Here is a 144,179-nt window from a genome sequence, read left to right as displayed (position 1 = left end):
CTTACCCCAAATAAACTCAGGTTTTCAGTACAAGGTAAAACTGAAAAGACAGAAGGAAGGGGAATAGCAATATATACGGTCAGGACTTATTTTTCAGACATTGATGCTGGTGCTACACAACCACTTGTATCACCAGATAGTAGCAGTCTATTGACTACTGATTGAGACTATTGATAATACATCATTTTTTTCCCACCCACTTTGATTTTTTAGGAAAAAGATCCAGAAATAACTAGAGAACATATCCACCGAAAAGGGAAAAGTTTACTATGTCTATGACCAGCATAAATATAGTAGAGGACCGCTTACCTCTCCTGAAAATAACTGTATCCCCCATGAAAGAAGCATCTTTTATGGCCCCTCTGTATTGTGACATGTATAAATTGACAAGTGGGTGTTACCATTCCTCTGCCTAAAGAGTGTATGTCTATACAGTCACCACTGACTGGCGGGTTCACATCTGCGCCCGGTCTGCGCCTGGACAGGAGGCGGAACCCCAGCAGTCAGTGTCCACCAATGAGCGTCTTGTGGCTCTCTGTGGTGAAATCGTTTTTTTTAACCGGACACAAAGTCCTGCATGTCCGACTTTGTATCCGGTTAAAAAAAAAAAACGGTTTCGCTGTGGAGAGGCAGAAGACGCTCACGGGCGGTCACTTTGCAAACCCATTCAAGAGAATGGGCCTGAAAACTGACCTCCAGGTTTCCTTCTCCTGTCCAGTTTCTCCCAGCAGAAGACGGAAACCCGAAAGCGCAGAGTCCTGAGCAGTGCAAGACATAGGGACACGCCGCCAACTGGTAACACCCATTTGTAATATTATTCATAGGCTTCTCGTAGGAATACCAGAGGAATGGTATATCACTAAGATCTAAGAAAAGATACTTCAAAACAAGTATGTTAAAGGGATCCTATCATTGGATACCCTTTTTTTCCTCGATAACACTTAGGAATAGCCTTAAGAAAGGCTATTCTTCTCCTACCTTTAGGTGTCTTCTCCGCACCGCCGTTCGGTAGAAATCCGGGTTTTCTTCAGTATGCAAATGAGTTCTCTCGCAGCACTGGGGGCGGTCCTCAGTAAGGAAGAAGAAAACCCGTTCCTGAAGAAGATGGAGGCGGCACTGGAGATTTCTCTCGCAACATTTGGGACCACCCTCAGTGCTGCGAGAAAACTCATTTGCATACTGAAGAAAACCGGGATTTCTACCGAACTTTGGTATGGAGAAGACATCTAAAGGTAGGAGAATAATAGCCTTTCTTAAGGCTATTTCTAAGTGTTAGGATCCCTTTAAAGGGAAATACAATTATTCACAAAAACAGACATACCTGGAGAGCAGTCAGATCATCTTTAAAAACTTTTCCACCAAAAAATGAAGATGTTACAGCTGTAAGTGTTTATGCAGATGACCGAGGGTGCAGGCCAAGGCTTTTCCAAAGATTATAGAGTAGGTCCTATCCTGCCCCGTAACATCGGAACAGAATGGAATCTCCCACTGAGTCAATTGTATCCAAATACATTCCGCTATACAATCGCCCCTTCCCCAGCCTGCAGAGTCGGTGGTGTCTATGCAACCCAACATTGCCCTGTTAACTGTACCATCCAGGCCACTTAATGCCCGCTGGATAAACCTTCATAGATCATCTTCTTCGAATCCATATTGACTATGAGCTTCCTTACATGGCATAAGTGTATAAGCAGCAAGGATATAAAACAAGTTTACAAATTGTGCACAATTGCCCGCGGCCTGACATGTATACTATATATTGTATAATGGGCACAACATGATCCAAGACCATTTATTTTATACATACTAAAACACAACAGTAGTGCACGCTCAACTGGAAAGCACATATATACAGTGCACTGAAGTGCGGGCTTGTCTCCTAACAAAAAAAAAATTACATTATAGCCCTAAAAACATATAAAAAAGTGTCAACTGTGGTCTGTTAAAAGCAGTAAGAAACTTAAAAGGTTAAAGTGGCCATTTTATGTAGTGGTCTGCGAAGTGGAGATGAGAAGACGAGCGCTCCTTATACCCTCTTACTAGCACGCATTTGGGATGTCCTAGCAGCTTCTAACTTGGCTTTGATATCAGTAGGTTTCTCGAAAAACCTGACAAGTGACGGTTCATTTAGCAGCGAGGCGAGGATCTGCTCAAATGCAAAAGACCATTCAGTTTCTTCTTTGGAAGGACGAGAAGCGGTGTTTTCCGTCGCTTGCGTGGCACTGCTCCCCTGAGTGTTGTCAGTTAGTGTTGTACTGCCCTCTGGTGGTAAAATCTGGGCCGGTGACGCTGTACTCTGCAGTTTTCTACCCACTTCTTCCATACGAAGCAGGAGACTGGTGACAGCGGCAATGGCACGATATAGCATTTCTTCCTCAGGGTCCCCATGAAATAAGTTGTATAGTGTCTTAGAAAACTGGATGAACTGGGTCTGATGAAGTAAGAAAATGACAGTGTGATAAAGGAACCTTTGTAACACTTCAGCTTCTTGACAAATAAATGAAGACGAAACAATTAATCATTTAATTAAACAAATGTCTGTTGGATCAAAGATGATGGAAATATCACCGGGTTTACCATCGTTCCTTAAAGGGACTCTACCATCTCCCCCAAGCGTATCAGCCGCCACCACCATATAAACAACAAGGCTTTGTTATGTATGTCGCTTTTGCAAATTTGGAGAACAGCAGTGAGACTGAAAGGGATTTGCAAACTTTTAAAGATTTTCATTTGCCTTGCGTGGATGAATATGACTTTGGCTCAACAAACTGTTGCAAAATCTGCTAAAGCTAAAGCCTCACATTGCAGAAACGCAGCTTTTTTTGTTGCAGATTGTGTTGCCATTTTTTGAGCCAAAGCCAGGAATGGACTGAGTACAAGATATAAGAACTTTCCATATATTTCTCATTCCTTTTGTAGCCATTCTATGGCTTTGGCTCAAAAAACCACAGCAAAATCTGCCACAAAAAAGCTGCGTTTCCGCAACGTGGGGCCTTAAGCCTTACATTTCCAGAAAAGAAAGAATACGGGGAAAAGTGATTTTGGTTCCTAAAATTTTGCCCAAATTTATACTTTAAAAATAAAATTTTTTTAAAAAGTGAAAGGTTACCTGATTCATTCGGGGTAAGTCCTTAATACTTTCCTCCTTGCGGACCAGCTCATCTTGCCACTGTTTCAGATACGCCTGAATATCAATCTTCCCTTTACCTTTAAAATCAAAGTCATACTACTTAGAAGTGATCCGAGTCCTCACATAATGGTGAAACATATTTGCCATGTAGACACGGCAGGAATTTAATATACTGCTTAAATTGTAATTATGAGACGGAGAATTGTTCTTCATTATATGATAGGTTGGAATCACATAATAGTTAGCTTCTATGGGATGAATTCTATCAATGATTTCTAAAAAACAAAACAAAACCGGTCCTGCTGTATATTTTCTATGCCAACAAACGGCCACTCTATGTAGGAAACACATGAACTGTACTAGCCCAATATATCCTAATATTATAAAGGTGAAAGTTTGTGTGTTTGGATGTTTGTGGGTTTGGATGTTTGTTCCTCAATCAAAGCCAAATGGCTGAATGGATTTTGTTGAAATTTCACACACACACACACACACACACACACACACACACACACACACACGCTACTCTAGTCAGTCAGTCACCCAAAATCGCGACCCTCAAAAGTGGGCGGTGCGGACAAAGTCGCGGGTAATGCTAGTTCTATATATATATATTAAAAAAAAACTTCTAAATACCTTTTTCAGGGCTCTTCGTTTTGTCTTCAGAACTGGAAAGGTCTACAGGAGATGTGACTGTTGAAGAAAAAGGTGTTTATTAACAAGAAAAATAATATATTTCATACAAATACTTTCTGTGAACATGTAAAGTTTGAGACTGGAATTTTTTTTCTCCTAATAGAAACAGAAAAAAATAACAAATTAAAAAACCCAAAGATTCTAAGAACGTCTTAATACTACAAGACGCAAAAATAGTCACAAAAATAATAATTGGAAAAAATAAATAAATAAATATATATATATATATATATATATATATATATATATATATATAGTTAGAAAATAGTACATTTTAAGTAAACACCAATGGAATCTCCAATGTTGATAAGAAGCGATCCTGTCATTTTTTTTTTAGAGAGAAATCTAATTCTGCAAGTATTATTATTTTTCCCATCAATATGATAGTCACATTAGAACCCAATGGATCCAATTAGATGTCAGTGAACACAAGTCACAATTGATGTGAACAGAGTCTGAACCGTTTATTTCATTGTATTTATTTCATATGAACCCAACTTATTTCAATCAATTCATTTATAAAGCAAAGTACTACTACTACTACTACGACTGTTCTTTGCGACCTACAGTAGGCGCTGTTCCACTGACTTTGGCGCAGCTGCGGTAGTTCAGGTGCCAGATATGCTAATTAGGCTCTGTACTGCCAAGTGGGCGGTATCAGGCAGGAGCGGACAAACTGCAGTGATTGATATAGCTCCCAAAAAGGGTCTACATACTGTCCAGTCATACATAATATTTCTATGTAATAGATGGATAGTCATTTATCTAAATTGTCTTCTTGTAATAACACATTTCTAGCCTCAACCTTCAGCAACCAGATTTTAAAAGGATTTTATATAGGAGTATATCAGACTACTTAGTACCCTATGGATCTCAGATGTATTTATATAGCGCTACCGAAAGCCACTTTGTCCCCTGCTAAATATAGATGCAGCCGTCTGTCATTGCGGCAAGCTGGAAAGACTCCAGAGTCGCTGTATTAAATTGCCTTATAGTGCCAAAAAAAAATTACACAAACTGTGTTGAAAACACCCAGGACAGCAAGTCTACAAAGGCGGTAAGTGCTGCTTGTGTAGCTGAATCACAATGTCACCCTTCCGTCCAGTACGTCACAATTGTCCGTCGCTCACCATGAAGTTGGCTGAAATGCATTAACTCCTCTTTGGAAAGTTTGGCTTCCTCTGACGGGCTCACAGATACCACTTCAGTAAAAGCTAAAAAAAATTAGAAAAACACAATACACGAAATCCATCAATATAATCCATCTATAACATTCATTATTTTATTATTAATTACATTTATTAATTACTAGCTTTTACCCGCGACTTCGTCTGCGGTGATTTGAGAATTGGGCGGACACAGACGTGTGAAACTGTAAAAGTGCTTTAAAAAGTTTGGTGGGATAGCAAATGTGATGTGTTATATTGTGTATGTAGTAATACAGATAATGTGATGTGTTATATTGTGTATGTAGTAATACAGACAATGTGATGTGTTATATTGTGTATGTAGTAATACAGACAATGTGATCTGTTATTATGGAAAGCTATATGTAAATGTGAATGAGTAGAGTGAGGGCTACTCCTGAGGTGACAGTAAGGAGTGTGCAGGCAGGTTGAGGCAGGAAATGCCAGGCAGTGTGTGTGAGTCTATAGCTGGGGCTAGGAGTCCTGCTTTTGTGAGTCTCCTGCTAGGAAGCCATGTTTTAGTGGCACCAAAAGTAGCCTGTGACTCAATCCTAAGGGAAAACTATGTTTGTGGAAAATTGCACGCAAATATGTCCAGGCGTTTTCGCGTGATTGAGGAACAAACATCCAAACTTTCACATATTAGTAGGATTTTTGCTTATTTTTATTATTATTTTTTTTAGCAGCAGAAGCACGGCTGGACGTATATACATACATACATACATACCTGGAGGTATATGCATTTTAAAGAGTAGCTTGAGCCGGTCAGTAAAGCTGCCATTGAACATCACATCTAGAACATGAAGGTTACAATGATTACTCTTTGCATTTGTCCTCAGACATCTGACATTTACATTCATAGAAATCTCACCAAAGGCCAGAGCAAACTCTTTAAAATTGATAAGACCGTCAGAATTTTCATCCAGTAGTCGGAAGGTCCACAGGGCCAGCGAGTCTACGCTAGGAGAGTAGGCCCAAGGACTGAGGAGATGGTACAGAGTCCGGAACTGCTGGCAGTCTATGTGATATTGTTCTAGATAGGGCAAGCTTGGATCGTGGTGACTCAATATGCTGCCGTTATTCACACTCCAGTAACACGACAAGAAGTGCTCTCTCTGGGGAGAAGAACAATGATAGGCAGTTATTGCAATAATAGCAAATAACTTCAATGCAAGCGAAATCACAGCAATCTCACAATGCCAACCGCGGTGCACTTATCTCCCATCAGATTCCAATATAGTTTGATGGGATGCGAATAGGATCGCTGATTATTGGATGGTCGAGTGATCAGATAAATGCTTTCGCTATATGAAGTGCATGGAAAAAGGTGTATTCAGACATTTGCTGGAATGAACAACAGTTCAACTATCAAATATGACAATGCTGTCCAACCTGTAGATTTCCAGCTGCTGAGGTTCTATTTCTTCTAACATGGAGACAGTATGGCAACTGTTGAAGACCCATATTTTGGGGAACACTTAGATTTTTATGGTTTTTACTTAAAGGGATCCTATCATTGGATACCCTTTTTTTCTCCCTAACACGTAGGAATAGCCATAAGAAAGACTATTCTTCTCCTACCTTTAGATGTCTTCTCCACGCCACTGTTCGGTAGAAATCCGGGTTTTCTTTGGTATGCAAATTAGTTCTCTCACAGCACTGGGGGCGGTCCTCAGCACTCAAACAGCACGGGGGGTGTCCCCAATGCTGTGAGAGAACTCTCCAGCGACAACTCCATCTTCTTCTGGAACACCCTCTCCCTGTGTCTTCTTCCGTCCTGGGTTTCAATCTTCTTACACCAGCTTACTGGGTAGCAGCCACAAGAAAATGGCCACTTACACCAGTTTACTGTGTAAGCGGCCACAAGAAAATGGCCGCTTACACCAGCTTACTGTATAAGCAGACATTTTCTTGTGGCCTGGGCATGCGCAGTCGGCTCTGCCCGAGGCCTAGTAGATTGAAACTCAGGATGGAAGAAGACACAGGGAGAAGGCGTTCCAGAAGAAGAGGGAGGTGTCACTGGAGAGTTTTCTCGCAGCATTGGGCACGCCCCCAGTGCTGTTTGAGCACTGAGGACCGCTCCCAGTGCTACGAGAGGACTCACTTGCATACTGAAGAAAACTGGGATTTCTACTGAACAGCGGCGCGGAGAAGACAAAATCTGGTACCCTGCTTTTTAATCTTCCTGGAGAGATTCCTCCAATTCCCACTTACTCCTCCTCTTCAACAGGCCAGCTGAGAGCAGGTGGAGAGTCCTGGACTACTAAAGTACAGAATACATAGAGTAGTCTAAGAAGCTGGCAGCCATCTTCGACTCGGTTCACACTGCAGAATTTGGAGAGTAACTTCAGGACATCTCCTCAAATTGAGAAGGATGCTTTTTATTTCAGGGCGTCAGATTCTGGATGGAATTTGGAGTGGATTTTGAGGTGGATACCGTATGCTTCAAAATCAGCTGCAAACACCATTATGTGAACAGACCATTACAGGAATGAAGAGGAAATTGGACCAGAAAAAGTCAAAGGATTTTTCCAGGCAAAAATATTGATAGGCCCATCCTAAAGAAAGGATATCAAAAATAGATCCTATGGATAAGTCCATCAGTATCAGATTAGTGACATCCAACAATCGCATCAATGAGCTGTTCTCAGCAGGTTACACAAACAATGAAGACCTATCTATTCTCTGTGTAATACTGATTCAAGTTCAAGTGAATGAGAGCTGATCTGCACTACCTGGTCTGGCCACTACGGTGAGAACGGAGCTGTCTGCTTCCTGCACCATTCTCTGTGTACTTACTGCTGAGAATAGCTGATTCATGAGGTTGTTTGCTGTCAAACACCTACAGATTTGATAGTGATGACTAATCCTTACTATAGGCGATCAGTATTTTTGCCTGGAAATCCCATTTTAGGATGAGGCCCCACCTTGCGGAAACGCAGCTTTTTTTGTTGCAGATTTTGCTGCAGTTTTTTTTTAGCCAAAGCCAGGAGTGGATTGAGCAGAAGGAAGAAGTATAAGAACTACCTATATATTTCCCATTCTTTTTATAGCCATTCTTGGTTTTGGCTCAAAAAACTGCAGCAAAATCTGCAACGTGGGGCCTTAGCCTTAAATAGAGGGCACCAGGTTTTTTAACTATGAATTATGTGTTTATTGTTAAAGTTTTGTAAAGTAAATTCGGGTCCCTATAAAAAACGTTCCGTACATATTATGGTTTTATTTATTTGTTATATAGTACCTTAAATATGTAATACAGTTCCTCTAGATCAGCAGGGCTAAACTTCACATCCTGTGACACAACTCGGACCTGGAGGCAGAAAAGAACAAGAAGGTTATGTTAAATATAGAACATCCAAATCACATCATGTGACATTTTGTAAAAGGAATTCATTACAAAAACAGGCTGCAAAAGAAAGTTTCACAACTGCTTGTCATTTTTTGGACTAGAACACCGACTACACTGCCAAACAGGTAACATTTACAATATTTGTAAAATATTGATGAGGACGGGTTCACATCTGCGCCCGGTCTCCGGTTTAGCCAACCCGCCCGGTTTCCGTCTTCTACCCTGCGACACTGGACAGGAGACAGAAACCCCGCGTTCAGCTTTCAAACCCATTCACTTGAATGTGTTTGTAAAGTGACTGCCCGTGTGCGTCTTCTGCCTGTCCGCGGGGAAACCACTTTTTAAGCCGGACACAAAGTCAGACATACCTTGCTACCTGGAAACAGTCAACAAGCAGGGAATCACATAAAGCAGCTACTACAATGGTATAGCATAACGTGTTGAACAAACAAGAAGCCGCATCAGTAGAAGTGTCCATATTAGAAGGATAGCACATACCACATTTTGCTTTGTTGTCATTTCTAAAGTTTGGATGACATACAGGCGGTTTCTAGTCCGCATGCTTTCCACATCTTCGTACCGAATGGCTCCAAATCTCTGAACATTAAAAAAAAAATATTTAAAAATCTACCAATCTGAAATCCTGAACTGAAATCTTACATTGATGTCAACTGGATCACAATCAATATTTTTTAGAATGAATGTACATTGTATATAAATCCAATACACAAGTACAGACAAGATTCTATGGGTGTGTGTGAATATCACTGCGTCTTTGTGCAAAAATTCTGTGGCCGTGGTTACATTAAAGTCTATAGAGAATAGTTTTATCACAACATATTGGTTTGTGGTGTTTTGGGGGTGAGTAGCATGTTCTTTGTAGATTTCTCCATGGCTGGGATAAGACTGGACACAAGTATGGCGTACCTCATTGGACTCCCTGATAAGTTCGGTGATGTCCACCTTTGCGCTGTTCCTTTTCCTATCCATGGTGGCGGAGGCTTGTTGTACACTTGAGGGGAGCGGGCTGTCTTTATTGGTGACATTGTCAAAAAACCTGGAGATAATTAAATACTGTAAAATCATTAAATAACAAATTAAGAACATATGCATCACAACTATCTTCTAGCTACTAAAAGAAGGTTTTATAGTGAGTTGGTCACATAACAGAAGATTCCATATACTTCATATACTTTGGTCTATGGACTCAAGCCTTTGTAGATTTCTAAATACAAGGCTGGAAATGTCTAGAAGGTGAAGGCCCCACGTAGTGGGTTGCAACTAAAAAGCGCTGGGAGAAAAACCAAAGCGGAAACGCATTACCCGTAGCACTTTTACAGAAAGTCCGCAGAGTTTTTCCCAGTGGGTGTAATTGACATGCTGCGATTTACAAAAAAAAGTCTGCAACGGATATTTTTCTGCAGTGTGCGGATGGGACTAGCCAGAATTCCATCAACTTTGTAGGTACGCTGTGTTGTTTGCAAAATAGTTGCATTTACGCTACGTGCGCCCTGGCCTAAGGCTGGATTTCCCCTGGACAGGTCCACTGCTAGATTTCTGTCCGGGTTTGTATGAATGCAGCAACAGCAAAAAAATTGTGACGAAGAAAATCTGCAGCAAAAATTGACATGCTGTTAGTTAAAAATTTGCAACAAAGGTCATTTTGCACGGCAGGTAATTGGGGCAGCAAGTGGATATAATATGGTAAAATCCCATCCACTCTGCTTCCACCATATGGTTTGCAGCAACTAATCCACAGCTAGTAAGTCCTGTGGGAAATAATAAGGAACCCAAAAACCTCATGACCTAGTCAGGGGCACAGGTGAACGTTTTTTTAGTAGCATCTCCTACCGGTTGAGGATAGTGACAGCTTCAGCGTCGTCTTTACAGCCCAGTAACTTCTCAATGTTAAAGTGCAGCACGGTCAGTCCCAGCTGAAGGATGGCTTTAATCCCGTCATAGAAAAAGCAGTCCACTACATTGACAGCGCTCTCAATAGGCAGGACGCTGATGAAGAGGGTGAGAAACCATGAAAGGGACACCGAGGAGAAAAACGTCATGTCAGTCATGTGATCCGTCAACTGAGGCAAATAATCCTTGATGAGTTCTTCGAATACCGCCTGATCTACCAAGGCACCTGAAACGTAAAGAAGTACTGAAACGTCTGCCGAAAATACCTGTGATTAATAAAAGAATAGAAATGCAAATTGGCTTTCTTAGAAAGGGGAGAAACACTTTCCTGGCTCAAAATTTGACCTTCTGACAACCTCTTCAAGATGACTCCATGAACTAACAGTAAAAGCTAAGCTGCTAGATACAGTGCCGTAGACATTGCTACAATCTGAGCAAAATGGGGTAGACGTATCAATTCCTCTACGCCAAAATTCTGATTTTGTGCCCTAAAAGTGTGTTCTTTTTGTGCCAAACGTGCGACGCAATTCCTTTCTACACTTCACTCGCAAAGGCTGGATGAAGTAAAGGGAAAGAGAGATGTATAGAGGCTGCAGCCGCTTCATAAATCATAATTCTATGTATGACCACACATCTTTAATAGCTGTGGTCCAAACACTCATTTGGCCATCAGCTTATCCTCTTGACCCCCATATGTGTACCTTACTAAGCATACATACATGTGTTCTCAGTGAAGATATCGAAATAAGCCACGACCACAACTCTGGCAGCAGCACCTTATATCCCCCTGGTGAAATGCAACATGGCTGACCCTCTTATTCATTACATGATCACTGAAGATGGAGTGCTTGGCTACGGTTCGTCTAATGGAGTTTACCAATAATTCTCCTGTTGAAGTAATCCGGCAGCATCCGCTCACACACAGCCACGAGCAGCCAAAAGGCCTCCTCTTCTTTGGCATAAAGGAGTAGAACTGAAGTAAGGATATTCATTGCCTGCAGGAATACAAGAAAGCACAAGACTAAGATAAGAGCACTGCTGTTTTACACCACGGGAAAGGGTTTGTCTATGAAAGCAACTTCTATCCACAGGATACAGAATAAGATATAAAATGGCTGGGGGTCTGACCAAAAGGACTCCACTAATTCCAAGAATAGGGAGGGCAACCAGAGTAGCAGTTACTCTATTCATTTCTATAGGATAGTGCCTATCCTGTATATAGTAGATAAGGCCCCACTTTGCAGAAACGCAGCTTTTTTGTTGCAGATTTTGTTACGGTTTTTGAGCCAAAGCCAGAAGTGGACTGAGCAGAAGATAGAAATACAGTATAAGAACTTCCTACATATTTGCCATTCCTTTTGTGGCCATTCTTGGCTTTGGCTTAAAAAACCGCAACAAAATCTGCAAAAAAAAAAAAAAAAAAAGCTTCATTTCTGCAACGTGGAGCCTCAGCCTTAAACTGCTGACTAGGAGCAATTGGACCTTCACCAACCTAATATTGATGGCCTAGTATTAACATAAACCATCACATTTACAGAACCAGATTATTCCTCTAGTGTGACATATAGAAACCATTTTTAGTATGCCGGTCTTGATGATCCCTGCACCTCCAGAGCATGGCACACACCTTGTCAGAAATCAGTGCAAGAGGACAACACAGTGCCTCAGTGGTTAGCATTACAGCCTTGCAGCGCTGAAGTCCTGGGTTCGAATCCCACCAGGAACAACATCTGCAAGGACTTTGTATGTTCTACCCATGTTTGTGTGGATTTCCTTCCATTCTACAAAGACATACTGATAGGGAAAAAAAAGTGTACATTGTGATCCCTACATGGAGCTCACAATCTACATTTAAAAAAAAATAAAAAAAATTGGTGCAACCTACAGTGCACCTGCATACCTGGCATAGATTTCAGCTACTGTTTACATCGGTTAAATATAAATTATCATAAATCTGATGTAGGAAAGGTAAAAAAAAAGTCCACATTTTTGGAGCAAAACTCTGCAAAAAAATTGTAAATGTATATACAAGGCATGATTAATTTTCACAATTGTTCTGTAATGGCAGGTCAGACAGAAGGACTTGCTGGCAGGTACTCAATAACACATCCTGGTTATACACAATTGCAATGCAAACAAGAAGCTGCTGGGCACACAGTAACGTATCATCATCATGGGTTCTGTACAATAAGAGAATAATATCTAGAATTGTTAGAAAGAAGCAAGTAAACTGAAATCAGCTGACCTGACAATATCCAATTTTGGGGTTCCTGTAAGCATATGCGGTGAGCACTCTCCTCAATGCAGAGATGCCGGTGTCACTCTGAAAGGCAGGATGCTCTGGCAATGATCTGCGCAAATCTCGTTCAATCTCATCAGTAGCCAATGTGCACGTACCTAGAGACTGTTCCACTATTTCCGTGTAGTAGCCAGGGTTAGCCCCCATGTCATTGACCGCACCTAGCAAGTGAGAGAAACTGTAATAGGATATGGAGGAAATATCTCACTATGGAGTCATGTTACCTCTAACCACTGGTCTGCTGCAGACCATTGTCACATGGCGCCCGTAAAAAGCTATTACAATAATTCCCTAGTATATTGTTATTATCATGCAAAAACAACAACCTGATTATTTTCAGGACAAGGGTGCGAAATCTGGATTTCCACTGTTGTTACATGTAATATGTATACTGGTATATTTGTGACTGGCTATTATGTTATTCCCTAACACATTATTATTTGGTCTTATTAAGGGATAATTCACACTGCTGTTATTTAAGGTTTGCTGTTCTCATCTTTCAGAGGATTAGAGCAACGGACATTAAGTGATAAACGCAGAGAGATCAAAGTCCGTCTGCATTCATGACAAGGTAAAAAACAAACCCCAGAATGGTAGCCTTCTTCTTACTTTTCAGACAAGAGAGAATGGCCTGCATGTAACATAAGTAAACGACCATGGTGGAAGAAAGCGTCTGTTACTCTGTTTACATTAGAGTCAATGGGACCGGACAGAGATGAAGGTGGGTCTGCTTGTGTCATTTTAATTAATTTACTTTCCTATGACGGATGACAGCAACGGACAATAACTATGGCAGTGTGAATGAACTTGAATGACTAATAGTACATTTATACAATCTACAGATTTCTAGAAAAGGAAACCAGATGGTTATGAGATACCTGAGAAAAGAAGCCAGAGTTCTCCTCTCAATGTCTCTGGGATGCCTTTGACTACTAAATTCCGAGTTCTTCTCGTGCGAAACATACTGACCCCACGGCCACATTCTGAGAAGAGGATATTCCACGACTGCTCCTTCATTTTCTCTTTCAACTGCAGAAATTCAGAAAGAATTCATTCAAAGTTAAATAACAAGTTCACCCATCTATTAAAGTAATACAGTGGAAGGCATATTATTTACAGGGGGTCTACAACTGGGATTTTTTTTTCCAAAACAAGCTCAGATTGCTGTAAAAATTTATTTTCAAAAGTTTACCGTATACCAGAAACAAGAGACCACCATATAAATCCAATAAACAAGAAGCTAAAGGAATGCAAGGATGGGTCTATAACACCACGCAGCTACATTGTACCGTCATATAAAACTTTAGGAGACAACAGATGGTGAACAAGTATTTTTGGAGAAGTTAGAGTCTCATATAGACACAAGCTTTGGTAACACCTCCTCTACATAACACATCTGCCATTTACTACCATATTCCCTTAGAATAGAACAGATATGACATCTCACAATGTTCTTTTTTCTTACCATTATTGGATCCAGATTTTCAGCATCTTGAGGATGGAAAACAGTCATTAGCGCCTCGGTGCTCACAGTCTTACTAGAGCCTCTTGAATCCAACATGGGATGGTCATGGGATGGGAAGTCTGCGGAGTTGTCACTGTAGCCAGTCTGAAATATAGGAAGAGCGATATACGTCCAGATGTAAGAAACCAATATACAGTCTGAATGGCAAAAGAGTAATAAGTGATTCATCATATCATAAGACATTTAGAGATTAAGGCCTAGTTCACATGGAGCAAGGTGGCGTATTTTGGTCCTCATTTTGACGTGGGAAGCTACATCAGAATAGAACCAAAATACGCTTGCCGCTCCGTAGTAGGCACAAGTGAATGGGCCTAGTCCGGAGCGTGCTGCCGCGAGGCGGACACCAGGGCTGAATCAGCAACGGAATCCGCCTGAAGAAAGGGCAGCTCGCTTCTTCTTTCCGCTAGTGGGAACAAACCACTAGCGGAAAACGCTAGCCGTTTACATAGACCTCTATTGTGAGGGGGCGGATTATGACGTGGATTCAGCGCCAAAATCCGACCCCTCTTGCCCCGTGTGAACGGGGCCTTAGCAAGCCCTGCATTACAGAATTCTTGCATCAAAAAGTTGCAAAATAGCATTTCAGGCTTATTTGTGCAACATTTTGCAAAATTTTACATTTTAATGTGACTTTTCAGTTCACTTTTAAAAATTGAGTGTCTAGTTGAGATGTCAGATTTATCAATGGCGACTTTTAAAAAGAGTTGCAAAAATTGTTGCACACTTGTGTGCTCACAAACAACCGAGTGTACAGGCCAAGGGGAGGGGGGCAAATTGACTCTAATGAACACACTATAGTGTCATCTGAATATCTTCCTTCGCCCATTGACTTCAATGGGGAGTTCAATTCCATTCCGATGTCACGGAGCAGTATAGGATCTGCTTTATAATCAACGGAACGGAAGAGAGCATTGAGCACTCCCTCGGATGGCACACTCGGTCATTTCATAAGAGATATGAACGCCGCTCAAAGGACCCTTTAAAGGGGTTCGTTGGGTTTCCTTAAGGGAATGCAGAATCTTACCATATAAAATAAGCAGCATTCTGTGAAAAGTGTGACAAAGAAAGTGTGAACAGAGCCTAAAACCAAGCAGGAGTTCTTTATAAAACCTTAATCCAATCACAAAACTGATTCCTGGCAGCAAAGTGTCAGTTTCTATATCTTCTATATATACTACATCACTAAAAGGGGATTGATACAAAGTATCCTACTAACCAAGTAACAACATCCTAATAAAATAATCCACTAATTCTTTCATGCATCCTAAATGTTTGACAATCGTTATATAATATATAGATTCCTAGTAAAAGGAGTGGGCAGCAGCTCACCACAGGGTAGGCGACATGCTGGGGACTAGTCACGACACATTTGGACCTCAGTCTGGCCACCAGAGAGTCAAAGTCTCGAACGTCAGTGAAACGGAAAATATTCTTCCCCTTGGTGCTGATGGTAACGGCCCTTGTGGACGCATCTGACTTCTCTATTCCAACAATCTGCAAACAGAAAATACAAAAACGGTGGAGAGTAACACAAGTAGAAATACACAGTCCAGTCATATTAATGTGACCACCGCCTACTCTTGATGTCAACGTTAAATAACCAGTCGTACACGGCATGTGTCATCAGCCATCTGGGTGCACTCCTCATTGTGGAAGGCACGATGGATCAACACAAGTATGCATCTATCCTTGCGGACCATGTTCACCCCTACATGCGAATTGTTTTTCCTCAGGATGATGGCATCTACCAGCAGGATAATGCGACGTGTCATAAAGCTCGCAGTGTACGTGTGTGGTTCCAGGAGCACCAGGATGAGATTACCGTACTCCCATAGCCAGCAAATTCCCCCGACTTGAGAATCTGTGTAGCCACCTCGATCGGGTTGTTTGCGCCATGGATGATCAACCACATAACCTAGAGCAGCCGGCCACGGCACTGGAGTCGGCATGGCTCAACATCGCAGTGAACACCATCACAACATCCCCTCTCTTCCTGCACGTCTCGCAGCGCTCCGCTCTGCCAAAGGGGGTTATTCTGGATTTTGACAGGTGGCCAAATTAATGTGACTGGACGGTGTAGATTAAGTGTTTGACCATACAGTACTATACAGATATTTTTCCTGTTTTTATTCATGGATATTCAGATAACAACGAGATGAGGTTTTTTGTTTTTTTTTATTTTCAAGCATACCTTCTGTTATAAGTAAAACATCAAAAATGAACAGTATAGACTAAAATAAGAAACTTTGTAATATATGTTATTTAACAAACATGTTGCCATCATTGATCAAGCTGTTACATTTTACATATTAGTTTATGGAGAAGGGAGGGGTAAAAAGAGTCCACTGGAAAACACAAAGCATATGGCCAGTGGTTACACATGTTCCTTGCCACTTCATTCAATGTCTATGAAGGTGACTGATCCCTTTGGATGAGGGGCTTCCGGACCCAAACTCTAATGATGGCGTCTCAGCGGTAAGTCCCCACAATATCATACTTTGTATGACACATTTGGGATAACCCTAATAAACTCTTGCCCCATTGCCTAAAGTCAGCCATCACTTTCTCATCCTTGTAGGTCTAACCTTTAGGACCACCATTGATTTTGAGAATGAACATGTGCCGTTATAGCTCTGCATTTTCTGACTGCATTGAGCCCCATTCAGTAGAATGAAATTATGTTTTAAGACTCTGCTGTGGGTGCCCCTTTATTTTCAGAGGTCCATCCCAACAAAAGCAAAATAAATGTGTTGTTTGAATAAGCAGGACGTTGGCGTACCTCTCTCAATGGAATAATTGTGCTGTACAAACTGCCATCATGGCTTGCAAAGCAAATGTAGTTCTCAGAAACACACATCTTGCCCAGTGCATTGAGATGGCTGAAGGGTATCCACAAGAAACACTCATGCACCTCCTTCAGGATTTCTTCCTTGGGCAGTCTAAAGTACGTCGTAAAGTGTTCGCTGTGAGCCCGACTCTCCAGACCTCTAGAAGGGAAGCAAAAGAGCAAAGTTATAATAATAATCTTAGCAAGTATTGGAATAAACTTATACGGCATAGTCCTCTTATATCAAAAGATAAAGAAAAAAAAAAAAAAAGCGGCCATTTTCTTGTAGCCCAGGCATGCGCAGTCGGCTCTGGCCAAGGCCTAGAAGATTGAAACCCAGAATGGAAGAAGACACAGGGAGAGGCTGTTCCTGAAGAAGATGGAGGCAGCGCTGGAAATTTCTCTCGCAGCATTGGGGACGCCCCCAGTGCTGTGAGAGAACTAATTTGCATACCAAAGAAAACCCGGATTTCTACCGAACGGCGGTGCGGAGAAGACATCTAAGGGTAGGAGAAGAATAGCCTTTATTAAGGCTATTCCTACGTATTAGTCAGAAAAAAAAGGTATCCAATGACAGGATCCCTTTAAACTTAGGTTAGCAACCTCTTATTCAAGCACAGCTCGGTACAATTGCGCAGCGACTGTGCTTGAATGGGAGTGATCAGACCATGTGACCGATGAACGGGCTGTCACATCGCCTGAGAAGTGAAAGCAGCTCCGGGTGACAGACTCTTCTTACAGGGAACCCATTGCAGGGAACTAATACCAGAATTACAAAAAAAATAAATAAAAATAAAATAAAAATAAAAATCACCAGTTCCTTTGAGTTTCAATGCAATAAGCGGCTCCATGTAAAGGGATTGTAGACAATTTTCCAATATACCGGTACCTTCTGTATCAATCCCTCAGGGTTTTCTACATCGCTGCTTGCTTTACTCCAAGTGGCTAAAAATCAGTCCATGGTCATGAGATATATGGTACGTGGTCATGTGATTATATGGTCCTTGGTCATTCAATGGACACAGGTGTATAGGTGGTAACAGTGACGGGACAGTTAGCAAAGCTGTGCGCCTCTGTGTCCATCACATGACCATAGACAATATATCACATGACCAAAGACTGATGTCCAACCACTGTAAGTAAATAAGGAACATGCAGAGATCTAGAAAGTCATGAGAACCTGATATATAAAAGTATGTCGGAAAATTGTATGAATTTTCATTATACAAACAATAACATTTATTTGCTGAAACTGGACAACCCCTTGAAGTATAAAAAAAGGGGAGAACACCCAGCATGCTTATAGTGTAGATGAGTTTGCAATGGATGTTGGAAATAAAAATGTACAGAGAAATGGGCCAGTTGGTCCCTCACCTTCAGGTGTTGTGAATGAGTCACAACACCAATGGAAGCATAGAGGTGGACGTGGCTGCAGAATCCACAGACTGGTCACTGAGGACCAGACGGTAATAGAAAGAAGGAGGCCAGCGACTAGAGATGGACGTCTGGGCTCCCTGGTCCACAGATTGGAGTGTCGACAAGGTGAATAAAATATATGACCTTTATTGGACAAAAACGTACTGCACAATGCGTTTCAAGCTCCACAAGCCCTTCTTCACAATTACTTGCCAGATGAGGTCACATCTGACCTCACATGGCAAGTAATTGTGCACCTGAAGAAGAGCTTGTGGAGCTCGAAACGCGTTGCACAGTACATTTTTGTCCAATAGAGGTCATATATTTTATTCACCTTGTCGACACTCCAATCTGTGGACCAAAGAGCGCAGACGTCCATCTCCAGCCGCTGGCCTCCTTCCTTCCAACCCCTTGAAGTGTGAGGCACATATCACCACTGTCACAATCGGTGGGGTACGAGTATAAGGAATGATCACCTGTCCTGTGCTAGTAAGCCACATCCACAATTTCTAAGGCATAGTTGGACATACACATCCTATTTGTGCAGATTGCAAGGATTTTGCAGCCAAGCTCCCTAGGGATTCATTGGCACAGAAGAAATTTGACATTATCCCACGCAGCAAAGCAAAACACCAATTGCCATGAACAGGTCGTCCATGTAAGTGACCATTTTAAATCATGTAGTCAATAAAATGTAAAAAAAAAAATCAAAAGAACTACAAAAGGTAAATGTTCTAACAATCTTCTCACCATGCAAAGGACATATGACCTACAAAATCACATTTATGGCACATTAAGAAGGTCTACAATGTGCCCAGGTGTTTCACAGGCTATAAAACAGATGGCATAAAACAAAGGCATTGCAGAAGTTGGCAGAAAGAGAAGATAAGGTGACACAATGTATGATCTGCAGTGTAAAGAAATATCTACAGAGCATTACTGGCGCTCACACAAAACAAATAACCAAATCCCTTCCAGCTGCTAAGACAGAAGGGGGAAGCCATTACTCATATTAGATAAACTAGCCAACACTATTAGGTAGAGACAATCTTACTCATATTAGATATACTAGTCAGCACTATTACGAGAGACAATCTTACTCATATCAGGCCCGGTTCACATCTGCGTTTGGGTTTCCATTTGGGAAGTCCGCTTGGGGACCCCCCGAACGCAAACCTATATGCATAGAAAAGCAGTTACTTGGGAAAACACATGCACCACATAGACTATAATGGGGTCCGTGTGGTTTCTACTCGGCTTCCAACTTGCAAGCAGCACTTTTCTCTGCGCATGTTTTGTGCAGAAACCGAATGGAAACCACACGGTCCGCGTGTTTTCCAAGGTAATTGCTTTTATATGTGTATAGGTTTCCATTTAGGGGGGGTCCCCAAATGGAAACCCAAACGCAGATGTGAACTGGCCCTTAGATAAACTAGTCAAAACTATGAGGTAGAGGCAATCTTACTCATATCAGGCCTGGTTCACATCTGCGTTTGGGTTTCCATTTGGGAAGTCCACTTGGACCCCATTATGGTCTATGGGCTTCGCATGTTTTTCAAGGTAACTGCTTTCTATGCGTATAGGTTTGCGTTCAGGGGGGTCCCCAAGCGGAAACCCAAATGCAGATGTGAACCGGGCCTTAGATAAACTAGTAAATACTACTAGAGTTTTAATCATACTCATATTAGATAAACTGGTCATCACTATTACAAGAGACACCAAAGACTGGTGCAAAACCATGAAACAGACTGTGTGTGGGCAGGGGGGATTTCTGATTAGTCCTATGCAAGTTATATTGGGCTTCCCAAAAATCCCTCAATCCCACTTGATGTCTACAGATACCATGATAGGATTCTGAAGAATGAAAAAGGATTGGTAGAACTTGTCAGAGATCAAGGAGATGGACAAACAACGTAACAGGAGATAAGATAAAAGAATTAAGTCGAAGGATGGAACAAGGAACACATGTCCTGCGTTTACCTCTTTGTGATTTGCAAAGGATCATTCAATATTGGGTCATTTTCAAAGGTCTCTTTGTCAAAAAGTCTCTTAATAGCATAACTTGCAAGTTGCTCCATCAAAAGAAACGTCTCATTGATATGCAAAAACATTGAGAAGTAATGGTCCTCCCCTCGAGACAAGACATGTATGCTCTCTGTAAGGAGGACGGTGGAAGTCTTCTCTAGTCTGGAGATCTCATCCCATGAGATGATGAGTTTAACTGGCATAAGAAAGGAAAACATACAGATTACTAAACATCTATGGGAATTTACCAACGCAAGAACTGACCAAGACGCACGCAGGTTTAGACAATACACAGAAGGGAAAAACAGTTCCTAACAACTTAAACTTTCATGGTGATCTAAGAAAGTGGCAAGATGAATGGGCTTATATAGGTTTTTATGTCCTACCCATAGGATAGTCCAAATATATGTTATGGGTGAAGTACGGTAGGTGGCCCCTGTACCAATCAAGTGTTCTTTACAAGATTATACTAAACATTCTTATTAGAATGTTGAAAAAAAAAATCATAAAAAAAGAGCGAAAAAACAAAACAAAACAGGTGTTACTTGAGAGGATTATCACCAGCGCTAAACAGTGGATTATAAGTATCAGTATCTGGTATCAGGATCATAATTCGCAGGTCCTGAGGGAGATATTAGGGTCATGGCCATTGCATGTAATAAATACACACTCGTATTTCTGGTCTTTCAAGTAAAATTGGTAATAAAATAACTGCAGTTTTTGTTCCGTACACGTTGTTTACAGGTAGAAGTGCTGTTACGACACCTGTTTTCAAGAATCCTTATGTTATGGGTTAGGCTGGTAATGTAAAAGAAAAAACAATGGCTTTAAGAAGATTTATTTCATATATAGCTCCTATATGGAAAAGAAGAATAAGAAGGGCCCTATTAGGCCCAGCAATTTTTGGGAAAGAGTACTGTCCATGGTCAAAGTAATCAGGAAATCAATTGATTTAATCAGGACAAAGAAAATGATCATTCACCGACAGCACATCACATCACTGAGGCCAATCAGTGGCCTCAGCAGCTAGTGACATCACATGCCATTCGCTGACTGACCTCATTGGTCATGTGACTGCTGCGGCCAATCAGCGGCCTCAGCAGCTAGTGACATCACATGCCATTCGCTGACTGACCTCATTGGTCATGTGACTGTTGCGGCCAATCAGCGGCCTCAGCAGCTAGTTACATCACATGCCATTCGCTGACTGACCTCATTGGTCATGTGACTGTTGCGGCCAATCAGCAGCTTCAGCAGAATACCGGAAGAGACCGGTCCAACAGAAGGACACAGGAGCATCGTGGACATAAGAGTATCAATTTTTCTTTTAATTTTTTTCACTGCACTTGGCTGATTTAAAAGTTAAAAAAGGGTAGTCCATTTTTCCCTGGACATCTCCTTTAATATCATCCATGGCCACAATAAAAAACATTTATAATTACTTGGCTCCTGTACTCCAGGCACTGGTACAGTTCTTAAAGAGGACTTTTCACCATCTGGGGCACATGCGGTTTAACCCTAGAACGCATGACGTTAAAAATACATAAATTTTAAAGTATTGGGGGACTTTTAGCCCCCATGCAAATAATATAAAAAAAACACACTTAAATTACTTTCACAAGTTTATTTCAAAATTGTAACTTGAAATCTGAATAGTGGGCAAAATTTTTATTATAATGGAGCAAAAAGTTAAGCATGCAGGCCTAAAAGGCCCCAGGTATGCGTTCTAGGGTTAATACACCGCTAGAAAGCCGGCTTTCCTGTTCCCCCAGTGAAGATCTATCCGTGCCGGTACCGTAGCTCTTCACTGTCAGAAGGGCGTTTCTGACAGTCAGACTGACTGCCCATCCTCACAGTAGCGTCTATAGCACTGTACTGTGAGGGGCGAAGCATTGATTACCGCCCTGCGATGATGCAGAGCATTGAGGAACGTACTTGTCTATGGACAGGTACTATCAGGAGGGGAGGAGACGTTCCTCACCGCTCTCACAGTACAGAGCTATGGACTCTACTGTCGGGAGGGGCGTTCCTGACTCACTGTCAGAAACACCCTTCTGACAGTGAAGAGCTACAGTACCAGTACTGGCACCGATAGCTCTTCACCGGGGGCACAGAACATGAAAACCGATAGTGCGCTGAATTCAGTGCACTGTTGGTTTTCTAGCGGTATATAAAACCGCATGTGCCCCAAATGGTGAAGGGTCCTCTTTAAGTGAAGCTGGAGCTGTACACCGTGTTTATACACCTGATCTATAGTGTACGTCACTGGCTTCACTGAAGAACTACACAGTCACCAAGACCACCAGAGACAAATCCAATGAAACTCATCAGACTCATCTTTAGGCAAGTATGGCGTTGCTACAGGTCTATATAGGACTGTACATCCCCAGTCCAAAAGGACCTGTGGGAGGTTTAGTTTCCCATATTGACCTGTCAGGTTCCCTTTAAAGATCCGAGATCCTAGAACCCTTTTCCTCTGCTAGTATCTAGACTCATTTTGCTGATATCTTTTAAGGCAATTCACTAAGTTCCCTCATCATGTTAGGTTGATTTTGGTGTGAATAATTCCCTTTACAATTTTTTACTTTAGGTTTTCCAAATGCAATGGGAAAGCCTTCTACACTTTCATTGAGCACATCAAAAGACATCAAAGAGGTAAAAAAAAAATCCAATAGAGTTTATATTTTTCTCAGAATAGAATAGTGTATAAGCCTGAACTACTCAAAACAGGAGCCCCGGAGACAGGCTATTCATGGCAAGTAGAACTGACTAGCAAAACTACAGATGTAATTCTGAATGTATACAGTGTATTAGACCTACTGCAGCTAAAGATCCGTGCAACATAGACCAATCATAAAACTACTCAACATCGTGCACTTTGCATTAAATTTTCACGTCAATCAGCTCATTGAATATCATCCCAGAAAACTTACACTCAGAGCCTAGAAGGAATGAATAGAAGCTCAAAAAGTTGGTGCTGAGATACAGCCAACCCTGACAAGGAACTCTTCCCCTCCAGTAACTGCAGGAGTAATAGGTCACCAGCTTCTCCTGGTCTGGCAGGCCAAAGCATTTCTCAAACTTCAAGAGAGCTTCACGAAATTTTTCAGGATCCTCTTCTTTTACAAATGAGCTTTTCCCTTCTTCAGCAATGAGACCCTAAAAGAGAAGAGATCACTTGTAGTCAGACAATTTACCAAGGAGTACAGGAAGCATCGACAGGTCCTCGAACGCACCTGCTCAACTGGGCTCTGAAACTGAAAAAAAAGAACAATAGGTAGATTTCTGGTGACACAACCTCAGAGCTCAAGAGCTGTGGAGACAAGTTGTGGTGCCAAGTGCCAGACACAACTGCATAAAAGGAGAATCTGATGTGCCTTTATATTCTGATGATTACCAAGAGTCCCCCAATCTGACACTGGCAGTCCATCCTAAGGACAGCTCATTCATATCAGAGCCCTGGAAAAACAATAGTATCCAGCTTCCAAATTCTAATTTTTTTCATTATGGACAGGAAGAGTACTCACCCTAATTTTGCCTTGAACAAAGCTGGTTATGTCATCACTTGAGTCAAATACAGACAAAGTCTTCATTACATTCTGCTCCAGCCATTGCCAATGTTTTAATATTTCCTCTCTACTGGCTCCTAAGAATATGTAAAGAACAAAATGCTTAAATTCAGAAGGTTTAGTGTATTCAGATCACAGTTGGTGGAATTGATCAACCCATCTATGCTAGTTTTTTGGCAATGATGGTTATAACCGTGGGACATCTTTGGTGCACCAACCTTTCTTGTGCCAGAGATGCACCACATCCCCTGTTCTAAGCCTTGCTCACCAATTTCTGCAAATGCGGGTTCAGCAAAGTTCAAAGTGGGGTGACATATTTGCTATACCTCACGCCTGATTTATTAAGAAGCCTTCTTGATATTTCAGCCAGGGCCTTTAAGATTGCCGTAGCAAACGCCAGTCTTATTAAATCTTTCCCAATGCGTGATCCAAAAATCTTGCATACTGAGAAACAGATGCATTGTGTAAACTGAAGTGAACAGCTTGTGATAATGGAAAGTAACAGAGAGAAGGTTAACACCGGCATCCCTGCAGCTACACGAAATCCAGTCCCAATAGATACCTCCCACACACGAAGAGCAGCTAATATTTCTCAGACATACACAGACAAGGCCTGCGTTATAGTGTGGGTGGATTCTGAGGACGCAAGCACAAACTACTGTCTGTGATAAGATTACATAAAGCATTGTCTTCATTAGAAGAAGGGCGATGATGCTAGAGATACATTTCAGACAGCGTCACCTCGGAGAACTATTTCCAAAATCCTGAATGTTTATTATTAGGTCTGTGTGCAGCTTAGTATGGTTTACACAGTCTTGGTACAGGGAAATGCAATGCAAAGGTCCTGTCTGTTAAATCAAACGGATCACATATTCTCTTTTTACTACACAAAAGCAGATAGTGATACTTGTTCTTTGACTCCCCTTTTTGCAATCAGCCATCCCAGTCCGACAAGCTGCAAAAAGTGAGTTTTTTTTGGCAGAAATTGTGTCAGAATTCTGCCCCGTTTTCATTATTAAATCCGACCTAGTGACTTCTGTTGGAGGGTGATCTAAACATGCTGTGAGACCTGTGCAGAGAGGGGAAGGAGCTTATATCAATCACCTTTTTAAATGGGAGATCCTATAATAGAGATGTAATCCCATTTCTGTTCAGGCACTAAGACCTACGATGTTTGCAAGAATGCAGAGCATGTAGTGCTGTCCTTTCAGCTTTCCCCTCTCTCTTGGGCTTTACTCAAAAGAGGTGAAAATGGACTATAGACTAGCATTAAAGGGAATGTGTCACCAAAGTACGGTAGTTTTTAATGCACCATCAACATCCAAAGCAGAGCTAAGAAAAGTTAATAGCTCGGCAAAATACCACAACACCTTCATTTTAGTAATTGGCAGGGGTCTCAGTGCCTGCACCGCAAAGATGATAACTTCTTTAGTTATCTGCCCACAGTAAACAATCTGGGTGTCCGCGCTATGTCTCCATTATGTTGGAATGCCCCTAAGCATGTCCCAGTAAATGTTGGTTCTGCATTTCATGAGGATCCTCTGCTGAACTTACCGCAGGCAATAGACCAGTACACCTGAGAGTCGGGGGTTTGGTGGAGAATCCTGAATGGGGCGACTTTAGCAGTTGAATCTAAAACTGCATCAAGAGTTCCCACAAGAAGACCTGAGAGGGGAATAAAGAAAGTCATTTCTATATAAAAACAGATTTATCAGTATGACTTATTTCACTTCTACAACTGTATACTTTTTATTGTTCATCTGCTTCCTAAATACAAAACGAGGCCATTTCTTACCATTCACTGTTGTACAGTCTGTATAACACCATCACCTAGCTAGCTGTCCTGCTGAATATCACATGTTTCTGCACAATGCTCCTGGCCGCGTTACCTCTTTGCTCCCTTCCTCCTTTCTATTATTGTTATAGATAGCAGGAAGAAGGGGGAGGAGATCGTACCCACAGGTCATAGTATGGAGAAGAGGTAGGCTATTAAAGTTATCAGGGAGGACAGATCACCCAACTTCAAAATAGGAAGAAAAAGATGGAAAGTGCAAGCTGCAGGAGTAAGAGGGAGGAATCATACAGGCTGTGAACTACTGTAGAGACAAAGCAGAGCAACCATTCCAGACTCCGCCATAGGAGGGAGAATTACCTATAAGAATAGGTCATCAATTATTTAGCCTGGAAGGCTGGAGGGCCCACAGCGATTTACAGCACCTGCAAAGTGGATGGGATTCCAGCTAATCCCATCCACACATTGCAGAAAAATATCCACGGTGGACATGCTGACTTCAAAAACCGTTGCGATTTGGAAATTGCAGCATGTTAATTATATCTTCAGAAAAGCTGGTGTTTTCCGTATAGGTAGAATTGAAGCTGAAAGTCTGAAGAGGAAAACTCTGTGGACTTAGGGCAGGTTCACACCAGCACTCGGTCTCCGCTTTGCAGGTTTCCGTCTTCTGCCCGAGAAACTGGACAGGAGATGGAAACCCGGAGGTCAGTTTTCAATCCCATTCAGGGCTCGTTCACATCTGCGTACTCCTCTCCGTTGTGCAGGTTTCCGTTTCCTGCATAAAACAGAGCAGGAGACAGAAACCTGCAGGAGTCTTTCTCGCCCATTCATTTGAACGGGTGAGAAAGCTGTCCGGCCGTGAGCGGCGGTGAGCGTTTTGCGCTCTCCGCCGCGAAACCGGGTTTTTTAATCCGGACACAGAGTCGGACATGCAGTACTCTGTGTCCGGATTAAAAAATCCGGTTTTGCGGCGGAGAGCATAAAACGCTCACTGCCGCTCACGGCTGGACCCGGTCTGTGCTTTGCGTCTTCTGGCATGCAGAAGACGGAAAGCACAGAACGGAAGGCTGAACGCAGGTGTGAACCTAGCGTCACTTGAATGGGTTTTCAAAATGACCGCCTGTGTGCGTCTTCTGGTCTCCACGGCAAAACCGTTTTTTTTTTTTAACCAGACAAAAAGTCAGACATGCAGGACTTTGTGTCCAGTTAAAAAAAAAAAAAAAAAATGGTTTCGCTGCAGAGACCAGAAGACGATCACGGGCGGACACTTTGCAAACCCATTCAAGTTTCTCAGGCAGAAGACGGAAACCTGCAAAGCGGAGACCGTGTGGGTGTGAACCCGCCCTTATTGTGAAAATCACTGAAGAAAAAAACCTGATCTGCTTTTTGGCTGAGGCTCACTCCACTGGGCCTTAGCCTTAAAGGGATTGTCCAGAAATAGAAAAACATTGTTTCCTTCTTCCAAAAACAGTACAGAGGGTTAGTAATATATAAATGAGCCACTAAATTGATGGACAGTCCATATAAGTGATAATATTTGGCAATCGGTAAAGGCACCACAGAGACTGTGAAGACAAATAGCAGCTGCTGCTCGCCTTTGGGATTTTAGCAGCCTAGCTATTACTTTTTGTGAGTCTTTCACACACAAAACCCCCCCCGAAAAACATAGAACACCGCAATGCTGTCTGCGTAATATGAATGATATCCTCATCTCCGCTCAGCCCTATGGCACATACATTCATACAGTCACACAGGAAGCCGTGTAATCTCAGGTTACTGTAATGTGCTGAATTATTCAGAGACTTTGTATCCCTCTACTCATCTTTCTTTCCTCGGCAGGGTACAAAGCAAAGCTATCGCTACCTTTTAATATGAACGGCCATTACCGGTAAGAGCAAAGGTGTATATATAACTAAACTCTCAGAGCAATGTCATTATTACTATGGGACTCTTTACAAGGAGGTTGTATAAAGCTAATATTTTACATTTGTCACTAGTAGCTATTAATATACCAAGAGACAAGCCACATAGGAAGATACGGGCAGAAGGGTATAATTAATGAGAACAGAACCCTATTAGCCCACACATTATCTTCTGAGAATCTTAAGGAGGACAAGTGCACACCGACAATGAGCCTTTATGTGATACAATGTAGACAGTAAAGGATTTAATAACATTTGATACTAACTATTCAGGAACATTATGATGGACCTATGACTTAGAGCAGTTGTAGGTTTCTCCAATTCCCATTCATCTAAATAGGGCACTACCTGCTCCCATGAGCCCTGCAACCCTAAATGGCTCCAGCCATCCGTCACTCACTAAACCGGTTTTTGTTATAGATCCAGGAGTATATTATAAATAGCCTCTCCCTTTGGTACATTACTACTATTTACTTACAGAAGTCTAATTACTCATATTGTATACAGCAGATCCCGCTTTATAGGCAAATTCAGCAGAATTATGAATACAGCTCTAGATTACAACACAGTCTATAAAAAAGGTAAGCAATGCAATGTACTTGTGAAGATTTTGTACTGTTAACGTAGATTATAAATGTCAGTGAGCTCATAAAAAAAAGTTAACTATCTATTAATATACTCCGTAAGCTAACGGGACATTGTCCGACAGCTCGTGGTATAGGGGTAGTACAGACACCATTTTTTTTTTTAATAAAAACCCTTAGGCCGGGTTCACACGATGTATTATGGCACATAATGTGGTACGTAGACGGCGCGGGAGCTTTTGCGGGCCGTATATGCTCCCATTGTTTTCAATGGGAGCCAGTACCGTATACGCAGCGCTATTTTGCGGCCGCCGCAAAATCACGGCCGCAAAATTGTGCCGCGTATACGGTACCGGCTCCCACTGAAAACAATGGGAGCATATACAGCCCGCAAAAGCTCCCACGCCGTCTACGTACCACATTACGTGCCATAATACATCGTGTGAACCCGGCCTTAGAATGGTAAAGATTAGAATGTATATCCCACTGATTTTTTGTGGGTACACACTGTGACAACCTGGATGAGGCGTATATAGCCTGAGAATTAGAATGAATATCCCACTGATTCTTGGGGGGTACACACCGTGACAACCTGGATGACGCGTATATAGTGTATATGGGCTGAGAATTTCAGTGTATACCCCTAAGTTTCAGGGGGGGATGGGACACACTGTTGAACCCTGGATTAAGCGTATATAGGGTATAAACAAATCAAATCAAATCAAAAAATGCTTTATTGGCACGTCCGAATAGGTATTTGGCATTGCCAAAGCTAGTAAAGTGGGTGGGTGGGGGGGGGTGGGGGAGTTGGGTTGGGTGGGTGGTGGGTATGGGGGGGGGGGTTTGGGTTATAACAGTCCATGGAGTCTCATCTTCCTCTTCGTTGGTGACTGCTATATGGGGGGGGTTGGAGCTGGGGTGGGGCAGGGCGGTTGGTTTGGGGTATAACAGTCCGTGGAGTCTCATCTTCCTCTTCGTTGGTGGCTGCTATATGGGGAGGTGGGGGTGGGGGTGGGTGGGGCGGGTGTTTTGGGATAAATATAACAGTCCATGGAGTCTCATCTTCCTCTTGTTTGGTGACAGCTGGACACGTATTGGGCAGCGATCTCCACAGTGGCCTCTTCTTCTCCCAGTAGGATGTAGAGTTTCCTCTTCTCGTCTGCAGTTATGAAGTCTGGGATGTGGGCAGAGAGTCTTTGGTAGTAGACGGCCCTCATAGCTGAGTATTTGGTGCAGTGTAGCAGGAAGTGGCTCTCGTCTTCTAGGGCCCTCTGGTCACAGTGCTGGCACAGTCTCTTCTCCCGTGGCTTGTACATCTGCCTGTATCGCCCCGTCTCTATCTCTAGGTTGTGGGCGCTCAGTCTGTACCGGCTCAGGGTCTGTCTGTGCTTGGGGTGGCGTATTCTCTCCAGGTAGGTGGCCATGGTGTAGTCCCTTTGTAGGGATTGGTACACGGTGAGTTTCTTGGAGTTATTTATTTCATTTCTCCATTCTTCAATGTACCGCTCTCTGTTTGCCTCTGTGGTCGCCTTTATTTCGGCCTTGGTTATCATCTGTTGGTGTTTTTGGTTTGGTGGTTGGCTGCTGTTTGGTTGTTGAATGTCTGGTTTGCTCAGGTGGCTTAGCCAGGCTTGGTGGTGGTAGGAGTCAGGCTTGCTCACCTGGATGTGTGCCTGGAAAGCTAGCGCCCTCTTCTGTATGGTGAGCCATAGGGGGAGTCTGCCTAGCTCTGCCCTGCAGGCTATGTTGGTGGTGTTGCGATGGACATGGAGCAGGTATTTGCAGAACTCCAGGTGGAAGTTCTCTGTTGGGCTGGAATCCCACCTTGACTGGTCTGGGTAGGTGGCTGGGCCCCAAACCTCGCTGCCATAGAGAAGGATCGGGGAGATGACAGCGTCAAATATCTTCAGCCAGACCCTCACCGGTGGTTTGAGGTGGTACAGTTGTCTTCTGATGGCGTAGAAGGTTCTGCAGGCTTTTGCTTTCAGGGTTTCTATTGCTGCTTTGAAGCTTCCTGATTGGCTGAGCTCCAGCCCCAGGTAGGTGTAAGCTGTTGGTTTTCTCCAGTGTGGAGCCGTTCAGTGTGAATTGTGGGGTGGTGGAGGCTTTGTTGTGGCCCTTCTTCTGAAATACCATGATTTTGGTCTTCTTCTGGTTGATGGGTAGGGCCCATGTGGTGCTGAATTTTTCCAGCACTGACAGGCTTTCTTGGAGGTCTTTCTCGGTGGGGGCCAGGAGTAGGAGGTCATCGGCATATAGCAGGAACTTCACCTCTCGATTGTTCAGTGTGAGGCCTGGGGTTGGTGAGGCCTCCAGGGCTGTAGCCAGTTCATTGATATAGATGTTGAAGAGCGTTGGGCTCAGGCTACAGCCTTGTCTGACCCCTCGGGCCTGTTGGAAGTATGCTGTATATTGGCATACAATTTCAGTGTATCCCACTTAGCTTAATCCCCACCGTGGAAAGCTAGGTTGCGCAGAACAGCCTGGCTTAATATGCTTCACCAATCCACTTCTGCTGTTTACACTGGTTTCTCTATCCAGAAATGGCCCCTCCACAGGAACCTATGACCACTGCAGTCAATCAGTGGCTGTATCAGTGAGATCAATGCTGCAGCCAGTGTTTGGGTGCGGTGGTCACATATGTATAGGGATGTATTTGCAGGGCCCAGTTCACATTTGCATTTGGGTTTCCGTTTGGGGACCCCTGAACAGAAACCTATCTAAGGAAACCCGCAGACACTATAGACTATAATGGGGTGTCTGTGGTTTTGGCTCAGTTTCCACACAAAGAATGCGGAGAGGGGAACGGAATGGTGGAACGTAGATGTGACTTTGAATACATTAGGTTCTAGGTCTATACAAAACCAAAAACACGCAGGAAAAGCATGAGCCACATGGACACATATGTGTATTTTCTTATGTTATGCCGTGTGGTATGGTTCAGCAGAATACAGGCTGCTCTGTATTATAGGAAAGAATTTATACATAAGCAAATCGACATGACATTTTTTTTTACTGGAAAAAGAAGACTCCATAACAAAAATGTGAATTTGGGTTTGGAGTCGCTCAGCGCATATAAAGGTATTTACTGTAGATGAGTCATATTGGTAATCTATGAAAAGATGCCAGTGAGAAAGCTGGCACGCCTGTGCTCACGTCTGCCAAATCGTGTTACTTCCCCACTGTTTTAGCAGCTTTACAGACACAACATTGCCAGTCTGTGTCTCCAATATGAACCACCCCCAGAAGCCATCAATAAAAACAAAAGCGCCCACACTGCCAAGTGAGAAAGTAATGGAGTTAGAAAGCACTTAAAAACGGTGCCAATATCTGTAGGATACATAAGGACGTAAGGGCATTCCCACTGAAATCACTGGAGATATTGATCCCTCGGCTGCACTCTTCTGTCATAGCAGCCTGTACCGCCTGGTCAGTACTGCAGGGCGGCGCCATAGTCTTCTATCAGAATCCAATCCATGACACGTGAGAACTCACTGGGGGAGGAATTATTAAAGGGGTTGTCTGGCATAAACTAAAACTTTAACACTAAGCTAAACTACCTCCCCCGCCTAACTTCTAAATTACTCCCGTTAAAAACAAATGTATATTAACCTATATTCCTGGGGCAGTCAATTTCTGATTTCCTGGTGATGTTCCATTTCACTGTTTCCGGAGACGGGAGGTCACCAGTACTCAAAGTACCCTTCATATTGCTGACACATTAACAAACGCTTCATATAGCAGAGTTGTATACAGAAGGTGAAGACATCTGACGTTAAATAACAAGGGCGTGGAAATAAATGGATCCATTTGTGTGCTGCTTTGTGCTAGGCGCACTCTCTGTAGTTCAGGTCTGCCAGGGAACCAGAACAACGGAGAGCTGTATTGCTAAAACATTGTTTACCCCAGACACTAGACTATAATGGAGTCCATCATTTTTAGGCCGGGTTCACACAGGTTTTTTGGTCTGAACCTGAGGTGGAGGCCGCCTTAGGTTCCGGTCAAAAATACGGTAAGTTGCCACTGTCACGCACTCCGCTCCGGATTAGGCCCAAATAAATAGGCCTAGTCGGGAGGGAGTGTCTTCAGGCGGATTCGCGAGGAGACTCCGCCTGGAAATGAGCATGTCGCTTCTTTTTCCGGGAGCCGGAACAAACTGACTCCCGGAAAAAAAAGAACTGACTGGTTTCCATTGATTTCAATGGGAGTCGTCTTTTTGATCAGGATTTTGAGGTGGATACGGCCTCAAAATCCTGACCAAAAAACTCAGTGTGAACTTACCCTTAATCTATTTTTCCACAACCTAACTTCTTCATAAATGGCTGACAGCCGTAGTCAACCAGAAGCTGTAAAGCAGATCCTCCAACTCATTAAATATGCAGTAAACTCTGCATCTAATTACATCTATTACTATACATATATTATAATCGCATAATATCATTAGAAAAATTAACCATTTCAATCAAACTCCATGACTCCGCAGCCCTGCATTGATTTTGAGGATGTAATTGGTCCTGGAGAGCTCTTAGGGTCCATTCACAAGGAGGAATTTGGGGCTGAATCCGCCTCAGAATCAGCACTGAAAAAAAAAACAAAAAAAAAAAAACACTCCCATTAACTTCAATGGGTTCCATTTTCCGCACGGAACCCATTGCTAAAAAAGCGCCTCCCGTTGATTTCAATGGGTTCCGCGTGTAGAACGGAACCAATTGAAGTCAATGGGAGTCTTTTTTTTCAGTGCTGATTCTGACACGGATTCCGTGCCAGAACCAGCGCTAAATTCCTCCGTGTGAATGGAGCCTTATAGGGCATATTCTAATAGACCCCGCGTATACATCCAAACCCATAAAGACAAATAATGTCCCACATCTGATTTGAGATCCTGGTGATCAATTCTCACATTTCACTTGTGATCTCATTGAACTGGGAGGAATACAGAGGTACAGTAAGGTCCCCAGGCACTTCTATAGGTGCTCTATAATGGAAACATATGCGAGACCTAGAGCGAGTTCACTATATTGAAAGACTACCAGATATGCTACAGAAACCAGCTCTAATTAAAAAAACAAACAAAAAAAAAAACACTTTTTTTTTTTTTTTTTTAATAAACTGTGCAATATTTTTTTAATAAGAAATCACAAATTCTGAAGGTTTAGGGACATGTAAATTGGAAAAAAAAATAGGATGCTGGTGATATTCAGAAATACTAATGATCCTGACATCAAATGGAAAGAGATACTATAGAATAAAACCATAAAACCCAGGTAGAAGATGTAGTAAGCGTTCAATACTAGTGCAATTTGCAGTGACAAGAGCTGCATTACATTAACTATTTACAAGCCCCTCCAGCAGCTAAGCCCCAGACATTACTCACACGTGCCCATGTCTGTCCCATCCTATTACATGAAGCCCAGCTCCAAATATGAAGATGCAAAAGATAAATGATATTAATAAAACACAGCATCACATAGAAATAATACCAGCCATGTCCCAAGATAAATCACCTGGAAACACAATGGGTGAGAAATGTCTAATCATTACAATGAGGGTCCTGAGCACCCCACCCCTCCTCACTGTTCGTCTGCAGGAGGAGCATCAATGTCCTAGAAATCAGTGGGGGTCCTGGAGGTGGAAGCCCCAATAACCTGCTCTTATCACCTAGTCTGTGGACATGTGACAAATGTCATTCTTGGGAAATACTCTTTTAGTTGGGGGTCCAAGGTTGTGGAAATGCAAGGGCTGTGGTTTGCTATGTGGGTCTTTGGTTGGGGCTACAGAGTTGAGTTAAAGGGATTCTACCATTAAAACCTCTTTTTTTTGTGGATAAGACGTTGGAATAGCCTTTAGAAAGGCTATTCGTCTTTTACCTTTAGATGTGATCTCTGCTGCGCTGTTCCTTAGAAATACCGTTTTTTACCAGTATGTAAATTAGTTCTCTGGCATGGGGTGGGCCCCAGCGCTGAAAATGCGATAGGGGTGTCCCCACTGCTGCTGGAGAACAGGCTCCAGCGACGTCTCTATCTTCGGCTGGATCCTCCCCTTCTCTGTCGTCTTCCTCCTGCGTCACCTCCGACGCCTGCGCAGTTGGCTCTGCCAGTGAGACACTAGTAGAGTCGTCTGCGCATGCCGGCTGGCGGCGATTTTTGGGAGGCCGCTCTTGCTCTTGTAGTTCAATGCAGGGGCGGCCTCCCAAAAATGGCCGTCGGCCGGCATTCGCACTCTGCTGGTGTCTCACTGGCAGAGCCAACTGCGCAGGTGTCGGAGGTGACGCAGGAGGAAGACGACAGAGAAGGAGAGGATCCAGCTGAAGATAGAGGCATCGCAGGATCGTGTTCTCGAGCTGCAGTGGGGGCACCCCCATCGCATTTTCAGCGCTGGGGCCCGCCTCCATAACTGTGAGAGAACTAATTTGCATACTGGTAAAAAATGGTATTTCTAAGGAACGGTGCGGTGGAGACCACATCTAAAGGTAAGAGACGAATAGCCTTTCTAAAGGCTATTCCGACGTTTTAGCCACAAAAAAAAAAAAAAAAGAGGTTTTAATGGTAGAATCCCTTTAAGGGTAAGTTCACACTGGGTTTTTTGGTCTGAACCTGAGGCGGACCAAAATACGGGTAGCTGCGACTGGATGCCGGTGCTGTGTACTGGCATCCAGTCGCGCACTCCACTCCGGATTAGGCCCAAATGAATGCGCGTAGTTGGGAGGGAGTGTCTTCAGGCGGATGTCATGAGGCGAATCCACCTGAAAGAATGAGCATCTTGCTTCTTCTTCCAGGCAGCCGGAACAAACGGCTCCCGGAAAAAAGAACTGACCGGCTCCCATTGATTTCAACGGGAGCTGTCTTTTTGGTCAGGATTTTGAGGCGAATATGGCCTCAAAATCCTGACCCAAAACCCCCCGTGTGAACTTACCCTTACATTGTATTACTTAATATCCATGTACAATAGTGGTGGTCTCTAATTCTTAGGGTATGTTCACACAGCAATAATACACAGACAGATTCAAGGGTCTCAACTGTGGTTTGTAAGCGGTTTCTGCCATGGGTGGGCACACTGAGTGGTCCTATTCAATGGGCTCTTTAGTGCCCACTGGTTCCAGCACTGCATCCCCAAGATCAGACAGGACTACGTTTTTTTGTTTTTGTATTGTTGTTTTTCTTTTCAGTGCAATAACTAAATAGGTGTCCATTACTTCCATTAAAAACAACATGACCTGTTTGATTTGTTATGGATTTCAGTGGAGGAAACACAACAATGTTACAATGCTCTGTGTGAAGATATCATATTATTATTTGTACAGGTTGGGCTAATAACCCGTCCCCATACTGTGCAGGCTCAAAAGAAAATGTGACCTCTCCAAACTGCTGACAGCACTGATAGAACAAGGAGAGCAGGTTGAATATACCTGAGGTTGTGTAACAAAGAAATTTAGAATTTCTTCCCCCATCCTTAGTACATAGTCACAAGTGTTCAGGAGGCAGGAGACAGATCTGACTTACGTGTACGGATTCTAAATTACAGAGGTCAGTGACCTTCAGCCCTCCAGCTGTGAAACTACAACTCCCAGCATGCTCCATTCACTTCTATGGGAATCTCAAGAACAGTAGGACAAGTGTGCATGCTGGGAATTGTAGTTTCACAACAACTGGAATGCCGACCCCTGATATAGACAGTAAATCGGGATCAGTGCATGGAAAGAAGGGTACACTGCTCTTTAGAAGTCTGACCCCTTATATATGTCAGAGCCAAATTCACAATTCTGCCATTTGTTATTGGAAACAGTCAACAAGCAAGTTGCCAGACACCCCCGCCCCAATAGCTTCTATAATTCACAAACACAATGGGGGGTATTTTAGAAGACTGACTTATTCAACGACATTCGTCACATCCCTTACGTCGGCAGAAAAGTTGTAACAATTACCCAATATTTGCAACTTTTTTGAGCCACAGATCTGTTGTATAGAATAATAATAAACATCCCCCATTGAGTGGTCAAAGTGCAAAATACTAGAGCAAGGTCTGTACAGACCCTGAAGCAGCAAGGAATGCATCCGCCACTAGAAAAACCATTAGGGTCTCTCTAAGATGCCCAAAAATATATATATAATATACACTATATATATACATATATATATATATATATATATATATATATATATCCTTCCAATCGTGAGAGCTCATTGCTTAGATTCGCAGTACCCTAGCATCATACGAAGGCAACTTCCACCCTCATAGACTAATTCCCTCTATTGGATTAAGAAATCAGACATCCCATAAGGAGTAGACGCAGCCAAACACTTTCTTTTGTGTCTGCCAAGACTGAGCTCTTCTCTGGAGACACATGCATTTGAAGGTTGCAGAATTGTGAATGCAGCTCCGAGCTCCTGTCGGTGCAAAAGAAATACCGTAACATTCCGTGTAGATTATTTATATACGGAAATCCTAATGCTGTATCTGGTCCTGACCTATGGACGTATCCAATCCTATTATTTTGGCATGTGTGTTTTATAGCCCCCACGTCCCCATACAGCAATATGTCGCTGCACATAATATACTAGATATGACATCCCTTAGATTTAGTACAGGTGCTTCAGCTATTGTAAAACTACATTTCCCAGCATGCCCTGACAGCTGGAGCTTGTAAAAGTATAACCCCCAACATGTGGCATGCTGGGAGTTGTAGTTTGCAACAGCTGGAGCCCCACAGGTTGGTCTATACATTGCGCCTGGCTATGGTCCATGCAGTGCTGTCATGTACCTGTCAGCCCCCCGCCTTCTTCTCCATAGCCCCTTCTCCTCTGCAGCACGAAGTACGGGTTGGAGACCTCGGTCACCCACAGCTTCAGGGCGTTCTTCAGCAGCACTTCCTCCGGTCTCAGCCACATCTTGTCGGTACCGGGCTCATATCTTCCTGGCCATCCTGGGCTCCGCAGACACGTAAGCAGCAAACCTGCCAAGACCCAGGAGCCGCAGGCCGGCGACGGGAGTTGTAGTTCTCAGGGAGACTGTGAAGAACGGAAGCAGGGCGTGACCAAGACTACAAGTCCCACAATGCAGCGCGCCGCCCGGCGGCCGAGGAGAGGGAGTGTGTGCAAATAAAGATGGTTATTGCTGATGTTTCTGCGCCTGCAGCTCTCTGGGGGGCGCAGGGTAGTCTGGGGGTGGGGGGGACTTTAGGTTTCTTAATATTTGCTGAAATTGTAAGGTCACCTCTGAGCAAGAAGTGACCCAGAGAGGGGGACGTATGGGGGACACACTGGTGAAGCAGGTGCAAACTGCTAAGGCTATGTCCACATGGGAATATGCTGCGGATTTGTTATCGTCGAGCAGATCTGTAGTGGAAAAATACATGACGTGTTATCAAATCCCATTCCCAATATTTAGCATATACTGCTGCGGTATGGATTTTAAAGGGATGGGCCAGGATTTGGGGCAACCAAGGGGATGTAAAAGATAAAAAAAAGCACCCATCCCCAGCGCTCCATCGTTTCATGCCAGTGTCCTTTCCATCACGTATTTGGGCTGGAAGTCCGGAGCCTGACGTGACCACTGACATAAACCAGTCGCTGAAAAGGGACCGCTGAGGTCACCGAATGGGCTCAGTGGCCACATGAGACTCAGGACCTCTAGAGCCGCAGCCCCCACCCCACAACGGAAGAGCCACCTGCGGCAGACATCCCACCCAGCCATCCAATAGGTTAGGCTAGGTTCACACCTGTGCCTGATCTCCACCCAGGGGCTTTTCTCTCCGCATTTTTAGGGCGGAAACCCGGTGGAGGCCATTAAAGTCTATGGGGTCTGCAGGTTTCCGTGGGTAACCGCTTTTTTAAGCGGATTAGGTTTCCGTTCGTGGGGTCCCCAAGCAAGTGTGAACCCAGTGTTACTCCAAATCTTAGACAACTTTTAAGCTTGCAGCATGTTAAGTTATACCCTTTGCAATGTACAGAGTAAAAGCAGTGTCAATCAATAAAAAAATGTAATTTTTGGCATTGCCATTTAGGTGTCAAGATACCTGTCCCCAGCACTCAAGTGTCCACAGCCATAGTCTTTTTGGGAGTTCACCGTGCTTTCGCCACTGGAAGTCCTGCTAGGACGGACCTGGTCACATCACTCACATACTGAGGGCACAGATCGGCCTCAACAGTCATGGACCGGAAAATGCTCACAAATAGAGATGAGCGAGTAGTATTAGATCGAATACAACTATTCGATCAAATACTCATATCGGTTGAATACCACGTGGGGAAATTTCATTGAATTCAATGCAAAAACCTCCTCGTGCTCCTCGTCCTGCTACTTCCGGAACTTGGAGGATCCAATGTGTCGAACTTTGGTTTTGCAACATTCCTGTTTTTTCCCATAGACTACAATGTTATTCGATCGAATACTACTCACTCATCTCTACTCACAAACATTGAGGAAAAATTAGAAGTATTTATTTAGCTGCAATAAATTTATTTTTATTCAGAAGTCTTAAAGGGATTGTTCAGTTCATCTTATCATCGAGTTTAAACTTTTTTTTTTTTTTTTTTGTCCCAAATGGGGGCCTGAACCAGCAATCCTCATGTATTGTGGTGTACAGGAGGCTGTGAGCCTAGGCAGACACATAGGCTCACAGCCTTCATTATGGGCAGGATCAAGCAGGTATTTGGTGGGGATGACCCAGGGTCACTTATCAGACCCCGGAATACTGACACCCCTTGTACATGTTTTTGGAGCAATGTTGTAGGTTATGCCCCTTTTCCATGAGTCCACACCCCTTTTTGTACAAGTCATAAAAGTATTTAAAACACTTGATGAATGTGGCGCACAACATGTTTATTTGGTGAAAATTGTGTTAGAATGATGGTGCATGATAAATGTCCACTATTGTATGTGCTTACTGGCTTCTATGTGATTTCTGACTCAAAATGTCAAAAGTCAAGTAGAGCAGACCCCAGGTATCAGAAGTCAGGCTTCAGACCTTGTCCCTCCTCCACACACACACACACAGCATAGCACCCCCTTTCATGGCTCCCACACAGTATAACGCCCAATGTACACGCACTGTAATATCCAAACTAACCATTACACAGTATAATGTTCCATAGCGGCCCCTCCACACCCCAACGGTGTTCATTACCAATATTGGAAATAATTTGGGTTCAGCAAGACCCAAAATTTGGGGGTACAGCACCCACAAACTATTATTATACTCTGGGGTCTTTTCAGAGCTCCCCTTTAAGAACTTCTTTATGTCTTATCCTGCTTTTTCCATAACATCTGTCCAACATCCTTCATGCAGCGAGGGGGAAGGGAAGGGTGAGCTGGATTTCGCCTTTGAAGATCTGGCAATAGGTATTGGAATAACAGATGCCATTGGGGCAAGGTCTATGTTTTAGTTGACCTTCTAGTTCTGTATTCGTGTTATTCCTTTTCTAATGCTGCCATCTACTGTACATTTATGCACATTTCATGCAACACAGTTCATAAGTAGAGATGAGCGAACACTAAAATGTTCGAGGTTCGAAATTCGATTCGAACAGCCGCTCACTGTTCGAGTGTTCGATTGGGTTTCGAACCCCATTATAGTCTATGGGGAACATAAACTCGTTAAGGGGGAAACCCAAATTCGTGTCTGGAGGGTCACCAAGTCCACTATGACACCCCAGGAAATGATACCAACACCTCTGGAATGACACTGGGACAGCAGGGGAAGCATGTCTGGGGGCATAAAAGTCACTTTATTTCATGGAAATCCCTGTCAGTTTGCGATTTTCGCAAGCTAACTTTTCCCCATAGAAATGCATTGGCCAGTGCTGATTGGCCAGAGTACGGAACTCGACCAATCAGCGCTGGCTCTGCTGGAGGAGGCGGAGTCTAAGATCGCTCCACACCAGTCTCCATTCAGGTCCGACCTTAGACTCCGCCTCCTCCGGCAGAGCCAGCGCTGATTGGCCGAAGGCTGGCCAATGCATTCCTATGCGAATGCAGAGACTTAGCAGTGCTGAGTCAGTTTTGCTCAACTACACATCTGATGCACACTCGGCACTGCTACATCAGATGTAGCAATCTGATGTAGCAGAGCCGAGGGTGCACTAGAACCCCTGTGCAAACTCAGTTCACGCTAATAGAATGCATTGGCCAGCGCTGATTGGCCAATGCATTCTATTAGCCCGATGAAGTAGAGCTGAATGTGTGTGCTAAGCACACTCATTCAGCACTGCTTCATCACGCCAATACAATGCATTAGCCAGTGCTGATTGGCCAGAGTACGGAATTCGGCCAATCACGCTGGCTCTGCTGGAGGAGGCGGAGTCTAAGGTCGGACCTGAATGGAGACTGGTGTGGAGCGATCTTAGACTCCGCCTCCTCCAGCAGAGCCAGCGCTGATTGGCCGAATTCCGTACTCTGGCCAATCAGCACTGGCCAATGCATTCTATTAGCCCGATGAAGTAGAGCTGAATGTGTGTGCTTAGCACACACATTCAGCTCTACTTCATCGGGCTAATAGAATGCATTGGCCAATCAGCGCTGGCTAATGCATTCTATTAGCTTGATGAAGCAGAGTGTGCACAAGGGTTCAAGCGCACCCTCGGCTCTGATGTAGCAGAGCCGAGGGTGCACAAGGGTTCAAGTGCACCCTCGGCTCTCCTACATCAGAGCCGAGGGTGCGCCTGAACCCTTGTGCACACTCTGCTTCATCAAGCTAATAGAATGCATTGGCCAGCACTGATTGGCCAGAGTACGGAATTCGGCCAATCAGCGCTGGCCAATGCATCCCTATGGGAAAAAGTTTATCTCACAAAAATCATAATTACACACCCGATAGAGCCCCAAAAAGTTATTTTTAATAACATTCCCCCCTAAATAAAGGTTATCCCTAGCTATCCCTGCCTGTACAGCTATCCCTGTCTCATAGTCACAAAGTTCACATTCTCATATGACCCGGATTTGAAATCCACTATTCGTCTAAAATGGAGGTCACCTGATTTCGGCAGCCAATGACTTTTTCCAATTTTTTTCAATGCCCCCGGTGTCGTAGTTCCTGTCCCACCTCCCCTGCGCTGTTATTGGTGCAAAAAAGGCGCCAGGGAAGGTGGGAGGGGAATCGAATTTTGGCGCACTTTACCACGCGGTGTTCGATTCGATTCGAACATGGCGAACACCCTGATATCCGATCGAACATGTGTTCGATAGAACACTGTTCGCTCATCTCTATTCATAAGCAAAGGGGAGTGGAGATCAGTCTAGAACATGGGCCCTTCTACTTGGGATTTTGGAGAGCTAACTAACTTTCACGCCTGTCCACTTCTCTACATTTTCCCATTCTCTAATGACTTTTGAGCCTTTTTGTGTGAACCAGCATTCCTTATATGTTATATACGTAGAGTTGGGATCACCCCCGGTCTTGTTAAAAACTGGGAATGGGACTTGCAGGTACTAATGCATCTCAATAAGTTAGAATATCATCAAGAAGTTCTGGACTGTTGCTCAGTGGTCAAAGGTGTTTCCAGATGAAAGTAAATTTTGCATTTCATTTGGAAGGTCCTGGAGTTTGGAGGAAGAGTGGAGGGGGCGCTGTACACAATCCAAGCTGCTTGAGGTCTAGTGAGAAGTTTCCACAATCAGTGATGGTTTGGGCAGCCATGTCATCTGCTGGTGTAGGTCCACTGTGTTTCATCAAGACCAAAGTCAGTGCAGCTGTCTACCAGGAAATTCTAGAGCACTACAGGCTTCCCTGTGCCCACAAGCTTTTTGGAGATGGAAGTTTCATTTTCCAGCAGGACTTGGCCCCTGTTCACACTGCCAAAAGTACCAAGACCTGGTTTAAATAACCACAGTATCACTGTGCTTGATGGGCCAGCAAACTTGCCTGATCTTAACCCCATAGAGAATCTATGAGAGACCCCAGACCCAACAATGCCGATGAGCTGAAGGCTGCTATCATACAACCTGGGCTTCCATAACCCCTCTACAGGCTGATCCCTCCATGCCACATTAATGCATTCATGCAAAAGGAGCCCTGACCAAGTATTGAGGGCATTTATTGGACAGACTTTTCATTTGACCAACATTTCTGTGTTAATTTTTTTTTTTTTTTTACAGGTCTTATATAATATTCTAATTTTCTGAAATAATGACTTTTGGGTTTTCTTTGACTGTAAGCCATAACCATCAACATTAACAGAAATAAACACTTGAAAAAGTTCTCTCTGTAATGACTCAATATACTATATGGGTTTAGAAAGGAGCCATAATGAGGACTAAGATTTAAAGAGCTATTGTCCTGGGTATTAAGAATGAAAGGAGAACTGTGCCAGTCTAGGCCTGGTTCTGTGTAATATACTGATGTGATACCTGGTTCTGTGTAATATACTGATGTGATACCTGGTTCTGTGTAATATACTGATGTGATACCTGGTTCTGTGTAATATACTGATGTGATACCTGGTTCTGTGTAATATACTGATGTGATACCTGGTTCTGTGTAATATACTGATGTGATACCTGGTTCTGTGTAATATAATGATGTGATACCTGGTTCTGTGTAATATACTGATGTGATACCTGATTCTGTGTAATATACTGATGTGATACCTGGTTCTGTGTAATATACTGATGTGATACCTGGTTCTGTGTAATATACTGATGTGATACCTGGTTCTGTGTAATATACTGATGTGATACCTGGTTCTGTGTAATATACTGATGTGATACCTGGTTCTGTGTAATATACTGATGTGATACCTGGTCCTGTATTATATACTGATGTGATACCTGGTTCTGTGTAATATACTGATGTGGTCCCTGGTTCTGTGTAATATACTGATGTGATACCTGGTTCTGTGTAATATACTGATGTGATACCTGGTTCTGTGTAATATACTGATGTGATACCTGGTTCTGTGTAATATACAGATGCGATACCTGGTTCTGTATAATATACTGATGTGATACCTGGTTCTGTATAATATACTGATGTGATACCTGGTTCTGTGTAATATACTGATGTGATACCTGGTTCTGTGTAATATACTGATGTGATATCTGGTTCTGTGTAATATACTGGTGTGTATAAAAATAAGGTCTTCAAGGAGCCGATTTGTAAGATATGCTCTTAAACATGCAGACTAAATGTAAAAATAAAACCGCTTCATGAAACAACTAATTGAAGATGATTTATTTACATAATTTATTAATACAAATCAGGAGATATTTACAGAATTTTAAAATTTCCCAGTTACAGGTTGCTAGATTTTATAAAGGAACAAAAAAAAAAAATATAATTTTTCTTCCATTCACAAACATTAAATTATACATGAGGTTACTGCTATAAAGAACATGAAAATAAAGTGCGTTTTCCATTAAATTACAACGAGGGAGAACATCTGATCTCAGAGTTCACACCATGAATAGGTTATTATTTGTAAATATAAAATATATAAAATGGATTATTCTTCTAATAATCCTGCATTCTAATTTATCCATTTGCAATTAACCACAAAAAGGCATAAAATCTCTTAAAAATTCATATAGTCTCTATAGGAACACCAACCTAGGTCAAGTACATAGCGGTCATTGAACATGCATACTAGCCCAGTCCATAGAGGTATTTTTGCTGCTACCAATAATACATAGCACCTCTCGTGTACCCACATCGATGGACGTCCACAAATATGTAGGCATTTAGGCAACTATATTGAGATGATGATTTATTTTAAGGGGATCTGTCACCTATACTAGATTATATATAATTTTATTGGTTTTCCAGATTTGACTGATGTAAAGGGGTATGATTCCCTTGTCCATTGAAACAAAGGAGATTTTTTTACCAATGTTGGGTTCCGCCTTATTCTTCCAGTTCCTATTTCGGAGCGCTATATCACAGTAGTTGTGCACCATAGAAGATTGTATTACAACTCCAGTTGTTGGTAGAGGTAGAGCCGGTTTAATTTTTTGGAGGGGCTCAAAGACAAGAGTGTCACTGTTTTTAGATAAGAGAAACTTGCAGCTGGTTTATTGCACAATCGAAACTCCATTCCGTACATCTGGAAATAGCAGATTTTACAATATTTGCCTCATTACGATAAATCAGGACAGTTCTGAATTTTTAGCTACAAATTTTCCAGGTCTGAATACACCCCCTAGAAATCCCCTACTGCTACAACCTAATCCAGAGGTTCCTTAGGTACAAAGGTTTGTCTTAAGATAATGGAGAATGACTCAAATTGTACAATGGTGTAATGCCCAATGTATAGCTTCACATTCATTACGACATGGGTTTTTTCCGGGACTGTTAGGATAGGCCATCAATGTCAGTGGGATGGGGAAAGACATCTGGCCCCTATACTGATCAACTGTATATGACTTCTGCACTACACAGTGTATAGCATCTGAAGCAGATGACTTATATAATGGTTGTAGGAGTTTATGGCAGCTCTGCTCCCCGCTGAAGATAATGGGAGCCGTGCTATAATAGCATGGTCCATCCGCTACACAGTGTACAGAGCCATCTACCACCAGCTGTAAACACTCTATAGTACGGTGTCTGAAGGCAGTGTCAAACAGCTGATCTGTGTGGGGACCTTGTGTCATCCTATCCGTGATAGGCTATCAAAAAAGATTCAGAGAACTCCTTTGAACATTATACGAACACACAAATACAAAATTGTACTTTTACCTATCTTTTTAAGCAGCAACAGCATTTATATAGCTCCACAAACCTCTAAGAGTATGACTATTAGGCCAGGGGTCAATGGCGGCTTTGGCCACCGAGTCGGCACAACGTCCTAAGACGCCTTCACTAATTTACTGTAAGTAAATGGAGTAACCTTGCAATCCTGAGGGTGCTGCAACTGCAAATCCTAGTTGCAAAAAAATCCAGCAGTGCTGATCTTTTTGTCTCTGTCGCAGTAACCTTGGGTTCGCAACGTGACTCCATTAGTGAAGGAGTTGCAGGGTGACATGGCAATGTCTGGTTGCACGATGGAAGTTAGTGGTCAGTGTTGGCATGTAGCCCTAGCCTTATATAAATGAATATTTTATCTATGTATAATTATGTCATATTATATCTGTATAGATTTAATCAGGACTTCTTTGGCTACAATACTTACTATATAGAATGGTAATTTTAGTAGTTCATCTATTCTAATAGCAACTACTTGAAATGCGTTTACAAGTAACTCCCACTATATTTTAAGCCTTGTTCCGACAGGGCGGTTTTTGCACATTTTCAGCACTGAAACAAAGTATACATAGTAGATTTTCTTCTGTGGCTTTGAGAACATGGTCCAAGTCCATCCTATGACTATTATGTCAGATTTACACAGATTTTACACAGTACCAACTCCACAGAAAAATCTACATGCGACAAATGTAAACTAGCCCTTGAGATTGACTTTTGTTGTTATTAATCTACTCATTTTGGGAGAATATCCAATTCATTTCAAGGTCTCTTCTGCTTGTAATATCAATGGTTATTGTGGCCGTTTTTAGAAGTCTTCATTTGCAGATCTTAAAATTTTTTAAAAATAAAATATCTAATACTGTTTCATAGTAAAAGGGCAGAATGTGGAATTCTTGCTGTAGAAGCGCTCCAATATCTCCACCTCCCTTACAAAACAGAGCGACCCAACCCTGCCGTATAACATTCACAGTGTCTCATATTCCATGCCTTGACAAACACTGAATTACTAATTTTGGTAAAAATCTAACAATTCATTAACGTGACATCAAAAGTGATTAGAGCAAATATAGCATTAGAGATTTCGTGAGGTATCTAGTGCAAGACAAACTAAAACTAGATCATTTTGTCTAGATAGAAATTGGTATGTAAAATTACATTGTGTGTTATTATAATAAACTATGGACTGTCAAGGTTTTAGTATTTCTTTCTTTTTATAGTTAGATCCTTCTTAAAAGAAACAGTGAAAGTACTTGTACCTAGTCCCACCTTGCAGAAGATTTGCTTTTTTGTTCCAATTTTTTGAGCCAAAGCCAGGAGTGGATTTGACGAAAGGGAGAGGTATAAGAAGTCCTGGATTTCGCTCAGAAAAATCTGCAACAAAAAGCAACTTTTCCGCAACGTGGGGCCTTAGCGGTCAAGGGAATTTTTGGGGATAACCTGGATTTATCTGGTCTGACTGCTATTCACAGAATGGAGCAGGAAGCAGACAGCGCTGTTCTCTACTTATCAGGCGATCGATGAGATTCTGGGTGTCGACACTGATCTGATATCACTGACCTACCCCAAGGATAGCTCCGATACCAGATTAGTGATGGTTTGACACCCACCACCCCCAACAATAAGGAGCTCATGTACGTTAAGGCACAGATAATGGAGTAGGAAGCAGACAGCTCCAAGACAGAATCAAGTCACTAAAGCTTAGGTACCATTGAAATAAATGCGAGCTCATCTGCCCTACTTGGTCTGGTCTCTACACAGAGAACAGAGCTGTCTGCTACCTTCTCCCTTCTCTGTGTATCAGCTGACCAGTGGGTGTGCCAAGTGTCAGACACCTACTGATTTGATATTGATGACCGGTCCTTAGAAGAAGTCATCAATATTTTTAGCCCAGAAAAAAAAACAACAAAAAAAAAAAACATTAAAATTAAAATTCTAGTACATAAGGCTCCAGATCCAGCCAGCAATGAATGTAGGACCAAGTAAGATGCCTTTGCCTCCATCTGTACGAAGTGTAGGGGTGATGCCTTTCAGAGTCTATGTTTTCTGTTGTTTAAAACTATGTAGGAAGCTGGACTTGAAGAGCCCATGTCTGCACTGTCCTTTCATGGTGTCACTCAAGACTTCACGCTCTGAATGTGGGGGACATCTTCACTTTCGAATGTCGGATTATCCATGTGAGGAAGAACTTCAACCGCTGTGGCCGAGGCGTCATTGTTTACCAGCTCTACGTTCTCATCTAGAAAACCAAAGAGATTGGGATTGAAATGAAATTCACTTTGTAAAGACTCGCGTCTCAATAAATGTATGAATTATTCAGTTTTGTATATACCAGGTGAATATGGTGACATTTGATTATAGGGTTAACAGCACTAGCATGGATTTATAGCAGTACGTTATTACAGTTCAGTGCTGGGCAGCTAGGCGAAGTTAGAAATCTGTACAAAAACGGTCTTTGGTTCAATTAGCAACTAATAAAGATCATTAACTAAAGCGTCATGGTGCACAAAGGGTGGAATCACTATAGAAGCAACCACTGTGACCCAGAGTATAATGCAAAGGTCCTATTAGTTAAGTTAGTGTAACATCCTAGGGGAGAGTTCACACTACTGTTATTAATGTCCGTTGCTGTCTTCCATCATAGGATGACAGCAACGGACATTAAACAGTCACAGACTGATTCTGTATCCGCTTCCATTGACACTAATGTAAACAATATGATCAGAATCAGTCTATGACTATTTTCTGTGACAGTTCAATGTCCGTTGCCATTATTCTGTGATGGAAGACAGCAACGGACATTAGTAACAGTAGTGTGAACATCCCCTTAGCATGCCAATCCCATCTACACATTACAGAAAAAAAATCTGCAGCAGAAATGTGATTTTCAAAAACTCCAAAGTTTTTTAAAATCACAACATGTCAATTTACCCATGGGGATTCCACGGTGCACATTCAGTCGCGGCTGCCGCGTCAGGATGCCAGTGCAGTGCACGGCATCCCGTCGTGGCTTTCCGCTACCGGATTAGGCCCAAATGAATGGGCCTAGTCCAGAGGGTGCTGTCGCGAGGCGGACGCCGGGGCTGAATCTGTCACAGAATCTGCCTGAAGAAAGGGCAGCTCGCTACTTTTTTCCCGCTAGCGGGAACAAACGGCTAGCAGAAAAAAAAAAAAAAAAGAACGCTAGCGGTCTACATGGACCTCTATGTTGAGGGGGCAGATTTTGAGGCGAATTCCGCGCCACAATCCACCCCCTCTTGCCCCGTGTGAACGAGCTCTAATAGGGGGTAGAAAGTCCGCAGAGAGCGGTTATGTGGTTTTTACAAATAGGTTTACTTCTTACAGGAAAGAAAAGTCATAAAAACAGCAGAAAATGAAAATATGGCAACATAGAGATAAAGCATGGCTTCTTATTGTGTTTTTGGGATCGTACCCATATGATTTACAGTAATGCGAGTATACTCACATAGGTTCTCTGGTTCTTCTGTAAGCTCTTCCAGACCACGGACAGAGGCGTATCCAGACGACGCATTGTCACTACGGGTCTCTTCCTCTACTTGCATTGTAGTCTGTTGAACCTCACTGGATACAGAAGATATTGCCACGGAGGTATCTTGTTCTTCTTCATCAGCCTTCAAATGAGCAGTAGAGACATCTCTTATTACAATGTAACCATTGATGGTTTGCGCAACTATCCCTATAACCTTTTATGCGTCAGGCTGCCATTTTGAGATCTTAATTTTGTGAATGGTATTTCTGTAGACTCTTGAAATGTAATATACTCAATGTGAAGTGCTTTTGGGAGGGGGGGGGGGGGGGATGGTCAGTGCCGGGACACACTAATGGGTTAAATTTTGTTTCTGCTTTTTTTTTTTTTTTTAAATTGTTATTCTTCCGTAGGTTCTTTTTTGTAAGATTTGAAGTTATGGGAAACCTTAGGATCTATATATTATTTTTCTACATTAAATTTTTCAATACCAAAATGATCTCAGTATCAGAAAAAAAAATAAAAGTTGCAAAAATCAAAAATCCAGAACAAAGTCAGCATACTTACGGAATATAAGGGCTCGTTGACACGGGGCAAGAGGGGGCGGATTTTGGCGCTGAATCCATCCCCCTCACAGTAGCGGTCTGTTTAGACCGCTAGCTTACTTTTTTCCGTGAGTGGCATGTTGCCGCTCACGGAAAAAAGAAGTGAGCTGCTCTTTCTTCAAGCGGATTCCACGGCTGATTCAGCCCCGGCGTCCGCCCTCCGGACTAGGCCAATTCATTTGGGCCTACTCTGGAGCAGGAAGTTTCCCGTGTCACATTCAGGACCAAAATCCGCCAATACGTCCCCCATGTGAACTAGCCCTAAGTGTTCAGCATATGCAATACTCAGTTTATCTACGGTTACAACTATTTTACTATATGTGAATCTTAATTATTTTTGGTTCCAATCTTGGGTTTAGCTTATAGCAATGAAATTGAAGAGATAAAAAAAGCCCTTTAAAAATGGAGGTGTACGTTTGTAATGGTTGTCAAAAATGTTACAGTCATGTGAATAAGGCCTAAAGGTAATACAATTCCTATATCATGTTGTTGGTCTGTGTCTTGTCTTGTGACTTACTGCAATTCCTAAAGATTTCAGAATGTCGCACTTGCACATTGGACATGTTCGGTGTTCCAACAACCAGGGATCAATGCAATTCTTGTGGAAGAAATGACTAAAATGTGGGAAAAAGGATAAAATTTGTTAACATTTGGATGCACCTTTTTGTAATAAATAAATAAAACATATATCTCTTTCATCCTGGTCATTCATAGAAGCTTTGCCTTCTCAATAGGTTAGATGAAAGAACGAAAATGGATAACATATTGAAAAGAAGCACGTTGGAGCCCCAGAATGGGGTCTTCTCCAGGTACATGACAATAGTCTATGTTCAGCCATATTTTCTATTAGCATTTATGACCCAGTTTATGAAGTTAATATTAATAAGGATTCCATTATTGGTATATAGGTAGCAGTTTATTCCTTGAGTCCATCTCCTCAGTTCGCCTCATGGATGGTGCGACCCGGCTCATGATAAAATAACAATATAACTAAAATAAATCAAGGTGAAATAAAAGGTTGAATCTGTTCCCTGGAGGTTTTGCAGCTCGGTAAGGCTGGATTCAGTCCCAGAAACCACTTGTAAGCAGAACTTTTATCTCTGCATTTTTCCGCATTCTTTGCGTAGAATCTGTATGGAAATCTGGTGAACCCCATTATAGTCTACGTGGTCCATAGGTTTGCGCAGGTAATCACTTTTTAAGCAGACTAGATTTCCATTTTTTAGGGAACCTCAAAGAACAGAAAACCGAACGCTAGTGAGAACCTAGGAGAACACGGTACTAAAATGAAAAGTAATTGTCCATATTATGGATAATGATATCCTCCAATCTGCCGCCATCTTGTGGATGGGTCAAAAGCCTTGCCTAAGTGGGGCAACGCGGTGGCTCAGTGGTTAGCACTGTAGCCTTGCAGTGCTGGAGTCCTGGGCTCGAATCCTGCCAGGAACAATATCTGCAAAGAATGTTCTCCCCGTGTTTGCATGGATTTCCTCCCATTCTACAAAGACATACAAGAAGTACATTGTGATCCCTATATGGGGCTCACAATCTATATAAATAAAAGCCTTGCCTAAAAAAAAAAAAAAAAAGGGGTTGTGGCTTTACAGAATATAAAAAAGGTTATATTAGGAAGTTATGGGCTAACCTTTTAAGAGTTACATTAGTTCATGTACAAAGAACACTTTAGTTCTTTACATTTGAAATAGAATCCTTAAACTACAAACCCCTTTTATCTCATTGTTTTGTGGTGCTACAATACACATTGGTGGTGGTTATAAATTATATCTTACTATGGCCTGCAGGTGGCACTATTCCCTCTGCTTCTATTTGTTCCCTCTGCCAGATCAGTATCCAGGTCACAAATCCAGGGTGCTGGAGACAATCTATACCTTATATTGAGCAACGCTTTTCAACACCAGTTGAGTGCCTTTTTCAAGCCATATAAACAGTTAATATAGAGGGAGATATATTATATATATATATATATATATATATATATATATATATATATATGTTAATAAAACAGAAGGAAGTGTCTGTTGGCGGATGTAGATAATACCACCAAGCAGTTCTTAGAGAGTATATTAAAATAATAATCAGGGTCCATTCACACGGAGGAAAATGGTGAGTAATTTGGTGTGTAATTTCAGCGCTGAAAAAAAGCCTCCCATTGACCTCAATGGATTCCTTTTTCTGCAAAAGATTTTCTAAGCTCAAAGAGAGGCTTTCTAGATTTATAAACCCTGATGGGTTACATGAGACAATGGATACCTCCTTTTAAATTGTCTTTAATTGTGATTTGTGGCTTCTCATTAAATTTTTCTTAGTACCTTTCTCTTCCTGGGAAAGCTGGGTGATATAACAGCCTCTATGTCTTCCCTCTGGCAAACCATAGATGCATACTTTGACACTGTTTTGGAAGCTAAAACCAGAGGTTTGTATGTCCTCTCCTTTTAGGATTCCCCCCACCTCATATGGGCTTCAAATAAAAGCACCAGAAAAAGCTACCGAGCATAATGTGGGAAGAGGCAGATACCGGTAGATTTGGTTAGAGGAAGTCACACAGCGTCAGAGGTGATCTTTGCCACTAAATATACAGATCAGGTATGGTGATGTAATACTCTTGTGTGCATGAGCCCCTAACCTGTATTAATATTACATATAGTTTTACCCATTACAGACAACTACCGTAATTACAGCCAAAGCGGTCTACATTAAATGCCCACATTGCTTGATCAGCCATTTCCATCTTAATCCCCATGATCTTATTTTTCCAAAACTAAGCAGCTTAAACCCAACATGAGAGGTCACTTACAGATCTGTCACCTATTCAGACATGAGAGTTTTAGCAAATATTGCCAGGTAGTGAAGGAGCATACGCCTTGAACCTTTGGCTAGTTGCATGGAAATGGTTAACTCCCTGACCAGATTGTCCACATAGTGATAGCAAGGCGGCCCACAAGCAGATTGGCACAGGATAGCTTACTGGTTTGTGAAATGTTGGTATTGTATCATATTTCACGTTATGTCATGTATGGTATATGCCTATGTCACTTACGGTATGGTATAAGCCTATGTCACTTACGGAATGGTATATGCCTATGTCACTTACAGAATGGTATAAGCCTATGTACTTACTTGCATGTTAAGATTCGCACAACATCATTTGCTTTGTAGGCTTCAATACAAACAGCACAGCTATCACCATCTGGACCGAGCACCTAGTGAGGAGACATTAAGAAAAAAATTGGTTAATGAGGACAGTGAATTAGCCAATAATGCTGTACATATTAATGGGCTTTATGATTCATTACTAACCTAATGCAAATTAGGGTCTGTCAGCAAGGTGACAGTAACACTGGCTCCTCAGGGGCGGGTCTCTGTGTGCTGAATATCAGGCAGTGTTACCGCCCACTTGGCTAGTATACCCCGATTTGCATCAACACCAAAAGGGCTTATATCTTTGGAACAACTGAACGGTTTGGGGTAAACAAAATACCAAAATGCTTAGGTTGATCGAGTCTCTCATTGCACTTTTCAGACCTGTTGAGTGGTCCTCTTTAAAGAGTCTGACAGTGGCTATTTTGTATTGCAATTTTGATAAAAAGTGGATTTTGTACTTGTAATAGCCGTGATAGAAAAACTATTCTACAACATCGTTTTTTTTTTTTTAATAACTGTTTTTTTCCGCCACTATCCCCCCGGAAATATACAAATACATTTGCAGCTGTACCTATACAAACTGGAAGAGGGAATTAGCTTGCTTATACTCATTCCAGAATCTTATTGTCTCTCAATTCTCCAGGGTAAGGTCTTCTCCGTCACATGTATCAGTGTGCAATTACTTGTTCTTATTTATTCTCCAGGGCTCAACAGCTTACAAAACACATCCATCTGTCATGTACTAAATCTTATAGATGTACTAGTGCTCAATTTGTTACCTGGCACCATGTACGTGACACCACAGTGCCTCCTTACATGTGCTTTGTCATAGGACTGCAGTTAAACGGCATTCCCACCATAACAATAGATCACTTATCCATTGGATTTGGGACTCATGATTTATGAGAAAGGGGGTCTCGTGCTCCATTTGAACGGAGAGACAGTCGAATTCAGGGCTTAGTAATCTTCCCAGTCTTATAGACTTGAATGGAGAGGAGTTGTGCATGTGCTTAACTGGTGAGGGTCACTGTGGATAGGTTACATAATAATAATAAAACATTTTATTTATATAGCACCAACATATTCCGCAGCGCTGTACAATTTATAGGGTTCAGATACAGACATACATAACAAAGAACGTCATTTCACACAATGGGACTGAGGGCCCTGCTCAAAAGAGCTTACAATCTATGAGGTAGAGGGGGTGACACAAGAGGTAGCAGGGGCGGCATTGCTTAAACAGTGTTCAGACAATTTTGTGCATTAGGAATTGTGATAGGCTTGTCTGAAAAGATGCGTCTTTAGTTTGCGTTTGAAACTGTAGAAGTTGGGAGTTAATCTGATTGTCCGGGGTAGAGCATTCCAGAGAAGTGGTGCAGCTCGGGAGAAGTCTTGTATACGAGCATGGGAGGTTCTGATAATAGAGGATGTAAGTGTTAGGTCATTGAGTGAGCGGAGAGCACGGGTTGGGCGGTAGACAGATGAGGGAAGAAATGTAGGGAGGTGCGGCATTATGGAGAGCCTTGTGGATGAGAGTAATAACTTTATATTTTATTCTATAATGAATAGGCAGCCAATGTAGTGACTGGCACAGACCAGAGGCATCGCTGTAGCGTCTAGCCTGATAGATGAGCCTGGCCGCTGCATTCAGAATAGATTGTAGAGGGGAGAGTTTAGTGAGGGGAAGACCGATTCGTAAGGAGTTATAGTAGTCAAGGCGAGAATGAATCAGAGAGACAATAAGTGTCTTTAGTGTATCTCTGGTAAGGAAAGGGCGTATTCTGGAGATGTTTTTGAGGTGGAGGTGACATGAACGTGCGAGTGATTCAATATGAGGGGTGAAGGAAAGGTCTGCGTCAAATATGACCCCAAGGCAGCGGGCATGCTGCCTAGGAGTTATAGTAAGGCCTGAGACTGCAATGGATATATCATAGTAGATGAGGTTGGATGAAGACATCAGTCCATGAAGTCCAACCTATAACCCTACAGTGTTGATCCAGGGGAAGGCAAAAAAACCCCAAAACCCATGAGGCTTAAGTCAATTGCCCAATTTCAGGGGGGAAAAAAAATTCTTTCCCGACTACAATCTGGCAGTCAGTATAAAAACTCTGGATCAACGTGTCCTTAAAATCTAGAATCTATAACCTGTAATATTATTCTCTTCAACAAAGGCGTCCAGGCCCTCTTGATCATTGGTTACAGTGAGACAACCCCTTTAGTGATCTTAGGCCCCATTCACATCTGCGTTCGGGTTTACGTTCAGGGAGTCCGCTTGGGGACCCCCTTAACGGAAACCTATATGCATTAAAAAGCAGTTACCATGGGGCAACAAGGCGGCTCAGTGGTTAGCACTGCAGCCCTGGAGTCCTGAGTTCAAATCCTGCCAGGAACAACATCTGCAAGGAGTTTGTATGTTCTCCCCGTGTTTGCGTGGATTTCCTTCCATTCTACAAAGACATACTGATGGGGGGGGGGGGAAGGGGGGGGGGGGAAGTGTATTGTGATCCATATATGGGGCTCACAATCTGCATTTCAAAAAAAAAAAAAGGTTACCTGGGAAATCCACAGACCCATAGACTATAATGGGGTCTGTTTGGTTTCCGCATGAAACGTGGAGAGAAGTGTCCTGCAAGCAGCAGGTTTTGTGCAAAAACCACACAGACCCTATTATAGTCTATGGGGTCCACGTCGTTTCCTTAGGTAACCGCTTTTTAATGCGTATAGGTTTCTGTTCGAGGTGGTCCCCAAGCAGACTCCCCAAATGGAAATGCAAACACAGATGTGAATGGGACCTTAGATCCTGGAGTTATTTGAAACGCACAAAAAAAAAAAATAGGAAAAAAAATATACGTAACCAATATGTTCTACGCCTTCCTCCAGTTTCTTCATAGCGTGTTACACAATACAGGTTATTTATACGTATCAGCCTCTATTGAATGCAGAGACCTTAATATGGAAGGTAAAAATAGAAGCTTTATCTGAAATCTGATGAAATGGTATTATCTTTATGGGTGAAGTTTTTCAGGCAGCGGGGAACTAGTCGAGCGAGTCTTGAACAACAAGTGGCCCCTATGTGAATAGAGGAGATGTAAATCACTAGAGGGATCATTTGCTGAGGTCATACAGAAGGAAAGCTGAAACTGTAGAGGCAGCCTTCCTGTGGTGACTCACGATGCTTTTCCCTCTAGAAAAGCCTTGGTGTTGTTTACCAGTACATTGTACAGTATATACACCAGTGCTAGATGGCGGACTATAAATCATGTCTGCTCATTGCTACAGTTTGGTTTGTAATAAGAGTCCTTGCTTTGCAATGCAAGATAAGCTAGACCATGGTAGGAAGGGCTTGGCATAGTTGGACTCTCTCAGACGTCGATAAAAGAAAGAACAAGCCTTGTCATAAGGAAACATTCTTTAAAGGAATTGTTATGGAATATCCCTCTGCCTCTTATCTCGCAATTTAGTCCTCCAACTGATTTAGAAAGACAAAGACTGGACCTCTTGAAGGTCATAAGCGATGGCCCTCAGGATACCTGAGAAAAGGGTAAAGCTGACCAGACCCCAGTTTTTATAGGATGCAACCAACTCAGACAAAGAATAATGATAATCATCTGTCATATGTGTACAAGAGTATATAGCTCCTATTCAGGTAAATGATAGTTACATAATACTCTGAGGGAGTAGGCGATCAGGGGATAGGATGATCAGAACTGCATACTGTGAAAATGAAGCACCAATCCCAAATTAATGTGGACCATCAGCTTTAAAAGAAAATATAACTGAATAGTACAGGTGAATAGATGAAGCTTTGTAATGTATCTTTATTAAAGAAATAGGTTTAATTCTCCATTTATAAGGGCGCGTATATATTATTCTATGGAGAGGGGAGGGTGGAGGAGGAGACTGCTGGAAAACACATATTAATGCTGCTGCTATACTCTGCTACACTAAGTCAGGGAGCGTTTCTGACACAACTGAATCAATGTACAGAATGAGGCAGTAACTCAATTAACTAGCCGGCCGCATCATCCTCCTCCCTCTCCCCTCTCCATAGAATTTGATATGGGAGATTGATACAGAGACAAATTCTGTGGAAACTAAGAAGAAGAGAGAGTGGAGAGATGTCCTTACCAATCTATATTATAAAGTGACATGTACTATTCATTTCTAAAGTGTTTTATAACTGGAGGTAAGGCCACGGCTACTTAAGACCATGAGAAGCTTACGAGGACGCGTCCAGCTTTGGGTACAGCTTTGCTACAATTCATTGTGTTGTTCATAGGATGCATTTTTATTCACAAAATAAAAGAAATAAAAATTTTAATTCTTTTTAAAGACTGTATTTAGCTTCCTTATTTGCAAATATAGGATTACTAGATATAATAAAGACATATATTCATCCCTGGAACCACTTGAGGATGCATCCGCCTCAATTATAGGATAATCCTAAAATGATCATCCAGTGGAAATTTAGAGAAAACCTTAGTCATTATATGGGAAATCCTATGAAGTAAAACAACAGAGAACAGTAATAGAATGGCAAATATAAGATAAGTGTTAGATAACTTGCTACAATATATCATTGTATAAAGTCTGTCATATGGGAAGAGTTTAGCGGTCTGAATATATATGTCTGACAAATGCCCTAGTGTGACAGTAAAGTTGTAATGAGATGTATTAGCCACAGGCTGCTACCATATAGAAACCATATTGTAACAGCAAGTATATGATATGTAGTTATGATATACAAGTGGTAAAGACGGGCTAACATTTTGACTTAACTTTTCCATTAAAGGGGAAGCCGAGAATTAGGAAAACATGGCTGCTTTTTTGCTGAAATGACGCCAAACCTGTCCAGTTTAGCAATACAGGAACAACAGACAACCCACAAAGGGAATGAGGTTGAGCTTCAATAACATACACAACCTGTGGACAAATTGTCAGTGTTTTCTCTAAACACAATCCCTTTAATTAAAAGCGGATGCTTGGCGTTGTAAAGCAATGGGATTACATAACATGGCTTTACATAACATATCACTTTGTCTAACCTAAATGTAACCGCTACTTGTTACTTTACAAAGGCTGACACTTGTAGGACACTTCTCTGGTTTAGGTGGAGCTGGAAGTCCTATGAAGAAGTAGTTGGCATAATGCCAGTCTTACCAGGCACATACCAAGGTTAGGGAGCTGTAGTTTTGGTACATGAGTAATCCTATTTTTGCACTCATCATTGGTCTGCGCCTTGATCTTTACAGAAAGTCCTTACTAGGTGGTAGAAAAATACAATAGGCAGAAATATATTCCCTAATACTACCGGGAATATCTCTGCCAAGAAGAATGCTAATGTATGCAACAGACATTAATATAATAAATAAATTTTATATATATATTTATATATATATATATATATATATATATATATATATATATACACATATACACACACACACATATACACACACACTCATGTATGTAATGCAACAGACAATTACAGGTGAAGGATTTCTTGCAATAGTGTAATAATATGCCAAAATGGTTGTGCACTGGTGAAAACTTTTCACTAAATATCTGACCCATTGCATGAAGATATGGAGCTTTCTATGTCCCCAGTGAGCAGGTTCCACCTGGGACCTAGTGCTCCTCCCATGGTGCATGTGTAAATAATCACTGTCCATGTGACTTTAGCTTCTTCTCCAAGTCCAAATTGTAAAACAATGGTGTTCTGTATGTCAGTCTTAAGTCCCCAGCTGGCAAGAGATGCACTTCAATTATTAAGAAGCCTCAGCCTCTTTATAAGTAAGGCATACTCCCATGGCCTAAATTTCACCAAAAACCCATGCCAACTTCCTGGTATGATGGCATGAGTTATATAGCGGTAGAAACATTGGCACATCTTTGTGCACCAAACATGCAACAAAATCGTTTTCAGGCATAGAGGGAATAGGAAATTTCTTTCAGTGTATATTGCCCCCATCCTAGAGCGAATTCTTGATAGTGGCAGTAACGTGCGCTGAAGCGATCTCTCAGATACTAGAAAGGGGCACAGCTTTAGTACCCACAACTGCAATCATCAAGAATATGGCGAGTGAGCAGTGAAGCCCATAAGAAAGTCATACAAAGAAAAAATTGTCCCGCAACCATTAAGACTAGAGATGAGCGAGTAGTATTCTATCGAATACCTCCCCACCATAGGAATGCGTGTAAGCGGCCAAACACCAAGGGGTTAAGCACATTGAATATTCGAGGAGTTTAACCAAAAACCTCATTGTCTTGAGAATAAGGCAAATGGCCAGGAGCTTATGCAGTGATTTTATTCTTTCCTTAGTTTGAGTTTTATTGCCGTGTTGTACAATGAATAAAGTAACATAAAAGAAATACATTGTAGCGCGGTAAATATTAGGTTGTTGAAGAATACGTCACATAGATACAACCTTATTTGTTCTAGGAATCATTTACTTCCTTGTTAGGATAACCTAACACAAAAGGCAAATGAGACAACAGAAAGTACAGTGCAGGGTATATGACAGATCTGGTAGACTTGGTCAGGGCGTAACCCTACTAACACAGGTATAGGTGTATTGGAGCAGATAAAAGGTCATATTATGTACACGGTTTCGTTTCACCGCACTAAGAATCTAAATCTGTTTAATCCACTGAGCTGTGTGTAACTAGTTCAGTTACATCCGCCAATACAGCGCTCGGGCTCATAGGGCAGGATATGCAGAGTATTCAGTTTCCTTCTTCTGTAAAACAGGTGTCCAGAAAGCGGAGTATTGCGACCGATATCATGCCAGCAGATGGAATGCAACATCAGCAAGTGAAATCTGGTTGTTTTAAGGTTTCCATCAGAATGTGAGATATGAAAATCTTGAAACAAAACTTCAATACTCCAATAACGTAATAAAATAAATTAGCCCTAGTGTGCGTATATAACATGGGGAAATTAGATTGGTTCTGGACTCCATGATGGTTTTATCATAGATAGGAGTGATCCTAGCCTCTCTGCTGCCTGAGGCAAACTATAGAAAGCCCCCCACCCTCATCCTTTATAAAAAAAAAAAAAAAAAAAAAAAAAAAAAAAAAAAAAAACACCATTCCCTACCTATTGTTTAATTGCAATAGTTAGTGGCCGATACTTTCTACTCACCCGTCCACGCTCTTATACAGTCCGCCTTCTGCTGCCATCTCCAGGGTGCGCTGTAGCCAAGACTGAAGAACGCCAGGAAAGTAGTGTCTTGACACAAGTACAGCGCTGCCTAAAGCTGGCGGCAGAGGCCGTGCGACACTAGAGCGTGGATGGGTAAGTAAAAATTATCAGCAGCTATATATTGAAATAATACATAGCAGCAGGTTTAAAAATAATATTTATTCCATGAAGCGCTGCCGAGTCCTCAGAGAAGATGCGCCCCTAATCACAGAATGCATAGACAAGCATCTCTTCGCATTAGATAAATGTTGGCCAACCAAGCCAATATGTGGTGAGAAAGAAGAAGTGGGCATGTAAATTTTCAGCTACCTGAACATGTTGTTCTCTGGGAAGGTATGCTGCTGGCAGGAGTGTCTGGCAGTGATGTTACTTCCCATCCACATTCAGAAAACATGCACAAGCTGAACGTTTTGTTCTCAAGGGAGATATATAGCTGCCAGAGGTAAGAGACGAGACAGGCCAAGTGCGCATGGGGAAGGAGGGACACAGGAAGAATGGCTGGCAGCCAGAGAAATGCTATAAAAGGGTTTTTTTCCCAAAAATTTTTATGCAACCCCAAAATATATGATCCATGCACAGGATCATATAAGGGGAGTATAAGTATTTGTGTTAAACATTGAGGGGAACGTAATGTAGGGGGCAGAAACTGGGGTCATATGGGGGGGGGGAACGGCATCACATTGGGGCAGATGAAGGGGGACATGAGTCTGGGGGAAGAGATGGGGGGACGAATCTGGGGGCAGAGAAAGGGGACATGAAACGGGGCAGAGAAAGGGGGACATGAAACGGGGCAGAGAAAGGGGGACATGAAACTGGGGACAGATAAAGGGGTTATATGAAACTGTGGGAGAGATGGAGGGGGGAAATATAATTTACAGGTGACTATAGGAGGATTATAATGCGTGGGGGCACATGAAAAATGAATGAGAATGGGCAGAGTCAACATAAAAGTGGACCGAGCCAAGTTTGCAGTGGTCGCGCATATTTTGTCCCTCTTTCGGCTCTTCAAAAGTTGGGAGGTATGTTAAAGGGATATTACACATTTAGCTAATCTGTGCTGCAAGTGCTAAAACTGTAGTTTAGTTCCTATCTAATCCCTAAGAAGGGCTTTGAGCGCATGTTTTAGCAGCCATTTTGGGAGCAGAGCTGCTACGACTAAATTAGAAAGCTTTAATACGCGAGGGCAGTGGACCAGTTTTACAATCCATCCATCCATAGGTGTAGCTATAGGAGGTACAGCAGTAGCAGTTGCTATTGGGTCCTGGACCTTGAGGGGGCCCCAAAGGCCCGTCTACTACATAAACCATACCACTATTCTAAAGTGCACAAGGTATTTAGTGACCCCATAACAGATTTTGCATTGGGGCCCCATAGCTTCCAGTTACGCCTGTGCTTCCAACCATTATTACCTTATCTCCTTGCTTGATGGTACGCAACTGCAGCCGCCCAATTGCTTTCTTTGCTTCATCTTTTAATCTTTTCTGCAAGAAAAAAAAAGCAAAGCCGTTAAAAAAAAAAATGAGCTAAAGATTGCACACAGAAGAAAATCTATACATAGAAGATTGTTTAACACCTTTGTAAGGAGTTCTCAGGTTCCTAAGACACAAGATTTACCCTAGCTACATAAAAAGCAAAGAATACCTGTTTGCCTTGTAACCTGGGACTCCCCATAGTGAACTGTAGAGGTGAAGGTTACACAGATTGCTAATAAGCCGCAATGGAAAATGTTAGATTATTTCAGATTTTTACAAGAAATCCTTGGACAGGTTCATTATCTTCCATAGCCCATTGCAATAAATGCTAATACTCCTGTAATCTGAAAAACACTAGTAAGTGTCAAATTCAGATATTTTTTATCCATTTGTAGGAATGCATGATAAAATTTAGCAACCATTATAGCTCCCACTGGGATTTTCGACCAACTTTTTACAGCTGAATGGCAGATCCTGCATGTCTACCTCTGCAGTCAAACGTTCCCCCTGGGATATACCTACAGGAGGTAAGGAAGCTGGAGTTACACTTGGATGTGGAGCCTCGGGGGACCTTAAAGGTCCCTCTTCCCCAAACGAGGAAACCAATAGCATATTATACGTGATATATAGGGTGCAGCAATATAAGATGTTGCACATTTGCAGATTTAGAGATAACAGAAAATTTAAAGGAGAACATTCTGTCTTGTGGGACTGTGTTAGGATACGTATACATTGTATTTGTGCTTGGAGATTAATATTTACACCAGAAAAGCTCCCATCGTATGCATTAAACATATCCATAGGGCCAGAAGAGTGTCCGCCATACTGGTACGCCATGCCATGCTATTTTTCAAATTGTATCGGAAAGTACAACAAATTTCATTTTCCAAACCGGATGCCTCCACTTGTACAATATTGGTCTAACTACCCCATTACAGGTCCTTACCCAACTCATATGGGGCCGGAAATCAGAGATATGGGGAGTTGCGTAGCAGAAACCATAATGGGCACGATGGCCGTTATAACAATGTCCATCATATGTCTATTTTCAGAACACATTGTATTTTGTGTCTATTCACTCCTCGACCCAATAAAGTTAAAAGGTTTTCTGCAATCAGTTCCAAGCAAAACCAGAATGAACCAACCAGGGTGTATGGACAGGTGACCATGTAGCTGTGCAACCCAGGTGTAAATATGGATCTGTACAAATGGTCAAATTCCACCAGCGCTGAAGAACATGCAGGGATAGTCAGTGCCAGTCACCCATTTTATAAATCAATCTGTTGTGCTTGTGTACTATCAGCAGGCCGGCCACGTAACAAAAGCATGACAGATAGTGGGGTTGCTCATAGCAGGAGGAGGAGTTCAGCAGTACTTCTAGATGGAGCCGTCTCTGGGCGACACATTAAATATTAGATATGCTCAAACTATCTGCGGCATTTAGTAAGAATTTATCAGTATAAACACAACTTACTGGAATAAGTAATAGGCACATAAACTCATATTTACTCTCCACGTAGGAACAAACAGGTTTGGATGTAAAGATTTCCATCATCTTTAGTATTCTGTACAGTGTTACATTTATTGTGTGCTGTGCGGGGCTTCTGTTGGATCCCCCCACCATCCATTGTTATATTGTCACCCTCTTACTGTGCAAAAACAATAGACTGTATAGTGCATAGGTAACAGAGCCCAAGTTCTACCATAAAATACTCAACTAATACTAACATACAGTGACTTAGGTAATAGCAACAATGTCTAAGGGGGATTATCACTAGAACCCAGCATGTCATCCCAGCTCTGCAGATAGATAAGGTTTCACTTGAATAAAATAGGGCTTTCCCATTGTAAATTGGGGCCTCTGCTGCTTAGATATCATTGTTTTTGTCGATATGCAAATTAGGTCTTTGGAGCAACAAGGGTATCCCTATTGCTCCAGAGAGATAAGTGGCAACGCTCTCATTGTTCCAATGCATATGGACAAAACTGTTGATATTTTGGCACCGGAGACACCAGTTTACAAGGGGAAAGCACTGACTGAGGCAGGTGACCTTAACTTATCCTTCTGCATGATTTTCCTCTGCAGACTCTCTGTTACAATTATATCTATGGGAACGCCGCCGGCGTTTCCGTAGATATAATTGACATGGTAAGATTTGCAAAGCCACAACGGCTTTGCCAGTAGCATTTGTCCGCGCTGCAATTTCTTCCACAAAGTGGGCATGGGATCCGCATGAATCCCATCCCCTTAGCTTGCACTGTAAAACGCCACGATTTTTCCCGCTGCGTCTCCGCTGCAGGCATATCGCGGCATTTACGTCCCGTGGGGCCCCAGCCTTAAGGAGAGTCTTTCAGCATGGGGGGGGGGGGGGAATGGTATCAAACTAATTGACAGTACCTTGTAGAGCTGCTTTCCAAAGATGCCTTTCTTATTATGCATTGTAGCTCCATTTTCATGAAGATCAGCTAATTTCTATAAGAATAAAACACTGAATAGGCTTGTAGGGCATTTCTTCTTCTGCGGGGTTTCTTTCTCCTCTCTAGATAACGTTCCCTAACTGCTACTCCGTTTCACCCCCTATTGCTTGAGTAACATCTGCCACTTTGTCAAACTGTCTACAGTTAAGGCTAGTTCACATGAAGTTTTTCGGCAGCGGATTTTGATGCGGAATCCGCCTCAAAATCCATGTGCCAAAACGGCTCCCATTGACTTCAATGGGAGCCACTTGCTTCTTTTTTCCCGCTAGGGAGTAGCAGAAAAAAGAAGCGAGATGCCCTATCTTGCCGCTGACTCAGCCATGGTGTCCGCGGCGCGAGACTCCCTCCCGATTAGGCCCATTCATTCGGGCTGGTGCACCGCAGTGCCATGCTGTATGTTCACACGCACAATCCATCCAAATCGTTGGGGAATTGAGAGCGAAGCCATTTTCATGAAAACAGAGCTGCAATGCAGAATAAGGAAGGCAGGCCAATGTTCATGCTGACAGACTCTCTAAGTCGGTGGTGCGAGTGTCCTGAACATAGATCTGGGTGCGCCGGTTGCAACTTTTTCCCCGCTCTAGCTGGTGTAGGCCACTCAGAGATTTACTTCTGTAGACTTTCTTCCATTAATACTACAGTACTTGTCGCCAGACTGTGGGGCATACAGTACAAACATTATATTGTATTAATGTTCTGTAATAAAAATGAATTGCTCAATAGGAGATTAGGATTATCTTATCTAAAGTGTTAGCATTCTGCTGCGCTGTACAAGGGTGAAAGTACAGAGGTTTCTGTTGGACAAGTAAACATCACGACTGCAGAGAAATAATCCTTTTTTCCATTTGAGTGATACTTTTTTAGTTCAGTATCTGTATCACAATGGTCCTGCTGACATTCTCCATCACTACACACGGGTGTCGTAATAGACAGTATACAAAAACACTTCACAAAAGCATCTCGACAACATCACAATAGAGACTAAGATTAGATACAGACGTAAGGGACAACAGGTTTTTCCAAGTCTAAACATTTCTGGGTGGACGCCATTCCTATACCACTGACTACACCATCAATATAAACCTGAACAGGGCAGCAAGGTAGAGAAATTCTAGTTTGAACTGTTTCAATCGGTTTTGGTTCCCGTAAACCAACCTTGGGTGGGTACAAACTAACCAAACCGAACCATAATGGAGACCCAAACAAAGATCCATTATTTAACAAGTGAAAAAAAATGGAGACTTTATTAAAGTCATAAAGCGACCACTAGTAGGATGATAGCAGGACTATGCGTTTCGGATGCAACAAGCGCCCTTGTGAAAGCCATTTAGATCCTTAAGCTATATTCACACGACAGTGAATCATTTTATTTTTTTTTCAATGGACATCACACGCAATTCAAATGAATGGGGACATTTTTGCTTGACCATTATTTGGTCAGTCCATTGTAATCGTCCATCATAATATAAGTCATGTCCTATTTTGTCCGTTTTCACGGATCCTTCCATACCCTGTAATGTATGGGAGGAACAGAGTAAACAGTCCCTGGGTACAGACCTACAACGGTTGAGACTTGGAAGCAAACTATTGTTGACCAGACCACTCTATGCTCTAAAAATTCCCTGATAAGAACCAGATTAGGATTGAAATGCGTCTGTAATGAGAATCAATAGGGTTTGTCTAGGGACCGTTGTGGGACTGCCCTTGTTAGGGCAGGAGTCTTGGATCAGAGGTTAGTGGTCACTTAGGGCTAGATCTCCATTTTCCCTACATGTAGGACGCCATGTTCCATTACCTTTTAGTCCACCCTGGTAAGACGGTTCTATTTTTACTCACTACGTCACATTATATTTGCACTGATTTTGATAAGATAAATCTTATCTTATGAAAGATAAATGATGAAGTATTTGCACCTATTTTTACTTTTTACTTTGATTTTTTGTTGGGAAAAGTGGACGTGGTTTACCGGTAGCGACATTTTCCGATGCATAAATAGGCAACTGCACTCCAATGTATGGCCATTATAGCAAACAAACTAACAGCAGTGAGGTCACAATTGCCATTAAATTGATTTTGTGCAAGATTTATGATTCAATCGTTCCATTTTATAAAGGAGGGGAATGGAATGACGAAGTTGAACTGGCATAAACCAATCTTGTTATCAATCCCTTACTGCATATATTAGAATATTTATAGCTAAATGGGGAAGGCTCAGTTACATTAGTTTCTAATATACAAGAGATGATGTAAGATCATATTGTTCCATGAACCAGAATCATTATCAGGTATCCTCCCAGGTTATAAACTAATTGCATAGTAATGAATAATGAAGATTATATCATGTCACGTTACAAGGTTCACACCTGTGCCCGCTCTTTGTTTGGGGATCCCGTTCCCCATTCCATTACTTTTTTCCTCCACATTTTTGGAGATAAATGGGGTCCTCAAGTTTCCGCAGGTAACTTTTTTTTTTTTTTTTTTTTTTTAAGAGGATTAGGTTTCACGAATGGAAACCTGAACGCAGGTGTGAGCCTAGCGTTAATAGGGATATTTCAGAAACTAACAAAAATTAAACCTTGCTGGCCTATAGGGAATTTTCCAAATATCAATAGGGTAAGATTATAGGAAATGGAGGTCAAAGTTTTCATAGAGGATCAGCAATAATCTGTCACATGGAGTCAGCTATCGAAAGATAGTCATACTGGTTTGTTGGGCAAATGTGACAATATGTTGGGTAATAATTAGAGATGAGCGAACAACTGTGGGCACGAAACTGTGGGCACGAAATGGTGGCTGATGTTTTTATCCCAAAAATCCTCAGTAGGGGCATAGTAAATCTGTCCTGATTTATACCATTGATCACCAGAGAGCAAGGAAAAAAACGGAAAGAATCCCACTATAATATCTTTCCTTACTGTTGCGAATGGGAAAACAAATAATCTCTGTATACTTACAGCCAAGAACAACTTTCTTATGAATTTATTGCCATTTTAGCATATTCCGTGCCACATTGGGATGCCAGGAATTCACAAGGTTACATTATATCAGATCATCAACAGTAAATAAATAAAATCTTCAACACTCCCTCTGAGTCATGATACAATAGTCCAGAAAGCGGCGCCATCTTGTCACATGGAATTTTTTTTTTATTTGCAGTCAAACACTGTATATAAACTCAATTGGATATAACCTAAAATCTTGATATTTATGCCATTAACAGACACTAAGAGACATTACAAGAGGACTCCAAAACTCGTGCCCTGCTTAAGTATATCGAAACCTCAACTTCTATTTTTGGAAATACGAGAAAATTCTCTAAAAATAGGTTTAACACAAAAATATAATAAAAGGTAGGTCATTTTCTGATGATACATTGCCTACAAAGAGAATTGTAACCCTACTGGCCTTCAAGGAACTGGGGGTTACTTTACCAGGAAGAAACTAAATCTGCTACACCGTAAGACGACACATAATGGGTTTATTGAGCTCATTCATGCCATAGCCTTGTCATGAATATCATGCAGCAAAGTGTTCAATCTACTCGTCCATTGTCACAGTATAATTAGGCAATTAAAGGGGAGGGGTAGCAGAATTGTTCTCCTGGACTCAACGTTCCGGGTACAACAAATCCACTCCCAGCATATTTCTTAGAATATCCATGGCTATGAACATATCAGTATATACAAGTGTTTACTTTATATGCTAAGTCTATTAAATGACAAGCCGGTAGTGTGACGTGTAGTTCTCCGATACAGATCAGGTCACACAACAACATATTTACCATTAGAGTTATATAAGGTTATGCTAAAAGAAAGAAATATTGTCATCAATGGTCTTAAACTTGTTAAAGAGGTTGCCCAAGGTTAGACCACCATGGCTGCCATCTTCTGAAACTGTTCCAGACCTGTTGACAGGTTGTGCGTTTTATTGACATTGGTATAACCATCCGCAGCCCAGGTATGGCACGGTTTCCAGACGAGAGTAGCTTTCTTATTGTAGTCTTTTGACCAGTGAAGAGCCGCAGGTTGGACCCCGTCTTACATAGTCCTAATAATTTGAGACTGTCTAATCCCCCCCAAAATTCTTTTAAATAATCCCATTGTTTATAAGCGGGTGAGGAATCTCAAGCGTTTATCGTATTCACGTCTATGTGGCCTTCCTTGGAATTGTACGGATGGAAACTTTACTACGGGTCATAACTGCAGTGACGTTCTCAAGATCTGGCACGAGAACAATGTTTATTAAAGGTGTTCAACAGCTTGGAACATCGCAAAGGTTAGAACTTTTAAGGCAGCAAAAGGAAAAGCTCCTCAAGTATTTATCATATAAAAATCTGGCAAATGTTACCATTTTATGTAGTAGCAGGAAAACAGTCAACAAGTCAATAACTGAGAATTAGAGGACTTTAAGATGGATGCACTATCTATAGGATATGATCGATGAGATCAAACTCTTTGCCACCCCAATGATCAGCTGATAAAGATCTCCCCGTCAAGAGCTGCAGTACCGTTCACTTCCACTATACAATGTATAAAGATGTACCTGTCACAGCGCCATGGCCCCTTCATCAGTTGATCTGTACAGGTGTTGGGAGTCAGAACCCCATTGAGCCATCTGATCTAGATAGGCTTTAAGGGGCCATTCACCACTTCCAGTGTGTATCCACTGATTCTGGCATGGTTGGGATTATTTACCTCCAACTCCCATTAATCTTAAGCAATAAGTGCAGTTAGTTTTGTTGTCCCATATGCTAACTAGGCTCTGGTACTGTCACTGGCATGATTCTGAGCGCCAACCTAAGGCACACAGTGTCAGAACTCTGAATCCCCCCCCCTCCCCTTTTCCATTTGCTCTGGCCCAAGACCACCCACTTGTTTGTCCAGAACAAAATTAGCATATCAGACACCAAAACTAACTGCACTTATTGGCAGGGAAAAGTGAGGGCTAGAGAGAAAATACCAACTGTTCTGGAATCAGTGGAGTGGCACCTATTAACAGATGCAAAGAACTAGAGCTGGTGGGGTGATGAAAGGTCCTCTTTAAAATAGTATTTAATTTACATTGTTCTATTTATATTACACTAATTTTCCCAAGTTAGGAATAACCTTCCCATTTTCCAAAATGTTGTTTGCCTTGGGTACTATGCTGCCAGATGCACCTGATATGGGGAGTGAATCAAACCAGGAACACCTAAGGCCAATGGTTACTGATCAGGGAGCCACCCTGGGACAGACCTGATGACATGCTGTCCTGGGCAGTGGGTCCGAGCTGCCCCAACAGATGCCAATGAGTTGAAGCCATTGGTGAAGTAGGGAGCTATCCACACCTGGCTTCACCATTTGGCTGCTGTCTCTTCTCCTGGTTTCTAGGAGCAGGAGGAACAATGTGTTCACATCACTTACATTGAGCCTGTTGCTCCTTGAAGACCCTGGGACCAGAGGCAGCAGTGCACGGTGGAATGGGGAAGGGCGAGTAAGGTTTTTTTTGTTTTTTTTTTTTTTTTTTTTTTTTTTTGGGGGGGGGGGGATTTATGCAGTATGAGCAACTGAATGGGAACATGAAGCTGTGGGGACACCCAGGAGGGGAACTTGAAACTGTAGGGGCAACCTAAGGGAGAAAATGACACTGTGGGGGCAACATGAGCAGGACATGATACTGTAGGGCAACCTGAAGGAGATATGAAATTATGGGGCAATGTGAAGGGTGGCGGGGCATGAAGCTGTGGGGCAACATGGAGAGAGGACATGAAAATGCACAGGCAATTGGAGGGAGACAAAATATAATGTCTAAGGGGCCATGGGGAAGGGGGTAGTGGTACACGTTAATGTCTGAGGTGTTGAGTGCTGTTGACTAAGTATTTTGGTGGACATGGTTAGTGTTCTCTTACCATTTTCTGGTTCTGAGCCCTTGTATGTCTCCATCTGCGAGCAGAGTAGAAGATGAAGTATCCTACAGTAGCAGCTGTCACCACGAAGAATGATATGGAGACAAAGAAAATGGAGTACTGGTTCATAAAGGAGCCATGCTTCTTTCCAACCTCAATGACCATGGTCACCTGGACTCTATTACGTATGAGCTCTACAATCTCCATCCCTTTTAAATATCCAATCATGATGGCGATGGTATCCTTCGTGCCTGAAAAAAAAATAAAAAAAATACAGTATTAGTAGCAACTTAATTACTCCTGGTAGAACATTATCAGACTGCCCCTTATTGTACACACCCACAGCCTTAAGAACAAATGTAAAATGTGTTTCAACCATAATGTGATTATTAGCAGCAGAAAAACGGTGTACAAAGACATATACAGTTGAGCCAATCTTGAGATTTCAGGATCGTTTTTAAAATATGATTTCCGATCATTTTCCATTCGAACCTGATCCCAATTCCGATCCTAATGCGAGTTAATGGGATTTTTTAATAATCGAAGACCGGATTTTAAAAACTATCCTATTCTCTACACAGCATAGAGTCTAAAAATTGAACGCTTTAATTTTTAGACTCCACGCTGTGTAGTGATAAAAAAACAAAACAAAACCCGGCTACTTAGACCCCCCCCCGGTGTCCACTTACCTGCACAGATCGGTGCTGCTCCCCGTTGTTCTCGTTCCTTTCTCTCTCATTTACAGGCCTTCAGAGTGCCGTGCACGCCCCCACCTCCCTAGGCTAGTGTTAGAGATGCTGGGAGTAGGCGGGGCTTGTTGAGGCTTAGGAGAGCGTGGGCGGGTACAGGGCAGGGAGACGTGAGTGCATCATTCATGTTTCCCCTCCCAATACCCTCCCAGACTCTTCTAAGCCACAACAAGCCCTGCCGTCTTCCTAGGTCTTTAACACTAACCTGGGAGGTGGGGTGCTCTGAAGGCCTGTAAAAGAGAGAACCGGACCCAGAAGAATGGGGAGCGACAGTGGATCTGTGCAGGCGTTAGCTACTAAAGATGTTGGCTACTAGAGATGAGTACTATTCAAAACTGCCGTTTCGAATAGCACGCTCCCATTAGAATGAATGGACGAAGCCGGAACACAGGGGGTTAAGCGGCCGGACGCCAGCACGGGCTGTGTGCCAGCTGCATCCATTTATTCCTATGGGAGCGTGCTATTCGAAACGGTAGTTTCGAATAGTACTCGCTCATCTCTAGTAGCTAACATTGTTAGCTTTTCCCATAATGCTTGCTCAGTAGCATAGCATTGTGGGAAATAACCTCCTTTTAAAAAAAAAAAAAAAAAAAAAAAAAAAAAAAAAAAAAAGGTGAATTAAGGCCTATTTTAAACCTTTCAATATTCAACAAAAGGGGGTTTTCCTACCACAACAATTTACCCCCTATGCACAGAGTAGGGGATAAGTTGCAGATTGGTGGGGTTCCAACTTTGGTCACCAGGGCCAGGTGTGACAACTATCTCTGTGCACCCTATAGCTCCATCATGCTTGCCAATATTTGCTGGTACTCGTAGAGGAGGGACAGCCTATTGGGCGGCAGTGCCCTCTTCCCATGTGACCATTGTAGAGGTGTGTCACACACCCCGGTTTGGAATGCAAGCATGAAAACGTGCCCCTTTTTGGGACATGACTGGCACATACTGTGCTCATGTCATTCAGAGAATTATAGAGAGCAGCCAAGGCAGTTTGCCAACTCTTCCAGAAGACTGGGAAGTCTCGCTTTATTTCAGGAGCCTCCCCGATATTCCGGGAGAGTCGGCATGTAGGAAATACATACCTGCATAATGATCACTATGTACTGGAACCAATCTCTTACTAGCTATGAGAAGGGAGTCAAAGCCATAGACCTGCTATTAGATTATTTTAAAGGTACTGTCTTATACAAGACTTAATTCTCATGACTTTTACCATAACCAATGCCAAAGTTCTCAGATTACAAAGAACACTAATGCTAATTAGACCAATTATAGGCTTTACTTCTGGCCCTTATGCAGAGGCTATGATAAGCCGGTCTTAATGACTTGGGCTGTGTACACATGCAGCAGAAAAGAGATGCAGTTTCTGTTCCTGAATGCAAGTAGCTTTTATGGGAAAGAATTTTCTGCATTACTTTGACTGGATACATTTCCAGTATGAGACGCTGTAGTATGGTTATCCTATGCAGCCTTATTACAGAGGTGGTATATAATAGTAATACCTAGTACATGTTACTATATATGTCACCTATACGATAACAGCCAGTACACCAGAGGTTTTCAGTTTAATGACCATTATCTTATAGATGACGCATAGTAACATGAGCTACTCATGTTACGGCAACTAATAACCACATGCAGTTTTTCAGCAAAACAGTGCTGTGTAAACCCAACTTTTTCTGTCAAAAATTTGCACCTTTTAGCTATTCTGCACGCTACTTTCCAAAAAGTCTTGCCTTCGTGGCCCAAAGAATTCACTATAAATTTTGCCAATTCTGTGCTCATTTTACTGTCGTTTCGGATGGACCAATGGAAAATGCGCCAGTCTTAATAAATACCTTCCACTGGCTCAATTGTGCTTAATTTAGATCAATAATCAGTACAAGGAAAACAATTTGATAATATAATCATATATCATGGCCATACAAGTGTTTGGAATTCTGCCAGTGTCTTACAACAGCCTCGCTGTGATTGGCATTGTTGACTTACCCTTTGTTCACATCTGCGTTCGGTATTCTATTAAGGGAGACCACATGGGGACCCCCCCAAATGGAATTCCGAACGCAACTGTAAGTGGTGTGCCGTGAAAGCACACGGACCCATAGACTATAATAGGGTCCGTGTGCTTGCTGTGTGCTGCCTGCACAAATCAGGTGGACAGGAAAGTAGATTGTGAACTACTTTACTGTCCATATGATCCCTGCGGAGATCTGGTGACAAGCAAACGGACCTCATTATAGTCTATGGGCCCGTGTGCTTTCACTGGCACACCGCTTGCAGTTGCGTTCAGTAGTCCGTTCTGGGGGGTTCCCATGCGGACTCCCCCAGATGGAATACCCATGCAGATGTGAACAAGGCCTTACAGTCCTGTGTCCTAATCCTGCCAAGGGTAACATTTGCATGGAATTTGTAGGTTTTCCTTCCATTTGTGTGGGTTTCCCACCACACGCCAAAGGCATACAGACAGGGAATTTACAGTAGATTGTCAGTCCTACTGGGACAGCGGGCGATGACAATATCTGGAAAGTGCCAGGAATATGTGGCCAATAAATATTTGTGAATAAGGACTCTCAGACACCAATGTCACACCATTCCAAGGTCTGATTCTACAGACGCCACTTCCTTACATCAACAATTTATTAGATCAATCTTGGCAAAAAGAATTAAATATTAACAAACCAAACAATTTACACCTGAAAACCTGTTAAGCAAAGCGTATAGAGGGCTGGGTACGTTTTTTTTTTTTTTTTGGGGATCCGGAAGGATCAATTTAATCCCTATTGTGGTTTTCGTTATTTACCGTCTCAGGTTGCTAGTTTGACAACACACGGTAAAGGAAATTGTTAAATCTTTTTCTTATTCCAGAGACGGGATCGATCGCAACTGTAAAACTCTGTGGTCAAAGTTTGATATTCCTGATCTTCAGCCGTCATAGAAGGTTATGCCAAATAGATACTGGTTGTCTAATCCTAATATCTACTGCACTATCTATTTATTCAGTTATGACTAGCGCCTTTTACAAGGTACAGACTGCCGACGCATTGGCGGGACTGGGATTTGTGAGTAGCACAGGGGTGAAAAGTATTTGTGCTTTGGTTCGAATTAAAACATTGGTTCTCCACAACAATGCAAGGTCTGGTATTGGGCCATGTTGTCCGTTACTAAGCTATACTCCGTGATTAGCACCGTTGCCTTGCGGTGGTGGGGTCCTGGGTCGAATATGACCAAGGGCAAAATCTGCTTTCGGTCTGTATGTCCTCCCCAAGTTTGCGTGGATTTCCTCTGGTGACTCCGGTTTCGGGCCAAAAATATACAGATAGGCAAATTGTCTTCCTATAAAACAACTAGCCCGTGTAGGTGTTGGGGATGATCATCTGTATAGCATCCACTAATTCCCAACAATCCCTGTGCCCCCGTAAGAGAAGTGCATTACGAATGTTTGACATTGTCATGCTGCCTAACCAGCCAACAACGAATCCTCCTGATATCTTACATACATGCATTCTTGGTTTGGCCGAGTGTGCATGTGTCCTGAATGGAGAGAAGGGAGTAATCTGTTAGACATCTCTGGAAATTGAACAAAAGGATAGGGCTTGTTCAAATTCAACACGTCTGCTCATTCGTTCTTTCGACATCAGACGTTGATGGAAAGTTGAGAAATATTGTCCTCAGGCAACTTCACACCAACAGTAATTCAGATTAACCCTGTTGTTTACCAATGATAAATTGCTGTTCGAGTCTATAGAAGAAAGAAGGCGTCTTGCGGAGTGCACGTCTCTCATGCACTAGAGTTTCTGTTTGTCCTCAAGCACTTCATGCTATGTACACAACTCAACTCCTGAAAACAAAATGCCTTCACCTGCTCTTGTCTAGGTTCAAGCACTACTGTAGACAGTTCTCGATACAAGTAGAATGTACACAGCAAGTCATATAAATCTAGACAAGATGAAATTTTGGGTATAAGATTAGGCATTTCCAAACTCTCGGCATAAACAGCCATTTTCAAGGTCTCGTCTCACAATACAGTAGATGGATCAGGGCGAAGTTTGAGAAGTATAATTGGAGAAGTATCATTTCCTATGTCCTTACAAGGAGACTTGAGCGCTGAGTTTTGGAGTTCCATTTTGGCTTTTTTTAAGTTCCTAATGTTATAGTTTAGTCACTGTGCAGTTTCAATGGGGATATCCACTGCACTCTGAAAGACCTTAAACTCCATATTACCCAATTTACAGCAGGTTGAGTCCTGAGGAGTCAATGATCTGTCCATACCTTGTCCAATTGTTCATCTGAAAGCTATCCCTATCTACTCCCCAGACATGAACATGCTCGACTCTGGCCTTATATACTGGATGGGTCTATGGGACACAACTGTGGTATTCACGACCACCACTATTAAAAGTACAGTGGAGAAACAGCTAATCTTCGTGGATCTAAAACTGACATTCTATCTCCATTTTGGCAGAGACGATTGTGCATTTGTATAGGAAAGTAGGGCTACAGAGATGCCTCATGTGTTTCACTGTATTTGGTTGGGACATGTTATACATGTGATTGTCTTAACCCTCGCACCATCAGGAAAGATATTGAGCCAGCCTCCGATTCTGCACGAGAAAGTTTCCCCACACTACTTACGAGCAGATATCTTTATATATCTGATTTAGATTCATTGTGATGTGATCAAAGCGGGAACCCAATTAACCCAGTACTGAGTCCTCTCACCTATATAGGTCTACGGATCAGGTGTAATGTTATCAGTAAAACAGAGGACGGAAAATGTCATACATGTGATTGTCTTAACCCTCGCACCATCTGGAGGTTTATGAAGGTTAATTCCTATAATAATGCAGTAATTGGTAAAGGTGGACTTTGAAACCACTTTACTGCTGTAGGGCCAAGATCTCAGCCAATGACTCTAGGAGTCCCTTCCTTGTCCCATCGCTGGTTAGCTCCAGTCAATGTTTACATTTTACACCAGGGTGTTCTATAAATGGAGAGTCAAAATGGATCATAAAAGTAGAAACGGTCTAGATATCATTTGCAGTGTTGGACTTGTGTAACTTTGGCCTACCAGAGGAGATCATTCTGTGCACCAACCTCAATCTTCACAGATTGTACACTTGTAATGATCAGACTGGGATCATTGTTTACACAGTATACTTCTAAATTAACCCATAAGAGTTGTCCCTGGCAGAAAGCGATGGACACAGAAATCAGCTTCCGGGATACAAAGCTTCTCATGTCAGATCCAGGGTGCACTAGAAGATCCTCTGGTGGGCCAGACCCAACTGTATCGAAAGAGGTCAAACTTGAAGCTCTTGACGTCCAATGGAAAATCGGGCAAAGTTTATTCACCCAAGAATCACATCATTTACAGTACAGTCTCCTCAAACTGGGCAGAGGGACCTCTTGGGTCATCTTAAGCTCCTGGACACGTGACTGATGTCTATGCTCCACATTATGGATATGTTGTGGTTGTATAATCTTTCATATATACAGTATATTTGTATTGTTCCTGCAGTAATCCTCACATTAATTTCATTTTGTGCAATAGCTCCAATTTTTTTTTTAAGATGCCACAGAAAGTATGTCAGAACATGGTATTGTTAGGTTTGGGTACAGTGATCACTACCGTGAAGGTGCCCCTCTAAGCTTTGTAGTACCCTTTTGCGTTGGTCAACCCAGACTTGGATATAATACCGAAAATGGTCAAAAAGGAGTTTTAACTAAATAAGGTTTCAAGGGCTTCCCCATTACAAGTATCTGATCACAGGAGAGGGGATAAAGACCTGATCACAAGGGTCCTGATTGTTGTGACACTAGAATGGGGTCCGAGAGTGCCCTATGGTATTTGAATGCAACAAGACCCTCTGCAGAACTGGTGGCTCTCGTCTTTCCAACAGCCCTATAGATTGGAATGGAGAGGTGGCTACGTATGCACATGGGTATTCCTTTTCTCGTGAATGGTGAGGGTTCCAGCAGTCAGACCACCATCAATTAGACAGAGTTAAGTGGAAGGGGATAACAACGATATGAGTGCAAAGGTTTTGCTTGTAGTTTGCAATGCTGGAGACAAGTAGTCCTGCACTGGAGCTGTATACTCCAAACGGTAAGATATTCTCTATGTTGCTTAATGCTATATTTTAGACTAATTGGAGCAATAAAAACACATAACAAACGTATGTGTAATGGGAAACCATGGAGTATGATTAATACCTAATAACAGGATACATTACATGCATGAACAGTTCTATACATAGTGTGTTAGGTTACAAAGTTACTGCCATGTGTTTCACATATTGACACAACATTCTCGCAAGGAGACCGTCTTGGTTTCGTAATAAACCACCTTGAAGAACTTTAATCTTAGTACAAACAACTTTTCTCATCTAAATTGTGGCAATTTAAGGTGCAATAAGTACTTGGTTTATGACCAAAGTAGCTATTTGTGGACCATAGAAATCATCATCTGAGACTTAACTCCAATCATAAAGCGACATCCTCAGCGCTGACGAAAATTATGTAAATGTCAAAGAACAACCTGAACTATATTATACAACATCACGGTGTTATGGATACAATAAATGTAGAACTGTAAACCGTACAAACATACACTTCTATAGCTGCTTGCGGCATATACTTGATGGACATCATTGGCCATATCTCAGTTACAATAACTTGAATATCTAAATTCTTCAAGGAGATTTAGGGACTTGTAAATTGATGATCTAGACATTGGTTATATCATCCATTGAAAATCTATGGGGGGGTGAAACAGAGAATCGCCAAAGGTATTTTTACCCCAGACCTGAACCGGTTAATACTTCAGTTTCAGTGCCAAGTTTCGTTTCTCCAAACTTCTCTTTTTCTTTTGAATGAGTGGACTAAAGGAAAGAACGTGATCCGTGCACAGAAGGAATGCCGAACGCCAAGCTACTGAACAGATCGCATCACGCCGCTACAGGATTCAACGTGTTCTACAGCTTTCTATATCATAATCTAACTCCAAAAATGCCTCAATGTAAAAATGTATTGATGACGATGGTAATAGTTTCCCCAGGGCACACGCGAAGTAGAGATACATCCCTACAGGGATGATCCAGAAGGAAAAAACAACCCCCTACAAGTTACGTTCCAATGTCTATATTGTAAGGAAAACTGAACACGTAGCAACATCAAAGCGATGAAGTCACGTTGAGATTGAGCCATGGCGATGGGTATGGCCTCAAATGCGGATGTGACTAATACAGGTGTGATGGAAAGGCTGCAAAAAGTTACAGATGAATGAAAAATCTATATTTTATGTAGTTATAAAAGTCATGCTCTAGTGAAGATGGGTATGGGTCTTGTGACATGACATTTACATTGAGTTCTACTGGAAATTGCCTCAAGTGAAATGATAACGCAGGTCTTCAGTCACAAGAGAGACATTATAGGCCCATATGGGCAGGTCCTCCCTTGTTTTGTTGCATTGTTAGTTTATACTTATACAATAGGTTTCCACACCTTGTATATTGTTTGGCTGTGAAGCATTGCATATCATGTCTATAGCAATAGGAATGTGAATAAGTCAGACCATTGTGTTTTTCAGTCTGTCTAGGCCCAAACTCAGTAACTTAAGTATACTGTATATACTAATGTGTAAATTTTCCCAGTCCTTAAGCAGGCTCCCATACGCCTAGGAGAAAAGTCAATCTCCAGATTCTGGTGAAATCCACTATCTAGTGTATACGTGCTGCCTTCTTAACACTCCCTGTTGGGTAAGACAGAATTGGTCATGATGACTCTTATGCCAGTCTTTGTTTCCCCAGGGTACAGATTTCGGGATCCTTATTTCCCCAGGGTACAGAAAGAATAGGAAATATATAGGAAGCACTTGTACCTCTCCCTTCTGCTAAATCCAAAAGGAACAAATAGGTACAAATGGATGCAAGGCAATGGATCTGTTAGATCATAACCAGTGGAAACACACAATCTATTATTGGAATGGCTAAAAGGGTTTTCCAGGTTACATTTTTAATGACCCGTACATAGGATAGGTCATCGATGAGAGATCAGCAGGAATCTGACACCCGGCCCCTGGCTGATCAGTTATTTGTAGAGGTTGCAGAGTTGGGGTGAGCTCTGGAGCCTCTTCAGTACTTACTAAGCACATGGCTGTGAATTTGTGCAGCGGCTAGGCTTGTTATCACAGCTAAGCCCATTGACTTGACTAGGACTGCGCTGTGATCAGGTCATGTAACCAATAAACATGAAGTCATATGATGTTTGGAAGGGTAGGGGGCGCTTATGGAGCACTGCTGCCACTTCACACAGCTGATCCATGGGGTCCCGGGTATCAAGTCCCCATAGTTCTTCAATTGGTGACCCATCTTAAGAATAGATCATCAGTAAAGAGGAGTGAACACTATTCGAAACAGCCGTTTCGAATAGCATGCTCCCATAGAAGTTAGTAGATGTAGCCAGCACGTGGGGGGGTTAAGCGACTGGCCGCCGGCAAAGTCTGCGTGCCGGCCGCTTCCATTCATTTCTATGGGAGCGTGCTATTCGGAACGGCTGTTCCGAATAGTGTTCGCTCATCTCTAATCATCAGTTTAAAAATCAAGGAAAACCCTTTAATGACTTGCTTGAAGATTTACTTGTCCACATATCCAAAAGGGGCCTTAAACCAAGTGTGCAAATGTATGGAGGAGTTGGAGGGATAGCGCTAGACCATCATTTTATATGATTGAAATAACCTATTAAGGGGACAGTATTACCCCACATGGTGTAAATGCCGTGATATGCCAGTGTTGAAAATGCTGCAGAAAAAAAAACCGCAGCATATTTCATCCTCAGCAAAGTGGATCGGATAGCGAATCCCACCCCCACTTTGTGGTAAAATACTTGCAGTGGACCCGCTGCAATTTCCAATACAGTTGCAGTTTGGGAAATTGCAGCATGTCAATGATACCTATAGAAATGTGGCAGTTTCCCTATATGTATAATTGAACGTCTGCAAACTTTCTGTGCAAAGCTCTGGGGGAAGAACCGTAATGCATTACCGCCTTGGTTTTTCCTGCTGCGGGATGCTATGTGGGGCCTTAGCCTTAAGAAAGTAGGCAATATGAGGATCCACATGTAATGATACCTGTGGGAAAATCAACACTTTGAAAGGAAAAGGCAAGTTTTATCTACAAAGTACAGATATCTGCCACCTAGACTACTTCTTGTATGATCCCCTTCTGCTATAGTGTTAGCTTAACCCCAAACAGCAGGACTTATTGTCCTGCAAATGGGTTCCTTGTGTTAGAAGTCAGTAAACAATGAGAACAAAAGCCCAGTATCTACTTGGCCTTTCAATGTTTGCCAAAGTAATTTTAAGAGGTCATGACTTTTTTCACACTTTAGAAGCCCATACCTGTTGGCAGGAAAGCTATATCCCCTGGTATCCTTATACACATGTACCCTTGCCTTAGATAAGCCGTGTGTATGCACTGACCAGGAAGAAGGAAGAAAAAGCATGGCCAGACTCTTATCTCCCAGGCTTATCTCCCCAAGAACAGAAGAAAAGCCAAACGCCCAATCCTTATTCCTTATTCGCCCCATCATGTGCCCATGGTCATCAGATGTTCTCAGAAATACAAGTGAAATTGTCCGACTATTGTTACTCTCCCCCTACTTGAGGAACCTGCAAAGTTTGACGTCTAGTGACTTGTAAGCCCCGTCTGATGTTTAAATGATAACTATGGGGTCATCGTCACAGAAATGAGATATGGTATGCCTAATTTTTGGTAAAAGATTTCTAGTTCAGGCTAGGTTAACACCAGCTTTCAAACTTTGTTTCTGTCCCCAAATCTGCTTGGAACATCTGGAGAGAAAAGTCATGCAAACAAGCAGGACTTCTTTCTATGTATTTTTCGGGTGGAAACCCAGTGGACCCCACTATAGTGTAGCAGGAGAGGGATTCAGTCTTTTCGCTGAATACCAAGCAGCATAACCTAGGTCACTGATGTGTTGTTTCTGCATTGTCTCCAAGGTGCAGGTGTGCAAAGCACATTCAGGTGCAGGCAAGGACTGGCCCACAGGTGAATCCCCTGATGGACCCCGCAGCTCGCCCTGACATGGTACATACAGATGCTCATTCATACAACAGCTGTGTTTTATATTACCTTCAAAATGGATGGGGATTTTGGTTAATCCCATCCATACAATGCAGAAAAAATCTGCAGCATGTTAATTATACTGCGGAAATGCTGATGGTTTCCCTATAGGTATAATAGGGGCAGAATGTCAACAATGGAAAACAACATGATGCATTTCCGAGGCGTTTTTTTTTTTTACTGCGTTTCGTTACATGGGGCCTTAGGTTGAGTTCAGATGTGGTTTTTTTTGGTCCGGAATTTGACACGCAGGCTGCCTCAGATTCTGGACCAAAAAAAAACGGTAGCCGCGACTGGATGCCAGTCGCGGCACTCCGCTTCAGATTAGGCCCAAATGAATGGGCCTAGTCGGGAGGGAGTGTCTTCAGGTAGATGTCTGAGGCTGAAGCGGCTGTGGAATCCGCCTGAAGAAACCGCTCACGGAAAAAAAAAAAAAAAAAAGAAATGTCTGGTACCCACTGATTTCAATGGGGGACGTTTTTTTGGCCAGGACTCAGCCTTAGGCTGGGAAACTTGATCTGTATATCAGCTGAGTTTACCAGATCCAACCAGGCCCAGCTGAACTGATCTGATCTGCTGAATTAAGTTAGGCTGTGTTAGGGTAGAATTTTTCCGTTCCAAGCATGGCAGTGTGAAATTGGCCTAAACATGTATAGCCAGATATTATATTCATTGCATCCCAATATGACTTTGGGTCAAAGACCCTCCAACATTTCTAATGATCTGACAATACAGAGACATTTTGCTTCTTAGTCCATGGGACAAAATGTACTAATAGTCTGGAAAAATGACATGGAGTCCAACTTTATAGAACAAAATACCAATATATATGGATTAATCAGGGGCGCACCTTCAATGAGGCGATGGCCCGGGGTGGAACCTCATGGAATAAACAGGTGGGTGGCATAGTTTTAATCATCAGCTACTTATTGTGTAATTGCATCTACCAATGCTTCCTACTCACCTGTACACGCTCCTGTCCTAGCTGCCCTCCATTGCTACCTCTAGACGGCGCTCACTTACGTCACTGAAGAACTTCGGGATGCTACGTACAGTGTCCCCACATTTTTCAGTGTCAGCTAGAGCGCACCCTGGAGGCAGACCAGGACAGGCGAGTAAAAATGATCAGCCGCTACTTTGTGTGTGGGGGTAAAAAGGGGGTCAAACACTGCATGTGGGCTTTAAATAAAGGGGTTATACATAGAGGGGGTTAAAAAGAGGGTTATATACTGTGGACCATAAAAAAGGGTCAGATACTGTGGAGGTCTAGAAAAAGTGGGGTCATATACCATGTGAAGGGGGGGATGTATCGTGCGGTGAGCCACTAAAAGGGGCTTGTATACCATGTGGGCCAAATAAGTGTATTTTTGATCTGCCAATGGTGGGGCGTCTCCTAATTATGGAGGCAGCACCACGCAACCATACTGTATTTTATTTTCTATATTTCGCCTCAGGCAGCAGAGAGGCCAGGATCACCCCTGGGACTAGTGGCACACGTGACGTATGTGATTTGATTAAGGCGAAGGTCACACACAGCAAAAATCCTGCTGAATGTCAGTAGGGTTTTTGTTGTGCTTCACCTACAGACACGATGCTGACTAGTCTGCAGCAATTTCACCCAGTCTGCCCTAGCCTATTGGTGTTGCCCACCAGAGCCATAAGAGGTCTCAAGTACAAGCCCCTCACCACAAGACGCACATGCTCAGCTGCCACATCACTCACAATGGCTGCAAAATGGGGGTCATATTGTCTTAATTCTCAAGAGATGGAGGTCACGCCAATGAGATCCCCATCTATCCTATTGCTATAAATGCCTGAGATACCTTTTTAACCAATGAATACCAAATCATTTGCAGCTATGACACTTTTATATGTGGGGTAAGGGTTAACAAAGTGAAATCTCAGCCCATTTATGGCTATGACATATCAGAGTTTACACAACCAGCAGGTAGTAATACATATTAGAACTGATTTTGGACATTGGAATTGACTTTTGTAAAAATTAGGTCAGTGGGGGGCAGTAGCTAGACCACCCACCAATTTGCAGTGCTTGGCAATGGTGTCAGCGAAGAGGTCCACGTTTGGTGGACATGTTTTACAAGTGCTCTATTGCAATAACCAAGCCCTGTCACATGCTGTTCAGTCCTGGGAGAGATTATAATGCTATAAGTCTAAAACTACCTTTAATTATAGCAATGCTGGTGATCTGTAGGGTGATCTATACGTACCAGGATGAGACATTTCAAACACTCCATTGTCATTCCCTTCGTTGTTGAATATGACCACCGCTTTGGCTCCAGCCTCCGCCGCAGCTTTGATCTTTTCGCTAAATGTACAACCTCCTCTTTGTATAAGAGCGATCCAAGAATCTTTATAATTCTGGGGTACACTAAAGTTCAGATAGGGCGGGCACATTTGATTAGATGGGGAACCATGATGCTGTCTGTTTTTTGGTAAGACGACAAGTCCATAAGCTGTATCCACCGGCGAGTCGTGGCCGTAGACCCCAATCTCTCCCTCTTCCCAGAAGGAATTTTCGTTCATTATGTAGGTGTAGTTCACATTAGCTGTCCATAGAACATCAGCCACAGAGCCTTGTATTGCCAAACAGAGTAGCAGCACACTGTATTGGAGGTGATGCCAGGAGGTCTTGGCGCCGCTCAAAGAGAGCCTCATCTTGCCTTGAAGCAGAAACCAGGCAGGCGCTGGAGCCCAAACTGTGCTAGAAAGTATACTGTGACTACAGAATGACTGGGCTGTTTTGTTTGCATTGAGCCCTCCCTACCTGTTTCACCTGAGTCTAGGTACTGCGTGTATCCTCCCATGTAGGCAGGACTTCTTCTTAACCCTTGCTGGCTTGAAACTTGTTGAATAACTGCAGCTTAGTTTCTGTTCACCTTGTTCTAGAACTGCGCTCATTCCTAATCACTACAGACATTTGCATGTAGTAATGAGAATTCTGGAATTCTGCTAACTTATGTCTATTGACCGTCCTTGCACTAAAGTAACATCAGCCTTGGTGTTTAGCTAGTTAACCTGTAAAGCAATGGTGAATGCTGATTTTCAGAGACAGGCACCCCGATGCAAATACAGAGACACTGCAAATATAGGATGGGACTGGTTAGAAGCGAAGACAGACAGAAGACTCGTGTGTGTTGTATCAATATTAAGAAGATAAGTTCACACGGAATAGTTTGGAACTGATATTAAGGCAGATTCTGCCTCAAAATCGTCTCCAAATTCCTTCCTGAATTTGCATCCCATTGTTTTCTATGTAATGCAGCACTGGACTCTAAAAAACAGAAGTGTCCTGCTCGATCGTGCCACGGATCTCACAAGACGCACTTTGCAGATTAGCTTCATTTTATCTGAGGTTAATCAGGGAGTTAAAGTTGCGGCTGAAAATGGAGCAGAGTCTGAGATGTAAGGCCTCGTTCACATCTGCGTCGGTAATCCGTTCGGGGAAGTCTGCATGGGGATCCCTCGAATGGACTACCGAACACATTTGCAAGTGGTGTGCAGTGAAAGCACATGAACCCCATAGGCTATAATGGGGTCCGTGTGGTTACCTCGAGATCTCTGCATGAGTCATGCGGACAGGAAAGTAGATTGTGAACGCGACTTAAAAATGTCTAAGGCTCGATTCACATCTGCGTTCAGTATTCCATACGGGGAGTCTGCTTAGGGACCCCGCAAACGGAAACCTATACACATTAAAAAGCAGTTAGGTAAGAAATCACATGGACCCCATAGACTATAATGCAAGCAGCACTTTTCTCTCTCTGCATGTTTTGTGCGGAAACGGAGCGGAAACCACATGGACCCATTATAGTTTATGGGGTCCGTGTGGTTTTTTAGCCAACCACTTTTTTATACATATAGGTTTCCATTCGAGGGGTCCCCAAGCGTACTCCATGAACGGAATCCCATACGCAGATGTGTACCGGGGGTCAGGCCCTGCATAGCGAAAAAGAGTGGCAAAAAAACCCATGGTGGAAACACATTGCAGAGTTTCCTCATACACTTGTGGACTTTGTATATGGCTGAAACATCCCTGTAGTATCCCATATATGACATGTCCGTCTTATGCTATCCTCAGATACAGCAGCATAGATAACCTGACCGATCTGCTATTAATTTCTAAGCACAGTTCAGGCATTACACCCTGTGTCTAGTTCTTCTGAGAAACGACATAAGATTTTCCAATGCAAAGTGAACCGACTCAATCCTGAAAAGTAGCCATGCTGCCAGATTTGTGATTTAATATTCCGTGTGTTGACCTATTACGCTTTCATGTGCGTGAGTCAGCGCAGTTTAGGAAGGATTTGTATTTGTTCTCACCTTTAGAAAATAAAAGTGAACTTTAAAGGGAGTCTGTCAGCAGTAAATTAGCTATAAACCGTATCCCTGTGTCTGGTTAAGGTGATCCTACAGTTTCCAAGTATGTCTCTGTTATTCAGCTTTGGAGCCCCATTTTCATGTACATTGACATTTATATACAAATAAGGGAAAAATTACCTTCATTTGCACTGGAATAAAATGGTGATTTACATGAAAATGGGGCTGCAAAGCTGAATAAAGCTGAGTTCAGACGGAGTATTTTGGATCGGAATTTGACGTGGAGGCCGCTTCAGGTTCCGTTCCAAAATACGGGGCAGCCGCGACTGCATGCTGGTGCAGTGTACCGGCATCCAGTCACGGCACTGCGATCTGGATTAGGCCCAAATGAATGCGCCTAGTCGGGAGTGTCTTCAGGCGGATTCACGAGGCACAATCCACCTGAAGAATGAGCATGTCCATTCTTTTTTTACGGAGTCAGAACAAACAGCTCCCGGAAAAAGAAACGACCTTTGAAATCAATGGGAGCCGTCTTTTTGGTCATGATTTTGAGGTAGATACGGCCTCAAAATCCTGACCAAAATACCCCATGTGAACTCAGCCTAAGCATAAGTTCACATGGAGTTTTTTTAACTGGAATCTGAAGCAGAGGCTGCCTCAGGTTCCGGTCCAAAATACGGGTAGCTGCAACTGGACGCCGGTACAGGGCACCGGCATTCAGTCGCACACTCCGCTCCGGATTAGGTCCAAATAAATGGGCCTATTCGGGAGGGAGTGTCTTCAGGCGGATGTCGCGAGGCGAATGAGCATCTTGCTTCTTTTTCTGGGATCCGGAACAAACGGCTCCCGGAAAAAAGAGCTGACATCAATTTCAATGGTAGCCGTCTTCTTGGTCAGGATTTTGAGGTGGATATGGCCTCAAAATCCTGACCAAAAAACCCCGTGTGAGCTTACCCTCACAGATACATATTATCAAGGTGCTGGGATTAGGTTTATAGCCAATTTACTGCTAACAGACTCCCTTCCATAGAAATATATAGTTGAAGTTTTACAGTATACATTTATAGCTCACAGATTCCCTATAATTTAGTGTTACCCTGGGCCATATGGGGCACATTCATTATAATCTGTGCTTTATATGCTGGTGGCCCGATCAGTACTGCTATATGGCACTATTATTTTGGACCATACAGCCTCCCTTAAAGTCTGCACTAAGACAAGATTAATCATTTTGCCCCACTGTCCTCCATGTTCCCTTGCCTTCATATAGAAGGAAATCTTATTAAAGTAATGAGCTAGTTAGAGATTTTTTAGAATAATTTTTTTCCTTTAGCTCAGAACCTCAGCAGAGACGCGAGAAAACAAGAAACTGAAATAAGACAGGATCAACCTGTCATCCAATTATACAAGATAAAAGAGACTATTTACGCTCATTATGACACCGAGAAAAGTTTCTGTGAACACCCTAGTTAATTCAAGTGAGACAATCTAAAAAATATCTTCACTTTACCAGGACAGGATCAGATGTACAGACTTGTTTTATGTGATTATTTGTATTACAATGTGAAACTAGTGTTCGTCTCTCCATCATTTGGGGCCACATGGGGACCCAAAAGACCGAGAGCCCATTTGCTAAAAAAAGCGGTTACCTGCAGACCCCATAGCCGGTTACTGGAAACATTGGGGGTTCGTTATCTGCAAACCGTCAGGAAAATTATTATATCCTGGGATCTCTTCAATCCCCAAGGTAGAATAAGTGGAGGCCCAAGCAAGGTGGGAGGCATCATGCACCCAGAGACCCCATGCCTTCTAGGAGACATCACGCACCTAGAGACCTCATGCCTTCTAGGAGACATCATGCACCCAGAGACCCCATGCCTTCTAGGAGACATCACGCACCCAGAGACCCCATGCCTTCTAGGAGACATCATGCACCCAGAGACCCCATGCCTTCTAGGAGACATCACGCACCCAGAGACCCCATGCCTTCTAGGAGACATCACGCACCCAGAGACCCCATGCCTTCTAGGAGACATCATGCACCCAGAGACCCCATGCCTTCTAGGAGACATCATGCACCCAGAGACCCCATGCCTTCTAGGAGACATCACGCACCTAGAGACCTCATGCCTTCTAGGAGACATCATGCACCCAGAGACCCATGCCTTCTAGGAGACATCATGCACCCAGAGACCCATGCCTTCTAGGAGACATCATGCACCCAGAGACCCCATGCCTTCTAGGAGACATCACGCACCCAGAGACCCCATGCCTTCTAGGAGACATCATGCACCCAGAGACCCCATGCCTTCTAGGAGACATCACGCACCCAGAGACCCCATGCCTTCTAGGAGACATCATGCACCCAGAGACCCCATGCCTTCTAGGAGACATCATGCACCCAGAGACCCCATGCCTTCTAGGAGACATCACGCACCCAGAGACCCCATGCCTTCTAGGAGACATCATGCACCCAGAGACCCCATGCCTTCTAGGAGACATCATGCACCCAGAGACCCCATGCCTTCTAGGAGACATCACACACCTAGAGACCTCATGCCTTCTAGGAGACATCATGCACCCAGAGACCCATGCCTTCTAGGAGACATCATGCACCCAGAGACCCATGCCTTCTAGGAGACATCACGCACCCAGAGACCCCATGCCTTCTAGGAGACATCACGCACCCAGAGACCCCATGCCTTCTAGGAGACATCATGCACCCAGAGACCCCATGCCTTCTAGGAGACATCACGCACCCAGAGACCCCATGCCTTCTAGGAGACATCATGCACCCAGAGACCCCATGCCTTCTAGGAGACATCATGCACCCAGAGACCCCATGCCTTCTAGGAGACATCATGCACCCAGAGACCCATGCCTTCTAGGAGACATCATGCACCCAGAGACCCATGCCTTCTAGGAGACATCACGCACCCAGAGACCCCATGCCTTCTAGGAGACATCACGCACCCAGAGACCCCATGCCTTCTAGGAGACATCATGCACCCAGAGACCCCATGCCTTCTAGGAGACATCACGCACCCAGAGACCCCATGCCTTCTAGGAGACATCATGCACCCAGAGACCCCATGCCTTCTAGGAGACATCATGCACCCAGAGACCCCATGCCTTCTAGGAGACATCATGCACCCAGAGACCCCATGCCTTCTAGGAGACATCACGCACCCAGAGACCCCATGCCTTCTAGGAGACATCATGCACCCAGAGACCCCATGCCTTCTAGGAGACATCACGCACCCAGAGACCCCATGCCTTCTAGGAGACATCATGCACCCAGAGACCCCATGCCTTCTAGGAGACATCATGCACCCAGAGGACCCATGCCTTCTAGGAGACATCATGCACCCAGAGACCCCATGCCTTCTAGGAGACATCACGCACCTAGAGACCCATGCCTTCTAGGAGACATCACGCACCTAGAGACCCCATGCCTTCTAGGAGACATCATGCACCCAGAGACCCCATGCCTTCTAGGAGACATCACGCACCCAGAGACCCCATGCCTTCTAGGAGACATCATGCACCCAGAGACCCCATGCCTTCTAGGAGACATCACGCACCTAGAGACCCCATGCCTTCTAGGAGACATCATGCACCCAGAGACCCCATGCCTTCTAGGAGACATCATGCACCCAGAGACCCCATGCCTTCTAGGAGACATCATGCACCTAGAGACCCCATGCCTTCTAGGAGACATCATGCACCCAGAGACCCATGCCTCCTAGGAGACATCATGCACCCAGAGATACTGTTGAGGCCTTTGATTGGGCCTCAGTGGTCACATGGGGTGCTCCGAGCATTATGACATTAGGCCTCATTAGTGACCCCAGGCGCATAATGTCACCTAAGGAGCCAGAAAAGGATCAAGAGGAGGCCCAGAAGAGATGAGGGAAGGTGAGTATAAATGTTATTGTTTTACACCTCACCAGGAGGTCTGAAGACACCCCAGGGTATAATAATTTCAAGTTCAGACCAAAACAAACCTTGTGGTCAACTTGTCTGAACCAAGACAAAGTGAGCTTTCAGAGGTTTCCAAAGTTATAGTATCAGAGATGCCTCTTAGTCTGGGGACATAAGGTTAGGCCTGGTTCACATCTGCGTTCAATATTCCATTTGGGGACCCCTCGAACGGAATACCAAAAGCATTAAAAAGCGGTGAGCTTAGAAACCACACGAACCCCATAATAACATGCGGAAAGAAAAAAACTTCATGAAGTACTTTCCTGTCCACATGACTCGTGCAGACACTGTGCGGAAAACTCACGGACTCCATTATAGTCTATGGGGTTTGTGTGCTTTCATCGCTCACTGCTTGTCAATGCGTTCGGTATGTGCCTAGTTTACGTTGAGGTCTGATCGCAAATCTCGCGCGTGCGCCAGTAGTCCGTGTGCCGTTGCTGAAATCTCTGCTAACTTATAGCAGGCTTAATTTTAGTCATCATGGATTTGCTTTGAGCCAAGATTTGACATGTGTATAAAAGCATTAAAACCTGACATGAAAACTGCACTATGTGAACATGGCCTGCTAAAAACAAATATACAAGCACATTAATACAGTGGGGCACATTCAGTACTATGCCATTCACTAATGAGTAATGAATGTGTAAGTATGTACACCAAATTTATTAAGGGTGCAAAACATTTTCTAGATCGAAAAGTTTTCCAACAGTCCGCATGATTCGTGCAGAGATCTGGCGGCAAGCATACGGACCCCATTATAGTCTATGGGGTCCATGTGCTTTCATTGCACAGCGCTTGCAAATGCGTTCGGTATTCCGTTTGTGGGGGTCCCCATGCAGACTTCCCAAACGGATTACCAAACACAGATGTGAACGAAGGGGTCACTCATTGTGATCTAAAGTTGCAGAATTGCCAATGAGACTTAGGGTAAGTGCACATGTAGTTTTTTGGATTGGAACTTGAGGCGCAGGCTGCCTCAGATTCCGATCCAAAAGCCAGGTGAATGAAAGCCGGTGCACTGCACGGCATCCAGCCGTGTGCTACGCTCCAGATTAGGACCAATGAATGGGCCTAGATAGGAGGAGGGAGTTTCTTCAGGCTGAATCGCGACGCCTGAAAACCCTGACTGAAAAAACCCATGTGAACTTACCCTAACACATTCTGCACCTAAAACCCGAAGCATAAAGCAAGCTGCATTGCAGATTTTAAACCCACAGCATGTCAATGCACAGGCTGCAGAAACAGCCACAGTAAAAACCGTACAATTTCATTTTTTTCTTTTTTTTTCTTTTTTTTGCTGTAGTGGCCTGCAGGAGAATTTCAGCACCTTGTAAGCCCTGTTTCCCCAGCCTATGGCCATAATCACACTTATGGGTTTCTTGACCCTGTGCTGTCCATCATCAGGGAGAAAACAAGGGCATTCGCTACTTTTTCACAGATCCAGTTTTCACTGCCCTGATTTGCCCAATGTCAACGGGTCAGAAACAAAAATATATGTTCAGGGGTGTGCGACTCGGGCGTAGAAAACAGCTGAGAATAGACAGGTTCATGTGAATATAGCCTAAAGGATCTTCTGTGCTAATACACCCTTTTCACAGCATAATAATAAAAAGGGAACCAAATAGTTTCCTTTGGTTTTCCACTGACATTTCTACACTACAAAACAGGTTCAACCAGTTTTACTTACTCTGGAAGGGCGAGAAAGGTTTTGTTTTACGTCTGGTTTTCCTGCCCCCAAATTAAATTATAAAGATACGGACCAGAGCAGGATAGATCTGGATGAAATGTAGACACATACACTAGACAAAAAAAAATCTAATAAAATTGTTAGATTCTGACAGATCTCTAAAAATATTTGGTTGGTCATGTGATCATGTTTGGCCTATACATATCTTATGAGTAATATACAATGTGTAGTAAAATAACCTGTTTTTTGACGATTTGTTTCATTCATAATAAAGGAACAATTTATTGAGAAACTAATGCAATGGTGACAACCAAGATGGCGCTGCTTCCTTTATTAATTGTAGCCTGGAAGTTGCATTTAACGTTAAGGAATTGTTCCATATGGATGTCATTGAAGGATGTTCCCTGTTTGGCCAGGGTTCTATATAGTACAACAGCACGCCGATTCTTCAGTGGCAACATAGCTAACGCTAGCTTCACACCAGCTTTGGGGGTTCCGTTCTTCGGGTCCACTTGGGGATCCAAAAAAAAAAAGGAAACCCAATCCACTTAAAAAGCATTTACCCATGGAAAACTACAGACCCCATAGCCTATAATGGGGTCCGCTGGGTTTCCACCTGTTTTCTGCCCAAAAAATGCAGAGAGAAAAGTCCTGCTTGCATTTTCAAGCGGAGAGGGGGTCAGAATCCCAGAATGGTCACCGAACGTAGGTTTGACCGAATCCTAAGTCCTGTTCAGATTAGCGGTTTATATTCCCTTCTGGTGGGAGTTGTAATGTCAATCTACGGCAGTTTGGTGTAGTTTGGTGTAGGTTTCCATTCTGGCGCTAGGACATACGAATACATTTACATTTACAGATATGTTATCATTTATTTCCTTATATACATATTCCACATAAGGCTTGTGCTCATATATACAGAGCTTACATCTAGTCTCCCTTGTGTATTACAATCCGTTTCATAACTACATTATTTAACTGAAGGTTAATGAACTATGGAAAGAGCATGTAATAATAGCATACGTCACTGCTTGCTTAGTACATGTCTGTATCATTGAATTTACATAAGGGATAAATGATTCTGAGGTTACAGCCCCACGTAGCCAAAGACCTCGGCGAAAATGCATTGCGGTTTTTCCCATAGCGCTTTTCACAGAAAGTCTGCAGAGTTTTCCTCTTTCTTCTTCCATTTTACCCATATGGAAACCGCTGGTGTTTTCGTAGGTATAATTGACGCATTGGTTTTGGAAATTGCAGTGTTTTTGCTGCAGTTTTTTTTCTGCAATGTGTGGATGGGATTGGCCGGAACCCATCCACTTTGCAGGGACTTTAATACACTGTGGTTTTTGCCATGTGGGACTTCAGCCTGAAAGGGGTTTTCCAGGACTAAACTGTTGCTGACTTGTACACTGTCTACCAATAAGTATTTGGACACCTGTGATAGAATAGAAAAACAGCATTTATTCCTATTCAATAGTTGGTAGACCCCAGCAGATGCTTCCTTACGGATGGTATTGAGCGACACAATACTCCTGGATGCCTGGTGAGACTCCTGGTATATGTGAGCCATCGGTTGGATGCAGTTTCTCTGGCCAGCACTCGTCAGTCTCTATCTCCCGGTTTCAGGGGTCTGCCGACTCGGGGCACATTCTGATAATGTCCGTTCACCTTCCACTTCGTAATCACATAGGCCACTGTCGATTTTGAGTAATTCAGTTCACTTGCTATGTCCCTTAATGATCGATCATTTCTTTGGTACCCCACAATTACCCCTTTCTCGAAATCAGACAACTTTACACTTTGTGGCATCTTGCATGTGACTAATGCCAATGTTGTTTCCTATTTAACGGCGGAAGGCGTAACGTACATCACGACCACAGATATTTGCATGGTTGTCGGCATGATATATCCCCTGTTTACATATCCTGTTTCTATACAGATCCAGTGTTGCTAAACTCTACTCACACTGGTCAGACAAGCCCATTAAGGGAATAGGATTATAATCCTCAGAAAGTGTTTCGACACGTGAGAAAAGGAAGAAGAAGTCTAGGAAACACGTAGCACAAGGAAGAGAGCAATTGTCTTAAACATTTGTAATCCCATGGATCATTGTGGTAGAACAAGTCAATTGTCTCCCTCGAAGGTCTGTTACACAAATCTTGAGGACATGGACTCTGTGGTGTTATACAATGTGGACTTTTTCATATCGTAATGGAAAAATGGAAGCCTTATGCAAGAGATGACATTTCTACATCTTATCAGTGGTTAGATATGTCATGTGGATGACTCCTTAAAGGACATAACGCGCAGGCTCCATAAGTTCTGTGCTTGGCTGTGGCCGGCCCGTCCTGCCTCTTACCTGTTTATTGCGTTACATAAGGATTTGCTGTAACTAGGTCATAGGACACTAAGTCTGACTTTTAGCTGGCAGATAAACCACAAAATTTTAGGTTTCCTATATTATATACATTACTATAACTGGCAAGAGGTTTTTAGATGAGTAATTTATGCGTCATGCCAGGGATTAGTATAATCTGCATTATAGATCAAACTAGCAAGTCTGCACTAATACATCATCTAGGTACAATGGGAGATCCTTCTTAGACTCAGGTCAAGTTGCTACCATGTTTATAACCTAAGGTCTTATATATTTTTTTTCTCTGAAAAAAGGGCTAGGGCTTATTTTTGTAGTAGGTCTTATTTTTTTTCCCCATGAACAACGATCACACATTTGATCACATTTTATTTTGATTTTTATCACAGGCAAAACAGCGAAAGAACCGCAGTTCGGAACTTTACATTTTTTTCCCCACTATGGCATTCACTGTACATGAAAAATATTTTTATAAATTTGTAGACCAGGAATTTTTGGACACATGAATACCTAATGTATATGTAATATTTTAGTTTTATATGCATTCTATTGGTAGTGGGGAGGACTTTATGTTTTTATTATTATTTTTATTTGTTTTATTATTTATTATTTATTTTTTTATGTTTTTATATTATTTTATTATTTTTTTACTATTTTATTAACCCCTCCCCAGGGGACTTGAACTTGCAATCGTGCCATAGACTGCAAGACAACTGTATTGCAGTCTATGGCAAATTCACTACATTACTATTGAGGCTGGTCATAGACTAGCCTCAATAGTAATATTCCTATGACAGGCCTTGGGAACCTGGGAGCAGGCCTGCAACGGTAAAGGCATGGGGCCAGTGAGAACTGGCTCCGGGGACAATTGTGCTGCTTTGGGAAGGGGGTACATTACAGCAGAGACCTGGTACAGTAGCTATGGTGGCCGGTCTGCAGTAGAGTGACCGCCATCTTTTAGGACCCGAAATCCGTCGGCAGAAGTCAGGAAGCGGTTAAACCCAACTGTAGCTAGGGATTATTTTCAGAGAGGGGTTTATTTTTGGACAGTCATGGTGGTAGATGGTTCTGTCTACTGTATATGGGATGCAATTAGTTTTGTAGACCAGAACAGAGGAGCAAAGTGTTGTTGGTTATGCAATTTCTTTCTGTTGCTGTATGTGTGTGCACTGTAGTGTAGTTGTTACAGCATCTCAGAAGATATTATATATATATATATATATATATATATATATATATATATATATATCCATAGCACTGCAGGTCGGACTCTGGCATGCAGTCTCTAGGTCATGCAATTGTATCCCTTAGCTGTATCATTTACTGCTTTGTGTAAACACAGAGTAACAAAGCTAATCTTTATGACTAATCTGCATTCCATGTTACAGGGTTTGCTGCATATCTCTGACTACACCTACTATATCAGCTGACTACATACATTAATTGTATACAATCCCAAAAAAGAATGTACAGGAGCCCTAAATAGACTGGAACATCCATAATGGATGAACAATGGATACCCGTAACATTTAAATGTAAATGGTAAACCACATATGTATTGGTTGTTACACTGATTGTAATGGAAATTACTCTGTATCTATTACATATGTAGAAATATGTTACCTAAAGCATGTGTAAATGACCGCGGCCGCCCCATGACTTGCTCCAAATCCTGGATCACCCCTTTAATCTTCATGTAATGTACTGTCATGACCTGATTGCGTGTGTGTGTTGGTGTATGTTTCTGTCGGGGATTCGATACGGGCTTCTGTGATCGGCTGCTGGGTTCCCTACCATTGAGCCATCAGTGTGTACATGGTGTTCTGGTCTTCTGAACACACTTGGGGTTATAAGTGTAACCTCAGGTGTTATGTATTGCCATTATCCTATGGAAGGAGGCCTTTATTAGGCAGAGGGCTGTCTCCACCAGTTGCTGGTTTTCATGGTCCCAACTTAGAATTCTTGGCCTTAGGAGGAGGAGGAGGAGGAGGAGTGTTCTGCTTGTGCTTACAGACTAGAAAGGAGTTTGAGTGTTGTTTGTGTGTGAGTTGGTTTTTTCCCTCCACACTTCTACTCTGCCCTGCCCTTCACGTCTGTTTGTTTGGCACTGTCTGGTTGTTTGAGGTGGGTTCCAGTTTATTTTACCCCAGTCTCGTGTTTACCCTTTCCTCACCTCTCCACTGTCCCTCTCCTCATTCCTCTTGTTTTGTACTCTGTTGTGCTGCGTGTCAGTTGTCCAGCACCTCCCGTCCTGTTTGTTTGTCCGCAGCTGCACCTTTATTTCTGCAGGGGTCACCATCCTAGAATCCCCAGTCCCTAGCTTCTTGCAGCTCTTGCCCTGTCTGTCTGTCTGTCAGGTCTTCGTGCTAGAGAGCCAGGAGTCGTCGGGGCCAAGGTTAGCTTGGAGACAGCTGACCACCACCCGTAGGCAGGGCCTAGCTAGCCACCGTAGTGCCAGGGATAGTCTCCTTCCCGTCTCCTTAGCGGTGCAATCTGCAGCCTGGAATCTGTGTCTGGACTCTGACACGAACGTGACATGTACTATACATATGTATTTGTCTTGCTCTTATAATATAGATACATAAACTGGCAATAACTTGACACATTGATATAAGGACATGACACTATACATAGGTCTACGTCCCGCTTTCATGATATGGAGACAATAACCTGACATATCAAGACTCCACAATTCAGAAACTGCAAGTGTGTTTATCTAAGGCTAGGTTCATACCTGGCCCGATTTCTGTTCAGGGATTTAATTTCCCATTTCCAAAGAACGGAAACCCCAACGTAGGTGTAAACCTAGTATCTTTGGGCTTTTACCAGCTTTAATTTACACAAAACTCATTGTGAGCTCACATGTACTATATTTTTCTTACTAATGTGCAATACTATTACATAGGTTGTTGCTTTGTGTAAGCATGTAGCCTCCCAGAAGGGGTAATGTGTCTCATTTGGGAGAGACAGGTACAGGGACTTATTAGACCATCCGTGCCCTGCTAAGAATTCTGGGTAAGGAATAGGTAAATAAGACCTCCTAGGGAAAAAAGAGGGATTTCTTCTTAGCACCACTTTTTGGAAGGTAACTCCCTAAAGATTAATACCTGGGTTTCAAAAAAAAATTAAGGGCATAATCTGGGAGTAATATCCAAGCCAGAATAAATCCTACAAAAGGAAAAGTTTCCCATTCACAGCTGTTTCCTGTTTTTCTGAAAGTCCAGGACTGTGCCTGCTGTCACCCATGTGCCAAAAGTATACAGGCATGCAGGCTATCACAAGCCCAGGTCCCCAACCCTTCGAGTAAGAAGGCCCTAAGAGGGTGGGACTGTGGTTTTCCCATGCCGAAGCAAAGGAGACCCAACTTATTCCTGACCTCCACATGGGCTCATTGTACTACCAGTAGTCTTCAGCTAGTTGGGCTTGGGCTACAGGGGACAAGGGAACCTAATGACCACACTCCTAGACTTTGGGAGGATCCCAAAAGGGCAACCGTATCCTGTGACAAATACATAAATGACATAAGTGAGAAGAATGCTTATAGTACAGTCTCGTCTTCCCACCGGATCTATGAAAATTCCTCACTGCGGGGGCAGAAGACCAAGCAAAGAAAGGGGAGCGCTCACAAGCTGTGAGAGATGAAGTGCAGTGTCTCCGATTCAGGGGGATCCCATCCCCATTGAGTTCAGGCACACCAGGAGTCACCTTCCCCTGGGGCGCTTCAGCACCTTGGACTTTAATGCATTGATCCGGCATTGATCCTTCCATACCATTGTTTGGTTTTCTGCTCTCCATCCCTGGCATCTTGTTACCCCTAATGCAATGGGTCACCACTTCCACTGGCGGAGGTACTCACTGACCAAGGATAAGAACAGATCATGAACTTGAGAAGAGATGCCAAGAATTCTGGGTTAGGAATGTGTTAGGAGGAAAATCCCATTTTTCACTAATGTGGACTTATTTGCATATTCCTTACCCATAATATTTAGCAGAGCATGCATGGTCTAACAAGTCCCTGTACCATAGTCTTCATAATGAGAAAAATTACCCCTTCTGACCCACATCGAGACCTCTGACACAGCCAGTCAGTCCCCTACTCTGCACCGATGAAAGGTGAAATCCTACTAACAGCTGCCTGCACATGGTTCCCTCTTCCTTTTGGAGGAAACATAGCGGTTTAGCCATTATTCCCAGAACATGTCCTTAGATTTTATGATTTTTTTTTTCTTAAGAAATCCTGGCTTAATCCATAGGAACCTCCCTTCCATATGGTGTTGCTAGGAACACGTACCTATTTTCCACCAATGAGGTCTTATTTGTATATTCCTTATGTAGTCCTTGGAACGCATATTACTATATACGTAGGTTGTCAGCTGGCTCCCTCTACTGGCTGATCATTGGTAAAACATGAGAAGGACTGTAGTATGGTAACTCCTAAATATAAAATGGGGTTAAAGGTGTAACCTGATTAACTCCTGCAGCATGTACATGTGGGGTTACATGAAACGTAATCTCATTGCCTACTATGATGTCTTGAGACAAACTCAAAACTTGAATAAGACAACCAATGTGGCTACCATGTAATCCTTGTTCTACTTGCAGTGGCGTAACTAGCAAAGACTAGGCCCCCCAGCAACCCCTTTCCTGGTTCCCACACAGTATAACAACCCATTTACACACACTATAATGCCCCAAAGTGGCCTCTAGATATTATAATATCCCATACCGGCCCCTACAAACAGTATAATGTCCTATAACAGCCCCGCCACACAGTATAATGTCCCACCGTGGCTCCTGCACACAGTATAATGTCCCACCATGGCCCCTACACACAATATAATGTCCCATAGCAGCCCCTCCACACAGTATAATGTCCCACCGGGGCCCTCCACACAGTATAATGTCCCACCGTGGCTCCTGCACACAGTATAATGTCCCACCATGGCCCCTACACACAATATAATGTCCCATAGCAGCCCCTCCACACAGTATAATGTCCCACCGTGGCTCCTGCACACAGTATAATGTCCCGCCGTGGCCCCTGCACACAGTATAATGTCCCACCGGGGCCCTGCACACAGTATTATCCCCCATAGTGGCCCCTCCACACAGTATAATGTCTCACCATGGCCCCTCCACACAGTATTATACCCCACAGTGGCCCCTGCACACACTATTGTGCCCCATTTTGGACCACCCATGAACAATTATTATACTCTGTGTTCTTTTCAGACCCCACAGTATAATGATTGGAGATCCAGGGTGGGGACAAACATAGAAAACACTGTTACTTACCTCTTCCTGGCTCCAGTGCAGTCTATCGCTACTTTCAGTTCCCTTCAATGTTGGATCAGATGTCACGAAGAATAATGACGCCGGCCTGGCCCGTGTGAAGTCTGGGACATCATCAAAGAGATCAGAAGACTGCCAGAGCACAGGAGAAGTAAGTAAGATTTGTTTTTATGTTCCCTCACCTCCCCCGGGTTTCCGATCATTATACTCTGGGGTGTGAAAAGACCCCCTGAGTATAATGATAGTGTTTTTGGGTTCCCCGGGGTGCGGCCTCACTTACTGATCCCTGCTCCTGCTCATAGTCTTCTACACTTCCCAGGCGGCCGTGAGCAGGAGCGAGGATCAATAAGTAAATACAACCTGTTACCTGATATGGTTACCCCAGCAGCTACCATTGCTACTCGGGTATTTACACCACTTACACCTTGGCTTTGGGACCACCATGAAGCTGTCTGATGGGACTGTTTGTATGAACAATCCCAACATTAATAACTAAACTACCTGATCAGGGGGCCGCACGCAGATGTGAACCCGGCCTTAGGCAGACAATAGTCTGCTGTCAGTCCACTATGAACAAATGTTAATAGCATCAACATTCCTGATCATTGGCGGATGATAATATTAAGGTCCGGTTCCCATTTGCATTCAGCAAATCCATTCGAAATGAGTATCTGAAATCTTCAAAAATTGATTTCGAACAGTCGGGATTTAAACCCATTGATTTCAATGGGTTTTAAAAATAATTCATATGTAACAGTTTGTGCCATTTCCGTCTTGTTGTGCGGAGAAAAAAGTAGAATTTGCAGGACTTTGTCTCCATACTAAAAATAAGGATTCCAGACGGACAACCAATCCGATTTTTTTTAACATCATCAATCACCATGAAAGCCATCCAAAGTGTAATGTGTATGGCCGGCCTTAGGTAACCCTGGCAATGTTGCATGCTTAGACGATGATGGAGGATTCGGGATTGCGTCACCTTCATTGCTTACACTGTGCAGATCCGCTCCCTCCCTACCCAGTAGTCATTGGATTTGGCTGCAGGTTATTTCTGTCTCCACCAGCATATACAGCCCTGTAGATGAGAACGTATGATAAAGGTTCTTCCATGCTTGTCCTTCCCAAATGAATAATCCATGATTTCCTTAGGGCTCAGTTGGACAGTTTTAATACAGTAAGCCTGGCCTAGTAACAGCAGGTCTCGATGTGATACAATGGATATAGACTAGATGAATATGGGAAGACCTTATCATAATTGTAAATCTAGCATCAGTTATTTATTATAATAAGGCAGAAATTATTATAATAAGCAGTCCAGCAGTATACTGATAGCAGTGCCAAGAGTATTATATAATAAAAGGCAAATAGACTACCACACAAGGGCATGTGCCAGCCCTGCCCAGGACACTGTGTTATCTGTGCCCAGCACAAGTGCCAATGTCAGGGCTAGTTCACATGGATGTATTATTGGTGCATGTGCTGTCCATATCTACAGTGGACTACACAGACAGGGGGTACAGTCACATCCAAGCTCAGCCTTAGGGGGCGTATAAGACGTTTCTTCCTAATATGAGGAGACCAGAGCTATAAATGATACATTATTTCTGTGGGGCCTAGTATAGATCTTTCTTGTAAATATGCCCCATAGCCCCAAAAGGGTCACAAGGACTGCAAAAAAATGGCCGCATGTGCTATTTCAGTTCCTATACACACATTTCTGGCTTTATAAGATTATATGTCTGCTTGTGGCTACGGTACTGTGAATTAGTCCCTTTTGTTGCAGATACATCAACCTTGGAAAGCCCTTCATACGGTGGTTTGCGAATGGCAGATCGCGACAAAAGTGGGAGGAGCTTTACAAGGGTCATTGTGGGTGGTCATTTCAAATCGGTTTCACGGCTAAAGCCCTACATATCGCTGCTGTTACCACAGCGCTTTTTATAGAAAGTCCACAGAGGAGGTTGTGGTAGAACAGAATGGACTGCACATTGATAATATTTGGGGGCCTCATGTGCCTCCATGGACCCATTAATATCCTTCAGCAAGTCTGGGCTGCAAAATGGACAAGTATAGGACCTGTTCTGAGTTTTGTCCCATACATGGGTCTGTGTATATGGGACCATTGCAGTATGATGGGTCAGTGTGCTAGTCATAAAAAACATGGCTGACACACTGACAACACACACACTTGTGTACATGAAGCCTTTTATCCTTCGGACTCACAGTAATCTAACATTGCAGTTAAAGCCGGGTGGAAGTATATATTGAATGGGGAAGGGGTCCGACAGTCAGATAAAGAAGTACATTGCCTGAGTAAGGGTCCCTAAATATAGGAGAAACTACTGATAAACCTTCGAGTCGGTGTGTGTGCTTTCTTCTTCCAACATTGCAAGCACCAGAGTATGCAGGGACCCACCGGCCCCATCCATGGGTAGGCCGCTTTTGTGAACCATTATGACAGTCTTATACTATACTAGCTTTTACCCGCGACTTCATCTGCGGTGATTTGAGAATTGGGCGGACACAGACGTGTGAAACTGTAAAAGTGCTTTAAAAAGTTTGGTGGGATAGCAAATGTGATGTGTTATATTGTGTATGTAGTAATACAGACAATGTGATGTGTTATATTGTGTATGTAGTAATACAGACAATGTGATGTGTTATATTGTGTATGTAGTAATACAGACCATGTGATGTGTTATATTGTGTATGTAGTAATACAGAGAATGTGATGTTATATTGTGTATGTAGTAATACAGACAATGTGATCTGTTATATTGTGTATGTAGTAATACAGACAATGTGATGTGTTATATTGTGTATGTAGTAATACAGACAATGTGATGTGTTATATTGTGTATGTAGTAATACAGACAATGTGATGTGTTATATTGTGTATGTAGTAATACAGACAATGTGATGTGTTATATTGTGTATGTAGTGATACAGACAATGTGATCTGTTATATTGTGTATGTAGTGATACAGCAGTGGCGTAACTAGGAATGGCGGGGCCCCGTGGCGAACTTTTGACATGGGGCCCCCCCGACACCGAAGATCTCGACCGAGTCCCTCCTACGCATCCCTGCGCGCTCTATTATGTTCCATAGTGGCCCCTGCACACAGTATTATGTCCCATAGTGGCCCCTGCACACAGTATTATACCCAATAGTGGCCCCTGCACACAGTATTATGTCCCATAGTGGCCCCTACAGGACTAAATACGGTACTATTCCGTTATCGGGCCAGCAGCAGCGCAGTTCAGCAGCAGCTTTCGGGACAGCAGTTCAGCAGCGGGAATTACAATGACATCCGAGGACTGCTGGCCCGATGCTTGTGCCCAGTAACCAGTACATCGATGACCCCCCTCCCCCATCCTTCTCCTCCTGCCAGTGCTGCCCCCCAGCTCTCCTTACATCTTCCCCGTACCCTCTCCCCGCCACACGACTAGGCCTCACCTCAGCGCTAGTACCGAGACCGAAAGGAAAGACACCGGGGCTCAATCCAGGCCCTGACAAGAAACACGCCGACTATAGGAACGGTGAGCTACAGCGAGCCGGAGGGACAAACTTTCTGCAGCGTCCGGCGGCTATCTAGTAGCATTCATTGCTCAAGATTTACGGTGAGGCCTATTACAGGGAGAGGGTACGGGGCAGATGTAAGAAGAGCTGGGGGGCAGCACTGGAAGGAAGAGGAGGATGAGGGCATCGATCGATGTACTGCCTACTACACACAAGCACGGCCTCTATCATCGGGCCAGCATCGGCTTAGTCATGTGGCGGGGAGAGGGTACGGGGTAGATGTAAGGAGAGCTGGGGGGCAGCACTGGAAGGAGGAGGAGATGGAGGGGGGGTCATTGATGTACTGGCTACTGGGCACAAGCATCGGGCCAGCAGTCCTCGGATGTCATTGTAATTCCCGCTGCTGAACTGAACTGCTGTCCCGAAAGCTGGTGCTGAAATGCGCTGCTGCTGGCCCGATAACGGAATAGTACCCTAAATACTGTCACGTCACCCGCTGACCGCTATACCAGGACAAATTGTGGATAAAAAATCTGGTCATGTGCATTACAATTTAGTAACTCCATGTGCCTCATATTAATAGCAATTAACCCCATCATCTCCCTCACATTAACCCCTGTGTGCCTCACCATAAGAGTTACTGATATGTGAGAGACATGAGGTAATAATAAAGTATCTTCATTACTATTACCTCCATATGTCTCACATATCAGTAACTCTTATAGTGAGGCACACAGGGGTTAATGTGAGGGAGATGATGGGGTTAATTGCTATTAATATGAGGCACATGGAGTTAGTAAAACACAAGTAATCCCCCCATATGCCTGACATTAATAAGTAACCCCAGTACGTACCTGTGTAGCTTTAGTTTCACTTTCCTTCTTCCTTTCTTCCTCCAGTGCAGGACGGCAGGAGCTCGGCAGGGATAAGCCCCGCCTCCTCCTCTCATTGGTGGGCAGAGGACAGCAGAGAAAGGGAGGGGGGGGAGAGAGGGGGGGAGAGAGGGGGAGCATCCTGAAGCGCTGACAGGAGCCAGAGCTGCAGCTCCTGTGTCTCAAACGTTGCTGCAGCTTCGGGGCCCCCTGTTGGTGGAAAGTATTCCACCAACAGGGGGCCCCGATCATTATACTCGGGGGATCCGAAAAGACCTCAGAGAATAATGATAGCAGCGGTAGCAGCTGTCACCGGGCCCCTGATGTCCCGGGCCCTGTGGCAGCTGCTACCGCTGCTATGGTGGTAGTTACGCCACTGTGATACAGACAATGTGATCTGTTATATAGTGGAAAGCTATATGTAAATGTGAGTGAGTAGAGTGAGGGCTACTCCTGAGGTGACAGTAAGGAGTGTGCAGGCAGGTTGAGGCAGGAAATGCCAGGCAGTGTGTGTGAGTCTATAGCTGGGGCTAGGAGTCCTGCTTTTGTGAGTCTCCTGCTAGGAAGCCATGTTGTTTAGTGGCACCAAAAGTAGCCTGTGACTCAATCCTAAGGGAAAACTATGTTTGTGGAAAATTGCTCGCAAATCCGTCCAGGCGTTTTAGCGTGATTGAGGAACAAACATCCAAACTCACAAACATGCAAACATCCAAACAGACAAACTATTATAGTAGGATGACAGTATATGGCAGCTTGTAATCTCACCTCTTAGGTGAAGAGGTGAAGAAAATGTACTAGGATTGTATAACATAATGGAAATGTACAAAGGGCATCGCCAACTATACAATGATGTGACCTCTGTGATAGCAGAAGATGCATGGAGTCAGTACACAAGACTGTGGCTTTCATGTCTATGATCTCTGAAACATCAGATAAAGCAAGGCAGTGACTGTTCCTGGTGTTATCAAAGCATGAGCGTACATAATTAAAGTTATAAAACCACACACTACTATTTATAGGGACACCCAACTGGTAATGTCTGTAAGGATTGTTTCTATAAGGCTTTGCTGTACACAATGTTCAGGAGTCAAGACAAGATATTTTGATGTATCGCCACCCATGGCTGGGACTGAACAGCATTGTGGCCTTGCGGTTTTGGACAGGACAATATCTACATGTCTATATCTATCTATATCTACGAATCTTCTTGTTCTCCCCATGTGTGGGTGTCACCCATGTGTATTCTTGTAACCCTACTTACTCCAAAAACTTACTTATACAGACACGTCAACTCAAAGACAAAAATATATTTATCTAAGCATACAATGTACTGGATATTTCTATATATGTCATACACATACAGGGAAAGAAAAATACTATTGATCCCCGGTATGAGAAAAACACACGTTGAAGCTAACATAGCTTGTGGCTCAGCAAATAGGGTGACAGCCCTGCATTCTCCATTTCTTAGGTTCAATCCCTGTCTTTAATATGATAAAACTCCCCCATACAGTTGGCTGGGAAAAATGATCATTTACATAAAGCCTTTTTGTCACAGACTAATATCCATAATATACCGACTGTGTAACCTCAACTATCAAATACATCTAACTATAGCTTTTATTGTTCAATCCTTTAAAAACATCAATTTTGGAGTATTGCTATGTCTAATCCTATAGTGTACCAAGCACTAGCTGTTTGTTCAGCGTGCCGGTTTAAATAAAAAAAAAAAAATCACAGATGAGGTCCTCGGAGTGACGGTCAATAATTGTAAGGCTGACGACCCCTATACTAAAGTCACATAACAGAGAAGTGTTCCGAGATTTTTCTAATCGAAGCAATGACAGTACATGTGCAGCCCCATAATTAGTGGTAAATGTATGTGTCCAAGAGCACCATATGAAAGCACCCTTATGGTGGAAACACACCTTTATACAGAATAATGCCCCATAGCGCCCCCTGCACGCGGTATTAAGTCTCAGCAGCTCCTGCACACTGTATGATGTCTCTTAGTGGCACACTGAGGTCATGGCGCATTAACGTAAGCGTTATCATAACCCTTATGACTAGAGATGAGCGAACAGTAAAATGTTCAAGGTTCGATATTCGTTTCAAGTAGCCCCTCAATATCCGACTACTCGAATCGAATATCGAACCCTATTATAGTCTATGGGGGGAAAATGCACGTTTCAGGGGTAGGCAACGTTCGATCAAATTATACTTACGAAGTCCACGAGTGAGGGTCGGGCTGGATCCTCCGAGAAGTCTTCTCCTTGCAGCGTCCCTGCGGCGTCTTCCAGCTCTGAATTCACTCTGCCAGGCATCGGGCCTGGGCAGAGCCGACTGCGCATGTCCGCACTACAAGCGGACATGCGCAGTCGGCTCTGCCCAGGCCCGATGCCTGGCAAATTGAATTCAGAGCCGGAAGACGCCGCGGGGAAGCTGCACGGAGAAAACTTCTAAAGGTAGGAGAAGAACCAGCGTTGATTGGCTGACTGTATAGCATTCGGCCAATCAATGCTGGTTCTGCATCGAACTTTTACATTCGAATAGCGAGTGGTACTCGATCGAGTACGAGTATTTCGACTACCGTAGTATTCGATCAAATACCTACTCGATCGAGTACTACTCGCTTATCTCTACTTATGACCGCTGATGCCCAATCACAGGCCCCTGGCAACCGCTGACCTGTCTCGGCAGGCATGGACAGGGTACCTGAATGTTAGTGTGAACCTAGTGTCAGAGCGATAACTTTTTAGTTTTTCAATTGATTGGAAATATTTTTTGTGGAAGGGACTGAACTTTTTGTTGTGCATTCAACTTTTTGATGACTTTTTATTTCATTTTTGGGAGAGATTAACATTTTTATTTGTCTTATGGTTCTGATTGTTCAGGTTAAAGAGGACCTTTCACCCCCCTCCACAAACTCCAGGTCTCTGACTGGGTCAAATAGACTTCTGTAGTGCAGGAAGACACGACCAGTCGTCTGGCTGCCATGGCTGCCCCTAGGCACCCCACAATTACGTTATAGGGCAGAGGGAACTAAAGCAATAACAGCCACAGGGTTAAACTGCCAGGGATCTGAGTTATTTATTCCCGGCAGTTGCAGCAGCAACATGACTATGTCAGTGAGACGTCTGACGGTGACTGCGCGGGTTACACTGGCAGTGCCCACACGATCGCTATGTCAAATAGCCATGAAGATGCAATAGATTTATCATCCAGCATCAGCCACTGCAGTAAATGTACAACATTCTCCAAAAGCGGATCCATAGATGTACTGTAGTGTATAATAGGAGCTATAGACATCTGTATACAGTGAGCTCCTCCTAGTGGTGGATAAAGACGAATAATCGTGTAATGTATCATGGCTGTGTGACAAGCCGTTGATCTGGAGCTACAAAAGAGAACTGTAAGGGTAAATTCACAAATACAGCTTCCATATTTAAAGCGTACCTCCAGTTAGAAACCACTTGTCATAAATGAATAGTAAAGGTAAGTACAAGAAACTTTGTAATATATCCTATTAAGGAGATCTGTTTTCTTCTCCACTTATAAGGCTCCTCCTTATCGCCTTATCACATAGAGATTAGAGATAAGCGAGTAGTGAAATATTCGAGATTCAATATTCGTTTCGAGTAGAGCCTCAATATTCGACTACTCGATCGAATATCAAATCCCATTACAGTCTATGGGAAAAAATGCTCGTTTCAGGGGAAACCACTATTCGACTAAAGGAGAGTCACCAAGTCCACGAGTAGCAGGAGGAGAGTGTTTAGGAGGAGCGCTGTGCAGTTAAAGAGCACGGATCCCATAGACTATAACGGGGTCCATGTGTTTGCAGCGCACTGCCCACACGAATGATTTTGTTCGGGCAGTGCGAAGCAAGCACACGGACCCCGTTATAGTCTTTAACTGCACAGCGCTTGCAGTTGCGCTGATATTCCGTTTGGGGGGTCCTCCTGCAGACTCCTTCCAGACAGGAGGCAAGCGCTAATGTGAACTTACTCGTCCTGCAGAACCAGCATTCATTGGCCGAATGCTATACAGTGTATAGCATTCAGCAAATCAACACTGGTTCTGCAGCAGGCTCTTCTTTGCTAGTCGGGAGAGCTGGCAGCTTGCCGATATGCGGGAGCTGACTTTTTCTCATAGGAATGCATTGACCAGCATTGATTGGCCGAATGCTATACAGTGTACAGCATTTTGCCAATCAACGCTGGTTCTGCAGGAGGCTCGTCTGTGAGGAGGCGGAGTCTAAGATTGGACCACAATGGAGACTGCTGGCCGGCCGAACAGGGAATCCGGAATGAGCGTTTACTTCAGTGACAAGATGTCACAGAGAACATCATCCGTAATGAAACTTTCACTTAGGTGAGTCGATTATATTTGAATAGCAGACTAATATCATGGGGCAAAATTTTTTACTGTGTATCGAAGACGGACGTAGGCGGGGCCCACCGATTATCAAAACCATATATACTTGTTGGCTGTGATTCTGTTTGGCTGAAATGGCCAAAATCGTAAATTTCAGCCAGTGAGAATCTGATGATCAGTTTTTGGGGTGTCAGAGCTCCCATCCGTTCTTTGCTTTAATCGTTTATTTAGTAAATAACAAAGCCAAGTACTGAAAGTATGTAGAGCCTGGAAATGCCTAATAATAACCTAGATCACCATGACCTACAGATCCCCTATATGTGGCAATACGAGAACCTTGTCTCACATTTCACCATGTTAGGTGTGGCAGCTCACAGCCTGATTCTGGCCTAAGGCTTCTCCTGTATCACTGCTGTGCTTGTCCTGGGAAAGGCATTGTGACCAGAGCAGTGTCCTCACACGGAGCTGGCATCTCACGTCATATACTGCTGCTTCCTTGGGTCGTATTTCTAGGACTGTCCACAGCCGGGTGCATAGACTTCGCTGCATTATAGTCAGTTATGACACAGTGAGCTCCCAAATAGCTTCTGTACTAAACTGACAGCTTTATGTCGGCCTCATAACTAACTATAATGCAATGAGTTTTATGTATAAGGCTGTGGTTAGTGCAAACTGTGGTCACGAATGGATCATATTTCCAACAGAGCCGAAGCAACGAAGCCAGTGGCTCAACCATGAGAGTGACTGTTCTTCATACAGCAATTGCTGGGTTAAATCCCAAAACTCCTTTGGCCTGCGTTCTGGTTTGCGTTTGAGGAGTCCGCCTGGGGACCCCCAAACAGACCCTATATGCATAAAAAAGTGGTTAAGGAAACCCGTGGACCCCATAGACTATAACGGGATCTGTGTGGTTTCTGCACGAAAGATGCAGAAAGAAAAGTGCTGCTTTCAGGGCTTTTCTCTCCCCATGTTTCATACGGAAACTGATTGGAAAGCACACTAACTCCACTGACTGCTCAGGAATGGTGTGGGCTAGAGAAAAAATTCCATCTATGCCGGAACGGTGAAAGGTCCTCTTCAAGTAAGGCCTGGTTCACATCTGCATTCAGTATTCCATTCGGGGAGTCCGCAAACAGAATACCAAACGCATTAAAAAGTGGTGAGCAATGAGAAAACCACACAGTTTCTGAACAGAAACCACATGGACCCCATTATGGTCTATGGGGTCCGTATGGTTGCTTAGCTAATCACCTTTTAATGCGTTTAGTATTCCGTTTGGGGGGGTCCCCAAGCGGACTCTCCGAACGGAATAACGAACGCAGATGTGAACCGAGCCTAAGCGTTTTGCAACAAATAGTCATGAGTGAGCAGTAATACTGGTTTATGACCACTAGGTGGCACTGTTGTCTCATGACTTCCTCGCTCTGTGTTTATCTGTATGTATATATTGTATATGGGCTAGTGAGAAAATGAGTGGGAAGATTGCTTTAAAAAGAAACATTGATTTGTAGTATATTTTTAATTTAATCCCTGTCACATATGCAGCCCTTTACATAAATTGCTTTCTTCTGCAATGTATATTAATTATCATGAAGTTGGCAACAGGAAGGCTCATTTCTGGCGCTTTATGCAGATGGAGAGAGTCTTTGCTACATGCAGTGACCCCATCCTGACAGCGAGGACTCGGTAACCGGAGAGAACTATACAAAATAACAAGTTCATTACAAATTGAAACTTTTGATGGATCTAGTAATGAAAGCCCAGGGTTGTATGAGGCATTGGATTACCTCGAAGAAATATAAGACCCGGCATATCAAATCAGCATTGCTGTAAATATAGGAGGATAACTAATACCAGGCACCTGAAGGATCGGCCTTATAGGATTGGACTTGTAAGACATCAGGCGAAAAATGGAAATGAGGTTTTGTTGATTTGTGGTTTTCAATAAAGCTGCTGGGATTGCAATGATGTGGTCAGTAATGGAAGATCCTGGGATTTCCTTTGCAGTCAGCGAGCAGCTGCTGGAAACCTGGAACCAAATTCATCCAAATATGTTCTGCCCAACTAGCCAGAAGTGCTAAACTGTATATATGGGAGGGAAGTAAACTAATATATTGGGAAATTGCAGAAATCGGAGTACCTGGAGGAAATCGCCCAAAGAGTACACAGACCAAAAGTGTGGCAGTGTAAGTTAAGATGTTTGTATAGGATTTCCTTCATTTGCATGAAAAGTCCTCCATTATGGTTTGGAGAAAGGCAGTGAGTCCCTTTTTATCATTAGGACCGGCTGCAGGTACAATCCCCACTGCAATTGTAGGGATAATGTCCATCCTTATGGAGAGACCACCTATTAGGTGTGTGGAGACTTGTACAGCCATAGTTGCTCCACTGCAAAGGATTATGGGAGGAATATGCAAATATGTCTCCTAAGATGTAAATAGGGAGACAGTGCCTCTAGTATGCTGCCCTCTATAGGAAGCACCCTGAACACCATGCCAGACTTTCCCAGAAGCCTTTACTACGCTGCGCTGACGAAGTCCAACCAGACCGAAACGGCCATCCGTAGCTGAGAAACTGTCTTGGTATAAAACCCACATTATGCAGTAAAGACTTCTGGGAAAGTCGGGCATGATATTCAGGGTGCTTCCTGTAGAGGGTGGCATAACAGAGGCACTGTCTCCCTGTTTACATCGTGGGAGACAGATTAGCATATTCCTCCCATACTGCAATTGTAGTATAATGACCACCTTATGCCACACATACAATAATGCCCTCCTCTCCTGTATTGTCCCCCTTATGCCCACTTTATGGTTTTCTCCTTATACCCCTACGCACAGAATACTGGCCTCCTTGTCGCCCCCACACAATATAGTGCCCCCTATAATATATAATGTCCCCTTATGGGCACCTTATTTACACACATTGTATAATGGTTCCTTTTTGCCTCGTTCCCTTGCATTCTTATTTTGGGGACCCCAGGGAGATCTTAGCTCCCCGATCTTCCTATGGTCTGCCCCTTCCCATAACCCTGTCAGTGCTGGACTGGAACAGAGAAAGGGTGGGGAGTCTGGAAAGCTAAGAGTGGCGATTAATAACGAAATCCATAATCACCGCTCACTGCTCAAACCATTACCAGTGCAATAGGAATATCCCTTTAATAATTGAAACCACAATCCTGCAGCTTCTACAAGAGGGAGCCTAGTGGCAACCTATACACTGCAATACATTGAACTCAATAATAAAACTGTCTGCTCTAAGCTAATGAGCTCCCTGTAGTGGTGGCTGCAGGAAGCCTGAATTTCATCTCTTAACTCTAGTGCCTGTGCATTGGACTCAGAGCCCTTTATCAGTCACAAAGAGCTCCTACTCATATAAAATATATTAGGAAGTTAATCAACACAGAATGAATAAATGAATTAATGAATGAATATTTGCAGCCAGTTCAATAGCTGGCTTAGGAATAACATTGGCTCCAATAAATGAAAGCACCAAAGGTTCTGTATATGATTATATGTCATGAAGACAATCCCCTTTTTAAGGGATACCTTTAAATCCTTTTATTTCCGGATGCTACATTCCCTTTAATGCTGCCAGCAAATGTTGTGCAATGTAATTTTTTGCAAGCATCACTATGGTAATTGTGAATCGCTGTGTCTGATCACACCGCTCAGTCTGACTGATTTGTGTGAAATTTATTTTCAATCGTTTGCTCATCTCCGGTCATTGATAATCCCATTTTGTGAATATTCTGAGACATTCTGACACTGAACCATGAGTTGGATTTATGTTTCATTCCTTTAATTATTGCTTTTCATGTGTGCACACAATGTGTGTATTGCGTTACACCCCTCCGGTCAGCCCTGTATTATGTAGATGGAAATCCTATAGTGCAATAATAGAAATAGACACAGTCCTTTCAGCAAACTTTGCATCAATGAATAGTCCAGGCCTCTTACTGCTTTTATGAGGCTACTCCCTGTCTGCCATACCTCTGCCTTATAAGTATACACTTTGAAAATCAGTACTGTATTTATCTATTTGTCTACAGAAGTCTATGGAGGGGAGAAGTGTGAGAAGAAAGCGCAGGTGATGCAGCTGAATAGTAGTGTAACGTCTCTGCCTGTTTAGGTCACTGCGCCACCCTCCGCTCGCAGGCTGCGGCACAGAAGACAAGTTCAGATTTCATTGCTCTATTACCTCTCCTCTGTAATTGAATTTCCACCACACCCATCTCCTTCATCTTGTTTTCCTCTGTTCATTTAATGGTTAATTCTGGCCTTGCCTATGTGATTGTCAGCCAGTCTACCAATCAAGCCTAGGGTGGTCCATGGCTTCCTATATACAGGCCATCAGCCAACACAGGTTTGCTGGCTATTCTGACTCTGTCCTGTGACTTTGTCCTTGCTAAGCTCCTCCTGCTTTCTGCTACAATTGTATTACTGATCTCTGACCCTTGGCTTCCCCTGTGACTATTCTCTTGGATTACGTTTTTGCACTGCATTGCTTGACTGTTACCGAACCCTTGGCTAGCTGACCTCCCTTTTCTTGTTGTTTGTTTTGTCTGCGTTCTGTTTTGTCACATATATATATATATATATATATATATATATATATATAGGAAGTGCTTGTCAACCAGTTATCCTCTGCTGCCTAGGACAGTGAGACAAGCAGGTAGGGGCAGCGGTGGGTTCAGCTTAGGGATCACTATCTTGTTGTGCCCCTTACCCCAGGGTTCACCAGCAGCTACTGGGGAATTGCTCCTATTGCAATTCCCTTACAAGAAGCTTTTTATAATAACACAACCCTTTCCTCACGTTAGTATATTCCAGTACTCCTTTACATATGTCCTGCACGATCCTGAGGCTGTTTCTGAGAAAAAGAGACAGTTATAGAGCAGATTCTCCTATACTTACTGTCTGTAGTGTCTGGCAACTAGTCTCCACTACTAGCTCAGAGAAAGCTACAGTCTCCAGATACAGCATGCAGGGAGAACCTGATAAAAACTATATAATATTAGTCATATAATGGACGGAAATAGTACACACATAGCAGCTTATCCTTAGACACTTAAAGCAACTGGTATGTTTTAACCCCTTCTCGACATCCACAGTAATAGTACAGCAGATGCCTGGCATTTAAATATGGCAGCTGTGAAGGTTTTAAACCTGGCGCTAATGCCAGCAAAGAGAGACCGAGGCCATTTTCCTGGTGGCGCCTGGGTGCGGCCATTTTGGGGAGGGTCACTGGTCCCCTGGAATGAGATGTGGGCCGCCCATCTGTTTCCAGCATTATGTTCTGTCATTTTGGCTGCACATTGAACAACATCAAAACAAAACATAGAAAGTCGAGCAAACACATTTTTTTCTCCAATTCCACCCCATTCTGAATATTCTCCATCTTCCCAGTACATCATACGGGATACTAAATAGAACCACTATGAAGATCAATTTCCCTGCAAACATTAAGCCCTCTCATATGGTTCTGTAAACAGAAAGATAAAAAAATGTACGGCGTTTGGAAAGTGGGGAGTCAAAAAGAAAACTGAAAACATTCCTTCAGTGGGAAGGGGTTAAAATTATTGACAAATAGAAGAAGTTTTTGTATTTGATATTTTTGATTAAAGGGCTGGTGTTTTGTACATTACACATAATCTTCCTATACACCGCGCACAACCTGTCATTGCCTTAGGAAGCTGCTGTGGCAGAGGTGAGTCACACTTAGCGCACTTTCTTATTTATAGACTATATTTTCGCATACTGTAAATGTGTCGGATTGTGAATTCCTTCTTCAATATCTTCAGTCAGTATCCTATCTAGGCTAAACTTCTTAGGATTGAACCGTATTTGACATTTGAACTTTTTTTTTATTATAAAAATTTTATAGTTCGTCACTAGAGATGAGTGAACAGTAAAATGTTCGAGGTTTGATATTCGTTTCGAGTAGCCCCTCAATATTCGACTACTCAAATCGAATATCGAACCCTATTATAGTCTATGGGGGGAAAATGCTCGTTTCAGGGGTAGGCAACGTTCAATCAAATTATACTTACCAAGTCCATGAGTGAGGGTCGGGCTGGATCCTCCGAGAAGTCTTCTCCGTGCAGCGTCCCCGCGGCATCTTCCGACTCTTCATTCACTCTGCACTACAAGCAGACATGCGCAGTCGGCTCTGCCCAGGCCCGATGCCTGGCAGAGTGAATGAAGAGCCGGAAGACGCCGCGGGGAAGCTGCACGGAGAAGACTTCTAAAGGTAGGAGAAGAACCAGCGTTGATTGGCCGACTGTATAGCATTCGGCCAATCAATGCTGGTTCTGCATCGAACTTTTCCATTCGAACAGCGAGTGCTACTCGATCGAGTACGAGTATTTCGAATACCATAGTATTCGATCGAATACCTACTCGATGGAGTACTACTTGCTCATCTCTATTCGTCCCCCATAAAACACTATTATACTCTGGGGTCTCTTCAGACCTCAGATTATAATAATCAGAAGCCTAGGGGAGGTATGGAAACATAATAGACTCCTACTCACCTTGAGGTCCTCTTTGGTGTTCTTCTGGCCTCTTCCGTCCTCCTGGGTGACATCACAGGTTGCCAGAGGACCACTGAGGCCTGTGATTGAGCCACATTGGTCACTTGGTGTGTGATAACATCATGACTCTTCTTGTATCATGACATCGGTGTGTCCCATGTGACCGCTGAGGCTCAATCACAAGCCTCAGTGATTCTTTGAGGACCCTGAGGAACCACTGGATGTGTTGAGGGAGCTCAGGAGAGGTGAGGGAAGGTGAGTATAAGTTTTTATTAATTTTTTTGCACCACCTCTTGGTGTACACTTACATATACTGTACTATACTAATAATAAAACTCCAAGTTTGTTCTGAACAAATTTAGTCCAAAATTAATGAATTTGGGGTCACCATTGAGTCCTGTGATTGGGCCTCAGTGTTCTCATGACTCCATAATGCTTATGTGACTTCTGAGGCCTGTGATTGGGTCACAGGTGATTTTGGGCACATGACATCATCAGGAGAGAGCCGGACACCACAAGGAGGCCCGAAACAGGTGAGTTTAAATATTTGGAGTTTTTTTCACCTTTCCTGGGCTCTGACTCCTTATACTATTGGGGTCATAATAACTTACTGCAGTGTCACGGTGGCCGAGATGAATCCACAATTGTTTGGTTTTGTTAAAAAACAGACAGTTTATGATATTTGGGTTGAACCAGCTCGAAATTAATCGGTTCGCCCATCTCTAATCATAAGTGGACAAATGTAGCGGCGAGTGTAGGTAGTGCAGCACAGCCCTATAGACTTAGGCCTATAGCGCCTACACTCACTGCTATGGTTTGTGTAAAGCCTGTAAAGAATACCAGGAGCTACGCTGCGTCAGTACAGCTGGAACCCCACATGTCTAATATTGATGGCCTGTCCTAAGGTAGAAACTGGATCAAGTGTTCTTACTAGAAAACCAGTACAAGCAGCACGGTGGTCTTGCAGGGCTGGAGTCCTGGGTTCGAATCCAACTAAGGACAACATCTGCAGGGAGTTTGTATGTTCTCCCCGTGTTTATATGGGTTTCCTCCCACACTGCAAAGACATACTGATAGGGAGGAAAAACACTAAACAATAGTGAACTTCTATAATACACATAACTAATGGGATTACTTTAGTACTTCTATACTAGATTATTTTCCGTACGCCTTGTCCGGGACGTTGTAGCAGTCTCGATACAATCTCCTGTACTGACTGTACCTTCTGTTTTACTACTGCAATAAACTCGCTACAGCTGTAAAGTGTCAGCCAGATTTACAGACACAAGAGCTTTCATATTGGGATCACCACCCAGCTTAATATTGAACATTTGGCAAAATGTGTCATATGAAATGTTCCAAATACGTGAAACAAAAATCACTTTAAACCCTATTGTATTAAAAGTAAGTTGCATAATCCTTTAACATCCACCAAAGCAGCCGGCCCCAGGCTGATAGGGATTAACTATCAATGATGGCTTTATAAAGATGACTATATTTATAGCAAAGTAATTACTGATGGAGAAAAATACAGCGGGCCGCGGGGGAGGGGGAGATGGTTGAGAACATTTCTGAATGTTTTACATCTGATGAAACACTAAACTATTTCTAATGGAATCTCAACTTTTTATTGTAAGAAATCTCACTTGTTTGGAATAAAGGAAATATTCCAAAATGGGAATACGACCTGCTCCATATTTTGCAGCTGTGATTGTCGGCCCGGGCACAGGACCATGTAATTCACGGTCATGTGCAGAGGCCCAGAGAAATAAATGTTCAGTGTGCTATGCAGGAAAAACTCGAATATCACACTGTCCTAGCACTTGGTCGTGTGTAAGGGGCTTAAAGCGGAGCTCCCACGTTGCGGAAAAGCTGCTTTTTTGTTGCGGATTTTGCTGAATTTGTTTGAGTACATTGCAATACAGTACTGGTGTAAAGGTTATCAAAATGCAAATTAAGAGAACAAGCTCTATGCAACATTGAGTGAGTAAGGCCTCGTTGCGTTGGTAATTAATTCGGGGGAGTCCACATGAGGCCCCCGCCAAATGGCCACTTGAACGCATTGACAAGCGGCGTGCAGTGAAAGCACATGTACCCCATAGACTATAATGGGATCTGTGTGCTCCCTGCGCAGTGTCCGCATGGAACATGTGAACAGAATAGTACTTTGTGATCTACTTTCATATCCGCATGATTCATGCGGAAATCACACAGACCCCATTATAGTCTATGGGGTCCGTGTGCTTTCACTGCACACCGCTTGCCAATGCGTTCAGTAGTCCGTAGTCCCCATGCAGACTCCCCGATTACCAAAAGTAGGTGTGAACCAGGCATAAGGAATAATGGGAGATTTCAGCTCTGAAACTGTAGAATTGTTATGGATTTATAATATAGGCTGTAACTCAGTAAGAGTACAAGATATGAGATGCAATATATTTATGTTATATTATATGTAATTATACTATATGTGCATTGTACTCATTTGCTTTAAAGAGGTCCTTTCACCACCTCCAACAAGTCCAGCTCTTTACATTTACAAAGCCTTTGATTCTCTGATTTTTTTTTTCTCCAGTCCCCACCATTACTGAGCAATCAGTGCTGTTGGTTTTGATGCCTGATATGCTACTTAGGCTCTGTACTGTCAGGAGGGCGGGGTCAGGCAGGAGCAGACAAGGGGTGGGATTCTGATCTCTGCCACTGCCTGCCACTGATTGGAGCTCCTAATCACACCCCCTGCCTGACACCACCCTTCTGACATTACATAGCACATTTAAATAGCACATCAGGCACCAAACTACCTGCACTTGTAGCTCAGAAATGGCGGAAACTACAGAGAAAATTCCAACTGTGCTGGAATCAGTGGAGCTGCGCCTATTAACAGATGCTAAGAACTAGAATTGGAGTAGGTGGTGAAAGGTCCTTTATAATCGATCGAGCACAAAGGTTAGTAATGATGTTTGATACATTAAACAGTGATGGCTGTTATCTGCTTAACCACATATTGACAGCAGATGTCTCATATCTGTAATTTAAAAAAAAAATGACATCCATCAGGACAGATAATTGCCTCCCGAGAATTGAGATCTGTTTGTGTAAAACCTGTACATTCCTCTGCTGCTGGGAAAGCGATGCAGGCACTCATACCAACATGTACAGAGGTTCTTGCTATATGAAGATATTCTATTTATGAGATTTTTATCTGGTCACAAGGGTGCAAGGATGAAAAGAATTCATTGTGACATGTACTGCGGCTGACGCTCCAGTGAGGCAAAGAAACGTTGTGCATTAGTGAATACAAGCCATGTTGTGTTTTATTCCATATCCCCAAGACAGAAGGTCACCCCGTAGCGTTCAAAGCTTTCAGCATACTTTCTCCAGACGCTTCTCTTATGTATGTAGCGGAGAAATGCATTTGTTACGTTGTTGGGTTTTTTTTTCATGGGGACTAAAAGTTTAAAACTATTGGAAAAGTTAGGCAATCTTTTTATAGATATATTTATAAGGTTTAGGCTGCAGGGCAGAAGAGTGGCAAGAGAGAAGGTCTTGAAGATGGCAGCTTCTTGAGGTTCAGACATGTTGCTGTTCACATGGTGGAACGTGAAGAGGAATTTGAGGTGGCCTTGCATTCGGCTTCACTGTCCAGCACTGTGCATCAGCTTTCTGCCAGGGAACTACTTGCTTATTAGCCTAATGGGACGTATCCGAAGTAGTCTCACGCCGCAGGTTAAGCAACTAAGTAGCGACCACAACCTCTGCAACCCCTCTAGATCTTCCCCTGAATGAACCTCCTTCATATACAACAGTATTCTTACTTCAGGCTAGGTTCACAACTGCATCATAGTCTTCATTTTAGACTCCATAGCAGAGTCTGATGAAAATTGGTGGAGAAAAAAGTTCTGCACGGAGAACTTTTTCTCCTCCGCTTTAGGTTTCAAAATGAAAGACACCTGATGGACCCTATTATAGTCAATGGAGTCCCCATGGCTCCTTGTGTAACTGCTGTTTTAGAGGTCCCCTATCCATTGTTTGGATCCCCCATGGCCCCGAATAACAGAGAGCAAGTGCTAATGTGAACCTAGTGTTAGTGGCTCCCCTTGGGCCAAGACATCTATATTTTTGGATCCACTCTATCCAGATGGCTTCTGTTACAGCCTCCCGATTTCTGGATGTATTGTCAGGCTCGGCACAATGCACAAGAACCTTGCTGTTGTGGCAAGATCGTGGCTCAGTGATTAGCACTGCAGCCTTGCAGCGCTGGAGTCCTGGGTTTGAATCCCCCGCCAGGAACAACATCTGCAAGGAGCTTGTATGTTCTCCCTGTGTTTGTGTGGATTTCATCCCATTCTACAAAGACATACCGTATTTTTCGGACTATAAGACGCACTTTTTTTCCCCAAAATTTTTGGGGAAAAGAAGGGTGCGTCTTATAGTCTGAAGGTGGCGCCTGGCATCCGCTGTAATAGAGAGGCGGAAGCCGGCAAGTGATAGACGCCATTACAGGTGCCGGGGCCTGAGACATCGCTGCTCTGCCCTGCATGAAGCCAGCAGCGGCAGGGGCTCCTCCGTCCCCCTGCCGCTGGCTTCATGAAGGGCAGAGGATCGTAGCGATGTCTCAGGCCCCGGCGTCTATCCCTCCCCGGCATCCGCCTCTCTAGTACAGCGGATGCCGGGTCAGTATCCGTGGCCCCTTCTCCCCCATACCTGTAAAGTTGCAGGCCGGCTCCTGCGCGGCGATATCGCAGGAGCCGACCTGTCCGGGTGACAGCCGGGAGCCTAATGAGGCTCCCGGGCCTGTCACTGCTATATCAGTATTGCGGCTGGTCTCTATGACCAGCCGTAATACTAATACACAGAATGTCCCATAGACGGCAATACAGTTGTATTGCCGTCTATGGGACTTGCGATCAAGTGACCGCAGGCTCAAGCCCCCGGGGGGGAATAAAATAGTAAAAAAAAAAAAAAGCTTTAAAAATATGAAATAAATAAAAGTTCTAAATCACCTCCTGTTTTTTTTTTCAATACAAGGTGATCTAAGCAATAGATATCCCCCAAAATGGTATAACTAAAAAGTACAGCTGGCCCCGCAAAAAAAACGCTCTATGCGTCCCCGTACAGCTGCAGGGTCACCTGTCAATGTGGCCTTGCAGCTGTTGCAAAACTACAACTCCCATATATTAAATATTTTACCAGTTTTTGCTTCAAAATTTTTTTCCCCTATTTTCCTCCTCTAAAACCTAGGTGCGTCTTATAGTCCGAAAAATACGGTACTTAAATGAAAAAAATAAAAATGTACATTGTGATCTCTATATGGGGCTTACAATCGACATTAAAAAAAAGAAGCTTGCTGCTCAGCCTAACAGGAGTCTCAGTAGCTGTCTCTAACTTGCTTTTCTACAAGGATCCTCTCTATACACACAGGTAAAACATCCACTCTACTTTTTTTTTTGGTTACGTCCTTTCTGCCAGAACAATGCTTTTGCCAGGACTGTATCTCCTGAAACGTCACAGCTCAGCATCCGCCACACATCCATATTCTCACATAGGCCACAGCACTCACTTGTAACTAAACTGCTTCAGCATCGTAACAGTGCCTATTGTTCCTCCCTATTGTCATACACACTATGGAGGAATCAAAAGTCAGCCCTTCATATTATGGCACAGGTATAATAACTGTGCAAGTTATAGCTTATTGTAGCACAGATATACAGTGACTTGCAAAAGTATTCATACCCCTTGAACTTTTTCACATTTTGTCACCTTACAGCCACAAAACTAAATGTATTTTATTGAGCTTCTAAGTGATAACCAACACAAAGTACCAGATAATTGTGAAGTGGAAGGAAAATGAAATATGGTTTTCAAAATTTTAATCAAATAAAAATCTGAAAGTGTGACGTGCAAAAGTATTCAGCCCCCTGTACGCTGATACCCCTAAGTAAAATCCAGTGCACACAATTGCCTTCAGAAGTCACTTAATGAGTTAATAAAGTCCGGCTGTGTGTGATTTAGTCTCAGTATAAATATACCTGTTCTGTGAAGGCCTCAGTCGTTTGTTAGAGAACACTGGTGAACGAACAGCATCATGAAGACCAAGGAACTCACCAAACAGGTCAGAGATAAAGTTGTGGAGAAGTTTAAAGCAATTTAAATTTAAACATATCCCAAGCTTTGAACATCCCAAGGAGCACTGTTTAATGCATCATCCCAAAAATGGACAAAGTATTCTACAACTGCAAACCTACCAAGAAATGGCCGTCTACCTCAGCTCCCCATAGGTTTGTAAGTTAAAACAGGAAAGCAATTTCTCTAACCATCTCAGTTATGACAATCTTCTATCGATAAGTTGCCAATATATACGACCGTGAATGCTGTAACTTTCTATGGTCCGTGACTTATCAAAAACCCTGCCGTGATTTCATTATTGTAGTCGGATTGCCTTCCATTACATGTAGTGTCCCTGGCCACAATAAGGAGATCATGGCTGGGTTTCAGACAATTCCCAGATCATAGAAAGTTCCTGCATCCTTGGCATATCCATTGGCGACTGATCAAGAAAAAAAGACTGTCATTGCTAAGATGGTCAGAGAAAATCTTTACAATGTTGAAACATTTTAGTATCTTATATTTGCAAAAATATTTGACTTCTAATTGTCTACAAATTTAGGTCTGGATATAATCATTGGAAAAACCCTTTAAGTAACTTGATACAGGATATCCTTTACGGAATAATGACAAGAGACCTCCAAGCACCTACGAGACCTCTAAGAGACCTCCAAGCTCACCCTTCTTGCATATGTTCCTGGTTATCACATAGTTGGCGTTTTTTACTCCTGGTGCACAGATTAATCCGACAGACTAGATTTCAGAGGCTTTGACTAAGTACCATCACAGCTTGAAACGCGCAAGTAAGTCATTACTTTTATATGTCTCAAGTCCAATAAAGAAGTTTCATCACAGGAGGAGAGCGTGCTGGATATCACTGAATAAATAATAAGGAGTGATGTTAACATTCCTAGGATTCCTTGGATTCTAGGCCACACGTGCAGAGCTGTAGCTAAAGTTTTTCCTTACCTTGGGGTCTGAAGCGTCGCTGTGAGTTTTGGGTATTGACACTATTATGACTTAGCGCAGGGTGCCGGCCATTTTGTCGTGATGCTGGTTACACAATAGCGAGAGGCAGACTGCTAAAACGACAGTGGTTACACATAGAGCCGGCAGATTCCATTGACTATAAAGGGGTCTGCCATTTATGAGGCCCACATCCTGCACCCCCTATCACGTCTCTACCTGACTCTGCCTAGGTTTCATATACAGATGTATAACCCAGGTTCATGATATAGAATCCGTAATATTTAGCACAACGCATTTCTCTCTCTATTCCACTCACAGACCCTAAAACAACACACGAGACTTTATTGATTTGGTTGCGTGAAGGGGATATGTGAGCCATGCCTGTATCTCTATTCCTTGCTAATATCCAGAATACAAGCCACCTGTATTCATAGGAACAGATGGAGCAAGCACAAAGGTTGTTGCATAAGTCTGCAAAGCTCCATTTTTGCAATGATATTACATTTCATTATACCTTTTGTCATCAACGTACAGTAAATAGACACGACCTCGTGTGAAACAAATCTAGAATATTTATTGAGCGGTAATGTAACATTGCCTGCGGTTCCTATCTAGCGTATCATTGCATTGTTCGTTCATGCAGCACTATGCATAGATTATTTACTATATTAGCATTCATCATGGAGTGATACAAGGAAGTTGAGGTTGAGACAAACTTCATGGACAACCCAGGATTTTTATGGACACCGTACACACCCATTTATATATTCCATACTCAAAATGTGCTAGACGTAACTTGCTTCTTAATATATATATATATATATATATATATATATATATATATATCAACAGGTTCTCCTACTGTATACTGTGCAAATGTGAGATGTTGGAAATTTCCTATAAATAAATTATAATCCATTAAAGTCAGACTCATTTTGTTACTTCTATAGAAATAGGAACATGCGGACCCAAATAAGGGACACCCGAATGCTAGTATGAACCTTGCGTAAATGAGATTCTCTGTGTCCAGTGGGGACTTGACACTACCAAATATCTTAGTAACATAGTAGATAAGGTTGGCTAAAGACACAAGTCCTTCAAGTCCAACCTATATACCCAACAAGTTGATCCAGAGGAAGATTAAAAAAAAACAATAGCTTGACGCCAATGGAAAGGAAAAAAATCTTTCTCAACTCTAAATTTGGCAAATGGACTAAATCCCTGGATCAATATCCAATTCCAAAAATTTCAAGTACCTATAACCTATGATATTAAAGTGTGCAGGCCCCTCTGGAACCCAGTTATTGGTGGGGACCACGTGTGGTGGCAGGGAGCTCCATGGTCTCACCTCTCAATGTAAAGAAGCCCCATCTATGACTATGGTAAAACCTAATCAGACTCAATTTTGTCTCTCTCGTTGTCAATGGTCAAAGTTGGTTTTGTACTCCAAGAAAGGAGCAAATCTTCATAGAAGACTTTTATTACTGAATGTAGTTCTGGTTGTCAGGGACTGGAGCATGCACTTACCACTGGTCACCACATGGAGCAACATTCACTACTCAACGGAAGTCAAGTTCATCATGGACCATCAGAGGATGGAAGACAGATACTGTACAAAACATTCACAATCTATACTGACATGGGTAATAGGGATCAAATTAGTCCACCAAACTACCAAATAATTCTCTACAGGGCTTAGGTTTCTTAACAGATATAGGCCATAGTGATTTAGTAGTAGACAACCCCATCTGGAGAAGATTTGTCACCCATTATTTGCTGCTAGAGTCAATTATTATGGGTTGAAGGACAAAAGAATTATTATTTTATAACTATTTGACCTATGTCACTGATAACAGCAGAATACAAGTCGCCATTTCTCCATAAGTTGATAATGGACTTTAGAATTATTTCCTCTGGTGAGTCCATGGTGTTCCAGGCCAACCATAAACCTGGCTTGGACCGGCCAACAGAGAAGCAAGTGAATCCTCGATGGGCCCCTGACCCAAGAGGCCTAATGAGCCCCTAACCTCCCAACGCCTGCAAGAGTGGTGGGTGCATGACTTAGTACACTCACTGCACTACATACAGATAGGTAGCATACAGCATGTCAGACAGCTGATGTGCCTATGGGTAAAATACTTTACAAACTACCCAGTTTGGTTGGCTGGGATGACATTTAGGCAGGCTGACCAATGTCCTCCCTCCTGGGCCTTGTCTCCTTACGGTCACCGCAGGCCCCCATTACCAATCATCTTATCAGAGTGCTAAGAGGGCCCTAATCTAAGACAAGGTCTAGGTAGCTGGTTAATACTAAAAATAAATGGGTTGCAGGTAATATTTGCATTTATCTGTGGTCCCCAGGCATCCCAGTCTGTCATAGACTATAACACCAACCTTTTTTGGTGCCTATCAAAGTATATTACCCATAGGAGTGTTTATCCCACCTGAACACCCAGGAGAGAGGCACCATAATGTTCACAAATCACCCTGATGGCACCAGGAACGGTAAGAGTTACAAAGACAGAGTTGTCCATTAAAATGACTTTTTTTTTTAGTTTTGACCCAAATGTTTCTTTACTGCGATGTCTACCTTGTACGATCCTCTCTGTATGTCTCAAGCTTTAGCTTTAGAAAATGAACATTTCTCCGACATATAAGTGCCCCTTATCATATTCCGCAGAAGGAAGAGAAGAGATCGAGTCCTTCTCCTCTACAGTATGACCGTCGTATTCTGCAAAGGTTATCATATTAACCTCCATTAATGAGAATGTCATCATCCTGACATTATTCTGAAGACCATGAGCTTTGTTATCTTCTTTAAAAGACTAGAAATATCAGACGGCATCCTGAATATATGAGTAATATCCGAGTGCAGGAAGGTGCGCATATTATATTAGGACATGTATAATGATATAACACAAGGTATAGCTTAGTCATGTGAGGCCTATACAAAAATATCGGTACATTCCCACAGCGGAAATGGAAGAGGATTTTGAAGTGAACTTCCTCCCCAAATTCCTCTTCCATTTCCACCCTGCTGGCTTTCCACCATGGCATTCGCTTGCTGCTTAGTCAGCCTAATCACCAAATCTCTGCCTCTCCTTCAACACATGGGACGCAGATTAAGCGCGGAATCTGGTGCTGATTTAGTGGTGGAATTCTACCACCCGAATTGTGATGGCTTCTATTCAATACAATGAGCAACCATGTTCTCATAACCAGGGGCTTAGCTATATGGTGGCAGAGGTAGCAATTGCTACCAGGCCCTGAAGCCTGGGGGAGTCCAAAGGCTTGTCTAAAATACAAAAGGGGTATCCACACAGAGGAATTTGGTGCTGATTCTGGTGCTGAAAAAAAAAAGCCTTCCATTGACTTCAATGGGTTCCATTTTCCGCGCGGAACCCATTGCAATCAATGGGGAATAAAAGCCTCCAAATGATTTCAATGGGTTCCGTGCGGAAAATGGAACCCATTGAAGTTAATGGGTTCCATGTGAATGCCCCCTAAGAAGGTACCAGTGTTATTGGTAGCACATGATAAGTGGGGCCCCATTAGAGTTTTTGTATTCGGGCCCAGTAGCTACAGGTTGAGCCTCTCTTCATAAAACTAGATATACCTGGCGTTATGAATATGCTTAAAGGGGTTGTCCATAGGACAGGGGATACGTGTCCGGTTGCTGTTGGTCTGACCACTTGATTCCCTATTGATAAAGCAAATGGAGGACCGAAAGTCCACCGAAAGCCTCTTTGTGAATGGAGAGCTTGCGTGACCATTCACTTGTATGAGACTGTGGGCGCTACTGGAGAGTCTATTCGCGGCCACCCCATAGCAGTGAATGGAGAGGCGGTCGCGCATACGCACTTATGCTCCCTTTGCACTGACAGCCCCATTCAATCTCCTGTTCATTGTTTGGGGAACCAGCAGTCAGACCCCCAGTGCTTGAACACTTATCATGACAACCCCTTTAAGTACTCAACTTTAGTCTAATGTGAATCGGCACATTAAGACGTTTCGCCGTATTCTGAAGGTAGCAAATAGTACAAGAAATGAAAAGCCTACTTGTTACATTAGCACTGTAGGGTTAATAAACCTTTACAAACGTCACTTTTATGTCTCGGAAAATGTCACGGCGAGCTTCTTCCTGCACTGGAATTAAGTGTCTTTAATAAGTACTTGTCAGCGAACAATATGCAAGGGAGTTAATTTGCATTTACAAAACCAATTGCGATCCACGGAGCCGTCGAGCAATTCCAGGTCATGGAGCTGCCTCTCACAACTAAAAATATTTGTTTTAGCAAGTTCGCCGAGAACAATAGCGTGACACCCCGCATTATTCAGTGTATCATTAATGCAGACGTATAGGGCCGCTGACAACTCGCAACAGACAGAAAAATAGCATTCTTCAAAGAGTTAATAAGCACTTGCTTACCGTAGTGAACCATTGGAATGGTCTGATTGCCGGTGCTGGGGGGGGCATTGTATATAACCACGGCGTGCGCACCTTTACTGGCGGCCAGGAGGATCTTTTCCGAGAACGTGCAATTCCCTCTTTCGATGAGAGCAATCCATGGTTTCGATGTCACGGAATATTTGGTACTTGGATCACATCCTTGTAGGTTCGGGGATATGGGGATGCCCACCACTCCTTGGGCATTATTTATAGGCGAGTTGAGCCCGAACAAGCCGCACTCACAATACTTGGTTATGGTGGTGTTATACTGGTCGCTGAAGTAGGACAGGTTTACGTAGGCATTGGCTTCCGCTGTGTCCCCTGCTCTGACATTGAGCAGGATACCGATGACCAGGAGCCAGTACGAGCTTGGTGCGGTCTTTCCGATCATTTCTTCATGTGTGTAGTGCGGATATGTCATAGACTTCGTGCTGAGTGATCGGCTTCCGTCCTCCCAGGTAATCTTCTCAGGCAGGCTGGAGTTTCACTTCTGTATAGGTAACTGACACCACTTCAAGCAACATAAACCTGGGAGGCGTCATTCTCCATTTCACCTGCCTTATCAAATAGACCCTTGACCAGCGCAGCCAGCCTGGCCCATTGTAAAGTAAATACGAGCATTTCCCATTTCAGGAGACACAGGTCACTCATTGCCAAGTGCATTTGTCTCTCTCGAGTCCAAAAATACAAATGTATGCAAAACCTTAAGTGCATTTCAGAGATGTTTTACATCTACGTAAATAATATACACAGGGGCGTAGCTCGGAAGAGGAGCTGGTAGCATACTGTATGTCCAAGGTGCAGGGAGCGAGGAGGACGCCATATAGCTGTTAGTATAATATAGGTGCATTATATACTGTATATGCTGTTTACATCTTAGAGTTGTGTGGTTAGCAATAATATATGGGATCTGGCAGGGCACACTATGGGAATCTGCAGTGCAAATGTTTTAGGCAGGTGTGGAAAAAATCTGAAACGTAAGAATGCTTTCAAATAAGATTTAATACTTTATTCTTGTCGATGAGTAAAATGGAAAGTGAGTGAAAAAAGAAATCTAAATCCCATTAATATTTGGTGTGACTACACTTGGGAGGAGGAGTCCTGGAAGTGATGATATGGCCCCCACCGCACCCTGATCTCAATATCATCCAGTCTGTCTGGGTTTACATGAAGAGAGAGAAGGATTGGAAGAAGCCTACATCCACAGAAGATCTGTGCTTAGGCCTGGTTTACATCTGCGTTCGGTATATTTGTCTGCATGGGGACCCCCTGAATGGAATACTGAACATATTGACAAGCGGTGAGCTTATGAACACGGACCCCATAGACTACAATGGGGTGTGTGTGTTTTCCACGGGGTGTCTGCACAAATCATGCAGAGAGGAAAGTAGTTCATGAAATACTTTTCTCTCCGCATGTTCCGCACGGAGAACACACGGACCCCCTTATGGATTCGTGTGCTTTCATAAGCTCGCCACTTGTCAATGTGTTCATTATTCCATTCGGGGGTCCCCAAGCAGACTGCCTGAACTGAATACTGAACGCAGATGCAAACCAAGTCTTAGTTCTCCAAGATGTTTGGAACAAACTCCTAGCTGAGGTCCTTCAGAAACTGGCTGCAGCCAGGGCCCCATGTTGTGTAAACGCTACCGTTTGATCGTGGAGGGAAAAAAATCTGCGTTTTTTAATGGAATCTAGTGAATCACATCCCCACTTTGTGGAAAAATATGCACAGCAGACATGCGATTTCCAAAACAGTTACAATTTTGGAAATCACAACATGTAAATTATACCTACGGAAACGCTGGCGGTTTCCCTATAGGTATAATTGAAGCAGAAAGTCCGCAGAGGAAAACTCTGCAAACCTGTGTTGTCGCCCTGGTTTTTCCCACAGTGCTTTTTTGCTGCGGGACACTACGTGGGGCCTTAGCCAAATATTGATGTGATATATTGAATGTGCTGATCTTTGTGCACACACATAATGCCATAGGGACTCTTTGTGCTGCGATATTATGGTCCAACTCTTGACAATCCTCTGTAGTAAATTCTTGGGATATCGGCTCTGCGCTTCTCTGTGAGGGCGCACTAAGACATTGGATCTTGTAGGCCAATCTGCCTGCAGAAAGTTATACAACAGGGGAAGCTGAGGCTATAGCCTCAAAATTAGCTCAAAATTCATTCCACCCTCCATCTATATTTAAAGGGAAGCAGATATTTCTGTTGTGTGAACATACCCTTCCTGTACCTAGAGCTATTCATCATGGTGAATCCAACCACCAAGTGCCTAAATCCTTAGAAAGGGTATTTTCACCCCACTGTACCGTGGCAAGATTTGTTACTGTTGGTGAGGGCCCCTCCTGGATTGCAACTTTTTTATATATTTTTTATATATTTCATGGCGTAAAAAGCAAAAGCATTCTTAGCTAATACTGATCAAGACTAAGACATTCCCTTATGTAATGATTGACAAGAAGACCTTCAGTTTAGTGCCCTGTACAGTACGTGGTGCTGTTCCCCCACCCCTTTATGGTGCCTCGTCTAGTACTAAAGTAATACATTTTATAGTGGTTGAATGACATTACTATAACTTGCTAAAGTGACGCTCCTCAGGTCATATCCTAGGAACAAACCACGGGCAAATGGTTCAGTAATGACAGATAATGCACCAGATGGGATGGCCATGAAGCCAGCTCTGGCTGTTACATATAACCTCTGTGGTCTTGTGGATGTGTCCCCTAATATAGTTCAGCAAGGCTGGTGGTACTTATTGCTCTTCTGAACACTGAAGCAAGGATTTCAAAGTGAATACAGAATAGCACACCAGTTGTAGCCTGCATGAGATACCACTGGGCGTGGACACTTACAGGTTCCATATGGTATCCTGTGGCACATTTGCCCACAGATATTGCAGCTGGGTCTGTAGATCCTGCACAATTGTAGGTTGATAAAGTTGGCAATCCAGCTGGTCCTATAAATGCTCAATTGGTGATAATTCTTGGACGTATTGCCATCTGACTGAGGCATTCCTGGGAAACCCTTGCAGTGTATGGATGAGCATTATCCTGCAGAGAAATGCCAATTGGAAGCATGAGTGGCAACACATGCGGCCGCAGGATGATCACTGAGCGGTTAGTGTCTCTCGTGTCAGTACTAGAGGTAACCAGCTGTCTATACAATGACTCCTCGGATCATCACAATTGGGGCAGTGTGTCCTCCATACTCAACCTCAACCATCATTGGGTCCCAAAAAGAACCTGGGTCTGTTGCAAAAGATAATACAGGTTCAGTCTATAGCAGTCCAAGTTTCTCATTGACGACACCGCTGCAAATTGCAAATGAAGGCAGCGGTAGCAGGGTGTCAGTGGCAGGGCACATAATGGGAGGCTTGACACCAAATTTCCTTTTGCCTGGAAATGATCTACGCAGAGAAAGAAATGTGTTATGAAGATGCCATGTATGTCTGGACGATAGACAAGGGAACTGTGGACACTGTTTGTGCCTGTTGGTGGAGCAAATGATCCTCTGTGCTAGTGGTCTGTGTGGGTAGTCCAGAGCCTGTTCTCCATGTGTGAGATCCCTTGTATAACCAAGGCTCCCAGCACTTCCTAACAGAATAGCTTAGATGATAGGAAATTTGTCGAAAGGACCACCCTATTTGTCTCAGTTCAATGATGCGACCCCTCTCAAAGTCTATCAAGTGGTCAATATATCTTAGACTGTATTGTAGAGGCATGTCTAGCAGTCAATGAGCTGTTATCAAAAGGTACACTACCCAAAAGTAGCCTCTGATATCCTTTTTATAAGGAAGTGTGGGAAGCACTTTTATGTTCTCTTGTCACATAACCCATATCAGAGCACACCTGTAATCCTATACATACCTGTCTGCCAAATGTTGCACCAATCCAACATTTTTATTTGGGTACCTTATGTTTTTTTAGCTGCTAAAAGTAATTCTAGTTATGATCATAGGTGGAAGGTAAATGCCGGCAGGGGGCTTTAAAGAAAAACCCCATCAAGGAATGAACCTTGACGCCACTCTCCCTTGGCAGTGCCCCTACGGCCTGGTACCCACATTGACCCATTGGGTATAATTATTAAAATCTTGTTTCTTGTATTATTTTTTTTTTTGAAAAAGATATAAAGCTCTGTGTCCAGGTAAAGCCCTGCTGCCCGGTCTGGCTATCAGTGGTTTTATCCTGGAGGAGACAGATATCCTAATTAGACAGAGGCGGGTGATAGAAGACACAGTATCAGCATGCCGGGTGCAGCACCGGAGGAAAAGCAATTATACTGTTAAATGTTGTGATATGTGAACTTGAACTCTGCCGCTCAGTAAAATGAAATCTCATTTAATTACAGGATGACAGATACATTGATGCTCCACAACACACAACAGGATCGCTCAACAAACGCCCGACAACTTGTTAGAAAACTTCAATATACACTTATAATGAAGATTGGTTTTCATTACACGAAGATGGTTAAAACTTACGCAAAAAGCTTGTCCCTTGGTTCCCTGAAGATAACAAGGAGTCTGTCACCAGGAAACTCCATATCAAACCAGCCACAGTACATAACATCATCATATGTTTATGTAGCCTCCGACTCCACGATTGTGGCCGGTTTGATATGGGCTTTAAAGGGGGAGTCTGTCAACTGAACCCAGCAACATGGATAGATAAGTTAGGGTCACCTGGTGTTGTTTTCCCCTTGTGAATCGGTGCCTGCTTTTTTTGTCAATATGCAAATTAGTTATTTGGAGCATTGAAGGCATTGCCATTGCTCCAAAGAGGACAGCTGCAATGCAGAGTCCATTTGTATATTGGTATACATGATGATATCTCAGCAATGGGAGAAACGTGTAACTAAATCAGGCTTAGTCTGGTTCCATACAAGGCTGTGTATAGTCTATGGCTGTAAATGTAATTCCAGGTGATAAACTTTGTATGGTTAAAGCACTTTATATAGTGTAAAAGTAAATATTAGCTTTGTAGAATGCAGCAGTGTAAGCTGTGACACACGTATCTCCCAACCATCCTAGGGGCGGCGGGACAGTCCTGGATTTCAGGTGCAGTCCCACTGTCCTGGGCAACGTTAAGTATTAGAGATGAGCGAACACTAAAATGTTCGAGGTTCGAAATTCGATTCGAACAGCCACTCAATGTTCGTGTGTTCGAACGGGTTTCGAACCCCATTATAGTCTATGGGGAACAGATACTCGTTAAGGGGGAAACCCAAATCCGTGTCTGGAGGGTCACCAAGTCCACTATGACACCCCAGGAAATGATGCCAACACCTCTGGAATGACACTGGGACAGCAGGGGAAGCATGTCTGGGGGCATCTAACACACCAAAGACCCTCTATTACCCCAACATCACAGCCTAACAACTACACCCTTTACACACTCAATACCACCTTGAAACATGTGTATTTGGCACTTGCAGTGAGGAGAGCTTGTCACCAGCAGTGAATTTGGCCCTTGTAGTAAGTTGAGGTTGGCACCAACATTTGTTTTGAAAATCAGGGTGGATTGAGCCTCTAACCAGCAGAGTTTGGGCAAATTCATGGTGGAGGGAGCCTCTAAAAACCCCAGTTTGGACCAATTCATGGTGGAGGGAGCCTCTAAAAACCCCAGTTTGGACCAATTCATGGTGGAGGGAGCCTCTAAACAGCCCAGTTTGGACCAATTCATGATGGAGGGAGCCTCTAAACAGCCCAGTTTGGACCAATTCATGGTGGAGGGAGCCTCTAAACAGCCCAGTTTGGGCAAATTCATGGTGGAGGGAGCCTCTAAAAACCCCAGTTTGGACCAATTCATGGTGGAGGGAGCCTCTAAAAACCCCAGTTTGGACCAATTCATGGTGGAGGGAGCCTCTAAACAGCCCAGTTTGGACCAATTCATGATGGAGGGAGCTTATAAACAGCCCAGTTTGGAGCAATTCATGGTGGAGGGAGCCTCTAAAAACCCCAGTTTGGACCAATTCATGGTGGAGGGAGCCTCTAAACAGCCCAGTTTGGACCAATTCATGATGGAGGGAGCCTCTAAACAGCCCAGTTTGGACCAATTCATGGTGGAGGGAGCCTCTAAACAGCCCAGTTTGGGCAAATTCATGGTGGAGGGAGCCTCTAAAAACCCCAGTTTGGACCAATTCATGGTGGAGGGAGCCTCTAAAAACCCCAGTTTGGACCAATTCATGGTGGAGGGAGCCTCTAAACAGCCCAGTTTGGACCAATTCATGATGGAGGGAGCTTATAAACAGCCCAGTTTGGAGCAATTCATGGTGGAGGGAGCCTCTAAACAGCCCAGTTTGGGCAAATTCATGGTGGAGGGAGCCTCTAAAACCCCCCAGTTTGGACCAATTCATGGTGGAGGGAGCCTCTAAAAACCCCAGTTTGGACCAATTCATGGTGGAGGGAGCCTCTAAACAGCCCAGTTTGGGCAAATTCATGGTGGAGGGAGCCTCTAAACAGCCCAGTTTGGGCAAATTCATGGTGGAGGGAGCCTCTAAAAACCCCAGTTTGGACCAATTCATGGTGGAGGGAGCCTCTAAACAGCCCAGTTTGGACCAATTCATGGTGGAGGGAGCCTCTAAAAACCCCAGTTTGGACCAATTCATGGTGGAGGGAGCCTCTAAACAGCCCAGTTTGGACCAATTCATGGTGGAGGGAGCCTCTAAACAGCCCAGTTTGGACCAATTCATGGTGGAGGGAGCCTCTAAAAACCCCAGTTTGGACCAATTCATGGTGGAGGGAGCCTCTAAACAGCCCAGTTTGGACCAATTCATGGTGGAGGGAGCCTCTAAAAACCCCAGTTTGGACCAATTCATGGTGGAGGGAGCCTCTAAACAGCCCAGTTTGGGCAAATTCATGGTGGAGGGAGCCTCTAACCAGCCCAGTTTGGACCAATTCATGGTGGAGGGAGCCTCTAAAAACCCCAGTTTGGACCAATTCATGATGGAGGGAGCCTCTAAACAGCCCAGTTTGGACCAATTCATGGTGGAAAGAGCCTCTAAAAACCCCAGTTTGGACCAATTCATGGTGGAGGGAGCCTCTAAACAGGCCAGTTTGGGCAAATTCATGGTGGAGGGAGCCTCTAAACAGCCCAGTTTGGGCAAATTCATGGTGGAGGGAGCCTCTAACCAGCCCAGTTTGGACCAATTCATGGTGGAGGGAGCCTCTAAAAACCCCAGTTTGGACCAATTCATGGTGGAGGGAGCCTCTAAACAGCCCAGTTTGGACCAATTCATGGTGGAGGGAGCCTCTAAAAACCCCAGTTTGGACCAATTCATGGTGGAGGGAGCCGCTAAACAGCCCAGTTTGGACCAATTCATGGTGGAGGGAGCCTCTAAACAGCCCAGTTTGGGCAAATTCATGGTGGAAGGAGCCTCTAACCAGCAGAGTTGTGGGAAAGCAGGGTGGAGGGAGCCTCTAACCAGCAGAGTTGGTGGAAATCAGGGTGGAGGGAGCCTCTAACCAGCAGAGTTGGGGGAAATCATGTTGGAGGGAGCCTAGTATTAGCAGAATTGTGCAACGCTTATGGTGGATGAGTATGAGGATGCGGAGGAATTGGAGAGGTTGAGTACAGACATGGAGTTTCATGTTGGGGTGCTTTACACAGGTGGGCACAAAAATGAAGGCTCTATCCAGTGGTGGTTCATTTTTATCAAAGTGAGCCGGTCGGCACTCTCAGCTGACAGACGGGTGCGCTTGTCAGTGATGATGCCACCGGCTGCACTGAACACCCTCTCAGATAGGACGCTGGCGGCAGGACAGGACAGCACCTCCAAGGCATATAGGGCAAGTTCAAGCCACAGGTCCAACTTCGACACCCAATACGTGTAGGGCGCAGAGGGGTCGGAGAAGACAGGGCTGTGGTCGGAAAGGTATTCCCGCAACATGCGCCTATACTTCTCACGCCTGGTGACACTAGGACCCTCCGTGGCGGCACTTTGGCGAGGGGGTGCCATCAAGGTGTCCCAGACCTTAGACAGTGTGCCCCTCGTTTGTGTGGACCGGTGAGAACTTGGTTGCCTACTGGAGGAACAGCCCTCCCTGCCGCCAACGTCACATGCTGGAAACATCTCCATCATATTCTGCACCAATTGCCTGTGGCAAGCATTGATGCGATTGGCCCTCCCCTCTACCGGAATAAAAGATGAGATGTTGTTTTTATACCGGGGGTCAAGGATAGCAAAGATCCAGTACTGGTTGTCCTCCATGATTTTGACAATACGCTTGTCGGTTGTAAAGCACCCCAACATGAACTCAGCCATGTCTGCCACAGTGTTAGTTGGCATGACTCCTCTGGCCCCACCGGAAAGTTCAATCTCCATTTCCTCCTCATCCTCCATGTCTACCCATCCGCGCTGCAACAATGGGACGATTCGAAGTTGCCCGGAAGCCTCCTGTATCACCATCACATCATCGGACAACTCTTCTTCCTCCTCCTCCTCCTCCTCCTCCTCCATTAAACGCAGTGAAGCGGACAGATGTGTGGACCTACTCTCCAGCTGTGACGGATCGGATGCTATCCCTAACTCCTCTGTGTGATCTGAGTTATCCCTGATGTCAATCAGGGATTCTCTCAGAACACACAAGAGAGGGATTGTAAGGCTCACCATCGCATCCTCAGAGCTCACCCTCCTTGTGGACTCCTCAAAGACCCGTAGGATGTCACAAAGGTCTCTCATCCATGGCCACTCATGGATGTGAAACTGAGGCAGCTGACTTTGTGGCACCCTAGGGTTTTGTAGCTGGTATTCCATCAAAGGTCTCTGCTGCTCAACCACTCTATTCAACATCTGAAACGTTGAGTTCCAGCGTGTGGGGACGTCGCACAAAAGCTGGTGTTGTGGCACATGCAGGCGTTGCTGGAGAGATTTTAAGCTAGCAGCGGCTACTGTCGACTTGCGAAAGTGGGCGCACATGCGCCGCACTTTCACCAGTAGCTCTGGAACATTGGGGTAGCTCTTTAGGAAACGTTGCACCACTAGGTTGAAGACGTGGGCCAGGCATGGAACATGTTGGAGTCCGGCAAGCTCCAGAGCTGCTACCAGGTTCCGGACGTTATCACAAACGACCATGCCTGGGCCCAGGTGCAGCGGCTCAAACCATATTGCCGTCTCATCGAGGAGGGCATCCCTCACCTCGGAGGCAGTGTGCTGTCTGTCCCCCAAGCTGATCAGCTTCAGCACAGCCTGCTGACGTCTACCAACGCCAGTGCTGCAATGTTTCCAACTCGTAGCTGGGGTCAATCTAACAGCGGAGGAGGAGGCGGTGGCGGAGGAGGAGGCGGTGGCGGAGGAGGAGGCGGTAGAGGAGGAGGAGGAGGGGGGTGTTCTTCTCGTGTCCCTGCCAGGAATGTTAGGCGGGGAGACGAGGTACACCGGGCCAGTTTGGGAAGCAGTCCCAGCCTCAACTACATTCATCCAGTGTGCCGTCAGTGAAATGTAGCGTCCCTGTCCGCATGCACTTGTCCACGCGTCGGTGGTCAAGTGGACCTTTGTGCAAAGTGCGGAACTAAGGGCCCGCCTGATGTTGAGTGACACGTGCTGGTGCAAGGCGGGGACAGCACACCGGGAGAAGTAGTGACGGCTAGGGACGGCATAGCGAGGTGCCGCAGTTGCCATCAGGTCCAGGAAGGCGGGAGTTTCAACAAGCCGGAACGCCAACATCTCCTGGGCCAGCAGTTTAGCGATGTTGGCGTTCAAGGCTTGCGCGTGTGGGTGGTTAGCAGTGTATTTCTGCCGCCGCTCCAATGTCTGAGAGATGGTGGGTTGTTGTAAAGAAGCGCCTGATGGTGCCTTTGATGGTGCAGGAGAAGGAGATAAGACAGGAACAGGGGAGGATGAGGGAGAAGTCAACAAAGTGGCGGAGGCAGATGAAGTGGTGTCCTGGCTCGTCCTCTGGAGTGCATCGCCAGCACAGTCAGCAGTGGCAGTGGCAGAGGCAGAGGCAGTGGCAGAGGCAGTGGCAGTGGCGTGAACGGCAGGCGGCCTTTGTCCTGCCGTTGCTGCCTGCCACTGATTCCAGTGCTTGGATTCCAAATGACGGCGCATTGAAGTGGTGGACAGGTTGCTCTTCTCAGAGCCCCTAATCAATTTTGAGAGGCAAATTGTGCAGACAACACTATATCTGTCCTCGGCGCATTCCTTGAAAAAACTCCACACCGTCGAGAAACGTGCCCTCGAGGTGGGAGTTTTTCGGGGCTGGGTACGAACTGGAACATCTTGGGAGATTCCGGGTGTGGCCTGGCTTCGCCTAAGCTGCTGACCTCTGCCTCTGCCTCTAGCTACCCTTTTTGGTGCTGCACCTGCCTCAACATCCACACTACTTTCCCCGCTTGACATCCCCCCTGTCCAGGTCGGGTCAGTGTCCTCATCATCCACCACTTCCTCTTCCAACTCCTGTCTCATCTCCTCCTCCCGCACAATGCGCCGGTCAACTGGATGCCCTGACGGCAACTGCGTCACATCATCGTCGATGAGGGTGGGTTGCTGGTCATCCACCACCAAATCGAACGGAGATGGAGGAGACTCTAGTGTTTGAGCATCTGGACACAGATGCTCCTCTGTTAGGTTCGTGGAATCGTGACGTGGAGAGGCAGGTTGAGGGACAATGAAAGGAGCGGAGAACAGCTCTGGGGAGCAGGGACAGTTGGGGTTATTGTTCTGTGAAGCTTGGGAATTTTGGGAGGAAGGAGGACAAGACTGTTGGGTAATAGGAGGAGAGGAGGCAGAGTCTGACTGGCTGCTGGACAATGTGCTGTAAGCGTTCTCTGACAGCCATTGCAAGACCTGTTCCTGGTTCTCGGGCCTACTAAGGTTTGTACCCTGCAGTTTAGTTAATGTGGCAAGCAACCCTGGCACTGTGGAGTGGCGCAATGCTTGCTGCCCCACAGGAGTAGGCACGGGACGCCCTGTGGCTTCACTGCTACCTTGCTCCCCAGAACCATTCCCCCGACCTCGCCCACGGCCTCGTCCACGTCCCTTTCCGGGAGCCTTGCGCATTTTGAATTCCCAGTTAGAAATTGGCACTATATACCAGTAGCAAAAATTGTGGGTGCACGTAACCCCAATATATTCTTTGAATTCCCAGTCAGACAATGGCGCTATATACCAGTAGCAAGAAATGAGGGTATTTATAACCCCAATATATTCTTTGAATTACCAGTCAGAAACTGGCACTATATGGCAGTAGCAAGAAATGAGGGTATTTATAACCCCAATATATTCTTTGAATTCCCAGTCAGACAATGGCACTATATACCAGTAGCAAGAAATGAGGGTATTTGTAACCCCAATATATTCTTTGAATTCCCAGTCAGACAATGGCACTATATACCAGTAGCAAGAAATGAGGGTATTTGTAACCCCAATATATTCTTTGAATTCCCAGTCAGAAACTGGCACTATATACCAGTAGCAAAAATTGTGGGTGCACGTAACCCCAATATATTCTTTGAATTACCAGTCAGAAACTGGCACTATATGGCAGTAGCAAGAAATGAGGGTATTTATAACCCCAATATATTCTTTGAATTCCCAGTCAAACAATGGCACTATATACCAGTAGCAAGAAATGAGGGTATTTGTAACCCCAATATATTCTTTGAATTCCCAGTCAGACAATGGCACTATATACCAGTAGCAAAAATTGTGGGTGCACGTAACCCCAATATATTCTTTGAATTACCAGTCAGAAACTGGCACTATATGGCAGTAGCAAGAAATGAGGGTATTTGTAACCCCAATATATTCTTTGAATTCCCAGTCAGACAATGGCACTATATACCAGTAGCAAAAAATGAGGGTATTTGTAACCCCAATATATTCTTTGAATTCCCAGTCAGACAATGGCACTATATGGCAGTAGCAAGAAATGAGGGTATTTGTAACCCCAATATATTCTTTGAATTCCCAGTCAGACAATGGCACTATATGGCAGTAGCAAAAATTGTGGGTGCACGTAACCCCAATATATTCTTTGAATTCCCAGTCAGACAATGGCACTATATGGCAGTAGCAAAAATAGTGGGTGTATATAGCCCCAATTCTATTGCTAGGGGACTTGCAGTGTATTTCTGGGGTGAAGGTGGGGGGGCACACCGTTGGAACGGGTATCGGGGGTATATATCGGGTATACGGGAATACACTGTCAGTGTATTCCATTCAGGATCCTGGGAAAGCTGGGTTGCGGCGATTGAGCCCATCAGTGCCACGTTACACTGACAAGCTTCTCCCTGGAATTTAGCTCTTATAAGAGCTGTTGGTTGTCTTCTCCTTCCTATCCTAGCCTGTCCCTGCCTACCCAGAATCTAAGCCCTAGCTAGCTGGACGGAAACCTCCGTCCCGGTGAATTGCAAGCTCAGAATGACGCGAAGCTGGGCGTCGCTGTTCTTTTAGGCAATGGGTTTTGCCTACTTTTTTCAACGTCACCGGTGTCGTAGTTCCTGTCCCACCTACCCTGCGCTGTTATTGGAGCAAAAAAGGCGCCAGGGAAGGTAGGAGGGGAATCGAGTAATGGCGCACTTTACCACGCGGTGTTCGATTCGATTCGAACATGCCGAACAGCCTAATATCCGATCGAACATGAGTTCGATAGAACACTGTTCGCTCATCTCTATTAAGTATGTCTCAACTTGAACTCTATCTTAAACAGAGATAGATTGATGCGACCTGATGTTATTTTACATTAGGCTGGGCTCTGATCCCTCCTGACATGTCTGTTGCACATATTTGCATTCCCCATAATGCAGCAATTCCTGATCATTAGAGATGAGCGAACACCGTTCGATCGAATACATATACATATTCGATCGAATATCAGGCCGTTCGAGGTATTCAATTACAATGGAATAACACAAGACAAACACAGTAAAAATTCAATTCCCCTCCCACCTTCCCTGGTGCTTTTTTTGCATCAATAACAGCGCAGGGGAGGTGGGACAGGAACTAGGACAACGGAGGCATTGAAAAAAAATTGGAAAAAGTAATTGGCTGGCTAAATCAGGTGACCTCCAATTTATACGAACAGTGGATTTAATATCCGGTTCATATGAGACTGTGAACTATGTGACTGTGAGACAGGGATAGATGTACTGGCAGGGTTAGCTAGGGATTACCTTTATTTAGGTGGGAATGTTACTCACCCAGCTCTTTGGGGCTATATCTGGTCAGGATCCCTGTCAGCTTGCGATATGCGTGAGCTGACTTTTTCCCATAGGAATGCATTGACCAGCATTGATTGGCCGAATGCCATACAGAAGTACAGCATTCGGCCAATCAACACTGGTCAATGCATTCCTATGCCGAGATGAAGCAGAGCTGAACCTGCTACACACTCAGCTTTGTTGCATCGGACTGCTACATCGGACACTGCTACACTGCTACATCGGCCAGCACTGCTACATTGGGCCATGCACTCAGCTCGGCTACTCTGGAGTAGTTGAGCTCAGCGAACGGCCAGCTCTTCTTCATCTCCGATGTAGCAGTGCTCTCCGATGTAGCAGTGTCCGATGTAGCAGTCCAATGCAGCAGAGCTGAGTGTGTAGCAGGTTCAGATGCTCTCCTGCATCGGACTGCTACATCGGACACTGCTACATCGGCCAGCACTGCTACATCGGGCCGTGCGTTCAGCTCAACTACTCCGGAGATGCAGCCAAGCAGAGCGCACGCCCACTCAGCTCTGCTGCATCGGACTGCTACATTGGACACTGCTACATCAGCCAGCACTGCTACATCTCGGTATAAGAATGCATTGACCAGCGTTGATTGGCCAAATGCTATAGCATTCGGCCAATCAACGCTGGTTCTGCCGGTGGAGGCGGAGTCTAATAGGCGGAGTCTGAGTCTAAGAGCAGTCTCCATTCTGGTCCGATTCTTAGACTCCACCTCCTCACAGACGAGCCTCCGGCAGAACCAGCGTTAATTGGACGAATGCTGTTCTCTGTATGACATTTGGCCAATCAACGCTGGTCAATGCATTCCTATGGGATAAAAAAGCTGAAAGGGATCCCGAAGAGATAGTGGAGTAATACAGTGACTTGGGTTTGTTAGATGCCCCCAGACATGCTTCCCCTGCTGTCCCAGTTGCGTTCCAGGGTGTTGGCATCATTTCCTGGGGTGTCATAGTGGACTTGGTGACTCTCCTGAGTTGAATGTTCGGATCCCCTGAAACGAAGCATTTTTTCCCCATAGACTTTAATGGGGTTCGATATTCGTTGGAGTAGTCGAATATTGAGCGGCTATTCTAAACGAATATCGAACATTTTACTGTTCGCTCTTCTCTACTGATCATCCTTTTTTACAACTGTGTATTGTGACGTTCCTCTGTTATTCCTACTGGAAATTCTTGAACAAATTGACAACTTTCATAAATTCTGGAGGAATAAAAGAGGGACAGCACAACACAGAGTCATAAGAAAAAATGTTTCAAACATGTTATATCAAAGGGAATACAAGTAGTTACTAAAATGGAGATGTCAGAAGAGGCGACAAGTTCAATGTAATCGTATCAATTACATGAACTGAGTGACTTACACAGAATAATCTTGCCAGGATAGAAACACAATTGTACAAGGGGGGAAAAAACACCTATTGTAATAAAACAAATAGCTACTAACTTCTTGATGATTCTCCTTACTTGACATTCGGCACAAATTACACAAAGTTTTATGAAGGAGTCTCAGTTCAGGCATGTCAGCAGGCAAAATAGGCACAGACATGACAAGATAACTGGCAACAATGTGCAACCATTGACCACTCAGGTGAACTCCTATGTGCCTGTGATTGTTCTGGCACTTCAGCAGCTCGCTGGAATGCTATATAAATGAACGTGTTTGTTGGTGTTGATGATCCACCTGCTCTGACATTTTGGCAGCTGTTAAGCTGGCCTGACACTCAATGCATTCCTCACACTGTGCCCGTGATTGTTCTGGCATCTCAGCAGCTCGCTGGGACATCATATAATGAGCGTGTTGTGGGGGCGGATGATTCCTGTCAGCTCCACTTGAGGAGTACTCTGTTGACTTCTGGCTTCCTTCATAGCTGTCCTTGTCTTAGAATTGGGCAACAAATTAGATTTTCTTTTTTCAGGCATGTTTAAAAGTAGCAAACTGGCAATTTGGATTAAAGGTGTTTTCCCATCTAGTGTTTGAGCATGTTGCCTGGAGCAGATCAGATAATATGCAAAAAGTGTGTACACAAATCACTGAGGGTTTGTGTGTGTTTACACAGAGAGATAACAGACCTGACTGAGATAAGGCTACTGCAAGTGCAGTGTAATAGTATGTATAGTTTGTGAACATAAATTCATAACAGTCGTTAAGCCATGTCATTTACTGGGATAAAAAGTAGCCTATGTGTTAATCCAGTTTACAATCTATCTATGTGCCAAATTTGATTCAAATCCATTCAGCCGTTTGTGTGTGATTGACTAACAAACACACAAACTTTCACATTTCTAATATTAGTAATATATATGTGTGTGTGTGTGTCAGGGTCTGGGGTTGCTAGGTGGGGTGGCACAGACACACAAGTCCAGATTATTAGACCAAAAAGGTAGAGTTTTATTTTCACTCCAAACAAAACAGTGCAGCAACAAAAGAAAGCAATACAAAATAAATCCCTGCCCGGCTAGGCTCGAATTGAACATACAATAGGTTACCTCACCTAGAATAACAGACTCAATAGTAAATTGCAACAACCAGGACAGCTCCAACAGTGTGACCTTCCTGCTGGCTTTCTAGCCAAGCTCTGTCCAAAGTCTTGCTGCTGGAGCCACCTCTTAAAGGGGCTCTGTCATTGGGAAAAGTCATTTTTAGCTAAGCACATACTTGCATAGGCTTTAGAAAGTCTATTCCACACCTACCTTTAGTATGTAGATTGCCTTAGTGGCTTCTGAATAAGTCTGTTTTTAGTCATATGCTAATTAGACTGATACATCGTGCACTCCTCTCCTATTGTTTCCTATAGGAGGCTGCTGCTGGTGATGATGACTCAGCTTCCGGTTTCCACACACACAGGAGATAATAGCAGGGACGAGTGCTGCTGAGAACTTCCTGTGCTGGCTGGAAGCTCATTAGCATATTAATAAAAACGGACTTATTCAGAAACCACTGAGGCAATCTACATACTAAAGGTAAGTGTGGAATAGCATTTCTAAAGCCTATGCAAGCATGTGATTAGTTAAAAATGACTTTTCCGAGTGATAGAGCCCCTTTAAACCTCACTGATGAGGACAATTCTCAGCAGCTGACATGCTGCAGAAATATCCACAATGTGTGGACTGGAGGGGGGTGGAATGATAGGTCCCACTACCAACCTACCTGCCATTCCGAAAAAAAAATCCAGCCCAATACTGAGCATGCAACAAAATACTCAGCAGAAAAAAGTTGTCTGCTGAGAATAAGTCATTCCTGGACTTTCTCTCATCTTGCCCACCTGAGTAGTCTGGGCGAGATGTACACCCCCTCCATTATTTTGCCGGTCATCGGCTTACAGTTAAAAAATAACCTACAAAAAAAACCCTATATAAACTTGCTATCCCTGGAATCATACTGACCCATAGAATACAGGTGACATGTTATTTTGTCGCTCAGTGAATGCCATAAAAACTAAGCCCCGTAAGAAAGTTGCACAAACAGTTTTTCATCAATTCTACCCCATTCTGATTATTTTTCCAGCTTCTCAATACATTGTATGGAATATTAAATGATGTTCTTAGAAGAGAGTAAAGGAAGGGCACTCACCAATTGATGTATCTTCTTAAAATCAAATCCTTTTTATTAGGTTCATTTTAAAAACAGCCTTTTGGGAGGGAGGGATAACATTATAGACGAAAAGAACAGCCGTTAACAATACTGTGCAAGCGGCCATTTTCCCGTGGCCTGTGCGTTCTGCTCTGTTACGAGTCTGCACCGGAAGAAGACATTGAACATGACGCGGCGGACGAAGAAGGAGGCGGCGCTTAGAGACACTTCTCTGGCAGCGGTGGGGACGCCCTCATTGCTGTTTGAGCGCTGGGGCCCGCCCCCATTGCTGCGAGAGAACTCATTTGCATACCAGTAAAAACCGGTATTTCTGACGAACGTCGCGGCAGAGACCACGTCTAAAGGTAAGAGACGAATAGCCTTTCTAAAGGCTATTCCGACGTCTTATCCACAAAAAAAAAAGTTTTAATGGTAGAATCCCTTTATGCCCCAATATGGCTTTCTGAATGGAAAAATAAAAATATTATGGCTCTTGAAAGACAGGGACTGCAGAACGAAAATAAAAAACCAGTTAACCAGTAAAAATCTGGAGTCTAATATTATTACATGAGGTCTTTGTATAATTTATAAAGGACACGCCCCTTGAATAGGCCACTCCTACTTCAAATTTCATTTGCGAATCATCCTGTGATGTGTCCCAAGTTGATCCTTGTGCAAAAGCTTTCGCCGACAAGCGCCACAGCAAAAAAAAAAACAAACAAAAGACCTGATTTTGGGCGATTTTCCGGTGAACCCAATGCTGATGGAGATTCAGCAGCATGTCGGCGGTGTGTGTGTACGCAGCCTTAAAGTGGATTAGTTGCAAATCTCTTCCCTGGAAATATCACTACTATAGACTGTAACAGGACGCTATGCAGATCCCCTCGCTCGGCTTTAGGAAACGATTACATAATTTATCGCCTTTATATGAAAAATAACTAACAGTGTAAAACTGTGAACTTGACTTGAAATAAACATTGAGATAATTTTCTTAGATAAATATGGCAAACGGGCCCCTGGCTGTTTTCTACTGATTATGGATTCTTCTGCAGACCTAGAAATAAGAAGTCCTACAATAAACAAAAATGTATCCCGTAGTTAATCATTACAACAAACACGGCAGGAAGCCGGCTCGGAAATCCATGGCTAAATCTCCTTCCCGACCATATAGTTTGATTGCTCGGTACATCAATATTAAACTGTGTTACCTGCTGTTCGTTTATATAGTTATACAATCTGCCGCATTGACTGGGCCTCCTTAAATAAGTCAAATAAATTCCGGTTAACCACATTCATACCTGTTACCGACGCATTCTGCACATTTTACAAGTGTTTGGAGAGAAAAGTTTTGGGGATTCGGGACAGAGATCGACAGACGCGGTCATTATTAGGCTTGGGTTATTTCGATTTTATGATCATGTAACAAATCAATGATACAAAATAACAGAAGAACAATAAGCATCATTTTTTATAAGCGATATCATAGAGCAAACGCAACGGAAAGTAATATTTCAGAATATGGATTTCTTCTCCGAGACATAGAACAAATAAGGACAGACAGGACAAACATAGAATCCAAACTGAGGGAGTGGACGGAAAGATCAGAATGATGGGGGGAGAACTTAGAAGATGGAGGGTGAAGGGTGTCCTAAGCAATACCTCCATAGAGCAGTAACTGTGTGATGGGCCATCTCAGGCAGAGCTTTTCAGAAGGAGATCCAAGGGGAACAAATAGCCTCAAAGCTGGTTAGCCTATCATTGACCCTAATCCACACTTTATGCTTAAACAAATCTAAGGGTATTGATGTCTTCATCCATCTTCTATCAGCAGTTTGGCTAACAAGAAGATAAACCCTTACACCCTTTGCATTATTTGCCATCAAAACATTAAAGGGGTTGTCCAATCACAAGGACCCTATCTATACTGATAGTTTATGTGGATATAAGACTTTTCCTAAATACATTGCTTTATCAAAACTGCTTTGTTTGGCCGCTATTTTAATTTATTCACTTCATTGTTGACACTGGCCCTTGGGATTATCTGCTCATTTGTCAAGTGATGTAGCTGCCTGCTCTGAGGGGGGGAGGGAGGAGCTGACAAGCAATGGAGCTCCTCATAGAGGGGAGGGGGAGGTGAGAGCTCCGGGATTATTGTGCTGTCTATCTTCAGCTTTTCCACTTATCAGCCGGTTTAATGGAATTTGGCTGATAAGGGCTGAGATAAGGAGTCCGTTACTTCTGTATGTAATGCAAGCTGACTCAAATCCAGCTGTTACATCAGTTTCCACATCAGCGTCATACTGTGGATCATAGCAGATAGCAGAGCAAGTGAAACCCTGCCCACCAATGTGCGAGAAATCCAGGAAGTGAAGAGAGTACAGAGACTTCAGGCTGCAGAACAAGAGTTATGGGAATACCCCTTTAAGTTTTTTTTAAAGGAGGTTAACCTCCGTGACTGGTGGTAATCCTGTAGCCAAAAATACTTCACCAGTGGACATTCCCACCATACATGAAACATGGTCCCTCTACCCACTACATCTCCTAAAGCACGATGGTGAGACCACTGGATACGAGGGCCAAGCAGGAAGGGGCCGAATGCCATGGTAAGACCTTCCAACCAGCTTCGACCAAGGTCCAATTGATTGATATTTTCACAGTTGGTTCCAGCATTTGTGACCAATCTGCAAGCTCAAGTGACCATTTCCACTTCCAACCTCAGCATATGTTAGTTTTCCCAGTCCCATATATAGCAGAAATTGGGCTCCGACCTATAGAATGCCTAAGGCATAGGGAGTCAAATGTCATGGAGAATCACAAGAAAAATGAAACGGCATAATCCAGCTCATCAATAGCAGTCTT

General features: G+C 43.5%; 2 protein-coding genes across 3 annotated transcripts; both read right to left on the bottom strand.

Annotated features, from left to right (window-relative positions):
- Positions 1-1,490: 1,490 nt before the first annotated feature.
- TBC1D8B (TBC1 domain family member 8B) lies at positions 1,491-37,226 on the bottom strand. Its single transcript, XM_075260482.1, has 21 exons — positions 36,991-37,226; positions 25,489-25,599; positions 23,893-24,011; positions 23,299-23,524; positions 20,321-20,561; positions 16,877-17,084; positions 15,427-15,591; positions 14,038-14,181; positions 13,451-13,601; positions 12,519-12,733; positions 11,151-11,268; positions 10,214-10,499; positions 9,290-9,419; positions 8,861-8,959; positions 8,255-8,323; positions 5,885-6,128; positions 5,741-5,806; positions 4,957-5,040; positions 3,767-3,823; positions 3,110-3,207; positions 1,491-2,431 (listed from the first exon to the last, which is right to left on the bottom strand). Exons 1-21 carry the CDS (start codon positions 37,115-37,117, stop codon positions 2,027-2,029), a joined length of 3,363 nt encoding a protein of 1,120 aa, XP_075116583.1. The 5' UTR covers positions 37,118-37,226; the 3' UTR covers positions 1,491-2,026.
- Positions 37,227-43,421: 6,195 nt separating this feature from the next.
- Positions 43,422-124,999, bottom strand: RNF128 (ring finger protein 128). 2 transcript variants are annotated; one of them, XM_075259059.1, is made up of 7 exons: positions 124,549-124,999; positions 69,194-69,441; positions 60,766-60,837; positions 52,129-52,211; positions 49,508-49,604; positions 48,365-48,530; positions 43,422-47,137 (listed from the first exon to the last, which is right to left on the bottom strand). In XM_075259059.1, exons 1-7 carry the CDS (start codon positions 124,988-124,990, stop codon positions 47,016-47,018), a joined length of 1,230 nt encoding a protein of 409 aa, XP_075115160.1. In that variant the 5' UTR covers positions 124,991-124,999; the 3' UTR covers positions 43,422-47,015. The 2 variants fall into 2 exon arrangements, with proteins under 2 accessions (XP_075115160.1, XP_075115159.1); XM_075259058.1 differs by lacking the exon at positions 124,549-124,999 and adding an exon at positions 82,304-82,823.
- Between the last annotated feature and the right edge of the window lie 19,180 nt (positions 125,000-144,179).

Source organism: Leptodactylus fuscus, chromosome 11 (genome assembly GCF_031893055.1).
Source record: "Leptodactylus fuscus isolate aLepFus1 chromosome 11, aLepFus1.hap2, whole genome shotgun sequence".
Classification (NCBI taxonomy): Eukaryota; Metazoa; Chordata; class Amphibia; order Anura; family Leptodactylidae; genus Leptodactylus; species Leptodactylus fuscus.
The sequence above is the reverse complement of the archived record's forward strand: the minus strand, read 5'-3'. Positions and strand labels throughout refer to the sequence as shown.

Excerpts from the sequence above, each read along its gene's own strand:
- TBC1D8B (XM_075260482.1), bottom strand. The coding sequence starts at position 37,117 with ATGTGGCTGAGACCGGAGGAAGTGCTGCTGAAGAACGCCCTGAAGCTG. Across the intron at positions 3,824-4,956 it reads GCATTTCAGCCAACTTCATG|TCACATCTCCTGTAGACCTT; the intron begins GTGAGCGACGGA and ends TTTCTTCAACAG. Across the intron at positions 2,432-3,109 it reads ACTTACCCCGAATGAATCAG|ACCCAGTTCATCCAGTTTTC; the intron begins GTAACCTTTCAC and ends TTACTTCATCAG.
- RNF128 (XM_075259058.1), bottom strand. The coding sequence starts at position 82,751 with ATGAGGCTCTCTTTGAGCGGCGCCAAGACCTCCTGGCATCACCTCCAA. Across the intron at positions 69,442-82,303 it reads GTTTGAAATGTCTCATCCTG|GCACGAAGGATACCATCGCC; the intron begins GTACGTATAGAT and ends TTTTTTTTTCAG. Across the intron at positions 52,212-60,765 it reads CCATCAAGCAAGGAGATAAG|GTGCTCGGTCCAGATGGTGA; the intron begins GTAATAATGGTT and ends TCTCCTCACTAG.